General features: G+C 42.2%; 5 protein-coding genes and 1 long non-coding RNA gene across 16 annotated transcripts; 5 read left to right on the top strand and 1 right to left on the bottom strand.

The window, feature by feature from the left end:
* Window positions 1-14994: 14994 nt before the first annotated feature.
* Window positions 14995-32868, bottom strand: LOC115207585 (host cell factor 1). 11 transcript variants are annotated; one of them, XM_029774800.1, is made up of 28 exons: window positions 31878-32007; window positions 30836-30956; window positions 29485-29685; window positions 28697-28845; window positions 28399-28559; window positions 26171-26379; window positions 25980-26064; window positions 25742-25848; window positions 25345-25524; window positions 24978-25208; window positions 24565-24713; window positions 24284-24463; window positions 23940-24155; window positions 23435-23542; window positions 23112-23328; window positions 22895-23025; window positions 22059-22197; window positions 21709-21920; window positions 20637-21555; window positions 20395-20531; window positions 19897-20173; window positions 19306-19587; window positions 19094-19188; window positions 18847-18981; window positions 18118-18303; window positions 17667-17964; window positions 17452-17518; window positions 14995-17349 (listed from the first exon to the last, which is right to left on the bottom strand). In XM_029774800.1, the coding sequence occupies exons 3-28, from the start codon at window positions 29678-29680 to the stop codon at window positions 17310-17312; spliced, it is 5106 nt and encodes a 1701-aa protein (XP_029630660.1). In that variant the 5' UTR covers window positions 29681-29685; window positions 30836-30956; window positions 31878-32007; the 3' UTR covers window positions 14995-17309. The 11 variants fall into 11 exon arrangements, with proteins under 11 accessions (XP_029630660.1, XP_029630661.1, XP_029630659.1 ...); XM_029774801.1 differs by having other exon boundaries at window positions 30836-30953; XM_029774799.1 differs by lacking the exon at window positions 31878-32007 and adding an exon at window positions 30021-30132 and having other exon boundaries at window positions 30836-31859.
* On the top strand, window positions 30158-35689 carry LOC115207588 (uncharacterized). The gene is made up of 2 exons (XR_003881027.1): window positions 30158-30250; window positions 32004-35689. It is a non-coding gene; the product is annotated as an uncharacterized LOC115207588 (long non-coding RNA).
* Window positions 35690-65681: 29992 nt separating this feature from the next.
* On the top strand, window positions 65682-68667 carry opn1sw2 (opsin 1 (cone pigments), short-wave-sensitive 2). The gene is made up of 5 exons (XM_029774798.1): window positions 65682-66363; window positions 66662-66830; window positions 67026-67191; window positions 67678-67917; window positions 68067-68667. The coding sequence occupies exons 1-5, from the start codon at window positions 65973-65975 to the stop codon at window positions 68163-68165; spliced, it is 1065 nt and encodes a 354-aa protein (XP_029630658.1). The 5' UTR covers window positions 65682-65972; the 3' UTR covers window positions 68166-68667.
* Window positions 68668-88790: 20123 nt separating this feature from the next.
* On the top strand, window positions 88791-93505 carry LOC115207583 (red-sensitive opsin-2). The gene is made up of 6 exons (XM_029774797.1): window positions 88791-88977; window positions 90433-90729; window positions 90934-91102; window positions 91184-91349; window positions 91487-91726; window positions 92757-93505. The coding sequence occupies exons 1-6, from the start codon at window positions 88887-88889 to the stop codon at window positions 92853-92855; spliced, it is 1062 nt and encodes a 353-aa protein (XP_029630657.1). The 5' UTR covers window positions 88791-88886; the 3' UTR covers window positions 92856-93505.
* A 507-nt stretch (window positions 93506-94012) lies between these two features.
* Window positions 94013-96933, top strand: LOC115207582 (red-sensitive opsin). The gene is made up of 7 exons (XM_029774796.1): window positions 94013-94151; window positions 94268-94384; window positions 94688-94984; window positions 95159-95327; window positions 95417-95582; window positions 95709-95948; window positions 96171-96933. The coding sequence occupies exons 1-7, from the start codon at window positions 94028-94030 to the stop codon at window positions 96267-96269; spliced, it is 1212 nt and encodes a 403-aa protein (XP_029630656.1). The 5' UTR covers window positions 94013-94027; the 3' UTR covers window positions 96270-96933.
* Window positions 96934-120119: 23186 nt separating this feature from the next.
* On the top strand, window positions 120120-135868 carry LOC115207581 (G protein nucleolar 3 like). Its single transcript, XM_029774795.1, has 15 exons — window positions 120120-120236; window positions 120341-120381; window positions 121022-121126; window positions 121254-121370; window positions 121476-121559; window positions 121738-121873; window positions 121978-122081; window positions 122266-122410; window positions 126778-126865; window positions 126947-127124; window positions 127214-127356; window positions 127458-127594; window positions 127690-127856; window positions 135404-135578; window positions 135775-135868. The coding sequence occupies exons 1-15, from the start codon at window positions 120221-120223 to the stop codon at window positions 135840-135842; spliced, it is 1704 nt and encodes a 567-aa protein (XP_029630655.1). The 5' UTR covers window positions 120120-120220; the 3' UTR covers window positions 135843-135868.
* Window positions 135869-144179: the final 8311 nt, after the last annotated feature.

Raw genomic sequence — 144179 nt, 5'->3', positions numbered from 1 at the left:
TTTGCCTTTGTAGGGCAGTCTTGCGAAAGTCATATACAGTGCCTTCGGAAAGTATTCAGACCCCTTGACTTTTCCCACATTTTGTTAGGTTACAGCCTTATTCTAAAATGTATTAAATTGTCCCCCCATCAATCTACACACAATACCCTGGTAAAAAAACAAAGAAAAAATGTTTTTTAGAAATGTTTGCTAATTTATCAAATTAAATATAACATTAACATAAGTATTCAGACCCTTCACTCAGTACTTTGTTGAAGCACCTTTGGCAGCGATTACAGCATCAAGTTTTCTTGGGTTTGACGCTACAAGCTTGGAACACCTGTATTTGGGGAGTTTCTCCCATTAACCTCTGCAGATCCTCTCAAGCTCTGTCAGGTTGGATGGGGAGCGTCGCTGCACAGTTATTTTCAGGTCTCTCCAGCGATGTTAGATCGGGTTCAAGTCCGGGCTCTGGCTGGGTCACTCAAGGGCATTCAGAGACTTTTCCGAAGCCACTCCTGCGTTGTCTTGGCTGTGTGCTTAGGGTTATTGTCCTGTTAGAAGGTGAACCTTCGCCCCTGTCTGAGGTCCTGAGCACCTAGAGCAGGTTTTCATTAAGGATCTCTCTGTACTTTGCTCCGTTCATCTTTCCGTCAATCCTAGTCTCCCAGTCCCTGCCGCTGAAAAACATCCCCACAGCATGATGCTGCCACCACCATGCTTCACCGTAGGGATGGTACCAGGTTTCCTCCAGACGTGACGCTTGGCATTCAGGCCAAATAGTTCAATCTTGGTTTCATCAGAGCAAAGAATCTTGATTCTCATGGTATGAGAGCCTTTAGGTGCCTCCAAGCGGGCTGTCATGTGCTTTTTACTGAGGAGTGGCTTTTGTCTGGCCACTCTACCATAAAGGCCTGATTGTTGGAGTTCTGTAGAGATGGTTGTCCTTCTGGAAGGTTCTCCCATCTCCTCAGGGGAATTTTAGAGCTCTGTCAGAGTGGCCATTGGGTTCTTGGTCACCTGTCTGACCAAGGCCTTTCTGTCCCGATTGCTTAGTTTGGCCAGGCAGCCAGCTCTAAGAAGAGTCTTAGTGGTTCCAAACTTCTTCCATTTAATAATGATGGAGGCAACTGTGTTCTTGGGGACCTTCAATGCTGCAGACATTTTTTGGTACCCTTCCCCAGATCTGTGTCTCGACACAATCCTGTCTCGAAGCTCTACGGACAATTCCTTTGACCTCATGGCTTGTTTTTTTGTGTGGGACCTTAGGAAACAGGATGCACTTGACTTCCATTTTGAGTCTCATGGCAAAGGGTCTGAATAATTATGTAAATAAGGTATTTCTGTTTTTTATTTTTTATGAATGTGCAAAAAATTTTAAAAACCTGTTTCCGCTTTGTCATTGTGGGGTACTGTGTGTAGTTTGATGAGGAACATTTTTTATTTAATCCATTTTAGAATAAGGCTGTAACGTAGCAAAATGTAGAAAAGGGGAAGGGGTCTGAATACTTAACGAATACACTGTACACTTAGCATTACTTTCTTAGCTACGGTATACATATCTCCCTGGCATATTACATCATTTATACAGCAGCATACTATACATGTTTGGACTCATGTTGTTGTGCTGTGCTCACTTGAACAGGAAGGAGGAGCGGCTGTCCTTCTTGGGCAAATTTTGTCATCAAAGTCTGGCATTCTCTGGATTTATGGTGCTTTCAAGACAAATGGGAACCCTGGAAAAAAAACAGGTTTGAATCACCTTCAGGTCGGAGCTGTAGAAAGAGGCGCGAATTCCTAACTTGGAAATCCAAGTTGGATGACCGTTCAAAACATATTTTCCTAGTCAGAGCAAATTCTTTTCTGAGTTCCCAGTTGTCTTGAACTCACTGAAGTCTGAGATTTCCGAGTTCCGAGTTTCCAGTTGTTTTGAATGCGGCAGACATCTTGCTGAATTGACAGCATGGCCAATATTGAATATTTATCCCTTTAAGCATGGAAAAGAGAACCTTAAACCCAGACTTAGTCCACACATCCACTCCACTGAATAGCAGGCGGGTGATTGCTTTGCAATGCTTGCAGGTAGCCACTGATTCCTTGCAAACCCCTCATTTTTGAATTTGCGATTTCCATCTCGTTGTTAATGGTTATGTCCAATGGCCGATGATCACGATACGTTTTTATCTATAATTTCTCTTCATATGACAAGGATTGAAAAGAATTTGCCACTAGATTGTCGGCTTGATTCATGATGATGACTGCTAGCTTGCTAGCTAAGATTTTGAAAGTATGATCAAAATCAAATCAAATGTTATTGGTCACATACACATGGTTAGCAGATGTTAATGCGAGTGTAGCGAAATGCTTGTGCTTCTAGTTCCAACAGTGCAGTAATATCTAACAAATAATCTAACAATTCCCAACAACTACCTAACAAATACAAATCTAACAAGTAATCTAACAGTTCCCCCACAACTACCTAATACAAATCTAAAGGAGTGAATGAGAGTATGAACATATAAATATATGGATGAGTAATGGCCGAGCGGCATAGGCAAGATGCAGTAGATGGCATAAAATACAGTATATACATGTGATATGAGTAATGTAAGATATGTAAACATTATTACATTTACATTTTACATTTATGTCATTTAGCAGATGCTCTTATCCAGAGCGACTTACAAATTGCTGCATTCACCTTATGATATCCAGTGGAACAACCACTTTACAATAGTACATCTATATCTTTTTGGGGGGGGAGGGTAGGGGGGGGGGGGTTAGAAGGATTACTTTATCCTATCCCAGGTATTCCTTAAAGAGGTGGGGTTTCAGGTGTCTCCGGAAGGTGGTGATTGACTCCGCTGTCCTGGCATCATGAGGGAGCTTGTTCCACCATTGGGGTGCCAGAGCAGCGAACAGTTTGGACTGGGCTGAGCGGGAACTGTGCTTCCGCAGAGGTAGGGAGGCGAGCAGACCAGAGGTGGATGAATGCAGTGCCCTTCTTTGGGTGTAGGGACTGATCAGAGCCTGAAGGTACGGAGGTGCCGTTCCCCTCACAGCTCCGTAGGCAAGCACCATGGTCTTGTAGCAGATGCGAGCTTCAACTGGAAGCCAGTGGAGTGTGCTGAGGAGCGGGGTGATGTGAGAGAACTTGGGAAGGTTGAACACCAGATGGGCTGCGGCGTTCTGGATGAGTTGTAGGGGTTTAATGGCACAGGCAGGGAGCCCCGCCAACAGCGAGTTGCAGTAATCCAGACGGGAGATGACAAGTGCCTGGATTAGGACCTGCGCCGCTTCCTGTGTAAGGCAGGGTCGTACTCTGTGAATGTTGTAGAGCATGAACCTACAGGATCGGGTCACCGCCTTGATGTTAGCAGAGAACGACAGGGTGTTGTCCAGGGTCCCGCCAAGGCTCTTAGCACTCTGGGAGGAGGACACAATGGAGTTGTCAACCGTGATGGCGAGATCATGGAACGGGCAGTCCTTCCCCGGGAGGAAGAGCAGCTCCGTCTTGCCGAGGTTCAGCTTGAGGTCGTGACCCGTCAAGATTTATTAAAGTGGCATTATTTAAAGTGGCATTGTTCAAAGTGACTAGTGATCCATTTATTAAAGTGTCCAGTGATTGGGTCTCAATGTGGGCAGCAGCCTCTCTGAGTTAGTGATTGCTGTTTAGCAGTCTGATGGCCTTGAGATAGAAGCTGTTTCTCAATCTCTCGGTCCCAGCTTTGATGCACCTGTACTGACCTCGCCTTCTGGATGATAGCGGTGTGAACAGGCAGTGGCTCGGGTGGTTGTTGTCCTTGATGATCTTTTTGGCCTTCCTGTGACATTGGGTGCTGTAGGTGTCATGGAGGGCAGGTAGTTTGCCCCCGGTGATGTGTTGTGCAGACCGCACCACCCTCTGGAGAGCCTTGCGGTTGAGGGAGTTGCAGTTTCCGCAGTTGTGCATCTGTTAAAGTTTTGGGTGACAAGCCAAATTTCTTCAGCCTCCTGAGGATGAAGAGGCGCTGTTGCACCTTCTTCACCACACTGTCTGTGTGGGTGGACCATTTCAGTTTGTCTGTGATGTGTATGCCCAGGAACTTAAAACTTTCCACCTTCTCCACTGCTGACCATTCAATGTGGATAGGGGGGTGCTCCTCTGCTGTTTCCTGGAGTCCACGATCATCTTCTTTGTTTTGTTGACGGTGAGTGAGAGGTTGTTTTCCTGACACCACACTCCGAGTGCCCTCACCTCCTCCCTGTAGGTTGTCTCGTCGTTGTTGGTGATCAAGCCCACTACTGTTGTGTCGTCTGCAAACTTGATGACTGAGTTGGAGGCGTGCATGGCCATGCAGTCGTGGGTGAATAGGGAGTACAGGAGAGGGCTGAGCACACACCCTTGTGGGGCCCCATTGTTGAGGGTCAGTGAAGTGGAGATGTTGTTTCCTACATTCACCACCTGGAGGCGGCCCTTCAGGAAGTCCATGACCCAATTGTACAGGGAGGGGTTGAGACCCAGGGCCTCCAGCTTGATGATGAGCTTGGAGGGTACTATGGTGTTGAATGCTGAGCTGTAGTCAATGAACAGCATTCTTACATAGGTATTCTTTTTGTCCAGATGGGATAGGGCAGTGTGCAGTGCGATGGCGTCATCTGTGGACCTGTTGGGGTGGTATGCAAACTGAAGTGGGTCTAGGGTGGCCGGTAAGGTGGTGGTGATATGATCCTTTACTAGTCTCTCAAAGCACTTCATGATGACAGAAGTGAGTGCTACGGGGCAGTAGTCATTTAATTCAGTTATCTTTGCCTTCTTGGGTACATGAACAATGGTAGCCAGCCATCATGAAGCATATGGGGACAACAGACTGGGATAGGGAGCGATTAAATATGTCCATAAACACACCAACCAGCTGGTCTGCGCATGCTCTGAGGACGCGGCTAGGGATGCTGACTGGGCCAGCAGCTTTGCGAGGGTTAACATGTTTAAATATTTTACTCACATCAGCCACTGAGAAGGAGGAGGGGGGGGGCAGTCTTTGTTAGCGAGCCGCGACAGTGGCACTGTGCTATCCTCAAAGCAGGCAAAGAAGGTGTTATGTTTGTCTGGAAGTGTGTCGTCAGTATCCGTGACATGGCTGTTTTTGTTTTTGTAGTCAGTGATTTCCTGTAGACCCTGCCACATACGTCTCGAGTCTGAGCCGTTGAATTATGACTCCACCTTGTCCTGTACCGGCATTTCGCTTGTTTGATTGCCTTGCAGAGGGAATAACTACACTGTTTATATTCATCCATATCACCAGACCTCTTTCCATGGTTAACATGACATGACCAGTCCAATCAAAGCTACGGTAGATATAACGTGATTTGACGTCATTTTATCTGTGGCTAATGACCTTCAGCCTTCTTGGATGGGCACTTCTAATGTAACTCTATGGCAGCACCCAAGGGGCTAGAATTGTTTTTAGCTCTCCCTGTAGATTTTGTGGTGACATGATGTCCCCATGAGTGACAGAACACTGAGCCAATTACAGTGCAACTAGACAACATTACCAATCCCTACGCTCCGTATTTTCCGCTGGATGCCCCACCACCACAGAAAGCACGGAGCTAGGCTGAAACACCTGCATTTTGTAGCTGCCTTACTCAAAAAAGCAAAAAAGAGAACATATTTGTATGCAGCTTTATTAACAAATTATTTTATATATTGTTTGCAAGTTGATATGTGACACGTTGAAATGCCAAAATAACATGCAAAACAGGCACATACATATATATGTATATATATTCTACAGTGCCAGTAAAAAGTTTGGACACACCTACTCATTCAAGGATTTTTCTTTATTTTTAATATTTTCTACATTGTAAAATAATAGTGAAGACATCAAATGAAATAGCACATATGGAATCATTTAGTAACCAAAAAAGTGTTAAAAAAGTGCCTTGATGACACACGCTTGGCATTCTCTCAACCAGCTTCACCAGGTATTATTTTCCAACAGTCTTGAAGGAGTTCCCACATATGCTAAGCACTTGTTGGCTGCTTTTCCTTCACTCTGTGGTCCAACTCATCCCAAACCATCTCAATTGGGTTGAGGTCGGGTGATTGTGGAGGCCAGGTCATTTGATGCAGCACTCCATCACTCTCCCTCTTGGTCAAATAGCCCTTACACAGCCTAGAGGTGTATTGGGTCCTTGTCCTGTTGAAAAACAAATGATAGTCCCACCAAACGCAAACCAGATGGGATGGCATATCGCTGCAGATTTCTGTTGTAGCCCTGCTGGTTAAGTTTGCCTTGAATTGTTGTTGAGATGTGTCTGTTACTTGAACTCTGTGAAGCATTTATTTGGGCTGCAATTTCTGAGGCTGGTAACTCTAATGAACTTATCCTCTGTGGCAGAGGTAACTCTAGGTCTTCCATTCCTGTCACGGGCCTCATGAGAGCCAGTTTCATCATAGTGCTTAATGGTTTTTGCAACTGCACTTGAAGAAACTTCCAAAGTTCTAGAAATGTTCTGGATTGACTGACCTTCATGTCTTAAAGTAATGATGGACTGTTGTTTCTCTTTGCTTATTTGAGCTGTTCTTGCCATAATATGGACTTGGTCTTTTACCAAATAGGGCTATCTTCTGTATACCACCCCTACATTGTCAAAACACAACTGGCTCAAACGCATTAAGAAGGAAATCAATTCCACAAATTAACTTTTAACAAGGCACACCTGTTAATTGTAATGCATTCCAGGCGACTACCTCATGAAGCTGGTTAAGAGAAGGCCAAGAATGTGCAAAGCAGTCATCAAGGCAAAGGGTGGCTACTTTGAAGAATCTCAAATATATCTTGATTTGTTTAACACTTTTTTGGTTACTACATGATTACATATGTGCTATTTCATAGTTTTGATGTCTTCGCTATTATTCTACAATGCAGAAAATATTAAAAATAAAGAAAAACCCTTGAATGAGTAGGTGTGTCCAAACTTTTTACTGGTACTGGGTGTGTATATACAGTTAAAGTCAGACGTTTACATACACTCAATTAGTATTTGGTAGCATTGCCTTTAAGTTGTTTAACTTGTGTCAAACATTTCGGGTAGCCTTCCACAAGCTTCCCACAATAAGTTGGGCGAATTTTGGCCCATTCCTCCTGACAGAGATAGTGTAACTGAGTCAGGTTTGTAGGCCTCCTTGCTCGCACACACTTTTTCAGCTCTGCTCACAAATGTTCTATGGGATTGAGGTCAGGGCTTTGTGATGGCCACTCCAATACCTTGACTTTGTTGTCCTTAAGCCATTTTGCCACAACTTTGGAAGTATGCTTGGGTTTATTGTCCATTTGGAAGATCCATTTGCGACCAAGCTTTAACTTCCTGACTGGTGTCTTGAGATGTTGCTTCAATATATCCACATAATTTTTCTTCCTCATGATGCCATCTATTTTGTGAAGTGCACCAGTCCCTCCTGCAGCAAAACACCCCCACAACATGATGCTGCCTCCCCTGTGCTTCACGGTTGGGATGGTTTTCTTTGGCTTGCAAGCCTCCCCCTTTTTCCTCCAAACATAACGATGGTCATTATGGCCAAACAGTTCTATTTTTGCTTCATCAGACCAGAGGACATTTCTCCAAAATGTACAATCTTTGTCCCCATGTGCAGTTGCAAACCGTAGTCTGGCTTTTTTATGGCGGTTTTGGAGCAGTGGCTTCTTCCATGTTGAGTGGCCTTTCAGGTTATGTCGATATAGGACTCGTTTTACTGTGGATATAGATACTTTTGTACTTGTTTCCTCCAGCATCTTCACAAGGTACTTTGCTATTGTTCTGGGATTGATTTGCACTTTTCTTACCAAAGTACATTCATCTCTAGGAGATAGAATGTCTCTCCTTCCTGAGCGGTATGACGGCTGCGTGGTCCCATGGTGTTTATACTTGCGTACTATTGTTTGTACAGATGAATGTGGTACCTTCAGGCATTTGGAAATTACTCCCAAGGATGAACCAGACTTGTGGAGGTCTACAGTTTGTTTTCTGAGGTCTTGGCTGATTTCTTTTGATTTTCCCATGATGTCAAGCAAAAAGGCACTGAGTTTGAAAGTAGGCATTGAAATACATCCACAGGTACACCTCCAAATGACTCAAATGATGTCAATTAGCCTATCAGAAGCTTCTAAAGCCATGACATAATTTTCTGGAATTTTCCATGCTTTTTAAAGGCACAGTCAACTTAGTGTATGTACACTTCTGACCCAGTGGAATTGTGATACAATGAATTATAAGTGAAATAATCTGTCTGTAAACAACTGAATGCAAAATTACTTGTGTCATGCACAAAGTAGATATCTTAATCAACTTGCCAAAACTATAGTTTGTTAACAAGAAATTTGTGGAGTGGTTGAAAAACGAGTTTTCATGACCCCAACGTAGGTGTATGTGAACTTCCGACTTCAACTGTATATACACTACCATTCAAAAGTTTGGGGTCACTTAGAAATTGTCTTGTTTTTGAAAGAAAAAGCACATTTTTTGTCCATTAAAATAACATCAAATTGATCAGAAATACATTGTAGCCATTGTTAATGTCGTAAATGTCTATTGTAACTACGGTGTATGTATATATTATATACATATACAGTGGGGGAAAAAAGTATTTGATCCCCTGCTGATTTTGTATGTTTGCCCACTGACAAAGAAAGGATCAGTCTATAATTTTAATGGTAGGTTTATTTGAACAGTGAGAGACAGAATAACAACAAAAATATCCAGAAAAATGTCAGAAATGTTATAAATTGATTTGCAAATAATAAGTATTTGACCCCCTCTCAATCAGAAAGATTTCTGGCTCCCAGGTGTCTTTTATGCAGGTAACAAGCTGAGATTAGGAGTACACTCTTAAAGGGAGTGCTCCTAACCTTAGCTTGTTACCTGTAAAAAAGACACCTGTCCACAGAAGCAATCAATCAATCAGATTCCAAACTCTCCACCACGGCCAAGTCCAAAGAGCTCCCCAAGGATGTCAGGGACAAGATTGTAGACCTACACAAGGCTGGAATGGGCAACAAGACCATTGCCAAGCAGCTTGGTGAGAAGGTGACAACATTTGGTGCGATTATTCGCAAATGGAAGAAACACAAAAGAACTGTCAATCTCCCTCGTCCTGGGGCTCCATGCAAGATCTCACCTCGAGGAGTTGCAATGATCATGAGAATGGTGAGGAATCAGCCCAGAATAACACGGGAGGATCTTGTCAATGATCTCAAGGCAGCTGGGACCATAGTCACCAAGAAAACAATTGGTAACACACTACGCCGTGAAGGACTGAAATCCTGCAGCGCCCGCAAGGTCCCCCTGCCCAAGAATACATATACATGCCCGTCTGAAGTTTGCCAATGAACATCTGAATGACTCAGAGGACAACTGGTGAAAGTGTTGTGGTCAGATGAGACCAAAATGGAGCTCTTTGACATCAACTCAACTCGCCATGTTTGGAGGAGGAGGAATGCTGCCTATGACCCCAAGAACACCATCTCCACCGTCAAACATGGAGGTGGAAACATTATGCTTTGGGGGTGTTTTTCTGCTAAGGGGACAGGACAACTTCACCGCATCAAAGGGACGATGGACGGGGCCATGTACCGTCAAATCTTGGGTGAGAACCTCCTTCCCTCAGCCAGGGCATTGAAAATGGATCGTGGATGGGTATTCCAGCATGACAATGAACCAAAACACACGGCCAAGGCAACAAAGGAGTGGCTCAAGAAGAAGCACATTAAGGTCCTGGAGTGGCCTAGCCAGTCTCCAGACCTTAATCCCATAGAAAATCTGTGGAGGGAGCTGAAGGTTCGAGTTGCAAAACATCAGCCTCGAAACCTTAATGACTTGGAGAAGATCTGCAAAGAGGAGTGGGACAAAATCCCTCCTGAGATGTGTGCAAACCTGGTGGCCAACTACAAGAAACGTCTGACCTCTGTGATTGCCAACAAGGGTTTTGCCACCAAGTACTAAGTCATGTTTTGCAGAGGGGTCAAATACTTATTTCCCTCATTAAAATGCAAATCATTTTATAACATTTTTGACATGTGTTTTTCTGGATTTTTTGTTGTTGTTATTCTGTCTCTCACTGTTCAAATAAACCTACTATTAAAAATATAGAGTGATAATTTCTTTGTAAGTGGGCAAACGTACAAAATCAGCAGGGGATCAAATACTTTTTCCCCCCACTGTATATATATACTGCTCAAAAAAATAAAGGGAACACTTAAACAACACATCCTAGATCTGAATGAAATAAATAATCTTAATAAATACTTTTTTCTTTACATAATTGAATGTGCTGACAACAAAATCACACAAAAATAATCAATGGAAATCCAATTTATCAACCCATGGAGGTCTGGATTTGGAGTCACACTCAAAATTAAAGTGGAAAACCACACTACAGGCTGATCCAACTTTGATGTAATGTCCTTAAAACAAGTAAAAATGAGGCTCAGTAGTGTGTGTGGCCTCCACGTGCCTGTATGACCTCCCTACAATGCCTGGGCATGCTCCTGATGAGGTGGCGGATGGTCTCCTGAGGGATCTCCTCCCAGACCTGGACTAAAGCATCCGCCAACTCCTGGACAGTCTGTGGTGCAACGTGGCATTGGTGGATGGAGCGAGACATGATGTCCCAGATGTGCTCAATTGGATTCAGGTCTGGGGAACGGGCGGGCCAGTCCATAGCATCAATGCCTTCCTCTTGCAGGAACTGCTGACACACTCCAGCCACATGAGGTCTAGCATTGTCTTGCATTAGGAGGAACCCAGGGCCAACCGCACCAGCATATGGTCTCACAAGGGGTCTGAGGATCTCATCTCGGTACCTAATGGCAGTCAGGCTACCTCTGGCGAGCACATGGAGGGCTGTGCGGCCCCCCAAAGAAATGCCACCCCACACCATGACTGACCCACCGCCAAACCGGTCATGCTGGAGGATGTTGCAGGCAGCAGAACGTTCTCCACGGCGTCTCCAGAGTCTGTCACGTCTGTCACGTGTTCAGTGTGAACCTGCTTTCATCTGTGAAGAGCACAGGGCGCCAGTGGCAAATTTGCCAATCTTGGTGTTCTCTGGCAAATGCCAAACGTCCTGCACGGTGTTGGGCTGTAAGCACAACCCCCACCTGTGGATGTCGGGCCCTCATACCACCCACATGGAGTCTGTTTCTGACCGTTTGACACATGCACATTTGTGGCCTGCTGGAGGTCATTTTGCAGGGCTCTGGCAGTGCTTCTCCTGCTCCTCCTTGCACAAAGGCGGAGGTAGCGGTCCTGCTGCTGGGTTGTTGCCCTCCTACGGCCTCCTCCACGTCTCCTGATGTACTGGCCTGTCTCCTGGTAGCGCCTCCATGCTCTGGACACTACGCTGACAGACACAGCAAACCTTCTTGCCACAGCTCGCATTGATGTGCCATCCTGGATGAGCTGCACTACCTGAGCCACTTGTGTGGGTTGTAGACTCCGTCTCATGCTACCACTAGAGTGAAAGCACCGCCAGCATTCAAAGGTGACCAAAACATCAGCCAGGAAGCATAGGAACTGAGAAGTGGTCTGTGGTCCCCACCTGCAGAACCACTCCTTTATTGGGGGTGTCTTGCTAATTGCCACCTGTTGTCTATTCCATTTGCACAACAGCATGTGAAATGTATTGTCAATCAGTGTTGCTTCCTAAGTGGACAGTTTGATTTCACAGAAGTGTGATTGACTTGGAGTTACATTGTGTTGTTTAAGTGTTCCCTTTATTTTTTTGAGCAGTGTATATATATATATATATTTATATAAATTATATTACATATATATATATATATATACATATGTAATGTAATTTATAATTTAGCTAAAAAACTATATATATATATATATATAGTTTTTTATCTAAACAGGTGGGGCTCAAAACAGACCCAGAATGACTGCGTCTATTACATAATTAATGGGAGACAAGGTTGGTTGTGCTAACCTCAACAGGTGGCAGTTATGTCCTGGCACAATTTTTGTTTATCTGTTTCACACACATCCATGTGCATTCATGGGAAAAATATCTATTAGATCCTTACAACAGTAAGAGCCTTATGGATTTGACAAATTGCATTCATGTAGGCTAAGATTATCACCATCGCATCTAGGTGGCACACACTGCTAAAGCGGTTGACTCCAAATTGTATATATATACCTGTTCTGAAAGGCCCAGAGTCTGCAACACCACTAAGCAAGGGGCACCACCAAGTAAGCGACACCATGAACACCAAGGAGCTCTCCAAACAGGTCAAGGACAAAGTTGTGGAGAAGTACAGATCAGGGTTGGGTTCTTAAAAAAATATCTGAAACTTTGAACATCCAACGGAGCACCATTAAATAGATTATTAAAAAATGGAAAGAATATGGCACCACAACAAACATGCCAAGAGAGGGCTGCCCACCAAAATTCACGGACCAGGCAAGGAGGGCATTAATCAGAGAGGCAACAAAGAGACCAAAGATAACCCTGAAGGAGCTGCAAACCTCCACAGCAGGGATTGGAGTATCTGTCCATAGGACCACTTTAAGCCGTACACTCCACAGAGCTGGGCTATACGGAAGAGTGGCCAGGAAAAAAACATTGCTTAAAGAAAAAAATAAGCAAACACGTTTGGTGTTCGCCAACAGGCATGTGGGAGACTCTCCAAACATATGGAAGGAGATACTTTGGTCAGATGAGAATAAAATGTAGCTTTTTGGCCATCAAGGAAAATGCTATGTCTGGCGCAAACCCAACACCTCTCATCACCCCAAGAACACCATCCCATGGGGATATTTTTCATCGACAGGGACTGGGAAACTGGTCAGAATTGAAGGAATGATGGATGGCGCTAAATATAGGGAAATTCTTTTTGAGTCATCCAGAAATTTTTGAGTCATCCAGAAATTTGAGACTGGGACGGAGGTTCCTCTTCCAGCAGGACAATGACCCTAAGCATACTGCTAAAGCAACATTTGAGTGGTTTAAGGGGAAACATTTAAATGTCTTGGAATGGCCTAGTCAAAGCCCAGACTTCAATCCAATAGAGAATCTGTGGTTTGACTTAAAGATTGCTATTCACCAGCGGAACCCATCCAATTTGAAGGAACTGGAGCAGTTTTGCCGTGAAGAATGGGCAAGAATCCCAGTGGCTAGTTGTGCCAAGTTTATAGAGACATACCCCAAGAGACTTGCAGCTGTAATTGCTGCAAAAGGTGGCTCTACAAAGTATTGACTTTGGGGGGGGTGAATATTTATGCACGCTTAAGTTTTATGTTTTTTTTGTCTTATTACTTGTTTGTTTCACAATAAAACATACCTTGCATCTTCAAAGTGGTGGGCATGTTGTGTAATCTAAATGATACAAACCCCCCCAAAATCTATTTTAATTCCAGATTGTAAGGCAACAAAATAGGAAAAATGCCAAGGGGGTGTATATTTTCGCAAGAATATACTAATGACAGCCAAGTGTCTTCCTACATTAAGACAGTCGATTCGAGTCCTCTGGACTCGCGAGAAACTTATTTTAAAATAACTGCAATGGTTGCAACCAACCTGATTATAACGAGAGAGCAAACTACAATCCTACTGTACACTTTGTAATGCTCATCCTCCTCGAGTCAAATAACGTATACAAAGCAGATTATTATTAAAATGTTGTAATCCTACATTTAAATGTACACGTCCATTTCATATTGCCTATGCAATATGATTATTAGGCAGTAGCAGTGTGTTTTGTGCAAGTCTGACAAAAGAAAAAGCTCCATATTAAATTCATAATCTTAACTTTCAAACTGTTGGCATCCCTTTTCAACACAATAGATGTATATCTACATTTCCAAAGGGGGTGGGGTCATGTGAGATACGAACCCTTGTCACAATCTGCGACAATTACGCGGTCTAGGCACATTACACAGAAAACCTGCCTAAATGACTACCGCTCCGTAGCACTCACGTCGTTATCCATTATGTGCTTGAAAGGCTGGTCATGGCTCACATCAACACCATCATCCCAGAAACCCTAGACTCATTCCAATTTGCATACCGCCCCAACAGACAAATATGACGCAATCTCAATCGCGATCCATGCTGCCCTTTCCCAACTGGGAGAATGCTGTTCATTGACTAAGGCTCAGCGTTCAACACCATAGTGCCCACAAAGCTCATCTGTAAGCTAAGAACCCTGGGACTAAACACCACCCTCTGCAACTGGATACTCGACTTCCTGACGTCCCACCCCCAGGTGGTAAGGGTAGGCAACAACACATCTGCCACGCTGATCCCCAACACGGGGCCCCCTCAGGGGTGCATGCTTAGTCCCCTCCTGTACTCCCTGTTCACCCATGACTTGTGTGGCCAAGCAAGACTCCAACACCGTCATTAAGTTTGTTGACGACACAACAGTACTCCTGATCAATGACAACGATGAGACAGCATATAGGGTCACGTGGTCACGTGTAAATCGTCGATTTTAATTGGCTGATACACATTTTGTGCCGGATAACCTGTATAAATTGAAATAGTTGCTTAGGTTCACAAGTATGGATGGACCCATTGATACTGGGCGCGTTTGACTTTGCTGCCACTTTAAAGGCGAGGCAGACTAATCTACAAATCACCTTGCATCATAAATCAATATCATTGTAGAACAATTTACCCGTGATACATCACAGTTTCTCAAACAGGGCCATTGACTTTATAACTTAAACCTAACCTAGCATATGACCTGACCCATCACCTTATAATGGCCCACCTGTAGTGACATCCCCCCAAAACAATACAGCCTCCCATACATGTTCTGTCCCTAAAACTAAATAAAATAAAAACTAAACTGAAATATTTGTATACAACTCAAAACTAAATAAAACTAGCAAATCAAGTCAGAAAAATTACTGAAACTAAACTGAATTTCAAATTAATTTCAGGGAAAAAATGTAGAAATAAAAACGAATATTAAAACGCAAAACTATAATAACCTTGGTATCAAGGTATCCCACAATGACTGGAATGTTTAACAAGTTTATTTTGATAAAAGATACATTACTCCCTTCAGTACAAAAAACACACATTGGAAAATACAGGACAATTCCAGATAACCTGCAAACAGCCGGAAGAACCTCTCAACGTCAAGCGTCAGTGCTAAGACCAGCACCTGCCCCAGTGTGGGAGGAAAAGTCCAGAGAACTCAGCCCTGTTGATGACCGACCTAACAAGGGTGCAAAATTAGTGACTCTGTAAATGTACTTTGGAAGAAAAGGACACATTTGTATCCCACATAGAAAGGAACAAACATGTTTTTGTTTTTTTATCTTTGGTTGCATGCATGTCTAGTTTTGCTCAAAATCATGGATGTATATGAAATAGGGTTTTCATTATAGAAGTAAATCTGGAGACTTGAAACCAAGGTGCAAGTACTACAATCCTAAGAGAAGTAGCAAGTTCACCCATGGCTTCATTACCCAATCTGGCCATTTCCATTCTGAAAACTATCTTTATTTTACAAACTAATGAATAGTCATTATCACTCCAAGACTTCCCTCTCTATAAAAAAACTCCATGGGTTGATTGATCCTGAATACAAATATTTTGGTACTGGTAATGCACCTTGATGTGATTTTGAGCAAATCTGTTTAACAAAGCAAGTCATAGCAATTGATCAGGGAGACAGTATATATATATATATATATGTATATTACACACACACACACAATTGTTTTTTTATATAAATCATGACACAAAAGGCAAACGAAAGATGACCAACATGTAAAAACTTTTTGGTACAGGTAATTGTATAAAAGGCCAATATATTTTATTCTTGCTCTGGAATAATTAATTTACAAGTGAGTCCAAACTCTGGCTATTCATCTTCCTTCCCACCAAGACATCCCAATTAAAGACATACAGCTAAACTTCTCAGAAATAACTTGCACATGTCACTTCTGTAATTGGTAAAATACAGAGCCTAAAAAAATGTAATACATGTTTTATTTGGTGGTTTCACATACATCTTCCTCAACAGTATAATGAACAAAAGTCTCCAAATATATTCTTTCTTGGTCTAAAATAAAATGAGGGTACTCAAATTAATGACCGCAAAAGCAAAGCATATACAGATTACTGATTGGAAATGTGGTGTATTGGGGTGGGAAGGAAGAAATGTGGGACTGAAAAGATTTTTCTTCATTCAATTGTCCATGTTTGGCATACACACAGCGACACAAGCATTGGAAGATGTAGTAAACAAAATGTACTCCTCTCCACGGGGCTGTTTCAAATTCCCTTCAGTCCTATTACATTTGCGGTCCTAGTCAGCACAAATACAAAAGCCTTTATTTTTTCCATACACTCCAATAGATCAAGAACATACAACTGATCAAAACCAATATTTAAAAATATAGTGCCTACATCAGCACTGCCACCCCTCTTCCCACAAACACTTAAACTATGGGGATGAACAATTATAAACAAAAAAGAAAAGTAGTTGACGTTTTAAAAATGCATGGTGATAGACAGGGAAAAGCTTAAAAAATAGAAAAATAAACTACGCAAAGATCTGCATCATTGCTTGCAAATTTTTTGGGAAGATTTAGCAATTTTTGTTGTGTGTATGCTGCAAGTCTCAGTCGTAGTAAAGTCTCTGTTCCTCTACAATTTTCTTCCTTTGTCATCAAATCCTTTCTCCACTTCAGAGCCATCAGTCCTCATCTCAGGGCAAAAGGACAGTGATAAGATTACCAGGAGACTGGAGTCCAGTATGATGTTTGTATATATTGGTTTCTTAATTGAAGAACATTTCTGCTTGAGGGAAAACATTTCCCCTTTTGAGGACAAGTGCTTTGTTTTTCCGTTTTGATTGTTCCTCCCATCTAAACCAACACTGCCTCCTGTTCAGCACATGCTCAAACTGTACATCATCTCATGTAGTCTCTCTCTCTCTACATCCACCAAATATTCAAAAACAAAAGTAACATTAAGCTCAGGGCAGCTTACAGCTTGTGATGCTGTAAATGTTTCTCTACAACTACAGAAACTAGCCAAAAATATGTATAATAAAAGTAGCTAGGGGGAAAGCAAAGAAAAGAAACAAAAAAGACTTATGAAGTAAAAGCTATAATGTGCTTTTTTAATATGTGTTGCTCTAGAAAAACAAATAAGTCTTGCCTACAGAACTCTCTCCCTTGTTGATTTTCATCTAGGGTTTCTGCTGCCTTTTTGCTTATGTTGCTGGCTGGTTATGGGTCAACTCGCAGATGGGGTGAAGCCAGGATGAGGATGAAGTCTTCCTGGTCAAAAGGGGGGGGGGGTCATCTGGGCCATCTCACTGCTCCGTTCTTGCTTTCTTTTGACCAGCAGCCTTACTGCAGGGCAGACAAAGCAAAACATTTATTTTTAAGATAATTTGCCATTGTCGAGTGACCAGTGAGTGATGTAATGTAGGCTAGATGGAACCAGGTACTTACACATCAGGTGAGGACACTGCTGGTCTTTTTGGGGCAGGTTTTGTGGAGGCGCCATCTTTGCTGGACTCTGAAAAGGGGGGAGAAATCCATTCAAGAGAAACCGTACTTAAAAACACAACCCAATCAAGTACAACCATAATTATGATTGACAAGAAAGACGCTGCTCCATTTTGTTGAACAGCAGAATAAAAAATAAAAAAAATCAGCCTGCCCACCTTGCAGCCATCGGACTTGTGTGGCAGGGCCATAGCCCTTCTCGTTGCGCGCGGCAATGCGGAAGATGATGGCGGGCTTGGTGGTGTAGTCTATGTGGGCATTCGAGAGGCTGGTGGACTGCACCAGGCAGGAGGGGTTGGGCCCACAGTACACCCGCATGAAGGCCAGCTGGGCTGGGGTGGAGGTCTTGGGCTCAGCTGTCTGGGTGCTTTGGATGGCCAGGTACACAGAATACTCAATGATCTTCCCTGATGTCACCGAAGGAGGCTCCCAGGTGAGGTGGGCACCCTCCGGGCTCTGAGGGGGAAAAAGATGGAACTCTTGTTTTAATGCAAAACCAGCAAAAATACCATCAACATTCCATCATAACTAGAAAAACTTGACAACTTGTGATTTGTCAAGGGTGTTCTAATACAGTAATTGTTTCATGACTAGTTTGCATAGTTTTACCTTGCTGATTTTGATGGCACAAGGTGCTCCGGGGAAGCCTGGTAGACAGGTCTTGAAAGCAGAGATCTCTGAGAAGGAACCACGACCACAAGCATTGATGCCAGCGACACGGAACTTGTAAGCTGTGCCAGGCTGCAGCTCCATTTTCTTCATCTGGTTATAGTCTGGAATGGCGCCCGAGTCATCCTACAACACACACATCGTTGGTGCTGCACCAAACTCACTGATCTCTAAGCCATAAAGGCATGAATCCATCTTTAAAAAAAATATGTTGTGCCCCCTTTCTCATGATATGCAATCGCGATCTTGTCTCATCGCTGCAATTCCCCAACAGGCTAGGGAGAAGCGACGGTCGAGTCATGCTTTCTCCGAAACATGACCCGCCTAACCTGGCTTCTTAACAACCACCCATTTAACCCGGAAGCCAGCTGCACCAATGTGTCAGAGGAAACACTGTTCAACTGACGACCCGAGTCAGCCTGCAGGCGCCCAGCCCACCACAAGGAGTCACAAGAGCACGATGAACCAAGTAAAGCCCCCCTGGTCAAACCCTTCCCTAACCTGAACGACGCTGGACCAATTGTACATCGCCCTATGGGACTCCCGGTCACGGCCGGTTGTTACACAGCCTGGGATCAAACCAGTGTCTGTAGTGATGCCTCAGGTACTGCGATGCAGTGCCTTAGGCCGCTGTGACACTCGGGAGATGAATCCATCTTTGAGGCTTACCTCTACTTGAGAATCGTCCCCTGGGATGAAGAAGTGTGTGACCACCATGTTTGTCACCTTAACGATTCCAACATCGAACCACTGGTTCTCTTTTTTTACAAGTGTCTTGATAGGGGCTGGTTGAGGGTTTAGCTTCTGTATGACAGAGACAAAAAGGGAGTTAGAATATGCCATGCCATTCAACGTTCCTCTCAAATTCTGATCATCAAACTGGCAGGATAAAAACAGGTCCAATATTGGTACTCACCCCGCCCTCGATGCCATTGGTCACCTCTGCTAGAGAAGCTGCAGGTTGCAGGTTGGCTGGACTGGAAACAGCAAATGTGCTTGAGGGGGCCAGGGCTGCAGTCAATAGGACACAAGAGAGAGGTCAAGTTAAGACCTGGAAAAACACTAGCAGTAAGAAATAAATTTAAAAAAAAAAAATAAAAAATTATATATATATATAGAAAGACTTACTCTCCGTGGAGGTGCGCGGCAGCAGTGATGCCACAGCGCTGGAAACAGCTGCAGCCATCTCGTTGTGTCCATTGCTCTCAGAAGTGGGGTCATTCAGGCTGTCTGCAGGGGCCAGGCCCTCAGTGGGCAGGGCTTGGGCGTTTCCTTGCTGCTGGGCCTGAGCCAGGGCTTGAGCCTCCTGGAGCTGCTGCTGCTGCTGGACCAGGGCCGCCAGCTCTTGCTGGGTCAGAACAATGGGGATTGTGGTGGTCTGCTGTCCGTCCGAGCCAGAATCACCCTCGTCTATGCATGCAGAGAATGTACATTTTGATTGTGAGACTATGGCAGTTGGGGCAACAGGTAGCCCAGCGGTTTAAGACCATTGGGCCAGTAACCGAAAGGTTGCTGGTTTGAATCCCCGAGGTGACTAGGTGGAAAATCTGTCGATGTGCCGTTGAGCAAGGCACTAAACCCTAATTGCTTTGGTAAGTCGCTCTGGATAAGAGCGTCTGCTAAATTACCAAAATGTAAATGAGAAGCGGTTGTCTTCACACACGTAAAGTCTTGAAATTCATCTCTATAATTTACCAACAATCTGAGGGCCATACTTACTCATGGCGGCCTGCTGTGCTGCCTGGAGAACTGCCTGGATGGCCCGGGCCTGGGCCTCCTCAGTGGCTGCTGCCTGTGCTGCAGCCTGTGCTGCTGCCTCCGCTGCTACAGTCACAGCCAGCTCCTCTGCAGACAGACCAGTTCCTATCTGTCCCTCTGACATCAGCTCTGGGAGCAGCCCAGTCTCCATAGCGGTGTCTCCCCCTTCTGTGGCCGCATCAATCTGCATGGGCTCTTCTGTGGAAACTGCTGCACCCTCAGTGATCGATGAAATGGACTGGAGATACAAGGGTAGAAATTAGCAAGAGTGCAAATTCTTAAAATGGCCAAGATGACTGAATTGTCCATATAATGCATTTCTTTTTGGCATTAAATTACTGATAATTTGCCTAACCATGCCAGTGTGTGATTTAGAACTAAACCCTTAGCATGACAATTCTGAAATTGCTAGTGCATCAGTAGTCTAGACTGGCAAAGTATTGTTAGTGGTTCTTTTACAGGTACTGAGGGCCCTGGGGCTGGTGTGGACTGGGTCACAGTAGTGATAGCTCTGCTCTGGATGGTGGCTGGGGTTGTTCCTGATGCAGTAGTGGAGGGAGTCTCAGTACTGCTGGTGCCACCGTCTGCTCCATCTGCTGTAGGACACGCATTAACACAGTCCATGAAATAACCCTAAAACATGATCCTGTTTTTTAAAATAAAAACACTGAAAACAACAAGTATGTATTCTAGCGTTATACCTGTGGCAGTAGTTGCCGTGTTGGTGGTGCCAGTCTCGTGGGTTTCACAGGGGGGGTCTGAACACACCCCCTGCACCGTCACTGTTCCTGTCTGGTTCCCAGCCATGTTGGAACTGGCCTGGGATGGGGTGTTGGTGGTCCCCGTTTCGTGGGTCTCACAGGGTGGGTTTGAGCACACTTTCTGCACAGTGCTAGTCTGCCCGTTACCCATGCCGGACGAGGACTGAGTGGCAGTGTTGGTTGTGCCCGTTTCATGTGTCTCGCAGGGTGGGTTAGAGCAAACTATAAGGCCCACGGCTGGTGCTGGCTGCTTGGGACTCTGCACAGTGCCGGTCTGGGCTGAGCCCATGTCAGAGCGTGCTGTGGTGGGGGTGAAGGTGGTGCCGGTGCGCAGGTTCTCTGGTTCCTGGTTGCCTGTGGCGGTTCCGGGGTAAGCAGAGGTGATTGTCTGAGGGGTAGAGGAGTACAGAGATGGGGGGTGAGATGATGAGCTACTCTGGACAGTATCCATTTTGTTAGTTCCCATGATGGAGTGGGCGGTGGTCGAGGTGTTAGTGGTGCCCATCTCATGGGTCTCTGACGGAGGGCTTGTACACACCCTCATTGCCCCTCCCATGTTGGTGGAAGAGGTTGTTGCGGTGTTGGTGGTTCCAGTCTCGTGGGTCTCACAGGGAGGGTTGGAGCACACTGACATGTTAGCAGACGCAGTGGTGGCCGTGTTGGTGGTTCCTGTCTCGTGGGTCTCACAGGGTGGGTTGGAGCAGACCATGGTGACAGTACCAGTGGCATCCCCGGCCTCAGTGGAGGGCTGCTCAGAAGTGGGGGAGGCCAGGAAGGACACGGGCAGGTCCTGCACTGGCTGGGCTTCAACACCGCTGGGGGTGGTGATGAGAGTCACCTGGGTTGGCTGGTTCACCGACTGCAATGAGAGAATATCAGGTATTGACTGAGAAAACCCATTAAAAACGTGCTCCACATTGGGCAGCATGACATTTCATGTTCCAATTCTCAAAAACATAAATTGGAGCTACATCTACATTTCTGTATAAAGAATAGCCCCTAGCTGTCTTACCATGGTGGAGGTAGACAGGGTAGTGACTGTGGTCAGACTGGCCTGGGCCACTGACACAGTGATGGCAGTGGGGTTGATGACTTGGCTGGGCAGGGTGGCGATGGTGCCCAGGGTGGTGATGGGAGGTGCCAGAGAGGCATTGGCACTGGCTACACTGCCCCCTGCCAGGCTGGAGGAGACTGTGCCTGTGACTGTCCCCAGGGTGGCGACACCTTGGGGAACAGATAAATCACAAACTCAAAGGGCAGACAGCTGGAACTTGGCCTGAATTTATTTTACTGCATACTTATTAATTGAACAGACCACTTGCCATCTTCAATCAAGGAGTAATTATGAAATGTCATCCATACCAGTTGTTCCCTTGACGACCAGTGTAGTTACATTGGGCTTGACAGAAGTCATCGTAACCGGGGTGACGAGTCGGACTCCACCCATGGGTACAGTGCGCAGAATGGTGCCAGGTTGGCCTGGAGCACCCTTCAAAACCACCTTAAAACCACCAAGGGGGAGGTATAATTGAGACACTAGGGGGCACTATAAAAACTCCTCTACTGGGGCAAGACATTTGATAGAGCCAAATGTGTTAGTAGCACCAATCAGAGCAGATCCTAATATAGTCCCCAGAACTACTGAAGCATTTCAACTGCTTCAAAGGCCTTGCTGTACGAGATGTATCGTATGCGACTAAATATAAATGCCATGTGATATTTAAAATGGAAAGTGCACCAATGCAAAAACTGTCAAAGATCGGCTATGAAAGAGCCAACTGACACTCTTGTGTTACCGACTTGTTGCACCCTCGACAACTACTATGATTATTATTTGACCATGCTGGTCATTTATGAACATTTGAACATCTAGGCCATGTGCTGTTATAAACTCCACCCGGCACAGCCAGAAGAGGACTGGCCACCCCTCATAGCCTGGTTCCTCTCTAGGTTTCTTCCTAGGTTTTGGCCTTTCTAGGGAGGTTTTCCTAGCCACCGTGCTTCTACACTTGCATTGCTTGCTGTTTGGGGTTTTAGGCTGGGTTTCTATACAGCACTTTGAGATATCAGCTGATGTAAGAAGGGCAATATAAATACATTTGATTTGAAACATCTTCAACACCTAGAAATATTGTACAATTCATATAAATAATATGTATCTGCTACAAGAGGTTGTAAGGGTAACTTCTGTGAGGCACCTGTGTCAGCCCATGCTGGCCAGTTGCAGTGCCAAGCTTAGGCATGGTAGTGATGATTTTGCCTGGAGTGCCAGTGGTCATCATCTTGGTGGTGAGAATGGTATAGGGCATCTTCCCTGTGCTGCTGGTCACTGTTATCAAAACAAAAAATAATAATACCTGTCAGCATATGCTCCTGTTGTATTGTCCCTGAAACATGAAGCCATTGGGTTCTGACCTGTGGCTCCAGGTTGGTTCATAATAGCAGACATAGGGATGGTCTTGATGATGGTGGTGCCCTGTTTGGTTGTGGTGGGCGACATGCCGCTGATGTTCAGGATGGTGGGTTTGTTCCCTGTGCCCCCTGCCTGGGACGTGGTGATGATGGTGGTGGGCTTGCCGTCCGCTGAGGTCACCAGCTTCAGTATGGTGCCGGCAGGGAGAGAACCCTTAGTCTACGGGAGACAAAGTGGATTATGAATATGATCAACAGAAAGCCGGCTGAGCCTGTCCATGGAGTTTTAGTTATCTCCTTTTCCTGCACTCATGAAGATAGCTGACCTGTATGAGCTGTGATAGAGGGTTAGTGGAAGGCTGGCCTGTAACAGCTGATGTCTGCACTGGCTTGGTTTGTACCACAGATATCATCTTGCCAAGGCTGGACATCTGCTGACATAGGAGAGAGACTCAAGTTTATGAGTCACCAGAAAACATCACAGTATTTGGCGTCAGGAGATCAGTGTCTCATGTGAACAACAACTGTGAGTGTGGATAGCTACATTATTCCATGCCAACTGACCCTGACAGTTATGCAGATCTATGAACTCAAGTTGTTCCTTCTGAGTTTTCCACAGCCACATCTTCTATAATGGGTTCATGCCTAGGCCATATAAGAGTCATATGAACACAGGTGGGGGACCAAAACAATATATCAAAGTGTGCCAAACTATTTCTCAGTTCATGGTATGCATATAAAATCCTTAAGTGGGATTGTGTATAAGGACGATACATTTCTCACACAGCCTTCTCCCTGTACTCCCTTCCTGTTCCTGTCAAGTTCTCTCACCAGAGTGCCGCTGCCTCCCATAGTAAGGGGGCTCTTGACCAGGGTGATTGTCTTGGTGACTCCTCCCACCATGGTGGTAACCACCTGGTGTTGCTGGGCTACGGTGACCGTGCCTGACTTGTGCACAGTGATGATGGGTCGGTTGGGCGATGATACAGTTGCTGTGCCCACCTGAGCTGCAGCAGTCTTCAGCATGCGAGTGGCTGGGTTACTGACCTGGAAGCAGAAAATACAAAATGTTAAGTTGTCAATTCTAAATTGGGTCTTGAAAGAGACTGCCTGACAAACTCATACATTCTACCAGCGAGTTTCATTTTCACAGACCAATATTTTATGAGTCTTACCATGAGAGGAGATGACATTTTGACTGTGGTGGAGCCAGGGGAGACAGCCATGGTTTTGACAAGGGTGGCACCTGCTGGAATGTTGAGCACAGTGCCTGAAGAGGGCGGGATCTTTTGTGTGGCTGCTGCAGCTGCAGCCAAAGCTGCCATGCCACTCATCTGAGGGCTATTGCCGATTGGCTTAAAGGAAAACAAATAGTCTTGAGTGAGACAATACCCTCTTGGCATAACTCTTAACATTTTATCCTTGAATAACCAAACCAATTCACAACTGTAAATACCGTTCCATGGGCAGTCTGGGCAGGAACCATCATCCGAACCCCTGGAGGAAGTGATGTCACAGTGACAGGGGATTTCACAGCCTGGTTGGCTCGCACAGTGACAAGGGAGGTACCCATGCCAGACTGAGGGGCTGCAACCTTCAAGATGGCTGTCAAATTAACAGAATAAATGTTCAGTATAGAGCCCTCGAGGCCTTCTTTTTACATACCATTTTGGGCTACGATTACTGAAATACAATGGGCTGTAGAAGAGAACAATGCAAATTATTTGTGACAATAGTCCACAAATTGGTATGAACAACCTCCATAGAACAAGTAGGACATGCATGGTTTTAACTGGCCCGCGAGCTGTGGAGGCAGTCTGCGGGCTTCTGGGGATGTTGGGAAGGAAGCTTGGGGCACCATAGTGATACCTGTGTGTGGTAGGTTCTGAGCAGAGGGAGCAGCTGGGCTTTTGGGCAAGTTCCCTGGTAGAGAAGAGGTGGCGGTAAGGGCCGGGGAGGTGGCAGCAGCGGCAGCTGGGATGTCGTACTTCTGCAGCTGCAGCAGGTAGGTGTCTGCGGTGGACACAGCGCCCCAGCTCACCTCCAGGGAGTTGGTGTTGGCACGGACAAGCTGCACTCTCGAGGGAGCGTGTGGCCTCTCTGTAACCAAATGACAAAATGGTCACATTTCTTATAAGCAATCAACAGAAGCAGAGTAAGCATTACCAACAGCACAGTTGAGCAAATAATGGGGTTTGCTTTATCAGAGTAAATTAGCAAAATAAAGGTGACTCGCCTGTCTCAAGGTACCAGAGGTCTTTACAGCAGACTTGGTTGTTCCATGCTTTACGGTAACCATCACGGCCACTCCAGACATACAACCTAGAGTTGATGGACACAGAACAATGTCCTGCCCGGGCCCTTGGGATATTGTCCTCCAAGGTATCCATCAACACTGATTCCCAGGCCATGGAGTCTGGGGTAAAAAGAATCATGAGGGTTCAATCTTATTTTCTGACAGTAATATAATTTGACCGTGACACTGCCATTTATCAATGGAAAGGGAGATACCTAGAAATGTCACAGTGAATGGTTTCACTCAGAATGAGGTCAGTTCATAATGCACAAATCTCAATAAACATTAGGTTAAATGCAAGTACTAGCACCAATAACTGAAAATGGGGAAGACAAACCGAGATTTAGGCAGGCCAGAGTGTTTGTGCACTTCCATTCCTTCTCATGTGTTGCCACCTTCACGTCATCCATAACCAGGGGAACCCATCCCCCAAAAACAAACATCCTACAATGAGAGGCAGACAAAGAAATCAGAAGCAAGCTGTCACAAAATAGGTTACTGCTGAGAGAGATTTAACCGATTGTTATCCCAGACACTGAATTGATCATTTCAACAGGTATTCAGGGAGATCTCACTTGTTTGTGATGGTGATGGCAGAGTGGAGACTCCTGGGCAGAGGTGCTGTGCCATTCACCGATGGCTTAGTCCAGGTCAGGGTGTCTGCAGACAGAGCAAAATCATTTAGAAAATACATTGTCTCTTATTCTAATGAATCAGTCAAGTCAAAGGGTTCACTGTTAATAATACTGTTAACTCAGGAGCCTACCAATGTCAAGAGTCCATAGATCTCCCAGACGACAGCCACTCATCCCTCCATAGATGATCAGGTGAGATTTCTTGCTCTCCTTTTCTGTGTACACTACAGCAGTGTGGCTCTCGCGAGGAGGTGGCAAAACGCCATAAGTAATTGGTATATCCCAGCCTACAACGCTGGAGCCAGCACGAAGCTCCAGGGTGTACAGATCATTCAGGTATCTAGTGATGAGAGATTTCAGTCAGAATGTCTTTCCAACTGCTAACTACCAGTGCTTGACTTGGACTGAAATACACTACAGGTCAAAAGTAATAGAACACCTACTCATTCAAGGGTTATTCTTTATTTTTACTATTTTCTACATTGTACACATCAAAACTATGAAATAACACATGGAATCATGTAATAACCAAAAAGGGTTAAACAAATCAAAATATATTTTATATTTGAGATTCTTCAAATAGCCACCCTTTGCCTTGACAGCTTTGCACAAGCTTGGCATTCTCTCAACCAGCTTCATGAGGTAGTCACCTGGAATGCATTACAATTAACAGGTGTGCCTTCTTAAAAGTGAATTTGTGGAATGTCTTTCCTCCTTAATGCGTTTGAGCCAGTTGTGTTGTGACAAGGTAGGGGGGTATACAGAAGAAAGCCCTATTTGGTAAAAGACCAAGTCCATTTTATGGCAAGAACTGCTCAAATAAGTAAAGAGAAATGAGAGTTCATCATTAATTAAAGACATGAAGGTCAGTCAATCAGGAAAATGTCAAGAACTTTTAAAGTTTCTTCAAGTGCAGTCGCAAAAACCATCAAACGCTATGATGAAACTGGCTCTCACGAGGACCACCACAGGAATGGAAGACCCAGAGTTACCTCTGCTGCAGAGGATAAGTTCAATAGAGTTACCAGCCTCAGAAATTGCAGCCCAAATAAATGCTTCAGAGTTCAAGTAACAGACGCATCTCAACATCAACTGTTCAGAGGAGACTGTGTGAGTCAGGCCTTCATGGTCAAATTGCTGCAAAGAAACCACTACTAATGGACACCAACAAGAAGATACTTGCTTGGGCCAAGAAAGACAAGCAATGGACATAAGACCGGTGGAAATGTGTCCTTTGGCCTGGGTCCAAATTTGAGATTGTTGGTTCCAAGTGCCATGTCTTTGTTAGATGTGGTGTGGGTGAATGGATGATCTCCGCATGTGTAATTCCCACCGTAAAGCATGGAGGTGGTGGTGTTATGGTGTAGGAGTGCTTGCTGGTGACACTGTGATTTATTTAGAATTCAAGGTACACTTAACCAGCATGTCTACCACAGCATTCTGCAGCGATACGTCATCCCATCTGGTTTGGGCTTAGTGGGACAATCTTTTTTTCCCCTACATGACAATGACCCAACACACCTCCAGGCTGTGTAAGGGCTATTTGACCAAGGAGAGTGATGGAGTGCTGCATCAGGTGACCTGGCCGCCACAATCCCCCGACGTCAACCAAATTGAGATGGTTTGGGATGAGTCGGACCGCAGAGTGAAGGAAAAGCAGCCAACGAGTACTCAGAATATGTGGGAACTCCTTCAAGACTGTTGGGAAAGCATTCCAGGTGAAGCTGGTTGAGAGAATGCCAAGAGTGTGCAAAGCTTCCATCAAAGCAAAAGATGGCTATTTGAAGAAACTCAAATATATTTTGATTTGTTGAACAATTTTTTGGTTACTACATGATTCCATACGTGTAATTTCATAGTTTTGATATCTTCACTATTATTCTACAATGTAGAAAAGTAAAATTAAAGAAAAACCCTTGAATGAGTAGGCTTTCTAAAACATTTGACTGGTAGTGTAGGTGCCGGTGCTCATTTTGGGTGCTGGTAATGTTTATATTTAGGTGCGGGAGCTCCACAATAGTTTAGAGATAATATTCTCTAAGACGAACAGGCGCTCAAGCAGTATAATATTTGAGGAGCCGGTACTCAGCTCCAGTGAGCTCCTGCCCAAGTCAAGCAGTGCTTACTACAAACCATTCCACAGCATTTACATTTTAGTAATTTAGCAGTCTCTCTAATCATGTGTGGCTTACAGGAGCAATTGGGGTTAAGTGCCTTGCTCAAGTGCACAGCGGCAAATATTTAGCTTAGTCGGTTCAGGGATTCAAACCTTTTAACCGCTAGGCTACCTGCCACCCCATCAGTTTTTCCTGTTACTCCACTGGTCACATTTCACATCTCCTTCTTACGGCAACTGTACCTAGGGATGTTGTTTTTGGGGTCCTCGCTGTCATTAGCCAGCCCTCCAAACAGGAAGCACTTGTTGCCCACCAGAGAGAAACTGTGGCCAAGTCGAGCACAGGGAGGTGGGCCATTTTTGGGAGACTTCGCTTTTAACTTTTTCCATTCCCATCTGCTGGCCTGAACAAGAAAAAATGCAATGCTGTAATCCAGTAAACATAATAATCTATTCATAAATACTTAAAGACAGACATTTTAGCTCTGGTTTTATTGCTACCAATGTTTAGAGCAAGAGTGTGCTGTAAGCATTCTATTACCTGTAGCTCATAGAGATCGTTGCTGTATTTTCCATATTCCACCATTCCACCAAACACCAGAAGCCGGGTGCCATCACAAACAAAACCGTATGCAGCACATCCAGGGGGAATATCACCACGAACCGCAGGGATAAACCATTGGTTTGTTGCTAGATTAAATAAGTAGAGGTTAGTATGTGTGTGACAGTGTTGGGTGGTCAAGTGCTAGGTTGGCCTATGATGTAAGGTGTGAAGCGAACGCTCTTTGAGTAAATATTTACTTGAGCATGATCCAAGCATCTCTGACAAATGCAGCCTGCATCTTCAGGCCAGGTCTGTCACCTGAGAAGTGCATGTTGTATATTCTATACATTGTACTTATATCTGAAATAACCCAAAGATGAAAAACAACAACTGAAATGTCAATTGTAATATAATTTCTCTCATAAAAACTAAACATAGACAATAAGAAGAATGTATAGCTGTCCATGTTGACTACATGAGTCACACTATCATAAAACATTGGAATTGCTGCAATCCACTGTCTTTCTTGTGAACAAAATGTTCAAATAGTCCTAACCAACTTTCCTACTCAGGAAAATATCAGTAGTCATGTGAACAGAAATTGCGTGCATCCATTACAACATGCACATGTGATACAGCATAATTTAGTGTTCAAAACAGTACTCCGGTCGTCCATTTTATTTTAGCGCGCCATTTTTATTTGTGCGCTTTCAGTTCTGTACCACAAGACGGCGACAGTTTCTCAGGTAATATGTCAGTCTACATTTCCCGCGAAATTACCTTACCTGTGTTGTAGACATGCAATTCATCCACAATTCCTTCATTTCCTCCTCCAAAAACCACCATCAATTCCTTTATAGCAACGGCTCTGTGACCATGTCTTGGTCGAGGCACAGGCCCAGACCATCCTAGAACCCGCTTCCATCGTGGCTGCAGAGTTGAGCCAGTGGTCCCAGACACCATTGAACCAGGAAATGTCATGTCCTCTTCAGATGAAAAAAAAGAATACAGCTAAAAGAGCATTCCAGAACAATATTGACAAGTTCTGATCAGGTCTATTGTTGATACTTGCGAAGTGAAGCCAAAACACATTTTGCAAAGTGAAGACTGCACGTGCAATCAATTGCTGGGACCAAAACCGATGCATTTGAAAAATAATATTGTAATTGTAAACTCCAGGGAAGCAGCCATTTTACTCACGCTTCACAAAATGGGAAAAGCCGGCTATTATTACCACAATACACCAAATATTAACTAAAGATAATTATAAATATGTATTCGACACCACAACTCAACGTATAACAAAGGTGTATTGTACTACCTTCTAAATGTCATGTTTTTTGCCGTAGCATTTTGCAGTTAAAACTGAAGTAATCAGAGTGCCACTCCATGGGAGCCGCCATCTTGTAACAACCAAACAAACCTCCGCCAGTCTGAAAAATGGCGGAAGAGAATACAAACGAAAAAGACAAATAATACCGGTGTTAGATTAAACCTTAATTTAGCTACTGCTTCATCAAGAACGTACACCAGCCAGCTACAGTCATATTGGTAAATATGTGGATGAAGTGTACCACAATTAAATACTCGTAAAGCATTTGTAATTAGACCCCTGTTTACTGTGGATTGCTATTTTCATGCTTCTCTGGGAGTAGCCATATTGTCACACATTCATTCAATCTGTCGCCGCTTCTGCTTCACATTAACATTATATACACCTTTAAATTGGAATCGAATACAAGTCAGATGCACACCATCACTTGAAATGTGGAATTTTCGCAACACGTCAATTACAAAAGCGCGCGTCCCCTATAGAGTAATGGCTAACTAGCTAGGTTAACGTAGCCAGCTGGCTAACAATGTTAGCTTGCGAGGAAACGGTACTAGTACAGCGTCATGCACCGATTACATGCAATTCAGTTAGATAAATATACATGTATTATATAGCCAGCGTAATGCAATTCAACATATCTTATTCAAATAAGCCGAATTGTATTCAATATCATAGTGTTATTTATCATGCCGTGTCTGAAATCGGCCTATATTTAAGCTCCCTCAAGAAAAATGGCCGAGCAGTCTGCCACAACAAAACCCCTATAGTCACAAAACCTGACGTCCATAATACGAATTACTTACTTCGTTCAATGCACTATTTCCAATTAGATGATTTGAGGGTCTACTCTTGAATCACTAGTCCAAGTTCATTCGATTTGTGATTAAGTATTCCCTCTCATGCCTGCCTGGAAGCTGCCATCTTCTTGACAACCAAAAGGGGAGGAAAATACAGCGATTTGGCGTCACCCAAAACAAACATGGCGACTGGTATAGAACCAGTACCAATTAATGCATATTAGAGTAAACTAACCGTGCATTTTCAATTCAAAACAACCTACACCATTTCGTTTGAGATATTTGAAATGGGCATTTGCATTTAGACATTTTCTTTAGCTCGTTGGAAGTTATCATACTTGCACAGACTACATTGTCCCTTACTAAAGATGGCGACCTACACAACAAACTCATTGCAGATTTCTATCAGTTTAGTACACGATTAAAGAAATATAAGATATGTGCTATTGGTGTTCCCTAAATTACGTATAACAAAACACAAAATCAACTGTGCATTATGCAATTTTCATTTTTGGGGAATATACAGTCCTTTTCAACAACCCAGTGGATGCTAATTGCCACGTACCCCCACCCCTTTTCAATAAGTGACAAAGCCATGGCGCATTTCCAGGCAGGTTTTACCCAAAGCAGACCACTGGCACTTTTCAGCGTTCATATACATAGGCTAAAACAGTGGCTAACTAATACCCGCCTCACAATGCAACTTCTTTGATTATGCTCTTCACTGTCTCACTAAGGAAGGCTCCAAAACGGCAGCTTGAGCACACACTTCCTACCGAGCTCTGCATACCAACTTTTGAAAGATAGTGAAAAGTGTATTATTTTGAACTACCAAATTAATACTTCGTTTTCTAAAAACACTAGGTTATTGATGATTTAATATTAGATTTTCCCAAATTTAACAGAGTGCTGACAGAAAGAGCGATCTTTTGGCTTCCTCCTCAGCTAGCAATGCTCAGGCATCATCCAATGTTGTTACACAGGAGGCAAATGCTTTGATTGACAACTGCCACAACTATACTGGCCTGACTGACTCTATGACACTTACCGTGTCAGACGAGGCTTTTCCTTCTTTGTCTATAATCCCAAGCAAACCTCCAGCTTCCAAGAAAGGCATGTTTGAACTGGGCCCAAATGCCGCTGCCAATAATGATGTTATTGCTACTCTTTCCAGGCTCATCACTGCAAGGTCCGATGCCATAGAGAAAATGCTCGGCGACAACGTAACGAAAATCGAAAACTTAACAAAAACTGTTGACTTTGCATGCATGGAAATCAAGGATGTTAAGAAGAAGGTCGCCCACATTGAAAAGCGTGTTGAAAAGGAGGAGGGAAAGATGGTCTTGTGTTCGAAGAATCACGGAACTCGAAAGCTACTCCAGACGGTGGAATCTGAGACTGTATGGAGATCCCAAGGCAGATGGGGAGAACGTGCGGCAAGAGACCATCAAATTATGCCTGAGGAGAAGGCTAAGCTAACAGATGTTGTCGACACTGTACATCGCCTCGGCACGAGAAGGCAGGGTGACTCCAAGTTTTATTCTCCAGTTCACATCACGGTTCTACAGGGATGCCACTTGGAAAGCAGCCAAGAAATCTACCTTCCTACGCGACAACAACCTGCGGTTTGCTGAAGACCTCTCGAAAGCAGACGGAGAAAGGAGAGAGAAACTGTGGCCAGCTGTGAGAAAAGAGGGGAAAACGGCTTACTTAATAGGAGGGCGCGCTTTCATCAACGGATCTGAAATCAACCTTCCTCCTTGAGGACAGTCATAGACTGTGCCTGGTGGTCAACATAGGCTACCTAGATAGCTACCTCTGATGTGAGCAGATCCCACTCCCGGCTCTAAGGTGATTTAACCTTCGTTCTAACTGCACAGGACTACTGGAGTAATGGATATTTACTATTTTATTTGTTCTCTCACTTCTGATATTTTTACCTGCAGTATAGGCAGTGAGCAAGCTCTTTGTTTCTTGTTCTGGGAGTTATCTTTGTTATGCTAAACTATTCTCTCAATAATTTATATCTATCTATATGGTGTGCAACACTGGTTTATTTTTATTCTTACTCGATTTGCGATTGTTGTTTAGCTCGTAATACTTTATGTTCTATATTCCACTTTGTCTTTGTATATAGTTTCACTCAATGCTTTTTTCAAGAGTCTCATTCAGTAGCTACCGACGTCAACTTCTGGAGATCTGGGGAAATGATGTATGGCTCTCTCATGGTTCTGAACACTGCTGCAGTTATCACTCTAAAGAATCATTTCAATGGAAGTATTTTGCACTCCGACTGTGACCCTTTTGGTCACATACTTTTTCTTGTTATCAACTGTAACAACATCATTATTATTATTACTAACATTTATGGGTACAATTCCAAACTTGAAAATGATCAGTTACTTGAATCTCTGGAAAACCGTATTCTCCATTGGCTAACCAAGTTCCCTAATGCTTTACTTATAGTTGGTGGGGATTTTGATATTTCTCAGAATAATTTAATTGATAGATGGCCTCCGGGACAGTCCACTTCTATGAATACAAGTTTGAGGCAGTTTATGGAAAGGTTTGGTATTATAGATATTTGGAGAGTAAATTTTCCTAATGACAAGTCTTTCACTTGGAGTAATAAGGCACGCTCCAGACAATCATGCATATATTTTTGGCTGGTGTCTAAATGTTTTTATAAACAGGGTATTTCTGTTAACATCCTGGCCACTCCCCTTACTGATCATACAGCTATTTATATTGACATTAAACTTTTTATCTCTGATAATGGCCTTGGCAGAGCATCCTACTGGAAGCTTAATAGCTCAATATTAAAAGATGAGCTGGTCAAGATGGAGATAAACAATTTGGAACAAAGCTATAAATGACAATTCATACAGTAATAACTGGGAGCTTTTTAAATATGAGGTTGGAAAATATTTAACAAAATATGGGAATGTTCTTGCCAAGACGAGGAGAGCTGATAAGAAAGTGTAATTACAAAGATCACCTCTCTTGTTCAAAAGCCTGTTGAAAGTCTCTCAGAGGAGGACAAATCTGTTCTGTTTGAGCTACAACTTGGATGATATCTATAAACTGAAAGCAGAGGGAGCCTTTGTCAGATCTAGGAAGAAGTGGCTAGAGGAGGGTGAACAAAATTCATCTTATTTTTTCAGGTTAGAAAAATACATCTCCAAAAATAATACAATTCAACAATGAAATACTAGTGGTCTCATCACATATGATTCCAACTTAATCTCTAACTTTAGTTGCAACTTCTACAGGAATTTATATAGTTCTAAGTATTGTGAAGTTTCCTCAACTTTTTTCTTTGACTCTCTGGGGGATGTGAAAACAATTGGGGAGGCTGAGAGGGAACAGTGCGATGACCCTATTATAGTTGAAGAGAGAATTTATTATATTGAACACCTGAAAAATAATACGTCTCCCAGGACTGATGGTGTATCTACTGAGTTTTACAAAACTTTTTGTCAACAGTTAGCCCCATTTCTGTTGGTGGTCTTTTCTGAAAGCATTGCAAATAATGCTCTCCCTCCCAATTTGACTCAAGGTCTGATTACATTAATACCTAAGCCCAAGAAAGACTTGCTTCTCCTCGATAATTGGCATCCAAATCTCTCTGCTCAATAACGACTTCAAAATATTAGCCTCTATATTTGCAAAAAGAATAAAGGCAGTATTGGACTCAATTATAGAAGAAACCCAATCTGGCTTCTTGAGGAATATACATATAATCTAATAATATCCGACTAATGTTATTGACTATTCTGATCTAATCTTCGAAGATAGTTTTATTGTCTTTTTAGATTTTTATAAAGCCTTCGATACAGTGGAACATGAGAAATTTGTTTTTGGGGAATTATTTTGTAGTACTATTAAAACTCTTTATATGAATGGGATCAGTTCCATTAAATTAAAGCATGGCACTTCTCCTAGATTTGATTTGAAAAGAGGAATTAGGCAAGGTTGCCCAATTTTGCCTTACCTCTTTCTGCTTGCAACCCAGCTTCTTACAAGTTCTGTTAAATCCAGCGATATAAATGGATCTCTATTGCTGACAGAGAGATTCTCATAAATCAGCTTGCCGATAACACCACTCTCTTTTTGAAAGATGCTGACCAAATTCCTAGAGCAGTCGATGTGATACATATTTTTGCCAAAACATCTGGTCTTTGCCTAAACCTTAATAAGTGTGAATTGTTTGCTGTTAAAGACTGTGTGATACCCTCTATATGCAATATTCCAGTCAAGGAAAAAGTAACATACCTTGGGATTACCGTATCGAAGGATCTACAGGAAAGATGCTCATAAAATGTCATACTTATTATTGAAAAAAAAACAAAAAGAAGTTGAACCATTGGTTGCAGAGGGATTTATCCTTGAAAGGTTGAGTATTTCTTTCTAAAGCAGAAGGTATCTCCAGACTTACTTAAGCAGCCCAGTCCCTATCTTGACAACAAAATAGGTAAAGCGGTTGACCAGATGCTTTTCAACTTCATCTGGAAAAATCGTACACATTATATTAGGAAATCTGTTGTTATGAACACATGAATATGGTGGTCTCAAATGTTTAGATTTTCCTACTTTGAATAATACTTTTAAGATAAATTGGGTTAAACATTTCTGAAAGAATCCAACTTCAATTTGGAATTTCATCCCTCATTAAATCTTCTCCCGTTTTGGTGGCTTCAATTTTATGTTACTTTGTAACTATAACGTTGAAAGGATTCCTACAAAATTATCTGCTTTTCATAGACAAGTATTCATAGCGTGGTTGTTAATATATAAACATAATTTTTCCCCGCATAAGTATTTCATTTGGAACAATAAAGATATTTTGTATAGAAACAAGTCTATTTTTTAAGAACTGGTTCAATAATCATACCCTGTTGATTAGTCAACTTTTTAATGCAGAAGGATTGTTACTCAATTATGGGGAATTTTTATCCCGTTACAATATTCCTGTTCCACCTAGAGAGTTCGCCATAGTCTTTCATGCTATTCCATCTGGAACTCTCATGTTGTTTGGAGGTAAACTCAGCAAAAAAAGAAATGTCCTCTCACTGTCAACTGCGTTTATTTTCAGCAAACTTAACATGTGTAAATATTTGTATGAACAAGTTCCACAGACATGTGACTAACAGAAATGGAATAATGTGTCCCTGAACAAAGGGGGGGGTCAAAATCAAAAGTAGCAGTCAGTATCTGGTGTGGCCACCAGCTGCATTAAGTACTGCAGTGCATCTCCTCCTCATGGGCTGTACCAGATTTGCCAGTTCTTGCTGTGAGATGTTACTTCACTCTTCCACCAAGGCACCTGCAAGTGGCCGGACATTTCTGGGCCTAGCCCCCCCGATCCAACAGGTCCCAGACGTGCTTAATGAGATTGAGATCCGGGTTCTTCGCTGGCCATGGCAGAACACTGACATTCCTATCTTGCAGGAAATCACGCACAGAACGAGCAGTATGGCTGATGGCACTGTCATGCTGGAGGGTCATGTCAGGATGAGCCTGCAGGAAGGGTACCACATGAGGGAGGAGGATGTCTTCCCTGTAACGCACAGCGTTGAGATTGCCTGCAATGACGACAAGCTCAGTCCGATGATGCTGTGACACACCGCCCCAGACCATGACAGACCCTCCACCTCCAAATCGATCCCGCTCCAGAGTACAGGCATCGATGTAACGCTCATTCCTTCGACGATAAACGCAAATCCGACCATCACCCCTGGTGAGACAAAACCACGACTCGTCAGTGAAGAGCACTTTTTGCCAGTCCTGTCTGGTCCAGCGACGGTGGGTTTGTGCCAATAGGCGGCATTGTTTCCGGTGATGTCTGGTGAGAACCTACCTTACAACAGGCCTACAAGCCCTCAGTCCAGCCTCTCCCAGCCCATTGCGGACAGTCTGAGCACTGATGGAGGGATTGTGAAATCCTTGTGTAACTCGGGCAGTTGTTGTTGCCATCCTATACCTGTCCCGCAGGTGTGATGTTCTGATGTACCGATTCTGTGCAGGTATTGCCACTGCGAGGACGATCAGCTGTCCGTCCTGTCTCCCTGTTGCGCTGTCCCAGCCGTCTCACAGTACGGACATTGCAATTTATTGCCCTGGCCACATCTGCAGTCCTCCTGCCTCCTTGCAGCATGCCTAAGGCACATTCACGCAGATGAGCAGGGACCCTGGGCATCTTTCCTTTTGTATCTTTAAATCAAATCAAAATGTATTTGTCACGTGCGCCGAATACAACAGGTGTAGACTTTACAGTGAAATGCTTACTTACAGGCTCTAACCAATAGTGCAAAAAAGGTGTTAAGGTGAACAATAGGTAAGTAAAGAAATAAAACAACAGTAAAAAGACAGGCTATATACAGTAGCGAGGCTATAAAAGTAGCGAGGCTACATACAGATACTGGTTAGTCAGGCTGATTGAGGTAGTATGTACATGTAGATATGGTTACGGTTAGTGTTCTAAGCTTTCATAACTGTGACCTTAATTGCCTTCCGTCTGTTTTTAATTATTATTTGTATTTATTTCACCTTTATTTAACCAGGTAGGCCATTTGAGAACAAGTTCTCATTTTCAACTGCGACCTGGCCAAGATAAAGCAAAGCAGTGCAACATGGGATAAACAAAAGTACAGGCAATAACACAATAGAAAAATCTATATACAGTGTGTGCAAATGGAGTAAGGAGGTAAGGAAATAAATAGGCCATAGTAGTGAAGTAATTACAATTTAGCAAATTAACACTTTAGTAGTGAAGTAATTACAATTTAGCAAATTAACACTTTACTGATAGATGTGCAGCTGATGATGTGCAAGTAGAAATACTGGTGTGCAAAAGAGCAAAAAAAAGTAAATAAAAACAATATGGGGATGAGGTAGGTTGTTGGATGGGCTATTTACAGATGGGCTGCAGCGATCGGTAAACTGCTCAGATAGCTGATGATTAAAGTAAGTGAGAAAGAAAAATAAGTCTCCAACTTCACAGATTTTTGCAATTCGTTCCAGTCATTGCCAGCAGAGAACTGGAAGGAAAGGCGGCCAAAGAGGTGTTGGCTTTGGGGATGACCAGTGAGATATACCTGCTGGAGAGCGTGCTACGGGACGGTGTTACTATGGTGACCAGTGACCTGAGATAAGGCGGAGCTATACCTAGAAAATACTTATAGATGACCTGGAGCCAGTGGGTTTGGCAAAGAATATGAAGTGAGGGCCAGCCGGCGAGAGCATACAGGTCGCAGTGGTGGGTGGTATATGGGGCTTTGGTGACAAAACGGATGGCACTGTGATAGACTGCATCCAGTTTGCTGAGTAGAGTGTTGGAGGCTATTTTGCAAATGACATCGCCGAAGTCGAGGATCGGTTGGATAGCCAGTTTTACGAGGGTATGTTTGGCAGCGTGAGTGAAGGAGGCTTTGTTGCGATATTGGAAGCCGATTCTAGATTACATTTTGGATTGGAGATGTTTAATGTGAGTCTGGAAGGAGAGTTTACAGTCTTGCCAGACACCTAGGTATTTGTAGTTGTCCACATATTCTAAGTCAGAACCGTCCTGAGTAGTGATGCTAGTCGGGCAGGCGGGTGTGGGCAGCGACCGGTTGAAGAGCATGCATTTAGTTTTACTAGCATTTAAGAGCAGTTGGAGGCCACAGAAGGAGTGTTGTATGGCATTGAAGCTCGTTTGGAGGTTTGTTAACACAGTGTCCAAAGAAGGGACAGATGTATACAGAATGGGGTCATCTGCGTAGAGGTGGATCAAGGAATCACCCGCAGCAAGAGCGACATCGTTGATATATACAGAGAAATGAGTCGACCCGAGAATTGAACCCTGTGGTACCCCGATAGAGACTGCCAGAGGTCCGGACAACAGGCCCTCCGATTTGACACACTGAACTCTATCAGAGAATTAGTTGGTGAACCAGACGAGGCAGTCATTTGAGAAACCAAGGCTGTTGAGTCTGTCGATAAGAATACAGTAATTGACAGAGTTGAAAGCCTTGGCCAGGTCGATGAAGACGGCTGCACAGTACTGTCTTTTATCGATGGCGGTTATGATATTGTTTAGAACCTTGAGTGTGGCTGAGGTGCACCCATGACCAGTTCGGAAACCGGATTGCACAGCGGAGAAGGTACGGTGGGATTCGAAATGGTCAGTGATCTGTTTGTTAACTTGGCTTTTGAAGACTTTAGAAAGGCAGGGCAGGATGGATATAGGTCTGTAACAGTTTGGGTCTAGAGTGTCACCCCCTTTGAAGAGGGGGATGACCGCGGCAGCTTTCCAATATTTAGGAATCTCGGACGATACGAAAGAGAAGTTGAACATACTGGTAATAGGAGTTGCAACAATGCCGGCAGATAATTTTAGAAGGAGAGGGTCCAGATTGTCTAGGCCAGCTGATTTGTACGGGTCCAGGTTTTGCAGCTCTTTCAGAACATCAGCTATCTAGATTTGGGTGAAGGAGAAGCTGGGGAGGCTTGGGCAAGTCGCTGCTGGGGGTGCGAAGCTGTTGGCCGGGGTTGGGGTTGCCAGGAGGAAAGCATGGCCAGCCATAGAGTAATGCTTATTGAAATTCTAAATTATTGTGGATTTATCGGTGGTGACAGTGTTTCCTAGCCTCAGTGCAGTGGGCAGCTGGCAGGAGGTGCTCTCATTCTCCATCCCAAAGCTTTTTGGAGTTAGAGCTACAGGATGCAAATTTCTGTTTGACAAAGCTAGCCTTTGCTTTCCTAACTGACTGTGTGTATTGGTTCCTGACTTCACTGAAAAGTTGCATATCACGGGGACTATTCGGTGCTAGTGCAGTTCTCCACAGGATGTTTTTGTGCTGGTCGAGGGCAGTCAGGTCTGGAGTGAACCAAGGGCTATATCTGTTCTTAGTTCTACATTTTTTGAAAGGGGCATGCCTATTTTAGATGGCGAGGAAAGCACTTTTAAAGAACAACCAGGCATCCTCTACTGACGGGATGAGGTCAATATCCTTCCAGGATACCAGGGCCAGGTCAATTAGAAAGGCCTGCTCGCAGAAGTGTTTTAGTGAGCGTTTGACAGTGATGAGGGGTGGTCGTTTGACCGCGGACCCATAACGGATGCAGGCAATGATGCAGTGATCACTGAGATCCTGATTGAAAACAGCAGAGGTGTATTTTGGAGGGAAAGTTCGTCAGGGTAATATCTATGAGGGTGCCCGTGTTTACGGATTTAGGGTTGTACCTGGTGGGTTCCTTGATAATTTGTGTGAGATTGAGGGCATCTAGTTTAGATTGTAGGATGGCTGGGGTTTTAAGCATATCTCAGTTTAGGTCACCTAACAGAACGAACTCTGAAGATAGATGGGGGACAATCAATTTTCATATGGTGTCCAGGGCACGACTGGGAGCTGAGGGGGGTCTATAACAGGAGGCAACCATGAGACTTATTTCTGGAAAGATGAATTTTTTTAATTAGAAGCTTGAACTGTTTGGGCATAGACCTGGAAAGTATGACAGAACTTTGCAGGCTATCTCTGCAGTAGATTGCAACTCCTCCCCCTTCGGCAGTTCTATCTTGACGGTAAGCTGTTAGTGTCTTAACGACCGTTCCACAGGTGCATGTTCATTAATTGTTTATGGTTCATTGAACAAGCATGGGAAACAGTGTTTAAACCCTTTACAATGAAGATCTGTGCAGTTATTTGGATTTTTTCGAATTATCTTTGAAAGACAGGGTCCTGAAAAAGATATGTTTCTTTTTTTGCTGAGTTTATAACCAGACCTTACCTTCTTGACCTACCCTCGCTTAATCCATAGGAAAAATGTGTTTCTCCTTGCTCCCTAAGAACAACAGATCTATACGTGCTTTATTTCAAAGGGATATTGTATCCATTCCTTATGTCACAACTTACTGGAACACATTTGTCAATAAAATTCTGGTTATTGCAACACATACCTGCTTGTTAACACGGTCAAAGAGGTCTCTTTCAGAATGATCCATAAGTGTTACCCTGTGAATAATTACCTGAAGAAACTCCAAAAGACATTAACTGTACTTTTTGTGTTGAGCATCCAGAAACAGTTTTGCATTTATTTTGGCATTATCTACATGTAAACAAATTATGGAAAGATATTCAGAGTTTTATAATTGTTAATATTCTTGATGACTTTTGTTTTTTATGGGAGAATGTGATGCTTGATTTCCTTAACCATAATAAGGATGAAGAAAAACAATTTTACCTCAAATCTAATTGTGCTAATGGCAAAATTTCATATTCATAAATGTAAATTCACTAATAAAAAAACACTCTTCCATGTTTTCTATAAGGAATTTGAGCAGTACATTAAGATCATTCTACATTCTTCTAATAAGAAAGCAGTTTAAACCATCAATATGTGTGTTTCTTTTAAGGTCTTTGTATACTGGTTTTTCTGCAATATATATATTTTTTAAATAAAACCTGTTTAGCTAAAAATATATACATTTATTGAGCCTGTTTTGCATGTTATTTTGGCATTAATATGTGTCACCTATCAGTTTGCAAACAATGTAAAAAATAAAGAAAAATAATTCAGTTCATAAAGCTGCATACAAACATGGTCTCTTTTTTGCTTTCTTAAGGCAGCTCCAAAATGCAGGTGTTTCAGCCTAGCTCAGGGCTTTCTATGGTGGTTGGGCAGCCAGCGGAAAATACAGAGCGTAGGGGTTGGTAATGTTCTCTAGTTGCGCCGTGATTGGCTCAGTGTTCTGTCACTCATGGGGACACTACGTTACATCAAAATCTACAGGGAGAACTTGAAAATTCAAGCCCCTTGGGTTCTTAAGTGCCAATCCATTAAGGCTCAAGGTCATTGGCCACAGATAAAAGGATGTCAAATCACGTTATATCTACCGTAGCTTTGATTGGACTGATCATGTCAACATCAAACTTTCTAAATCTTAACAAGCAAGCAGTTATCATCATGAATCAAGTCAACAATCTACTGGAAAATCCTTTTCGATCCTTCTCATATGTAGAGAAATTATAGATAAAACGTATCGGTGCTAATCGGCCATTGGACATAAACATTACACAGCAAGTTGGAAATCGCAATTTCAACAATGAGTGGTTTGGAAGGAATCAGTGGCTTACTGCAAGAGTTGCAAAGCAATCACTAGCCTGCTATTCAGTGGAGAGGGTGTGCGGTCAGACTTCAGTGAGTTTAAGACAACTGGGAATGAGCTCCGACTGGGAAAACACATTTTGAATGGTCATCCAACTCGGAATTCCAAGTCGGGAACTTGGCCTCTTTCTAGAGCTCTGACCTGAAGATCACTGACATCATGATTTGACCTTGTTTTTTCCAGAGTTCCCAGTTGTCTTGAAAGCACCATCAATCCAGAGAATGCCACACTTTGATGTCAAAGTTTGATGAGTCCAATAATGTCTTATATGCTGCTGCATAAATTATGTAATATGCTTGGGAGATATGTATACTGTAGCTAAGAAAGTAATACTAAGTGTATGTTGTGTAGTAAGCTGTTAGTAGCTCATGTTCCACCCTAATCATTTGGTCCCTTTCCCCCTCATAACTTAGCTTACTGTTCTGACTTGGTGGTGCACATGTAGCCTATACCCTGTTATAGAAAAATGTCATCATTGTCTGCTTATATGCCCTCTTTATTTATCCTATGGTTCTGACTTGGTGTATAGGGAGACGCACTGGAGGCCGGGTGCGTGGAGCAGGCGCAGGGCGTACCAGGCTGGAGAGACGCACTGGAGACCGGGTGCGCGGAGCTGGCACAGGATATACTGGGCCGTGGAGGCGCACTGGAGGTCTGGAGCGTAGGGCTGGCACAACCCGTCCTGGCTGGATGCTCACTTTAGCCCGGCAAGTGCGGGGCGCTGGCACAGGACGCACTGGGCTGTGAAGGCTCCCTGGCGACACAGTGCGTAGAGCTGGCGCAGGATATCCTGGACCGAGGAGGCGTACTGGAGACCAGGAGCGCTGAGCCGGCACAACCCGTCCTGGCTGAATGCTCTCTTTAGCCCGGCAAATGTGGGGAGCCGGCAACAAGCGCACCGGGCTATGAATGCGCACTGGAGATACGGTGCGCATCACCGCATAACACGGTGCCTGACTGGTCACACGCTCCCCACAGTAAGCGCGGCGAGTTGGCTCAGGTCTAAACCCTGACTCCGCCAATCTCCCCGTGTGCCCCCCCCCCCCCAATTTTTGGGGGGAGCTGCCTCTCGGGCTTCCGTCGTTGCCATGCTAATTCCTCGTATCGTCGCCGTTCCTCTCTTGCTGCCTCTAATTCCTCCCTTGGACGGCGATACTCCCCAATCTGCGTCCAGGGCCCTTTGCCGTCCAGGATCTCCTCCCATGTCCACTTCTCCTGGCCACGCTGCTTGGTCCGTTATTGGTGGGAGGTTCTGTAACGCTCGTCGCAAGAAGGAGAAGTGGACCAAGGCGCAGCGAGGTAAGTGTTCACGATACTTTATTTCAAGAAGCACTCCAAACAAGAATAACCAAAAGCAACAAATCAAAAGCGAACAGTTCTGTCAGGCACAGACACTAAACAGAAAATAACCTCCCACAAACACAGGTGGAAAACAGGCTGCCTAAGTATGATTCCCAATCAGAGACAACGATAGACAGCTGACTCTGATTGGGAACCACACTCAGCCCACAAACAAAGAAACAGAAAACATAGACTTTCCCACCCGAGTCACACCCTGACCTAACCAAACATAGAAAATACTAAGGATCTCTACGGTCAGGGCGTGACATACATGGTAAAGTCACCACTGTTACAGTATAAGATAAGGGTGTATACTCCAGCGCAGGTATTCCCAAACTGGGTTATGGATGCGCAATGCTGTCGGGGGTACCCCAAATAAAATAAATATATATTTTTTTTAAATCACATTTTCAAACAGTCCATTTATATTTTCCAGTGGTGAGTTTTTTTTTCCTCGCCTGAGTAGCCTCGTTTCACTGCCAAAAATAAAATTATACCATCTAGTGTTCAGCGAAATTATCAAGGCACAAGGTGAGACCCAGATTCAGACACAGGAGGCAGATGGTAGGAGTCTTACAATGTTTATTAATCCAAAAGGAGTAGGCAAGAGAATGGTTGTGGACAGGCAAAAGGTCAAAACCAGATCAGAGTCCAGGAGGTACAGAGAGGCAGACAGGCTCGTGGTCAAGGCAGGCAGAATGGTCAGGCAGGCTGGTACAGATTCCAGAAACAGGCAAGGGTCAAAACTGAGAGGACTAGAAAAAAGAGAATAGCAAAAAGCAGGAGAACGGGAAAAATGCTGGGTGACTTGGAACATACAAGACGAACTGGCACAGAGAGACAGGAAACACTGGGATAAATACACTGGGGAAAACAAGCGACACCTGGAGGGAGTGGAGATAATAACGAGGACAGGTGAAACTGATCAGGGTGTGACAGAAATAACAACACAATGTCAAATACAGGTAGCCTAGTCAAATAATTAACATCCAATCACATTAACTGTTACTCTCTCGCGGGAATTCCACTAACGGTCAGTATGCAGCCAAATGTAGCTGCTGCTCATGTTGGTATCTGTACTGATGGTGCAAAAGCCATAACAGGGAGACATGGTGGAGTGGTAACGTGTGTGCAAGCAGTTGCTCCCGACACCACTTGGGGACACTGCAGCATCCACCGAGAGGCTCCTTGCTGCCAATGGAATGCCTGACAGCTTGAAATACGTTTTGGACACTACAGTGAAAATGGTTAACTTTGTTAAAGCAAGGCCCCTGAACTTGCGTGTATTTTCTGCACTATGCAATGACATGGGCAGCAACCATGTAACACTTTTACAACATACAGAAGTGCGCTGGTTATCAAGGGGCAAAGTATTGACATGTTTTTTTAAATTGAGAGACGAGTTTAAAGTTTTCTTTACTGACCATAATTTTCACTTGTCTGACCGCTTGCATGATGATGAGTTTCTCACACGACTGGCCTATCTGGGTGATGTTTTTTCTCGCCTGAATGATCTGAATCTAGGATTACAGGGACTCTCCGCAACTATATTCAATGCGGGACAAAATTGAGGCTATAATTAAGAAGTTGGAGCTCTTCTCTGTCTGCATTAACGGACGACACACAGGTCTTTTCCAAGCTTTCGGACAATGTCAAATGTGATATAGCGAAGCACCTGAATGAGTTGGTTGCGCAATTACGCATTTACTTTCCCGAAACGGATGACACAAACAACTGGATTCGTTATCCCTTTCATGCCCTGCCTCCAGTCTACTCACCGGAATCAGAACAAGAGAGCCTCATCGAAATTGCAACAAGCGGTTCTGTGAAAATGGAATTTAATCAGAAGCCACTGCCAAATGTCTGGATTGGGCTGCGCTCAGAGTATCCTGCCTTGGCAAATCACGCTGTTAAGATACTGATGCCCTTTGCAACCACGTACCTATGTGAGAGTGGATTCTCGGCCCTCACTAACATGAAAACTAAATGCAGACACAGACTGAGTGTGGAAAATAATTTAAGACTGAGACTGTCACGCCTGCTCCCTCTCTCCCTCCCTGGTGTGCAAAGCCGCCAGGCTCCCGAGCATTACGCACTCCTACCACCATGATTACGCACACCTGCCTTCCCTCGTCACACGCATCAGCGAATTATTGGACTCACCTGGACTCAATCACCTGTTTATTACCTCCTATATTTGTCAGTTCTCCAGCTCTGTTCCCCACTGCTGCATTGATTGTCGTTTGTCATTGTGTACCCGTGTGCTGACGCTGTTCCTGGCTTGTTCTTTGTCTGTCCCTCATTAAATGTTCTACTCCCCGTACCTGCTTCTCGACTCTAGCGTCGGTCCTTACAGAGACTCTCTCCAATACAACCCAACATTGCAGAGTTATGTGCATCCTTTCAATCACACCCTTCTCATTAATCTGTGGTGAGTTATTCACCATTTTCGATGAACAAATAAGGTTTTATGTGTAAGATTGTTAAATAAAGAGCAAAATTATTGATTATTATTATTTGTGCCATGGTCCTATAAGAGCTCTTTGTCACTTTCTACGAGCCAGGTTGTGACAAAAACTCACCTTCATTCTTATGTTTAATAAATGTATCGTATAATGTGTGTGTGTGGCAGGCTTACAATGATGGAAAAAACAACATTTGAGAGTACGCTGACCCTGGTGCTAGAGGGGTACGCAGCAGGAGGTTGAACGTTTGAAGGGGTACGGGACTTTAAAAAGTTTGTGAAACACTGCTCTAGCGTAACACTGGTGTTACAGTCGCTCACCCGACCTACACACATGTGTTTTGGCGCATTTTTCAATGCATTGCACACTAAAAAAGGTAAATAGCCTACCAGTACACAGTATGCCATACGGAGACTCACTTTATTCAAGTAACACAAGGGGAAAAACAGGGATAGGCTGTGTAGGCTATGCATGCACTACCTCTCGTAAACCCTATGCAGCATTCTGCCTTCTCCCCAGTGGTTAGTTTTGTCCTAGTTTGATTAATCAGGCTGTAATACACAATACTTGGTATATAGGGTGAATTCAGAAAAAGTGCGATATCATATAAACTAGGACAGCTTAGTCCTGATGTATTTACTTCTTGGTCAGACAAGTGAAAATCAAAACCATTGTTACTAAGCCCTTGCAGAGAAACCACATGATAAAAATCACATCACTTCTTTGGTGTAAAATCAAACAGGAAGCTCACCCCGCGAAGAACACTGTAAAGCAGTGACATAGTTTTTTTCAGCTTTGATGTTAAAGAGCCACTGTGTGAGCGTGTGTGTTTTTGGTTGCTCATTAGAAAAAGGGGATTTCAGTGTTTCGATTCCGCATTTTTTAATGAAGTTTGTCCCCCATGAGACACTGTACACAGGGGAAGCCTATTTCACTTCCTCAAAATCCCCAGAATGAATCTAAGATAACTCAAGAAATCTGTAATTAATTTAGACGTTTTTGCGGAAGATGTTTTAGTTGCACAATTTGACATCTAACTAAGGTGTTTGGTGCAGTATTTCTCAAGTAAAAGAATGTGCATAAACAAAGTTGGGCTGCTGGGCAGGTGTGTCTCACCATCTATCAATGCTGTTGGATAGAGAGCAATCACCCCAGCTGTTCACCACATGTTATTGGGTAAATGTACATCATCAAATCAAACTCAGTTTATCCTATTTACACTTTATAGTCAATTTTGACACTAGAATAACTGTTTCTGACTCATATTGATGCCACATAGGCAATTTTCAAAAGGATTTGTTGCTTTTTTAAGGCGGTCATGCTTTAATTATAAAACTGTCACAAATAATGCACTGTGCCAAATTGTGATATAAATGTGCATATTATATACTGGTCAAAAAAACAAGTTGGCAATATTATGTTAACATTTTGTAATTCTGTCATTTTGACAGAAAAAGTGGGACACTTTTTGCATTTCCATCTTCTGTAACCTCAATATCTATCCAACATATTTCCCAACACATGATACATTTCTGAAATCCTCAATATGATAATATAACAACAACGTGTTATATAGAGGAAGGCCCAAAAATTGTCAATGACTCCAGTCACCCAAGTCATAGTCTGTTCTTTCTGCTACCGCACGGCAAGCGGTACCGGACCGCCAAGTCTAGGTCCAAAAGGCTCCTTAACAGCTTCTAACCCCAAGCTATAAGACTGCTGAACAATTGATCAAATGGCCACCCGGACTATTTACATTGACCCCCCCCCATGGTGCTAGAAATCAGGTGTCCGGTGAGAGCGAGGCAGGGTGAGGTTGCCAGGATCAGAGTAAGGTGTAATATTCTGAGGCAGTAAAGAGAGTAGTAGAGGAAGATGGGTCCAGGGTGAGGGATCTTAAGAGGATCCCTGTGAGTAGGCCGAGGCCAATAGAGAGTGATAGAAATAGCTTGTGTTTTTTTGGCATTCATGGCCTTGAATGTCAATTGTACCACAGGAATTGAAGTAAATCACAGAGGATAGATGTTGTGGTGGCAACTGCAGAGACTTTGTTTATTTAACTAGGCAAGTCAGTTAACAAATTCTTATTTACAATAACAGCCTACCAGGGAACATTTTTTACATTTTTACATTTTAGTCATTTAGCAGACGCTCTTATCCAGAGCGACTTACAGTAGTGAATATCATACATTTCATACTTTTCTTTTTTTCTTTTTTTTTTCTCCGGAAAAAGTTCTCCGGAACAGTGGGTTAACTGCCTTGTTCAGGGAAAGAATGACAGATTTTTACCTTGTCTGCTCAGGGATTCAACCAGCAACTTTTTGGTTACTGGCCCAATGCTCTAACCACTAGGCAACCTGCCACCCTGAAAGTACTTGGCTGTATGAGATTTTACTGCAGAAGTTCCCATCCTCCCAGTGTCCCATCCTCCCAAGCTGCTGGCCTGGAGTATAATCAGACAGGGACAAAGTAGTGGAATAATGCTGAGGTTTTAACAGGTGCATTGTTATTTGGTAGGGAAGTTTTTCTGATACACAACCAATACAGTAGGAGGCGGCATGCACCTATTACATTTGTTTGCGGACCGCCATAATATCAAAGAAGAAGAAGATCTCTGGATGGATACACTTTTACGCCTGCTATGCTTAGACTGCTACTGACTGCTACTGCCTGAGCAGAGATGAGATGATGACTTTAAGCAATGAAAAAGTATCAAATAAAACTAAGTAATATACACAACTGAAATATTTTATTATTTCATTGTAATTTCAAATTTTTCTATTAATGTCTACCCAATGTGGACCTGACAGAGACAGTAAAATATTTTTAAGTTTTTGGAAATTGAATGTTCATTATTTTGGGCTTTGGAATTTCCATTAAACAGTTCTAAAATCATTGCAATGTCATTATTTCATAATTCATTAACAATTATCAAACCGAAATCCAAAACCGTGATTGTTTTTTCATAATTCAACTGAAACCGAACCGACCTCAAAAAGCACTAATCGCTCAGCACTAGCCGCCATACAATTAGGACTGTCATAATGGTGTCCCAGTTTAAATAACCATGCTGTCCCAAAATATGGTTTGGGCTCAGTGTACACAAATGGGTGTCCTGGGAATATGATATCCACGTGTCCTTTTTGTGTGATTAGGAAACATCAAGATTTCAGAAATGTGTCATGTGTTGGGCTAATATGTTGGATATATGTCATGTGTTGGGTTAATATGTTGGATATATGTCATGTGTTGGGTTAATATGTTGGATATATGTCTTGTGTTGGGTTAATATGTTGGATATAGGTCATGTGTTGGGTTAATATGTTGGATATATGTCTTGTGTTGGGTTAATATGTTGGATATATGTCATGTGTTGGGTTAATATGTTGGATATATGTCATGTGTTGGGTTAATATGTTGGATATATGTCATGTGTTGGGCTAATATGTTGGATATATGTCATGTGTTGGGTTAATATGTTGGATATATGTCATGTGTTGGGTTAATATGTTGAATAGATGTCGAAAGAGGCTACAGCAGATGGAAATTCAAAGTGTCCCACCTTTTTCTGAATTCGCCCTACAGCCTGAAACTAATGCCTGCAAAAATGTTAAATGTTCCTTACAAGCCAGAATGTTTCATAAAATTACATTTCTACCAGTTAGACAAAATAACCAGAGGAAAGGATTGTTTACCTAACTTTTTAGAGAGCCGGTAGGTATATGGTTTGGTGGTAAAATGTGTTTTATATTTGATATTCAGTTTTGTCTTCTCAATAGCTATTGAACCAAGCATGCAATGACAATGAAAATTGTATATTCTGAATCAGGTATGATGGAGAACAATCAACACCTTTTTTTGTGTGAATTTGTTTATTTTGTTAATTTTTTTGTTCAGATTTTAATCTGCAAAAAAAATTTAAAATATTAAAAGTGTGGATTGTTCCCCCTGCCTACCTCTTGCTCTTGGTCTTTAGTGGGCCATAGGCTTACATTCTTACCATCTGCCTAATGGGGGCGCTTTCCTCCGTGGAACAGAACTGCATTTTCTGTTGTGTTTGCAAAAGGTTGGCAGGGGGCAGTGTAATCAAAATGTCTCTGGTAAGAAAGCCTACTGAGAGTGCTTTCTTTCCTCGTCTCTGTTCCTTCATCCACATTTATGAAATGTGAAATCAAATCCCTGTTAGGCATCCAGCATGATTTACATAAATCATGTTTGCTTTCCACTCAATTGCAATTTGAGGCCAGTGCAAATGAGCCTACCTTTTCACATTGCCTGTGCAGTCCTTTATGGGAAATGTATAGAACAGGGATTTGTTTTCTCCTGTTAAGTTTATTCACATAATGTAGATGAAGGAACGGAGAGCATTATGGAGCAACATTTCTGCCAGCTAACCCACTTGCACTCTTCCTTTTTATAGTAAGCAGATGCTCCTCCTCTCTCTACGGCTAGCTTCAATTCCTCTGTTTTCACCTCAGTGTTTAAAATCCTTCCCTGACCTGGTCCTCTTTGTCTCAGGATTTCTGGTTACACTGTTTTCTTATTTGACATTGACATGTGCATATCAATTTTTAAGAATGCATATTATGGTATGAGTAATGGAAAAGGTAGCAGGGCAATTCCACAATAACATAATTATGCTGAGACTGATTTTTCACTTTAAAATGTCAAAGTTTAACAAAACATACAACTCTACGCACAAGGACTACTTTGAAAAATCTATACAGAAATGATTACAAAAACACATTTACTTGAAGAACTGTGGAGATGCAAAGTTTGGTGATAAAATTATGGTAAAATCTCCCTCAGTTATTTATGCAACCACATTAAATAACTGCTCCGAATTAAGATTCAAAGAGGTCTGCAGAAAGAATGGGTGCCATCTATGACATGATACCTTGAGTTTGAAAAATCTATTTTGGTTACTGAACTACAGTAAGTGAAGTGGATTTACACCCTGTAACAGAATTACGGTAATGTAATTACATCAATGGTCCCTGTACTACAAAGAAATGCATGATTATGGATATGAATGTCATTCTCTTCACAGTGATGTATCCTGAATAGGTACACAAAGGTAGAAATATGCAACATCATCCTTTGTATACAGTGCATTTGGAATGTATTCAGACCCCTTGACTTTTTCCACATTTTGTTATGTTACAGCCTTATTCTAAAATTGATTAAAATCCTTTTTCCCTCATCAATCTACACACAATACCCCATAATGACAAAGTGAAAACAGGTTTTTAGAAATGTTTGCAAATATATTACAAATTAAAATCAAAAATACCTTATTTACATAAGTATTCAGACCCTTTGCTATGAGCCTCGAAATTGAGCTCAGGTGCATCCTGTTTCTATTGATCATCCTTGAAATGTTTCTACAACTTGATTGGAGTCCACCTGCTGTAAATTCAATTGATTGGACATGATTTGGAAAGGCACACACCTGTCTATATAAGGTCCCACAGTTGACAGTGCATGTCAGAGCAAAAACCAAGCTATGAGGTCGAAGGAATTGTCCGTAGAGCTCTGAGACAGGATTGTGTTGAGGCATAGATCTGGGGAAGGGTACCAAAAAAAGTCTGCGGCATTGAAGGTCCACAAGAACACATTGAAGGCATTGAAGGTCCAGTTAAGAACAAATTCTTATTCTACAATGACGGCCTTCCCCGGCCAAAACCACCCCTAACGACACTGGGCCAATTGTGCGCCGCCCTATGGGACTCGCGATCACTGCCGGTTGTGATACAGCCCGGGATCGCATTGGGGTCTGTAGTGACTCCTCTGGCACTGAGATGCAGTGCCTTAGACCGCTGCGCCACTCGGGAGCCCTAATGTACTCTACTGCTTCATTGTATTGTACTGTGCTGTCCAAACTTGTGTAACATAGACGTCTATGATTGGTTCAGATTTGGTCCGGTTACCTATCATGGAAGTCTATATTAGTGCCAAATTAAGGCCGGTCTGGACTGACCCAAAAATCAACGTCTATAGACGTTGAAATCAAGGCCCGTCCAGACCGGCCTAAAAAACCAAGTCTGTGGATGTTGAAATCAAGGCCAGGGCAGACTGACCAAATTTGAACTACTTTTGAACGTCCATGGACATCTGGTGTCAGTCGGTGCTCAGTGGGTGTGGATGCTGGTTACAGTAAATGGAAAGACAGGTAGCTCATGGGTAGGTGTCAGTAAGAGCAGGGGGAGGTAACATTAACTGGAAATACATAGAGGGAGGGATGGATTGTCCAGACTGTTTTCACACTCTCAATTTGACCACCAGACGACAGAAAGAGAAGGAAAACAGTTATGAACTGAACCTAACAGTATGCAAGTGGAAGAGAGGACAGTAGGAGGTGACCCAACTGTGGTTTGTGACTACTATGATTTCCCATTGTTGCCATTTCAATTGCAGTAATTCCGTTACTGATTTTTAGGTAATTCTGTAACTGATTTGCTAACAGAACTTTGTAATTCATAAACCAAAATTGATATCAGAAAAAAATTATAATTGTCAGGTCTACCTTTACTTGTTACTTCTGTGAACTTTCATTATCCTCCCTCATGGGGGAGAGAAATTCAAAAATATCTTTAAGATATGTGTTTTTGGTAACAGAATTACAAGGCACAAGGCAATGTTTCTTAAACTTATAGAAGTCAAATCATTTCTCCAAAACTAAGTGTTGATATTAGTTGGCAGGGGTCTTTACTTCAGTATTATTGTGTTTTGGTGTATTTCTAATACCTTTTAAGACTTTTTCTGTTAGGTTTTTCTAAGACCCATTTTCCATCTGTTTGACCAGATGCTTAATTTTATACATGGAAAATTGTTTAATTTTTTTCCCCAAAACATATCAACTCTTAGCTTTCATTTGACACCCAATTGGATATGCTCCTTTGAACATCACATGTTGGTGCTCATGAATCCTTTTACATGGAAATTACCAGCATTACTTTGCATTATAAAATTATTTGTAAAACATGACTTCCAATCTCAGTAAAAAGAGAAGTCAACCTGTCTGATACCAGTCATTTGATTTAGTTTTAATATGTCAAACATATCATGATGACAGAACATTATGTGACATCCAGATGATCAGGCATCTGACTTGGAACATGCATCAAGCATGTTTTACAGTAATGGAGGGTAGTCTTAGCTGGAGAATAGATGTTTTAATTGGATGACTTGTGTTATGCACAGACAGGTTGTGGATCGCAATGGCTTTAGTGACGGAAGAAGATCAGTTGGACTGGATAAGCTTAGCAGTGATAGCTGATAGTTTGTCGGGAACAGCGAGTAAAGATTGTAGGTTTACTTCTCATCATATGTACATATTTTCTTCATAATATATTTGATAAGGTTTCCAACATTGTAGACCTACCTGAACCCTATAGCACACAGACAGCTCCTATGTGTGATGTATGAACCACCCAGCACTTTCACCTGTATTTTCGAATACGACATGCATGTAACCCTTCTAACCTTTACCATCTTCACATCATGTTGTTACTATTGATTATTTTAAGCTATTTGTCAAACAAATGAACATTAAAATATGTCTGTGTGCCTCCTTCCGAATGGGAATGCAGCACAGACAGGACTGTTACACAAGGTGAGGCATCCTCACCCTAGGTATCCCACTTAGCAGCTTCCCACTATCCCTGTTAAGAGCCTTAGGCATGTTTCTGGAAAGAGCTGAGCAGCTAAAGCGATTACTACAGGTCACACAAGTCGAAAGCCCCAAGGATTAAGACAAAGAAGGCAGGAGGGGGAATGAGGTGAATGGGGCGGTAGGGAGGGAATGGCTAATTATATTGACCTACCAAAGAACTAAGCGGTTACACACAAATATTCAAGTACATTACTTCCACAATATGCCATTTGGAATTTATAATGCAGCAAACCTTTATTATTTAGGTCTATTAGATGTAGACACACAAGCAAAAACACAAGCAAAACCCCAAAAAAGTTAGGTGTTAAACTAAATTCCTCTGTCAGGCTACTCAATATTGGCCAAATAGATATGCACGTGCAACTAACATTTTTAAAAGACGTTAATAGGATATTTGCACAACAAATGTCAGTTATATGTGCAGATCTGATATTATAACATTTATGAGGTCATGGTTGTTCCAGAACTACAGGTAAAGAAAGCTAGTGTGTCTGAGCATGTGTAGGCTACGTGTGAGAGAGGGGCTGTGTGATGTGCTAGGGAGGAGAGTAATTAACCAATTAACTACTTAGCCAATTAACAAATTAAGATAACAGCACGATACGCTAATAGACTTCAAAAGGACACAGTCTTATTAATTGATTTATTTGCTCAAATAGAAAGACAGTTTGTCCGCAGTGTGGACAATTTAAATTAGACGCAAAAGAGGTCAAAGAAAAGAACATCTAAGCAGAAAGTCAAGCTACTGGGGGTGTAGAGCCTGAATAAACATGTTAACCATATGACTTCCTGAGTTTCAGTGTACAAAACAGATATATTTAGTTATTATAATTAGAAAAGTGAAATGCATCTCATGTTAATTGTTAATATTTTCCACAGATGAAGCTTTTTTGAGTTCACTACATATACAATTGTAGCATTTTTCTGAGATTATATTTTTTCTGAGATGCGATTTATTTTTGGGTTATGTTTTTTTAAGATTTCATATATATTCTGTAAAAAATTACTCAATAACATTTTTATATCCTGTTATTCAGTTTTTGCCCTTGTTCTTTGAAGGATAAATGTACCTTCTCAAGAGGTCAGTAAACCTTCTCAAGGCAAGTGCTAAACAATCAAGCCTTGATACCTTAATCAAATCAATGTATCATGTAATTAGCACAAATTAAGCCTTTACAACGTAAGTTCCAAGAATTCTGGCATGCCAGAATTAGACCTTTAATTATGGTGACGCACCTGTTAATTAGCTAATGTGTTAATTAATGAGATTGTGGGAGTGCCTGTTGAAGCACCTTCAGTAAAAGGAGAAAATAAAGGCTCAAGGTTGAGTAAGCAACCTTGTTCTGAGTGAGAGGCAACACCTAGGTAGCAAGAAAGGAGGTGAGATGAACCCAACTCTCTCCTCCCTCCCTCTAAAGATTGCATTCAGCTGATGAAAAATGTTTTGAGAAAGTTTGCTGGAGGAGCGAAGCTATGAGGCGGGTTATATTTTAATAAAGGATAAAGTATTGTCCTGTAGTTGTTTATGGGCGAGGGACCCCTCGGCGGAAATGGAGTCCCAAGAGAAAGCAAGAACAAGATGGTTGTCAGGAGTAGTGCAGTATTATCATAAGGAGATGTGTACTTGGAAAATGGAGAAGGAATGAAGGGAAAAAGAGAGGGAGAGGAGGTCTAAAAATGGTGGAAAAGGGGAGATGGTTTGTTAAAGAAGAATGGTAGAAAGTGTAAGCTGAAGACAGGAGGAGAAATAGAAGTGAATGATGGTGAAGTATCGGAGGTGGTAGGTGTGGTGAAATTATCAGAGACAGAGGTATGCACCGAGGATCAGGAAAAAGCTGAATCACAGTAGGAGTGAAGTTTATGGACTCTTGACTTTTGGCTGATCCATTTGTGGTTTCACGGTGGGTGAAAAAAGAGTTGAGTCATGTGGAATCGGTGAGGGTAACCAGAAGTGGTCTAGTGATAATTGTTTGTGTTTCTGTTGGTCACAGGGAGAATACGCTCAGAGTAAAACGAATGCTGGCAAGAAAAGTTAATTGTTTCATTCTCAAGAAAAGGGCACCAATGAAAGGAGTAATAACTGGGGTAGCAGTAAATATAAAAGTTGACCAGCTGAGGGGAAAGATTCCCGGTGTATGTGATGCTCTTCATTTGATGCGACGCAGACAGGGTGGCGAGAGTGAGGAAACAGAAGAGTCATTGCTCTTTTGAGTTTTGAAGTTGAGCCTTTGCCCGACAAAGTGAAGTTAGGATATACAGTTAAGGTCAGAGGTTTACATACACCATAGCCAAATACATTTAAACTCAGTTTTTCACAATTCCTGACAATTAATCCCAGTAAATATTCCCTGTCTTAGGTCAGTTAGGATCACCAGTTTATTTTATGAATGTGAAATGTCAGAATAATAGTAGAGAGAATGATTTATTTCAGCTTTTATTTCTTTCATCACATTCCCAGTGGGTCAGAAGTTTACATATACTCAGTTAGTATTTAGTAGCATTTCCGTTAAATTGTTTAACTTGGGTCAAACGTTTCAAGTAGCCTTCCACAAGCTTCCCACAATAAGTTGGGTGAATTTTGGCCCATTCCTCCTGACAGAGCTGGTGTAACTGAGTCAGGTGTGTAGGCCTCCTTGCTCGCACACGCATTTTCAGTTCTGCCCACAAATTGTCTATGGGATTGAGGTCAGGGCTTTGTGATGGCCATTCCAATACCTTGACTTTGTTGTCCTTAGGCCATTTTGATATAAATTTGGAAGTATGCTTGGGGTCATTGTCCATTTGGAAGACCCATTTTTGACCAAGCTTTAACTTCCTGACTGATGTCTTGAGATGTTTATTTATTTCACCTTTATTTAACCAGGTAGGCCAGTTGAGAACAAGTTCTCATTTACAACTGCGACCTGGCCAAGATAAAGCAAAGCAGTGCAACAAAAAACAACACAGAGTTACACATGGAATAAACAAACATACAGTCAATAACACAATAGAAAAATCTATATACAGTGTGTGCAAATGGAGTAAGGAGGTAAGGCAATAAATAGGCCATAGTAGCAAAGTAATTACAATTTTGCAAATTAACACTGGAGTGATAGATGTGCAGATGATGATGTGCAAGTAGAAATACTGGTGTACAAAAGAGCAAAAAAAGTAAATAAAAACAATATGGGGATGAGGTAGGTAGTTCGATGGGCTATTTACAGATGGGCTGTGTACAGCTGTAGCGATCGGTAAGTTGTTCAGATAGCTGATGGTTAAAGTTGAGGGAGATATAAGTCTCCAACTTCAGCGATTTTTGCAATTCGTTCTAGTCATTGGCAGCAGAGAACTGGAAGGAAAAGCGGCCAAAGAGGTGCTGGCTTTGGGGATGACCAGTGAGATATACCTGCTGGAGAGCGTGCTACGTGTGGGTGTTGCTATGGTGACCAGTGAGCTGAGATAAGGTCAGAGCTTTACATAGCAAATACTTATATATGACCTGGAGCCAGTGGGTCTGGCGACGAATATGTAGCGAGGGCCAGCCGACGAGAGCATACAGGTCGCAGTGGTGGGTGGTATATGGGGCTTTGGTGACAAAACGGATGGCACTGTGATAGACTGCATCCAGTTTGCTGAGTAGAGTGTTGGAGGCTATTTTGTAAATGACATCGCCGAAGTCGAGGATCAGTTGGATAGTCAGTTTTACAAGGGTATGTTTGGCAGCGTGAGTGAAGGAGGCTTTGTTGTGAAATATGAATTCGATTCTAGATTTAATTTTGGATTGGAGATGCTTAATATGAGTCTGGAAGGAGAGTTTACAGTCTTGCCAGACACCTAGGTATTTGTAGTTGTGCACATATTCTAAGTCAGAACCGTCCAGAGTAGTGATGCTAGTTGGGCAGGCGGGTGCAGGCAGCAATCGGTTAAAGAGCATGCATTTCGTTTTACTAGTGTTTAAGAGCAGTTGGAGGCCACGGAAGGAGAGATGGCATTGAAGACCGTTTGGAGGTTTGTTAACACAGTGTCCAAAGAGGGGCCAGATGTATACAGAATAGTGTCATCTGCGTAGAGGTGGAACAAGGAATCACCAGCAGTGAGAGCGTCTTCATTGATATATTCAGAGAAATGAGTCGGCCCGAGAATTGAACCCTGTGGTACGCCCATAGACACTGCCATAGGTCCGGACAACAGGCCCTCCGATTTGACACACTGAACTCTATCTGCGAAGTAGTTGGTGAACCAGGCGAGGCAGTCAATTGAGAAACCAAGGCTGTTGAGTCTGCCGATAAGAATACGGTGATTGACAGAGTCGAAAGCCTTGGCCAGGTCGATGAAGACGGCTGCACGGTACTGTCTTTTATCGATGGCGTTTATGATATTGTTTAGTACCTTGAGTGTGGCTGAGGTGCACCCGTAACCAGCTCGGAAACCGGATTGCACAGCGGAGAAGGTACGGTGGGATTCGAAATGGTCAGTGATCTGTTTGTTAACTTGGCTTTCGAAGACTTTAGAAAGGCAGGGCAGGATGGATATAGGTCTGTAACAGTTTGGGTCTAGAGTGTCACCCCATTTGAAGAGGGGGTGACCACGGCAGCTTTCCAATCTTTAGGAATCTCGGATGATATGAAAGAGAGGTTGAACAGACTGGTAATAGGGGTTGCAACAATGGCAGCGGATAATTATAGAAAGAGAGGGTCCAGGTTGTCTAGTCCAGCTGATTTGTACAGGTCCAGATTTTGCAGCTCTTTCAGAACATCTGCTATCTGGATTTGGGTGAAGGAGAAGCTGGGGAGGCTTGAGCAAGTAGCTGCTGGGGGTTCAGAGCTGTTGGCCGGGTTGGGGTAGCAAGGAGGAAAGCATGGCCAGCCGTAGAGAAATGCTTATTGAAATTCTCTATTATCGTGGATTTATCGGTGGTGACAGTGTTTCCTAGCTTCAGTGCAGAGGGCATCTGGGAGGGGTTGCTCTTATTCTCCATGGACTTTACAGTGTCCCAAACATTTTAGAGTTAGTGCTACAGGATGCAAATTTCTGTTTGAAAAAGCTAGCCTTTGCTCTCCTAACTGACTGTGTGTATTGGTTCCTGACTTCACTGAAAAGTTGCATATCGCGGGGACTATTCGATGCAAGTGCAGTCTGCCACAGGATGTTTTTGTGCTGGTCGAGGGCAGTCAGGACTGGAGTGAACCAAGGGCTATATCTGTTCTTAGTTCTACATTTTTTGAATGGGGCATGCTTATTTAAGATGGTGAAGAAATTACTTTTAAAGAACATCCAGGCATCCTCTACTGACGGGATGAGGTCAATATCCTTCCAGGATACCCGGGCCAGGTCGATTAGAAAGGCCTGTTCACTGAAGTGTTTTAGTGAGAGTTTGACAGGGATGAGGGGTGGTCATTTGACCGCGGACCCATAACGGATGCATGTAATGAGGCAGTGATCGCTGAGGTCCTGGTTGAAGACAGCAGAGGTATATTTAGAGGATTTAGGGTTGTACCTGGTTAATTTGTTAATTTGTTAATTTGTTTGAGATTGAGGGCATCTAGCTTAGATAGTAGGACGGCCGGGGTGTTAAGCATATCCCAGTTTAGGTCACCTAGCAGTACAAACTCTGACGATAGATGGGGGGGCAATCAATTCACATATGGTGTCCAGGGCACAGCTGGGAGCTGAGGGGGGTCTATAACTGGCAGAAACCGCGAGAGACTTATTTTTGGAGAGATTCATTTTTTAAATTAGAAGCTTGAACTGTTTGGGCATAGACCTGGAAAGTATGACAGAACTTTGCAGGCTACCTTCTCCCCCTTTGGCAGTTCTATCTTGATGTAAAATGTTGTAGTTGGGGATGGAAATTTCAGGACTTTTGGTGGCCTTCCTAAGCCAGGATTCAGACACGGCAAGGACATCAGGGTTGGCGGAGTGTACTAAAGCAGTGAGTAAAACACATTTAGGGAGGAATCTTCTAATGTTAACATGCATGAAACCAAGGCTTTTACAGTTACAGAAGTCAACAAGTGAGAGCGCCTGGGGACACACAGGGCCTGGTTTAACCTCTACATCACCCGAGGAACAGAGGAGGAGTAGGAGGAGGGTACGGCTAAAGGCTAACAATACTGGTCGTCTAGTGCATTGTGGACAGAGAATAAAAGGAGCAGATTTCTGGGCGTGGTAGGATAGTTTCGTGGCATAACGTACAGACAGGGGGTATGGTAGGGTGCGGGTACAGTGGAGGTAAACCTAGGCATTGAATGACGATAAGAGATGTTGCATCTTTGGACGTACTAGTTATGCTGGGTGAGGTCACCGCATGTGTGGGAGGTGGGACAAAGGAGGTATCTGAGGCATGTTGAGTGGGACTAGGGGCTCCGCAGTAAAAAAACAATGATAACTACCCTAAACAACAGTATACAAGGCATATTGACATTAGAGAGAGACATAAAGTGAGACATAAAGCAATCACAGGTGTTGATTGGGAGAGCTAGCTAAGACAACAATGGGTAAGACAACAACAGCTAATCAGCTAAGTCAACAACAACAGGTAAAATGGCAATGAATGGGCAGAGAGGATCAGTTAACTACACACAGGGCCTGAGTTTGAGGCTGGGACCAACAGATAAACAAAATAAACAAAATGGAGTACCGGGATTAATGAACAGTCCAGCAGGCATCAGGTATGTAGCAGAAGCGTCTTCACCGGCGTCCGGTAAAGGCCAATTGAGGGCACATTGGACAGAATTACGTCAGCAGACCAGTCGTGATGGATCGGCGGAGCTCCGTGTCAACAAAGGGTCCAGGCTAATTGGCAAAAGAGGTATTCTATCTGCAGTAATTTTGTTTGCTAAACGGGAGATGCGCCTGGCTCGAGGCTAACCGGTGCTAGCTTCAGGACAAGGGCGTTAGCCACTATAACCACTCGGTAGCAACTAGCTAGCTGTGATGATCCGATGCAAAGGTCCAGAGCCTACAGCAGGAATCCGGTGATGTAGTGTATTCTAGTTGTGTTAGTGAAGAGTCCGGGAGGCATCAGCTGTGTAGCCGAGTGATCATGGGGTCCACTGAGCAGGCCGGGAGATGGGCCTGGCTCAAGGCTAGCTTTGGGGCTGTGCCACTCGGCACAGCCCCAAAGCTGAGACGTGCTGCGATGATCAGGAGTAATGGTCCAGGGCTTATGGCAGGAATCCCTTGTTGTAGTGGAGAAAAGCAGTCCGGTATGCTCAGGGTTGATATCGCGCTGTGCAGACTGGCAAGTATTATTCAGGCTAAAAGCGGCTGGTGTCTGAGCTAAAGGTAAAGGCCACTAGCAGTGGCTAACAATGACTAAATAGATAGTAGCTAATCAGCTGGTTAGCTGCTGATGGCTAGCCTCTGATGGAGGTTCTAGCTATAAGGTCTAAAAATGTTGTTGCTACAATATATCCACATAATTTTCCTTCCTCATGATGCCATCTATTTTGTGAAGTGCACCAGTCCATCCTGCAGGAAAGCACCCCCACAACATGATGCTGCCATCCCCATGCTTCACGGTTGGGATGGTGTTCTTCGGCTTGCAAGCCTCCCCCTTTTCCCTCCAAACATAACGATGGTCATTATGGCCAAACAGTTCTATTTTTGTTTCATCAGACCAGAGGACATTTCTCCAAAAAGTACGATCTTTGTCGCCATGTGCAGTTGCAAACCGTAGTTTGCAACTACGTAGCAAGCCTTCCCTGTGGCTCAGTTGGTAGAGCATGGTGTTTGCAATGCCAGCATGGTGTGTGCAACGCCAGGGTTGTGGGTTCGATTCCCACGGGGGGCCAGTACATTCACTACTGTAAGTTGCTCTGGATAAGAGTGTCTGCTAAGTGACAAAAATGTAGTCTGGCTTTTTTATGGCGGTTTTTGGAGCAGTGGCTTCTTCCTTGCTGAGCGGCCTTTCAGGTTATGTCGATATAGGACTCGTTTTACTGTGGATATAGATACTTTTGTACCTATTTCCTCCAGCATCTTCACAAGGTCCTTTGCTGTTGTTCTGGGATTGATTTGCACTTTTCGCACCAAAGTACGTTCATCTCTAGGAGACAGAATGCGTCTCCTTCCTGAGCGGTATGACGGCTCCGTGGTCCCATGGTGTTTATACTTGCGTACTATTGTTTGGTAGGCCTTGAAATACATCCACAGGTACACCTCCAATTGACTGAAATTATGTCAATTAGCCTATCAGAAGCTTCTAAAGCCATGACATAATTTTCTGGAATTTTCCAAGCTGTTTAAAGGCACAGTCAACTTAGCGTATGTAAACTTCTGACCCACTGAAATTGTGATATTGTGAATTGTGATACAGTGAATAAGTGAAATAATCTGCAAACAATTGTTGGAAAAATGACTTGCGTCATGCACAAAGTAGATCCTCTAACTGACTTGCCAAAACTATAGTTTGTTAACCAGAAATTTGTGGAGTGGTTGAAAAACGAGTTTTAATGACTCCAATCTAAGTGTATGTAAACTTCGACTTCAACTGTATAAGTTATCCTGTACGATCGATCGTATGTGCCGAATACATTACGATGTTACAGGTGTCAAGCTTATGGGCATGTGGCAGCAGTGTGTAGGATGTAGGGTCCAAGGTGTTATAAATGTGCAGAAGGGCATGAGATAAAGGAATGTGTAGTATTGGGGAAAGTAGTGGAATGTGTTAATTACAGGGGTGCCCATGGAGCGTACAAGAGAGGCAGGTTGTGGTTTCCAGGGTTAGAGTAGTGCAGAAGTTGTCTTTTGCTGCGGCAGTGAAGAAAGTAGAGGAAGATGGGTTAAGGGGGAGGAGTGGTGAGAGTAGTTGAGATATACCAGTACGAGGAATAGGAAAAAATGTGCTATAAATTTCAGTAAGATTGGATTTTTAGCATTTATAGCAATGGTTATCAACTGTACTGCAGGGATGGAATGGAAGTCACAGAAAATTGAGGTTGTGGTGGCAGCTGCAGAGAGGTATTTGGGTGTGCAAGACTTGACATCAGAAGAGTTACAGGGTGTGTTAAGTGGTGATGTCCCATCCTTTCAGGATGATGGCATGAGGTAGCAATGAATAAATGTATTTAGTGGAGTAGGGTGGTGTTAATATAATTGTATATAATGTTGAAATTAGTGAGTGTAGTGTTAAATGGTAGGGTATTTATTTAGTGCATTTTTATTTTCAAGCAAAGTACAAGGGAGTTGTACTCCAGTCTAGTAGGTGGTGGTAATGCATCAAATTGGATGCCAATCGCCGTTAAACCTCATAGAAGAAGAAGAAGAAGTAAAGGTTGAGTAAGTTGTTTTTGAACATTGCAGGATGCATTATTTACCAACAACTGCTGTAAATCTACCAAAAACGACATCACATTTTGAAGTTTACTTTCCTTGCTTTGTCTATTTAAAGAATCTCGAATCTAGCAAATAGGTTTTCTGGTTTGGAGTAGTGATGTGCAGTTCGTGAATGATTCATTCTTTTTGAATGACTCTTTTTACAGACTTGATAGTCACAATGAGTTTTTCAGGGTGACTCATTGATTTTAGGGGTTCGATGTGCTGGCTGCAATGAATCCTACAGAAGGATTAACATGCGCTCCTCATGCTCATCGTCTCCGGAGACATGCTCTGACTACTGTCTATCATACACTACATGACCAAAGGTATGTGGACACCTGCTCGTCAAACATCTCATTCCAAAATCATGGGCCTTAATATGGAGTTGGTCCCCCCTTTGCTGCTATAACAGCCTCCACTCTTCTGGGAAGTCTTTCCATTAGATGTTGGAACATTGCTGCAGGGACTTGCTTCCATTCAGCCACAAGAGCATTAGTGAGGTCGGGCACTGCTGTTGGGCTATTATGCTTGGCTCGCAGTCGGTGTTCCAATTCATCCCAAAGCGGTTCAATGTGGTTGAGGTCAGGACTCTGTGCAGGCCAGTCAATTTCTTCCACGTCGATCTCAACAAATCATTTCTGTATGGACCTCGCTTTGTGCATAGGGGCATTGTCATGCTGAAACAGGAAAGGGCCTTCCCCAAACTGTTGCCACAAAGTTGGAAGCACAGAATCATCTAGAATGTAATTGTATGCTGTAGCGTTAAGATTTCTCTTCACTGGAACTAAGGGGCCTAGCCCAAACCATGAAAAACAGCCCCAGACCATTAGTCCCATGTGGCTCAGTTGGTAGAGCATGGTGTTTGCAACGCCAGGGTTGTGGGTTTGATTCCCACGGGGGACCAGTACGGAGAAAATAATGTATGAAATGTATGCATTCACTACTGTAAGTCGCTCTGGATAAGAGGGTCTGCTAAATGACTAAAATGTAAAAAAAATTGTCCTCCACCAAACTTTACAGTTGGCACATTCGGGCAGGTAGTATTGTCCTGGCATCCACCGAACCCAGATTTTTTAGTCGGACTGCCAGATGGTGAAGCGTAATTCATCTCCCTCACGGCAGTCAATTAATTGCATTCCGCCAAGAGTGTTCACAATCTAGTCCGGTTGCAGCCGCAGCTAGACCTCATTTCAAAGGTATCAATAAATTATGTTATTTGTATGCCTAGCAATCACAAATGTACATTGTTTGAAGCATACTTTTATAAGTCTCAGTCAAAAATGACAGCTCGATGGCGAACGAGAGGCTTGTAGAATCAAGATTCTTTTAAGTTTTTAGTTTATCCTTCGCCAGTATGGGGTCCTGCATGCTCTGGGCATACTGAATCAAATGAACGAAATTAGTCGAAAGATTCGTTTTTTTGACTGAACGAATTGAAACGATCTGAGTCAGTAAAATTGCCAAATTTCCCATCACTAGTTTAGAGTGAAGTATTTATTTAGCTTAGTTTGCTAGCAAGTTTCTCACACTGGCTTCAGCCACGGCCCAAGGGGGGAGCAGGCCTGCCAGGGCAAGTCTAGGGGGACTGCCTAGGAACACGTGCCTTGGCACGGAGGCAACTTCAGTATATAGTGCAACAAATTCCCATGATTCTACGCTAAATTCAGCTAAAATGGCCTTGAAAAAAACAAGATATCCGCTAACTGGGTGAAGTATCTAAAAGCATAACTACATTATGGTATTCGCTTATAAACTATTTACATTTAATAAAAATGCAGGTTCATTTGTGGATGAAAGTCCTACTTCTCCTTTAAGGTCGGTTTTAAAACAGAACGCATTAAATGCAAAGTGCCATTATGAGTTGGTTTACAGATCTGCTGCTGTGTCAACGGTTGAAACCTCCCTAAGTGGCAGCGCAGCATAACCATAGCTCCTCCCCCAATGCATTGCTCTCATTTAAAACAATTGATTTGGCTTCATAATTATATTGTTACAATTTAGATTTTTTTTTATGTATGTGGCTGGGTCATAGGTAAGGGCATGTATTTCTCAAACTTGTTATCGATGAGAATTACTCCTAAGCAGCAAGATTTTGACATTACTCAGAATCATGAAATTTCATTTCAACCTGTATTCATAATGGAATAATGCCTGAGTGTAAGAAGAGTTATATACAGTATACAGTATATGCCTGTTTTTTGAGTGCTCCAACATCTGTCCTTTTCCTGGTCATTTTGTTAAGTAGCCCTCCTACTTCTTTTGTTTGCTCAAGCGTGAAGGCCTATACCTGAATTCTGTACAGAATATTTGCCTCTTGAGCCAAAAAGATCCCCTAAATGGACAAAAACATTGTCAAATAATTACATATGTACATAAGCAGAAGGTTATATTGCAAATGTTTTGTAGCATTAAACTAAGGATTAATCATGCAGTCAAGCCAACACTCAAGTCAACATTTGAGGTAAACATTAGCAACAAAATTTCCATTTGTAGGAATTTGTCAAAGTAATTCACAAATGTTTAAAGGTTACAAACAGTCAGGACAGCTGTTGTAAGCTTATTAGATAAACACCAAAGACCTCTGTGTGAACATTTTTTTTCATGTTACCCTATTTCAATTGTTTGTGCGATTCAGTCCTCTGTTTCTGAAGAAAGTGTTGATGGCACTGCAGGATAACTCCGTCAAAAGCATTTATGGATAAGTCCCTAAAGACCAAGACATCCAGCACAAAGCCAGAGTTTAACCAGCAGAGCCCAGATTACAAAAGGCTGAAATGCGTACCATTAGCCGGCTTAACAGTATTGGAAAGAAGATTAGCTGGCTGCAGTAACACTGAACTGCTATCTATGTAAATGGGATCATCCTTATCATCCAGGTTTTTCTGCACGGAAAGAAGATTACGTTCAGGGACTGTGTCTTATATACATGTGCAGGTGTGTGTGGTTGTATGAGAGGACTTGTGTGTTGAGGAAATTACTTGACATCTTTCATTTGAGGGTGGGGCACTGTGATATCACTCTTAAGGCCTTATAAAAGTCCACTTAGTTCCCCAACAGGACATGCGATCAACCTTCGAGCTCCTGAGGTAGACACCAGGCAATTAACGCATTTTGAATTACTTTTTCTCCTTTTAATGGAATAGATCTTTGTAGTTATAAGACATTGGTAGTGGGGAAACAAATTATACTAAAACAAATTGGTTATCAAATAAAATGAACACAATGAGGTCGAATGCTCGCCCCGTGGAGCTCCAGGAGGGATTCTACATCCCTATCGCGCTGGATACCAACAACATCACTTCACTCAGCCCCTTCCTGGTTCCTCAGGACCACCTGGCGGGCAGTGCTATCTTCTATGGCATGTCATTTTTCATGTTCTTCCTATTTGTTGCCGGCACTGCTATCAACGTCCTTACCATCGTGTGTACTATCCAGTTCAAGAAGCTGCGATCCCATCTCAACTACATTCTGGTGAACTTGGCAATAGCTAACCTGATGGTGTCCATGTTTGGATCCTCCACCGCCTGCTTGTCCTTTGGCAACAGATACTTTATCATGGGATCGGTTGCATGCCAGATTGAGGGATTTGCAGCTACTCTTGGCGGTAAGGAAAATATATAGACTACAAATACTACAACTATGAGCACAATTGCATCTGAACATCTTTTTTATTGTCTATTAATAGACAAGCTTAAGATGTACAATTTGAAATGAATGTATTGGTGTCACACATTTCTTTTCATTTAGTCATTTCACATCTATTGTGACAGTTTGTATGCTTCAATCCTTTGGTAAATTGATAATCTGTAGCAGTGCTTTAGCAATTCCTTAGAGTAAAAAGGATATTCACATCACCCTATAAACCATTCATGTATGTGCTTTTATTTTCTGTGTCATTGCAGGTATGGTGAGCTTATGGTCTCTCTCAGTAGTGGCGTTTGAAAGATGGTTGGTTATTTGTAAGCCAGTCGGTAACTTTCAATTCAAGAGCACACATGCAATACTTGGCTGTGCAATCACTTGGGTGTTTGGGTTGGCTGCCAGTCTTCCCCCTCTGTTTGGCTGGAGTAGGTCAGTGTCAATTTTACTCCGATCTCTGTCTCTTTCTCTCTCTGCGTGTACAAGCACCTCACATACGCAAGTTTGCACACACACACACACACACACACACACACAAATAATTTTTGTTTGTACATGTGATACAACACTTGTGCAACACTGTTCCTGAATTTGAAGGTGAGGACTGTGATCCGTTCTCTTCCCCAGATACATTCCAGAAGGTCTCCAGTGCTCCTGTGGACCAGACTGGTACACCACAAACAACAAATACAACAATGAGTCCTATGTCATGTTCCTCTTCTTCTTCTGCTTCGGCGTCCCATTCAGTGTCATTGTTTTCTGCTATGCCCAGCTGCTCTTCATGATGAAGGCGGTATGTGCAAGTTACACAGAGGAAGAGATCCTTTGAATTAGTTGCTACGTGATAATATGGGCATTGTTAATCAGTGGGAAACAATACATAGAAAACAATGTAGTCACAGAAGTTTTTTTGGGCAAGTTTATTGTCATATAGCAGAACATATTTAGTTACAATACATGGATTAACATAAAATATAATATGGTAATCTAAGTAATGACGAGTGGAATTAGCAAAATGTATATGAAAAAGCCTACATGAAAAAGGGTAAATTGTTCAAAGGAAAGGTAGGAAAAGAAACATTTCAAAACTCTAATCACCATCTTAATGAATTACAATCAACCTAGCGACATTCTAGATTGAGAACATGCTTTCTTATGCTTATTTTGGAATCTATCCATGTCATAGTGATTATTAGTGGAAGCCTTTGGGATGAGATACAGACATCAGTAGGCTGTTACTACAGCACTGGAATCATGCCCTCTTTATATCCCCGCACAGGCTGCCGCGGCACAGGCAGACTCTGCCTCCACCCAGAAGGCAGAGAAGGAGGTCACCAAGATGGTGGTGGTGATGGTGGTGGGCTTCCTAGTGTGCTGGATGCCCTACGCCTCCTTTGCTGTCTGGGTTGTACAAAACCGCGGTGCACCCTTTGATCTCCGATTGGCCTCCATACCTTCCTGCTTCTCCAAGGCCTCCACAGTCTACAACCCTCTCATCTATGTCTTCATGAATAAGCTGGTATGTTTATAGTTTTTAAGTGTCTTGTGGAAGAGTATTCGCTGGAACAATTAACAGGTTGACTGGTTACCTTAATACCGTAAATCATTTTTCCTTATTTAGTCACATGATCGTTTTCATATGATAATTGTCTTCCTCCTCACTTTCAGTTCCGCTCATGCATGATGAATTTGCTGGGATTGAAGTCCGGGGATGATGAGGAAGCATCATCAACATCCTCAGTCACTCAAGTGTCTTCTGCTGGTTAAAGAGGGCATCTCTATTTTTATTTTACTTGCTAAACTGTTGCTACTGTATGATCATTTGTATATTGTAAATAATATTGAATGTGCACTAAACAGGACGTTTTGTCCTTGAAGGTGTTGTCAAAAATATGTGGTATGATAATCTTATAAGAGTAGCTATAACAATTTAAATGCATTAAAGAGAGATGAGAATAAATGCACACACAAAAAAAAATGTTTTAGCTCATTTATTGGTTTGGGTGTTTGTGTCGCTATACTCACTTTACATAGAGAGCATTATGATGCATTGCTTCAACGTGGTACAAAACAAGACAATAAAACACAAAAGGTACATTTTCAATGTTTAAGTGGGCAAATACACTTTACATAGGTCTATAAGTTGGTAGCCAGAAAATTAGTATTACAATTTGGACTTCAGTAGCAGCACAGCAGTTCTAAATAGTTGCCAACAATCTTGAATTCATATATCATCATATACATCATATCATACAGTAAATAAAGCCTATTTCACTCTAAAAAAAAAGGTGGTATCTAGAACCTTAAATGGATCTCCAGCTCTCCCCTAGGATAACCCTTTGAAGAACCCTTTTTGGTTCCAGGTTGAACCTTTTTGGGTTCCATGTAGAACCCTTTCGACAGAGGGCTCTACATGGAACCCTAAAGGTGGAACCAAAAAGGGTTTTCCTATAGGGATAGCCAAAGAGACATTTTGGAACTGTTTTTTTCTACGAATGTACTAAATAATGCATAGTGTAATGTGACTATATTTATACACATTATATGTTCCACAATCCTACAATGTCACATTTTTTCAGGGAGCATGTTTTACAATGCTGCACTAAGACTAAGACACAAGTGCTGAAAAAATAAAAGGGTATCGATAGCAATTGTAATTTCCTGAAGCCTATTATTTACAATCATATGGCTTAGACTACTAAGGCTACTTCTGAGAAAGTGCTGAGAACTTAATGCTACATAGAACATGGAGATGAACAGGATTTATGGTGAGAAAACTGGGGAAGCCCATCGAACATATGTTGACATCTCAACATAAATGTATTGGATTCTAATGATCTGTTTCACCAAAGTCTACAATCTCATTGGATTACATAAGTCCATGTTTGTGAACATTAGAAAAAGTTTAAGTTTAAACTTTTTTTTCGTCTCAAAATGTGCATCAGCCAATTAAAATCGTTGACGTACAGTAGATGCACGTGATCAAACGTTACACGTTAGCTGTTCCCATTAGATAACCTGACACATTTAGACCTATGCTAACCTGCACACCTGGCCATGATTATATCCCCGTGACAAATTCCATATGAGAAAATTATATTTGTTGATGTAGTTGGACGTGATCAAAGAGATAGAGGACCCTAGTGCCCAAAAACCTGTTTTAGCATGGGTGGCGCCATTGAGGACTTTCACCATGTTTTAAGTTGTCAACTGGGTGGAACTTCCAATAGGTTAAGGAAGGATAACATAATTCCATCCAGGTCACAAGGAGGGATCAGCCAATTGATTATATTCGTGAGGAAACATTCCATAATTGCAAGTGGCAGCAAATCGCCAACCTTGGCTTTATACCTATTCAAACAACACACTCTAGGTGGCAGTGTGAACCCTTTCAGTTTGTTTGCCAACTCATAGAAGAAGTAAAAGAAGAAAACAGACAACTTCAAAATGGGGATGCTTCAGTGGCGCTGCCCATGCTCTCACAGAAGCCATAATGGGACAGATACAAAGATGCAGTGTCGATCCAAGTCTGTAGATGAAATCCAACACTTGTTCATGAAAGCATCCTTAACAGAAGTCCAATGGCACGTTCTGAAAATCAAAGCAACTAGATCACGTGTGTTTGACTGACTGTTCAAATTACAGGAGGCTGCTGAGGGGAGGAAGGCTCATAATAATATTTTGATACCATTCCACTGATTCCACTCCAGCCATTACCACTAGCCCGTCATCTCCAATTATAGTACCACCAACCTCATATGGTACCCCCTCGTTATTGCCACAGATTGTTCAAATCCCACCAAAATCTTGAAAATGTAGATTAAAAATACATTTAATAAGGAGCTGCATTTTGCATTATTTTCCATAGAACGCATAGACCCTCGTTGATTATTGCTTACATTTATTACGTAGACGTGTAGGCCGACACGTACATTTACAACATTTTGTATGCATTATTATAATCATTCACTTGGTCACAAATGCGTTATTTGAATCGAGCATCGAGGACCAGCAGTGAACAGTGTTTTCCTCAACAAAATACTTGGCGCGGTTAAAGTGCACTGTTGTTTTGGAGTCAACCGCTCTAGACCTCGTTAATCTCTTTTCCATAAAAGCACATGGATGTGTGTGTGAAATGGATGAGCAAAAACATGGGATTTTGTCAGATATGTGAAAACGGGCATTTTTTAAATTTTGTCTAACGTTAGTAGCTAGTAGCCTAGTCAAGGATGCATCATTCAATTATTTGCACTCTACACTTGAGACAGACCAAGTGGAACAAAAGTAAACGTTGAATTTGGAGGTTCAAAATATCTCTCTGATGGCCAAGTTGCCCTATTTCCAGAAATACCATTGGTTGGTGGACATAAAGTCTAAGATCTTTCATAGGCTGATGCAGAATTTGTTACAGGAATTATTCACTGCCACCTACTCAGATTAGCATAGGGCTAAATGTGCCAGGTTATGTAATGGGAACAGCTAACATGTAGCGTTTTATCACATGCAAATACATCAACAATTTTAATTGGCTGATGAGCATTTTGAGATGGAAAAAAAGTTTTAATGTTCGCAAGTATGGACCCAACATGTTAAGGATTTAGTCTGTTGGTGAGATATAACTGACACCATCCATGGTAGAAGCGCACTGTTCACAAACTGGTTGAATCAACGTTGTTTTGTCAACGTATTGTGACGTGGAATCTACATGGCAAATACATTAGATTCGAAAAAGTAAACTGTTGTTTTGAGGGTAAAATGTAAACCATAGGATTATGTCATCATGATAACCAAATTTAAATATAGACAAACCTTGTATTAAATATGTTGAATTTGTTCCTTTTAAACAGTCACATCTTCAATGTTTTATCCACTATCAGAAGAAAAAAAAAAAAAACAATAAGCAGGGCACCACCTACTACTGGAGATGCTACAGCTATTACCAATGTGCTATTGTGAGAAGGATTTTTGAGCGACCTCCACTTAAAAACGAATTAGAATTACTGTAGCTATCGAAGTCATTCCAAAGGGTAGGTTTAGCAGAGCAAATGAAATGTGACCATACTCTATCATTCATGTATTATCAATTCTGATATTTAGGACTATATAGCATTTGCAAAGTCATCAACAGCTATTGTTTCAATTCAACCTCGGATTCAACTAAAATAGACAATACATAGGCCCAGGGTTTCAAGGACTGGTTGATTTCAAGTGTAATGATATTTAGAGATATTGAATTGTGTTTGGTTGTCGACACAACCAAATATTAACATTTGAAGCAGATGTATCTTCTGCTTGGATAGTTCCATCTGTGCCACTCACTTAGTCTGACTTTAATTCCAGTTTGATATGTTGGATTCACATGTCCATCTCAACCAAAAATCAAGGTTAAAGAATAGGACTAAATCAAATCAAACTTTATTTAAAGTGCATTTAAAGTTTGATTTAATTTGATTTAGTTGTTTTTTGGTTGAGATGGAGACGTGAAGCGAACATATCAATGATTAATTTGTGGACAAACTGGAATTAAAGCCACACGGTGACACAAATGGAACTATCCAAGCAGAAGAAAAATGTCCTTCAAGTGTTGATATTTGGATGTAATGACAACCAAACAAAATTCTGTATCACTTTTAAAATACAATAAAATGCCTATTAACTTGTCAACAAGTTAACAGGGGTATGCGCAATGCTGTCGGGGCTACGCCAAATATATATATATTTTTAAATAAATTACTAAACATAAAATAAAAACTAAAAAACATTTGTAAAAAAAAAAAATACATTCCCATTTTCAAACAGTCCGTTTATATTTTCCAACAGGGCTATACATTTGGGTGAGTTTTTTTTCTTGCCTGAGTAGCCTCGTTTCACTGCCAAAAATGAAATTAAACCATCTGGTGTTCAGCGAAATAACAACACAATGTCAAATACAGGTAGCCTAGTCAAATAATTAATATCTAATCACATTATCCATTACTCTCTCGCGGGAATTCCACTAACGGTCCGTATGTAGCGAAACAAAGCTGCTGCTCATTCTGTTTGCTCGAAAATTGATAAATGGTTAAAAAAAGTAAGGGCTGCGTCCGTAGAGACACATACCAGCTCTACCAGCAGTACTACACTTGCACCTGTCAACAACACAAGTTGTTCTGCTTCCACGAGCACATCCAATGCTGGCATCAGTAATTCTATATTTGTTCTTAACCCAGCTAGCATGTACACTGACAGTTGTGAATCTGATGCAGCCGAAGAGCTACTGCCCCCTTACCCGGGAAAGCACCAAACAACAGATAGGGACGTTGGACCATCGAAGAGGCGCAAATATGATAAGAACTACATTGATTTGGGATTCACTTATATTGGGAGTAGTGTCTTTCCTCAGCCACAGTGTGTTATATGTGCAAAAGTGCTATCTCACTCTTGTGCAGACATTTAGAAACAAAACACGGCAATTTGAAAAATAATCCACAGGAGTTTTTTGAGCGAGAATTAAGATGACTTTCGAGTAGTAAGACATGTATAAAAGCAACAGATACCATTAATTAATAAGTCGGGGTTAGAAGCGTCTTATATGGTGATCTACCGAGGGGCTAGGTCAGGCAAGCCCCATACTATTGTGGAGGACTTAATTCTTCCTGCTGCCGCGGATATGGCTGGGACAATGCTGGGGGAAAATGTCAAAGAAACTATACAGACAATGCCTTCATCAAACAATACTGTTTCACGACGCATCAGTGATATGGCAGGAGATGTTTTGAAACATTTACTGCTTCACATACAAGCCAGTGAATTCTACGCGTTACAGCTGGATGAGTCAACAGACGTGGCGGGCCTGGCACAGCTCCTGGTATATGTCCGTTACGTTTATGGGGGGTCAATTAAGGAAGACATCAGTTTCTGCAAACCACTGGAAACAAGGACAACAGGAGAGGATATTTTTAAAGTACTGGACAGCTTTGTGACATCAAATGGACGTTGGTGGTCAAGATGTGTTGGTATCTGTACTGATGGTGCAAAAGCCATGACAGGGAGACATGGTGGAGTGGAAACGCGCGTGCAAGCAGTTGCTCTCAACGCCACTTGGGTACACTGCAGCATCCACGAGAGGCTCTTGCTGCCAATGGAATGCCTGACAGCTTCAAAGACATTTTGGACATTACAGAGAAAATGGTTAACTTTGTTAAAGCAAGGCCCCTGAACTCTTGTGTATTTTCTGCAATATGCAATGATATGGGCATTGGCCATGTAACGCTTTTACAACATACAGAAGTGCGCTGGTTATCAACCGTAAAAGTAAAAAGCCTTAGTTTCATGCATGTAACCGTAAAAGCCTTGGTTTCATGCATGTAAACATTAGAAGCCTCCTCCCTAAGTTTGTTTTATTCACTGCTTTAGCACACTGCCAACCCGGATGTCCTAGCCGTGTCTGAATCCTGGCTCAGGAAGGTCACCAAAAATCCTGAAATTTCCATCCCTAACTATAACATTTTCCGACAAGATAGAACTGCCAAAGGGGGCGGAGTTGCAATCTACTGCAGAGATAGCCTGCAGAGTTCTGTCATACTATCCAGGTCTGTGCCCAAACAAATTGAGCTTCTACTTTTAAAAATCCACCTTTCCAGAAACAAGTCTCTCACCGTTGCCGCTTGCTATAGACCAACTTCTGCCCCCAGCTGTGCCCTGGACACCATATGTGAACTGATTGACCCCCATCTATCGTCAGAGCTCATACTGTTAGGTGACCTATACTGGGACATGCTTAACACCCCGGCCGTCCTACAATCTAAGCTAGATGCCCTCAATCTCACACAATTTATCAATGAACCTACCATGTACAACCCTAAATCCGTAAACACGGGCACCCTCATAGACATCATCCTAACCAACCTGCCCTCCAAATACACTTCTGCTGTCTTTAACCAGGAACTCAGTGATCACTGCCTCATTGCCTGCGTCCGTAATGGGTCTGCGGTCAAACGACCACCCCTCATCACTGTCAGACGCACCCTAAAACACTTCACCGAGCAGGCCTTTCTAATCGACCTGCCACGGGTATCCTGGAAGGATATTGACCTCATTCCGTCAGTAGAGGATGCCTGGTTATTCTTTAAAAGTGCTTTCCTCACCATCTTAAATAAGCATGCCCCATTCAAACAATGTAGAACCAGGAACAGATATAGCCCTTGGTTCACTCCAGACCTGACTGCCCTTGACCAGCATGAAAACATCCTGCGGCGTACTGCATTAGCATCGAATAGCCCCTGCATATGCAATTATTCAGGGAAGTTAGGAACCAATATATACACAGTCAGTTAGGAAAGCAAAGGATAGCTTTTTCAAGCAGAAATTTGCATCCTGTAGCACAAACTCAAAAAAGTTCTGGGACACTGTAAAGTCCATGGAGAACAAGAGCACCCCCTCCCAGATGCCCACTGCTCAGAGGCGAGGAAACACTGTCAACAGCCCTGAACCCCCCACAGCAACTTGCCAAAGCCTCCCCATTTCTCCTTCGCCCAAATCCAGATAGCCGATGTTCTGAAGGAGCTGCAAAATCTGGACCCCTACAAATCAGCCGGGATAGATAATCTGGACCCTCTCTTTCTAAAATTATCCGCTGCAATAATTTCGCCCTTGCTGCTGGTGATTCTCTGATCCACCTCTACACCAACGACACCATTCTGTATACTTCTGGCCCTTCTTTGGACACTGTGTTAACTAACCTCCAGTCGAGCTTCAATGCCATACAACTCTCCTTCCGTGGCCTCCAACTGCTCTTAAATGCAAGTAAAACTAAATGCATGCTTTTCAACCGATTGCTGCCCACACCTGCCCACCCATCCAGCACCACTACTCTGGACGGTTCTGACTTAGAATATGTGGACAACTACAAATACCTAGGTGTCTGGTTAGATTGTAACCTCTCCTTCCAGACTCACATTAAGCATCTCCAATCCAAAATTAAATCTAGAATTGGCTTCCTATTTCGCAACAAAGCATCCTTCACTCATGCTGCCAAACATACCCTCGTAAAACTGACTATCCTACCGATCCTCGACTTCGGCGATGTCATTTACAAAATAACCTCCAACACTCTACTCAGCAAATTGGATGCAGTCTATCACAGTGCCATCCATTTTGTCACCAATATACTACAGCCCAATATACTACCCACCACTGCGACCTGTACGCTCTCATTGGCTGGCCCTCGCTACATATTCGTTGCCAGACCCACTGGCTCCAGGTCATCTACAAGTCTTTGCTAGGTAAAGCCCCGCCTTATCTCAGCTCACTGGTCACCATAGCAGCACCCACCCGTAGCACACGCTCCAGCAGGTATATTTCACTGGTCACCCCCAAAGCCAATTCCTCCTTTGGCCACCTTTCCTTCCAGTTCTATGCTGCCAATGACTGGTACGAATTGCAAAAATCACTGAAGACTTGTATCTCCCTCTCTCACTTTAAGCACCAGCTTTCAGAGCAGCTCACAGATAACTGCACCTGTACATAGCCCATCTGTAAATAGCCTGTCAAACTGCCTCATCCCCATACTGTTTTTTTTTCTCCTTTGCACCCCAGTATCTCTACTTGCACATTCATCTTCTGCACATCTATCACTCCAGTGTTAAATTGCTAAACTGTAATTATTTCACCACTATGGCCTATTTTTGCCTTACCCCCCTTACCCCCCTTATTCACAATCTTACCTCATTTGCGAACACTGTATATAGACTTTTCTATTGTGTTATTGACTGTTTGTTTGTTTATTCCATGTGTAACTCTGTGTTGTTGTTTGTGTCGCACTGCTTTGCTTTTTCTTGGCCAGGTTGCAGTTGTAAATGAGAACTTGTTCTCAACTGGCCTACTTGGTTAAATAAAGGTGAAATAAAAAAATTAAATAAAAAAATCAAGGTGCAAAGTATTGACACATTTGTTTTAATTGAGAGACGAATTTAAAGTTTTCTCTACGGACCATCATTTTCACTTGTCTGACCGCTTGCATGATGACGAGTTTCTCACACTGGCCTATCTGGGTGATGTTTTTTCTCGCCTGAATGATCTTAATCTAGGATTTCAGGGACTCTCCGCAACTATATTCAATGTGCGGGACAAAATTGAAGCTGTGGTTAAGCAGTTAGAGCTCTTCTCTGTCTGTATTAACAAGGACAAAACACAGGTCTTTCCATCATTGTATGATTTTTTGTGTGCAAATGAACTCAAGCTTACGGACAATGTCAGATGTGATATAGCGAAGCACCTAAGTGAGTTGGGTGAGCAATTACACAATTACTTTCCCGAAATGGATGACACAAACAACTGGATTCATTATCCCTTTCATGCCCTGCCTCCAGTCCACTTACCGATATCTAAACAAGAGAGCCTCATCAAAATTGCAACAAGCGGTTCTGTTAAAATTTAATTTAATCAGAAACCACTGACAGATTTCTGGATTGGGCTGCGCTCGGAGTATCCTGCCTTGGAAAATTGCTCTGTTAAAACACTGATGCCCTTTGCAACCACGTACCTATCTGAGAGTTGATTCTCGGCACTCACTAGCATGAAAACTAAATACAGGCACAGACTGAGTGTGGAAAATTATTTAAGACTGAGACTCTCTCCAATACAACACAACATTGCAGCGTTATGTGCATCCTTTCAAGCACACCCTTCTCATTAACCTGTGGTGAGCTTTTCATAATTTTCGATGAACAAATAAAGTTTTATAAGTAAGATGGCTAATGGAAGAGCAAAATGATTGATTATTATTTGTGCCCTGGTCCTATAAGAGCTCTTGGTCACTTCCCACGAGTCGGGTTGTGACAAAAACTCACACTCTCTCTTATGTTTAGTAAATGTATCGTATAGTGTGTGTGTGGCAGGCTTACAATGATGGCAAAAAAATACATTTGAGAGTGCGCTGACCCTGGTGCTAGAGGAGGTATGCAGCTGGAGGTTAAATGTTTGAAAGGGGTACAGTACTATAAAACGTTTGGAAACCACTGCTCTACAGGATCGGTGGGTCCCCCACGGGACAGTTGACCTAACGTAGGCTAATGTAATTAACATGAGGTTGTAAGTAACAAGAACATTTCTTACCGCACTGTCCAATTTACAGTAGCTATTACAGTGAAAGAATACCATACTGTTGTTTGAGGAGAGTGCACAGTTAAGAACTTGAAAATGTATTAATAAACCAATTAGGCACATTTTGGCAGTCTTTATACAAAATGTTGAACGGAAATGCAATGGTTCATTGGATCAGTCTAACACTTTGCACATACACTGCTGCCATCTAGTGGCCAAAATCTACATTGTGCCTGAGCTGGAATAATAAACTCAGCAAAAAAATAAACGTTCCTTTTTCAGGACCCTGTCTTTCAAAGATAATTTGTAAAAATCAAAATAACTTCACAGATCTTCATTGTAAAGGGTTTATAAACGGTTTCCCATGCTTGTTCAATGAACCATAAACAATTAATGAATATGCACCTGTGGAACGGTTGTTAAGACACTAACAGCTTACAGACGGTAGGAAATTAAGGTCACAGTTATGAAAACTTAGGAAACTAAAGAGAACTTTCTACTGACTCTGAAAAACACCAAAAGAAAGATGCCCAGAGTCCCTGCTCATCTGCGTGAACGTGCCTTAGGCATGCTGCAAGGAGGCATGAGGACTGCAGATGTAGCCAGGGCAATAAATTGCAATGTCCGTAATGTGAGACGCCTAAGACAGCGCTACAGGAAGACAGGACGGACAGCTGATCGTCCTCGCAGTGGCAGACCACGTGTAACAACACCTGCACAGGATCGGTGCATCCAAATATCACACCAGTGGGACAGGTACAGAATGGCAACAGCAACTGCCCGAGTTACACCAGTGCTCAGACTGTCCGCAATAGGCTGAGAGAGGCTGGACTGAGGGCTTGTAGGCCTGTTGTAAGGGAGGTCCTCACCAGACATCACCGGCAACAACGTCGCCTATGGGCACAAACCCATCGTCGCTGTACCAGACAGGACTGGCAAAAAGTGCTCTTCACTGACGAGTTGTGGTTTTGTCTCACCAGGGGTGATGGTCGGATTCACATTTGGAGGTGGAGGGTCCGTCATGATTTGGGGCGGTGTGTCACAGCATCATCGGACTGAGCTTGTTGTCATTGCAGGCAATCTCAATGCTGTGCGTTACAGGGAAGACATCCTCCTCCCTCATGTGGTACCCTTCCTGCAGGCTCACCCTGACATGACCCTCCAGCATGACAATTCCACCAGCCATACTGCTCGTTCTGTGCATGATTTCCTACCAGACAGGAATGTCAGTGTTCTGCCATGGCCAGTGAAGAGCCCGGATCTCAATCCCATTGAGCACGTCTGGGACCAAATGACGACATTTAAAAAAGTTCCAGAGTCGCAAGAATAGGTGCATTGAAACTGCCTCGGGCCATAGAGACAGACCCCAAAGTTTCTGTCCGATAGCTCATTCAAGGACCCCGTAGCAACGCCCGGAATATGTGGATTTTCAGCACCAATTAAGGTCGCTGCTCGGGCACCGAATGACCTATCGAGCCAAAACTCGGGATTCGGGGTCGCCTCAGCTAGGCCTACACATAATGTCAGAACTGGATCCGCAGCTAGAACGTAACTACATGTTTTATGTTTTTATTATGGTTTAAACAGAAGGTGCTGTGAATTTTGGGGCTGCTCTGAAATTTGTGATAGTTGGCTTCTAAACAAGTTGGAAAAGTGGGTGTGGTGTCAGTTTGTATCAGTTTGGCGTCAGAATGATATCTAATTGACTGATGTACGGTGACTTGCTGACTGACTTGCTGGCTGACTTCCATTTGCAATATGTTTAAACAGTTAGACCATCACCAAATTGACATTCTGAAATCAACACCAACGAGCGATGGAGAGGAACCAGAATCCCTGCCCGGCCATCCTGATTTCATCGGGCCAGTCAATTTCGCATTCCTGCAGTATTTTCGAGCATGTCAAATTCGTGATGGTAAATGCCCATTGAAACATGTTGCAAATGGACAGCTGTGTACCTGGTGATTGGAATGGGTTACCAGGAGCACATTTTAAAAATGTTTTTTAATGCCTTTAGGGGGAGCAAGGGGTCTACGGTTGGGTAGGGAGCACCCCTCCCACCCGTGCCCATCCAATAGGGGGCGTCCCTGGTCATTTTGGACATTTTTCAAAAAATCGTTAAAAACGACATAGTCCCACTTCTCTCATGTCACCATGGAGCGATGGAGAGGAACCACTATCACTACCCGGCCATCCCGAGTTCATTGGGCCAGTCAATTTTGTATTTCTGCAGTATTTTTAGCATGTAAAATTCGTTATGGTAAATGCCCATTGAAACATATTGCAAATGGACAGCCGTGCACCTGGTGATTGGAATGGGTTACCAGGAGCACATTTTTAAAATGGTTTTTAATGCCTTTGGGGTGAGCAAGGGGTCTACGGTTGGGTAGGGAGCACCACCCACCCGTACCCATCCAATAGGTGGCGCCCCTGGTCATTTTGGACGTTTTTAAAAAATCATTAAAAAACAAAAGTCCCACTTCTCCATCATCATACATGACAAATAGACCATCTAGGTTGGCTTAGCATAGTGCTATATATCATTTGGGCAGTATAAATGCCATTTGGACATGGTTCACTGACTTTTGACTTCGACTTTTTACTTCCTATGATATCATATTGCAAATGGACAAAACATCCTGATTTGGCACTTTCAATACTTTCATATTGCATTTGGACATTTCTTATGGCATTTGTCAATGGTTCACTGACTTTTGACTTCGACTTTTGACTTCCTATGAAATCATATTGCAAATGGACAAAACATATGCCTTATGGACAAGTAAAAAAAAAGACAATTAAATATGACAAAGGTATGTTCATACAGTTGTTATACATGTATAATTGACAAAATAATTGAAAGAATTTCAAAAAACGGTCCAGAAAGCACTTTTTTACAGAATGAGCAGCAGCTACGTTTGGCTACATTAGCGGAATTCCCGCGAGAGAGTAAAGGTTAATGTGATAGGATGTTAATTATTTGACATTGTGTTGTTATTTTGCTGAACACTAGATGGTTTAATTTTATTTTTGGCAGTGAAACGAGGCTACTCAGTGGGGGAAAAAAACTCACCTAAATGTATTGCATTTTTACATTTTTGTCATTTTAGCAGACGCTCTTATCCAGAGCAACTTACAGTAGTGAATGCATACATCGTACTGGCCCCCCGTGGGAATCGAACCCACAACCCTGGCGTTGCAAACACCATTGCAAACACCATGCTCTACCAACTGAGCCACAGGGAGGCCAGTTGGAAAATATAAATGGACTGTTTGAAAATGTGAAGATTTTTTTTTTTACTAAAAAAATATAATAATATATATATATATACAGTTGAAGTCGGAAGTTTACATACACCTTAGCCAAATACATTTAAACTCAGTTTTTCACAATTCCTGACATTTAATCCCAGTAAAAATTCCCTGTTTTAGGTCAGTTAGAATCACCACTTTATTTTAAGAATGTGAAATGTCAGAATAATAGTAGAGAGAATGATTTATTTCAGCTTTTATTTCTTTCATTACATTCCCAGTGGGTCAGAAGTTTACATACACTCAATTAGTATTTGGTAGCATTGCTTTAAATTGTTTAACTTGGGTCAAATGTTTCAGGTAGCCAACCACAAGCTTCCCACAATAAGTTGGGTGAATTTTGGCCCATTCCTCCTGACAGAGCTGGTGTAACTGAGTCAGGTGTGTAGGCCTCCTTGCTCGCACACACTTTTCAATTCTGCCCACAAATTTTCTATGGGATTGAGGTCAGGGCTTTGTGATGGCCACTCCAATGCCTTAACTTTGTTGTCCTTAAGCCCTTTTGCCACAACTTTGGAAGTACGCTTGGGGTCATTGTCCATTTGGAAGACCCATTTGCGACCAAGTTTAAACTTTCTGACTGATGTCTTGAGATGTTGCTTCAATATATCCACATCATTTTTCTTCCTCATGATGCCATCTACTTTGTGAAGTGCACCAGTCCCTCCTGCAGCAAATTCACCCCCACAACATGATGCTGCCACCCCCGTGCTTCACGGTTGGGATGATGTTCTTCGGCTTGCAAGCTTCCCCCTTTTTCCTCCAAACATAACGATGGTCATTATGGCCAAACAGTCCTATTTTTGTTTCATCAGACCAGAGTACATTTCTCCAAAAAGTACGATCTTTGTTGCCATGTGCAGTTGCAAACCATAGTCTGGCTTTCTTATGGCGGTTTTTGAGTAGTGGCTTCTTCCTTGCTGAACGGCCTTTCAAATCAAATCAAATCAAATGTATTTATATAGCCCTTCGTATATCAGCTGAAATCTCAAAGTGCTGTACAGAAACCCAGCCTAAAACCCCAAACAGCAAGCAATGCATGTGAAAGAAACATGGTGGCTAGGAAAAACTCCCTAGGAAAAACTCCCTAGAAAGGCCAAAAACCTAGAAAGAAACCTAGAGAGGAACCAGGCTATGAGGGGTGGCCAGTCCTCTTCTGGCTGTGCCGGGTGGATATTATAACAGAACATGGTCAAGATGTTAAAATGTTCATAAATGACCAGCATGGTCAAATAATAATAATCATAGTAGTTGTCGAGGGTGCAACAAGCACGTCCGGTGAACAGGTCAGGGTTCCGTAGCCGCAGGCAGAACAGTGGGAACTGGAGCAGCAGCATGGCCAGGTGGACTGGGGACAGCAAGGAGTCATCATGCCAGGTAGTCCCGAGGCATGGTCCTAGGGCTCAGGTCCTCCGAGAGAAAGAAAGAAAGAGAGAAAGAGAGAATTAGAGAGAGCATATTTAAATTCACACAGGACACCGGATAAGACAAGAGAATACTCCAGATGTAACAGACTGACCCTAGCCCCCCGACACATAAACTACTGCAGCATAAATACTGGAGGCTGAGACAGGAGGGATCAGAAGACACTGTGGCCCCATCCGATGATACCCCCGGACAGGGCCAAACAGGCAGGATATAACCCCACCCACTTTGCCAAAGCACAGCCCCCACACCACTAGAGGGATGTCTACAACCACCAACTTACCGTCCGAAGACAAGGCCGAGTATAGCCCACAAAGATCTCCGCCATGGCACAACCCAAGGGGGGGCGCCAACCCAGACAGGAAGACCACGTCAGTGACCCAACCCACTCAAGTGACGCACCCCTCCCATGGATGGCATGGAAGAACACCAGTAAGTCAGTGACTCAGCCCTGTAATAGGGTTAGAGGCAGAGAATCCCAGTGGAAAGAGGGGAACCGGCAAGGCAGAGACAGCAAGGGCGGTTCGTTGCTCCAGCCTTTCCGTTCACCTTCACACTCCTGGGCCAGACTATACTTAATCATAGGACCTACTGAAGAGATAAGTCTTCAGTAAAGACTTAAAGGTTGAGACTGAGTCTGCGTCTCTCACATGGGTAGGCAGACCATTCCATAAAAATGGAGCTCTATAGGAGAATTCCCTACCTCCAGCCGTTTGCTTAGAAATTCTAGGGACAATTAGGAGGCCTGCGTCTTGTGACCGTAGCGTACGTGTAGGTATGTACGGCAGGACCAAATCGGAAAGATAGGTAGGAGCAAGCCCATGTAATGCTTTGTAGGTTAGCAGTAAAACCTTGAAATCAGCCCTTGCCTTAACAGGAAGCCAGTGTAGGGAGGCTAGCACTGGAGTAATATGATCACATTTTTTGGTTCTAGTCAGGATTCTAGCAGCCGTATTTAGCACTAACTGAAGTTTGTTTAGTGCTTTATCCGGGTAGCCGGAAAGTAGAGCATTGCAGTAGTCCAGCCTAGAAGTAACAAAAGCATGGATTAATTTTTCTGCGTCATTTTTGGACAGAAAGTTTCTGATTTTTGCAATGTTACGTAGATGGAAAAAAGCTGTCCTTGAAACAGTCTTGATATGTTCTTCAAAAGAAAGATCAGGGTCCAGAGTAACACCGAGGTCCTTCACAGTTTTATTTGAGACGACTGTACAACCATCCAGATTAATTGTCAGATTCAACAGAAGATCTCTTTGTTTCTTGGGACCTAGAACAAGCATCTCTGTTTTGTCCGAGTTTAAAAGTAGAAAGTTTGCAGCCATCCACTTCCTTATGTCTGAAACAAAGGCTTCTAGCGAGGGCAATTTTGGGGCTTCACCATGTTTCATTGAAATGTACAGCTGTGTGTCGTCCGCATAGCAGTGAAATTTAACATTATGTTTTCGAATGACATCCTCAAGAGGTAAAATATATAGTGAAAACAATAGTGGTCCTAAAACGGAACCTTGAGGAACACCGAAATTTACAATTGATTTGTCAGAGGACAAACCATTCACAGAGACAAACTGATATCTTTCCGACAGATAAGATCTAAACCAGGCCAGAACTTGTCCATGTAGACCAATTTGGGTTTCCAATCTCTCCAAAAGAATGTGGTGATCAATGGTATCAAAAGCAGCACTAAGATCTATGAGCACGAGGACAGATGCAGAGCCTCGGTCTGACGTCATTAAAAGGTAATTTACCACCTTCACAAGTGCAGTCTCAGTGCTATGATGGGGTCTAAAACCAGACTGAAGCGTTTCGTATACATTGTTTGTCTTCAGGAAGGCAGTGAGTTGCTGTGCAACAGCTTTTTAATTTTTTTTTGAGAGGAATGGAAGATTCGATATAGGCCGATAGTTTTTATAATTTCTGGGTCAAGATTCGGCTTTTTCAAGAGAGGCTTTATTACTGCCACTTTTAGTGAGCTTGGTACACATCCTGTGGATAGAGAGCCGTTTATTATGTTCAACATAGGAGGGCCAAGCACAGGAAGCAGCTCTTTCAGTAGTTTAGTTGGAATAGGGTCCAGTATGCAGCTTGAGGGTTTGGAGGCCATGATTATTTTCGTCATTGTGTCAAGAGATATAGTACTAAAACAATTTAGTGTCTCCCTTGATCCTAGGTCCTGGCAGAGTTGTGCAGACTCAGGACAATGGAGCTTTGGAGGAATACCCAGATTTAAAGAGGAGTCCGTAATTTGCTTTCTAATGATCATGATCTTTTCCTCAAAGAAGTTCATAAATGTATTACTGCTGAAGTGAAAGCCATCCTCCATTTGCGAATGCTGCTTTTTAGTTAGCTTTGCGACAGTATCAAAAATAAATTTCGGATTGTTCTTATTTTCCTCAATTAAGTTGGAAAAATAGGATGATCGAGCAGCAGTGAGGGCTCTTCGATACTGCATGGTACTGTCTTTCCAAGCTAGTCGGAAGACTTCCAGTTTGGTGTGGCGCCATTTCCGTTCCAATTTTCTGGAAGCTTGCTTCAGAGCTCGTGTATTTTCTGTATACCAGGGAGCTAGTTTCTTATGACAGATGTTTTTAATTTTTAGGGGTGCAACTGCATCTAGGGTATTAAGTTCCTCGGTTAGGTGGTTAACTGATTTTTGTCCTCTGACGTCCTTGGGTAGGCAGAGGGAGTCTGGAAGGGCATCAAGGAATCTTTGGGTTGTCTGAGAATTTATAGCACGACTTTTAATGCTCCTTGGTTGGGGTCTGAGCAGATTATTTGTTGCAATTGTAAACGCAATAAAATGGTTATGTCGATATAGGACTTGTTTTACTGTGGATATAGATATTTTTGTACCTGTTTCCTCCAGCATCTTCACAAGGGCCTTTGCAGTTGTTCTGGGATTGATTTGCACTTTTCACACCAAAGTACGTTCATTTCTAGGAGACAGAACGCGTCTCCTTCCTGAGCGGTAAGACGGCTGCGTGGTCCCATGGTATTTATACTTGCATACTATCTTTTGTACAGATGAACGTGGTACCTTCAGGCATTTGGAAATTGCTCCCAAGGATGAATCAGACTTGTGGAGGTCTACAATTTTTTTTCTGAGGTCTTGGCTGATTTCTTTTGATTTTCCCATGATGTCAAGCAAAAAGGCACTGAGTTTGAAGGTAGACCTTGGAATACATCAATAGGTACACCTCCAATTGACTCAAATGATGTCAATTAGCCTATCAGAAGCTTCTAATGCCATGACATAATTTTCCAAGCTGTTTAAAGGCACAGTCAACTTAGTGTATGTAAACTTCTGACCCACTGGAATTGTGAAACAGTGAATTACAAGTGAAATAATCTGTCTGTAAACAAATGTTGGAAAAATTACTTGTGTCATGCACAAAGTAGATGTCCTAACCGACTTGCCAATGCTATAGCTTGTTAACAAGACTTGAACTGTATATATATATATATATATTTAATATACTGTATATATATATATATATATATATTAAATGTGAATCACATTTTATTTGGTGTAACAGTGTAGGTTCCGTCCCTCTCTTCGCCCCAACCCGGGCTCGAACCAGGGACCCTTGCACACATCAACAACTGACACCCCACGAAGCATCGTTACCCATCGCGCCACAAAAGCCACGGCCCTTGCAACGCAAGGAGAAACCCTACTTCAAGTCTCAGAGCGAGTGACGTCACCGATTGAAACGCTATTAGCGCGCACCACCGCTAACTAACTAGCCATTTCACATCAGTTACACTCACCCCCCCTTTGACCTCCTCCTTTTCCGCAGCAACCAATGATCCGGGTCACGGCACCAATGTAACAGTGTAGGTTCCGTCCCTCTCTTCGCCCCAGCCCGGGCTCGAACCAGGGACCCTTGCACACATCAACAACTGACACCCCACGAAGCATCGTTACCCATCGCGCCACAAAAGCCGCGGCCCTTGTAACGCAAGGGGAAACCCTACTTCAAGTCTCAGAGCGAGTGACGTCACCGATTGAAACGCTATTAGCGCGCACCACCGCTAACTAACTAGCCATTTCACATCGGTTACACTGGCATACCCCCGACTGCATTGCGCGTACCCCAGTTTGGGAATTCCTGCTGTAGAGGTTAACCGCTAGGCTGTCTGCCACCCTAAGCAGACAGCATTACCTGTTAAACCATTATCTTCATGCTTCCTTTACAGTAAAAAAATCTTGGTGTGGTCTGCACTTTAATTACTCTTAGTCCTTAATTACTTAATTAGTCCTTATCAGCTCTCAGTCCTTAAATAAAGATTTGCATGCAGCCACAGGTGTGTAGACTACAGTATAGATTTCAAGAGGCAAGAAGATAGGATCATACATCCCTCATTAGGTATATATTGTTAAGGGATAAAATAGTCTATGTTTAGCCTAATAAATGAGGCTATTTAAATTCTATTATGATGAAAGAAAAAGAAAAATACACTTTTTTTTATTATGTAAGCTACTGCAGAATCTGTATTTTTTTGAAATTACAAATAATATATATAGATATATACCTTGATATAGATGGTTATGGAGGATATTCCTTCCTTCCAGGACAACAACAACAACAGTGAAACAACAACAACACAATGATTCTAAATAATTATAGTTATTCATAAATGAATATACTAAATAAAACAATAACAACAAATTAGGCTATGACAGCAATAGTAATACCAGTAATAACACCAAAAGTAGGCTAAGTTATTATTATTAAAATAACAAAGTGACATGAAGGAAATTAAATCATGAAATAGTGTAAAATGTATTTTTTTATTTTACCTTTATTTAACTAGGCAAGTCAGTTAAGAACATGTTCTTATTTTCAATGACGGCCTAGGAACAGTGGATTAACTGCCTTGTTCAGGGGCAGAACGACAGATTTTTACCTTGTCTGTTCGGGGATTCAATCTTCTAACCTTTCGGTCACTAGTCCAACGCTCTATCCACTAGGCTACCTGCCACCCCAAATGAATTCAAGGCCACACAAATACAATTTGCAACTCTTGTATATATCACACAACTAACATGATTAAAAGTCAATTCATTCACAGTATATTCCTGTACATTAGTCATTCAATACCAAAATCCCAATTTACACAAGAGCATTATTTTCTTGAAGAAAATCCGAGTTCTGCTATTAGTGAACTTTTACCAATCATGAATAGTTCAAAACTAGCGGAATTCTAGACTTACCCTCGAAGCAATGCAGCATTTTACAGAGGAGCACGATTAGGAGATTGCAGGTAGGCTTTATAAGAATGGGACTAGGCTACGATCAAAGCCAAGTTCCTTCAATTGAATGGTTCAGTTGTGCTATAGCCTAAAACATTTTGCGCATAAAAGGAGGATCATCTGTCAACCATCAAACAGTCAAACAGTTAAGAATAGTGAAAATAGAACCAAAAGACAGCACATAAAACAAAACACTGAGAGAGAGGTAACACGTCAACAGACTGTTCTCGCACATCAACATGTTTGCTGGCTCCATCCTCCACTATTCTTGGAGATCTTCTCAAGGCTGTTAGTTAAACGTCACATTCAACAGCTGTAGGAAATGGAAAAAGATACCAGGAGTTAAATAAAACCCTTAATTTAACCTTCAGGTTTACTACTGTCAGGGATTAAACTTGACTCCCTTCAGGTTTTTGGATAAACCCTGCTTCCCCAAAATGAACCATCAATCAGGAGAGATTAGGGCGTTTCTGACTGCACTCCTGTCAATACTAATTAGACTTTCATAGGTTAAGTCCTGCAGAACCCCACTTGTCCGAATAAGCTGCTTTAGTCAGAAGACAAATCCGTCTAACCCAGATATCAGATAACTGGCCCACTTGGCATGTTACATATAATAGGCCTAATAATGTTTAGGGTGGCATTCTTTATCACTATACTGTACATCCAACAGTTTAACTACAAAAATGTACTTCTAAAGAGATATTGATTTTAATAAAGTCAGTGTTTCCGATGCATTTCAGATGCACTTTTGTCATCAGTCATCATTCATTGAAATATGATGGATATGAGGTATTGTCAATCTGTAGAGTGATAGAGTGATGGGGCTCTCCCCCCCAATGTGGAAAATAGCAGATGAAATGAAATAAAGCATCTGGGACAGCCAAAAAGGCTTTTCTTTTTTTACTTATCAACCATTCCAGCTTCAATAGGGCCTTGTGGGCCTTCATGGCCTGTTGGCACCTGGATTTCTCTCGACACTATTTTTCCTGTTGAAGTGTAGTCAGTCATCATACATATTTCTCTTAGACAACTTTTAATTTTTATAAGTTACACATTTTAAACCTCTTACCCTAATGCCATTCAACTGACCAATCTGGGCCTCAGTTACAGCAGCATGGCATTTAAATTACTTTTAACCTTCTCTGCCACCAAAGCCCTCTCAGACAAGATTATGGGCCTCTGAAATCCACCCTACTTAGTTGTTGGTGGTAATTAACAGTTAAGAAAAGACAGTCCAGCCCATGCCATGGTACAAATTATACCATGGCCCCAGTGCCAACCATGCCCTAATTCCTCCAAGGCCATAATCCTTTCAAAAGACCCAAAGGATGGTATATAAAGCCTAGGATAGTTGAGAAGCATGGCTTGGACTTCAGCAGTCAACTTCAGAAACTCCTGTTAAGCAGTCCAGGATGGCAGAGCTAGGAGTGTTTGCTGCCAGGCGGCACGACGATACAACGAGAGAATCAGGTTTCGCCTACACCAACAGCAATAACACCAAAGGTACAGTACATCTTGTTCAGTGTAGCGCCTCAGGGTGACATCATTTGGTAGAACTATTGAAAGAGCCTAATTCTGTGTATTCCCCCAAAAGATTGGAGTTATTATAAATTTACAGAGAGTAATGGTGTCCTTTTTAAATTAAATTGATGTTACTGAAGGTCTTTTGTTGCAGTGTAGTTCTCTCATACGTTATTTCACAAACAGCAGACATACCATTTGTAACTGGCATTAGCAGTATGCACAATGATACAACCAATACATTGAATAATTTGTGTCAGGACAGTGTTTTTCTTGGTCATAACTTTTGATGCACACATTCTGTTCAAAATGTTTGTTTACTGTCCACATATGACCAGTGGTGGAAAAAGTACCCAATTGTCATACTTGAGTAAAAGTAAAGATACCTTAAGAGAAAATGATTCAAGTAAAAGTGAAAGTCACCCAGTAAAAATCTACTTGAGTAAAAGTCTAAAAGTATTTGGTTTTAAATCTACTTAAGTATCAAAAGTAAATGTAATTGGTAAAATATACTTAAGTCTAAAAAGTAAAAGTATGGATCATTTCAAATTTCTTATATTAAAACAAAACAGACGGCATGATTTTCTTGTTTTTAACATAGTCAGGGGCACACTCCAACACTCACCTATAATTTACAAACTAAGCGTTTGTGTTTAGTGAGTCCGCCAGATCAGAGGCAGTGTCACGTCCTGGCCAGTATAAGGTTAATTGTTTTGTAGTTTGGTCAGGACGTGGCAGAGGGTATTTGTTTTATGTGGTTCAGGGTGGTGTGTTTTGTTAAAAGGGTGTTTGATTTAGTAATTCCGGGTTTTGGTTTATGTTTAGGTATTTCTATGTGGAGTCTAGTGAGTGTATGTCTATGTTTGGCCTTTGATTGAGAGTCCCATATAGTAGGGTGTGTTTGTGTTTGGCATTTGTGGGTGATTGTTCTGTGTTTAGCGTAAGTAAGCCTAACAGGACTGTCAGTTTATCGTTCGGTTTCTTGTTTGTTGTTTTGTATTCTTGTTGATTTAATTAAATGTTCAAAATGAACAACTGCACACCTGCTGCGTATTGGTCTACCTTTTCCGATGACGATTTCGCATTATCGTCAGAAGACGAAGATATTTGTGACAGGCAGTAGGGATGACCAGGCATGTTCTCTTGATAAGCGTGTGAATATGACAATTTTTCTGTCCTGTTAAGCATTCAAAATGTAACGAGTACTTTTGGGTGTCAGGGAAAATGTATGGAGTAAAAAGTATATTATTTGCTTTAGGAACGTAGTGGAGTAAAAGTTGAAACAAATATAAATAGTAAAGTAAAGTACAGATACCCCAAAAAACAACTTAAGTAGTACTTTAAAGTATTTTTACTTAAGTACATTACACCACTGCATATGACTATATCAATAAGTCAGGAATTTATATAACATTTTTATCTCTTCTTCTTTTGCAGATCCTTTTGAGGGCCCCAACTACCACATTGCTCCAAGATGGGTGTACAATCTCTCAACACTTTGGATGATCTTTGTGGTCATCGCCTCAGTCTTCACCAATGGCCTGGTACTGGTGGCCACTGCAAAATTCAAGAAGCTCCAACACCCTCTCAACTGGATCTTGGTCAACCTTGCTATTGCTGACATTGGAGAAACACTTTTGGCAAGCACCATCAGCGTTTGCAACCAGATTTTTGGCTACTTCATTCTGGGACATCCAATGTGTGTCTTTGAGGGATACACTGTTTCTGTGTGTGGTAAGAGGCTCCTCAGTTTTACAAATATTTGAATTGTATTTATTGTACCAGTAATATGTGGAAATTGTAAATTAATGTACAGAGAAATTGATCGACACAAAATGCTCCCTATAGTCATTTCCTTGGTGCATGTTATTACGGTGCTGTGTTTTCACATAGAATTAGAGTGTCTCTAACTTTCAGTACAACTATTCCCCTGCACAGGTATTGCTGCTCTGTGGTCCCTGGCTGTCATCTCCTGGGAGAGATGGGTGGTGGTGTGCAAGCCCTTTGGAAATGTCAAGTTTGATGGCAAATGGGCCATGGGAGGCATTATCTTCTCCTGGGTCTGGGCTGCTTTCTGGTGTGCCCCCCCCATCTTTGGCTGGAGCAGGTGGGATTTTTCTCTTTTTATTTCACTGATTTGTGAAAAACTCAATTGTTCAAAATCTCACTATCTCTCTCCCTCCACCAGGTACTGGCCTCATGGCCTGAAGACTTCCTGCGGACCTGACGTGTTCGGAGGCAATGAGGATCCTGGAGTCAAGTCCTACATGATTACTCTCATGATTACATGCTGTTTCTTCCCCCTGTTCGTGATCATCTCCTGCTACATTTTCGTGTGGCTAGCCATTCGTGCTGTAAGTGATATTTTAAATATACTATACTGTAGCAAGCAACTATGTTGTTAAATACAGCAATGGCCAAGCGTACCTTTTGAAAAGGCATATTAAAAGGTTAAATCTAACCATTTGATATTCCTTCTGAATGACCACAGGTTGCTGCGCAGCAGAAAGACTCTGAGTCAACACAGAAGGCCGAGAAGGAAGTGTCCAGGATGGTTGTTGTCATGATTATAGCTTTCTGTGTATGCTGGGGACCTTATACCTGCTTTGCCTGCTTTGCTGCGGCTAACCCTGGGTATGCTTTCCACCCTCTGGCTGCTGCACTGCCTGCCTACTTTGCCAAAAGCGCCACCATCTACAATCCAGTTATCTATGTCTTCATGAACAGACAGGTAAGTGTGTTAGTCTGATAGCTACATGAACACTGAACAAAAATGGACCCTAATATCTTGATTTCACACGACTAACCCTAACCCTGTTGGACACAGATACCTTAAAAGAAATGCAGGAGCGTGGATCAGAAAACCAGTCAGTATCTGGTGTTCACCATTTGCGTCATGCAGCGCAACATATCTGCTTCGCATAGAGTTGATCGGGTTGTTGATTGTGGAATGTTGTACCACTCCTCTTCAATGGCTTTGTGAAGTTACTGGATATTGTACATGTCGACAGGCATGCAGATAAACTTCCTTGAGGTTTCTGACAGTTTGTGCAGAAATTCTTTGGTTGTGCAAACCCACAGTTTCATCAGCTGTCTAGGTGGCTGTTCTCAGATGATCCTGCAGGTGAAGAAGCTGGATGTGGAGGTCCTGGGCTGGCGTGGTTACATGAGGTTCGTGGTTGTGAGGCCAGTTGGACATACTGCCAAATTCTCTAAAAGGAGGTTGGAGGTGTCTTATGGTAGAGAAATGAACATTACATTCTCTAGCAACAGCTCTGGTGGACATTCCTGCAGTCAGAATGACAATTGCATGCTCCTTCAAAACTTGAGATATCTGTGGCATTGTGTTGTGTGAAAAAACTGCACATTTTAGTGGCCTTTTATTGTCCCCAGCACAAGGTGCACCTGTGTAATCACAATGCTGTTTAATCAGCTTCCAGATATGCCATACCTGTCAGGTGGATGGATAATCTTAACAAAGGGTGAAATGCTCACTAACAGATGTAAACACATTTCTGCACAAAATGTAACAGAAATAAGCTTTTGTGGATATGGACAACATTTCTGGGATTTTTATTTCAGAAACATGGGAAACATGGGACCAACAGTTTACATGTTACTTTTATATTTTGGTTAAGTATATTTTGACCCATTAATAATAAAGTGTTAACAAAGGAATTACAGTATGTCTACCTAAATGTAGACGTACTGTATATTTTGAAGCTCTTTCCTCATGTTCCATTCTTATTCTCTCTCCCCAGTTCCGTTCTTGCATCATGCAGCTCTTTGGCAAGGCGGAAGATGATGGCTCTGAAGTGTCTACATCAAAAACAGAGGTTTCCTCTGTGGCACCTGCTTAACCCCAGACAATGGCGTACCTCTTGGAAACAAATCGTTCTATGGAGATTTTCAGAATGGGACTTTTCAAATGTACAGTACATCCTCTTGTGTTTCTTAAAGAAATAATTTCCCACAACTTTTCAGGAGATTATTAAGCTTTACCTCATACAGGTGCAATGTTTGTAAAATCATTACCCACAAAAACTAAATTGCTATGAACCACCCCTTGGAGCTTTTCCAATCCATGGTCTTCAATTAAACAAGCTGAGAGTTGTGTGGCAATTGATATGCATACTATAGTTATTTGGTACATTATGGGAATATGTGTATATACTACTACTATCAATGTCTGTCCAAGTGGCAATAATATGTTGGCGTATTGGAAGGCATTCCCTTCACTCTGCAGTTGCTAAACTAGACAGCATCACAGCTAAGGAAAACTGAAATGAACTGCCAATGGAAATCTGATAACTCAAAATGATGTGAACAATGTATGGTTTGAAAACCCCTTACTTTTAAAGTAATTTATGAGCTAAACATGTTCTAATCTTCTTGCAAATTAAAATTTTTTTTTTAAAAAAATATAGTATAAGAGAATTGTGTATACAATGTATTTAACAATGTTTTTTTTCTGATTGAAATAAATGTCATGCATGCAGCAAAATGAAAATACCCTCTGGACTCACTTTCAATTTTTATTCACTGCTCCATGTTATCAATGATTGTTTAAAGACCAAACTCACATGACACACCCAATATAAACTGTCTGGTAAAGCGGATAGGATAGAGATTATCTCCCCAATCTGGCTAAAGGCCGAAGTGATCCACTTTCCTCATGATTGTTTTGTATTTACATGAGGAAAAGCTAGAACATAGAATTAAATCAATGTCTGATTATCCCCTCAAATAATACTTCCCTGTTTACTTTGTTATAGTAAAAACATTCATATTGTCAAAATGCGTTTTCTTTATTTACAAGTAATAAGAACAATTGAAGTCAACTATTTTCTCTTTTAAACATGAAGAGGATAAGGAATTTCACCTGAATGCTGAATTACGTGACAACAAAAGCACTTCTTATCCAAGAAGGATTAACCTTAAATTCAAACCTTGGCTTCAGTTCGACTTGCTGGCATAACTGAAGTTCTTTTTGGTGTGTGTGTGTGTGTTAGTTCTTAATCTCGATGACAACATGGCTGGTATAAAACCCCACAGATTGGGGTACACCATCTTGTGGGTTGCTAACACCACAACAGGTGATCAGCAAGACAAGATAACAGAAGCCAACCACAAGACAGAGAAAAAGCGACCAACAGGTAAAGGCAAAAAACATAACTATGGCAACAAACAACTGGCAAGGCAAATATTTTACAACAATTCGATGACTGAAATGGAAATGATATGTTGTCTTCTTTGTTTGTATATTCTTCAGATACTTTCTCAGAAATGGCAGAAAGGTGGGGAAGTGCTGCTTATGCAGCCAGGCGACAAAACCAAGATACAACGAGAGAATCTTCCTTCACCTTCACCAACAGCAATAACACCAAAGGTGAGAGAGCAACTACATCTTCCTTGATTGAAACTTCCAATTCATATATTTTCTTTTCTTTAAATCATGAGGTTATGTTAACTGTATTTAGTAATATTTTTCTGGAAGTTATATACAACATAGACGGTATAAGTAAAATTGCACTTTATACGTATAATTTGAATGAATTAATATAATTTATGTAATTTGCATAATTTTTGCATTTTAATTGATAATCTAAAAAGCATGTAGATCATTTAACCAGGCACTTGAACCTGTCATTTTCTCCTTCTTAGAAAAATAATTTTGTCTGTTTTATCTCAGATCCTTTTGAGGGCCCCAACTACCACATTGCTCCAAGATGGGTGTACAATCTCTCAACACTTTGGATGATCATAGTGGTCATCCTCTCAGTCTTCACTAATGGCCTGGTACTGGTGGCCACTGCAAAATTCAAGAAGCTCCAACACCCTCTCAACTGGATCTTGGTCAACCTTGCTATTGCTGACATTGGAGAAACACTTTTGGCAAGCACCATCAGCGTTTGCAACCAGTTTTTTGGCTACTTCATTCTGGGACATCCAATGTGTGTCTTTGAGGGATACACTGTTTCTGTGTGTGGTAAGATGCAGTTTTACATGGACTATAATATTATCTAATATTTAACAAGAAAATTATAAATTGCTACACGGTGCTGAGAAAGAGTAATTGTCAGATGCTAGAACACCGTAGCATAGTGACAGTAATCAGAATTTCTCTTTTGTCTAATTTACAGTATATGTATATATTATGCAGGTATTGCTGCTCTGTGGTCCCTGGCTGTCATCTCTTGGGAGAGATGGGTGGTGGTGTGCAAACCTTTTGGAAGTGTCAAGTTTGATGCCAAATGGGCCATGGGAGGCATTATCTTCTCCTGGGTCTGGGCTGCTTTCTGGTGTGCCCCCCCCATCTTTGGCTGGAGCAGGTGTGAATTTCTCTTCTTATTTCACTGAGGATTCAAGTTCAAAAGATTAAATTATTTAAAACATTTCTTTATCTCTCTCCCTCCACCAGGTACTGGCCTCATGGCCTGAAGACTTCCTGCGGACCTGATGTGTTCGGAGGCAATGAGGATCCTGGAGTCAAGTCCTACATGATTACTCTCATGATTACATGCTGCTTCTTCCCCCTGTTCGTGATCATCTTCTGCTACATTTTCGTGTGGCTAGCCATTCGTGCTGTAAGTGATATTTTAAATAAGCAAGCAACTATGTTGTTAAATACAGTAATGGTCAAGCGTACCTTTTGAAAAGGCATATTAAAAGGTTAAATCTAACCATTTCATATTCCTTCTGAATGACCACAGGTTGCTGCGCAGCAGAAAGACTCTGAGTCAACACAGAAGGCCGAGAAGGAAGTGTCCAGGATGGTTGTTGTCATGATTATAGCTTACTGTGTATGCTGGGGACCTTATACCTGCTTTGCCTGCTTTGCTGCGGCTAACCCTGGGTATGCTTTCCACCCTCTGGCTGCTGCAATTCCTGCCTACTTTGCGAAGAGCGCCACCATCTACAATCCAGTTATATATGTCTTCATGAACAGACAGGTAAGTCTTAACAGGATTCTCAGACACTGTTTTTTTATCTTACGGATTTTATGTACCAAAGCTCTAACAATACAAATATTTCTAAATGTTTCACAATTGCCTTTCTTGTGAAGTACATTTTTTTTATTTTAAAAAACATCAGCTGACAATGTGTTCGCTCAATTTCGAGATAGACATATAATTTGAAAGTCTTCTTATGTTTAATTATTCCTTTCTCTCCAGTTCCGTACTTGCATCATGCAGCTCTTTGGAAAGGCAGAAGATGATGGCACTGAAGTGTCTACATCAAAAACAGAGGTTTCCTCTGTGGCACCTGCATAAGCCCAAGACAACGTTGTACCTCTTGGAAACAAATCGTGAACGTTCTGAGGAGATTTTCCAAATGGGACTTTTCAAATGTACAGTACATCCTCTTGTTTTCCTTAAACAAATATTCTCCCACAACTTTTCAGGAGATTATTAAGCTTTACCTCATACAGGTGCAATTTGTGTAAAAACATTACCCACAAAACTAAAGTGCTATGAACCACCCCTTGGAGCTTTTTTAATCCACGGTCTTTGATTAAACAAGCAGAGAGTTGTGTGGTAATTGATATGCATATTATTGCTATTTGAGTGGTACATTATGGGAATATGTATATACTACTACTACTATCAATGTCTGTCCAAGTGGCAAGAAAAAGTTTGCTTCTTGTAAGGCATTCTCTTCACTCTGCAGTGGCTAAACTAGACAGCATCACAGCTAAGGAAAACTGAAATTAACTGCCAATGGAAATCTAATCATCTCAAAATGATGTGAACAATGTATGGTTTGAAAACCCCTTACTTTTAAAGTAACTTATGAGGTAAACATTTTGTATCCCTCTTGCAAATAAAAAAAACAAAAAAATAATAAAACTAGTAAATAGATACTTGTGTATACAATGTATTTAACAATGTTTTTTCTGATTAAAATACATTTCATGCATGCAGCAAAATGAAAATACCCTCTGGTCTCACTTTCTATGTTTATACACTATTCATTCAATTTTTATTCACTGCTCCCTGTTATCAATGATTGTTTAAAGACCAAACTCACATGACACACCCAATATAAACTGTCTGGTAAAGCGGATAGGATAGAGATTATCTCCCCAATCAGGCTAAAGGCCGAAGTGATCCACTTTCCTCATGATTGTTTTGTATTTACATGAGGAAAAGCTAGAACATAGAATTAAGTAAATTAAATCAATGTCTGATTATCCCCCTCAAAGAATACTTCCCTGTTTACTTTTTTATAGTAAAATAATTGTAATTGTCAAAATGCGTTTTCTTTATGTACAAGTAATTAGAATCATTTTTAAATCAACTATTTACTTTTTTAAGCATGAAGAGGATAAGCAATTTCACCTGAATGCTGAGTAACATGACCCCAAAAGCACTTCTTATCCAAGAAGGATTAACCTTAAATTCAAACATTGGATTCAGTTCTTCCGGGTCAGCATAACTTAAGTTTGTGTGTGTGTGTGTGTGTGTGTGTGTGTGTGTGTGTGTGTGTGTGTGTGTGTATGTGTGTGTGTGTGTGTGTGTGTGTGTGTGTCTGACCATTTCTGATTTAGATTCATCTTGATGACAACATGGCTGGTATAAAACCCCACAGATTGGGGTACACCATCTTGTTGGTTGCTTGTTGGTTGCTAACAGAGCAAGAAAAGACAAGAGAAGCCAAACTGCAAGATAGAGAAAAAGCGACCAACAGGTAAAGGCAAAAAACAAAACTGTGGTAACAAACAACTGGCAAGGCAAATATTTTAGAAGAATTCAATGACTGAAATGTAAATAATTTTGTTGTCATCTTGATTTGCATATTCTGCAGAGGATTGGAGAAGTGCTGCTTTTGCAGCCAGGCAACATAACCAAGAGACAATTAAATAATCTTCCTTCACCTACAACAACAGCAATAAAACCAAAGGTGGGAGAGGACGAGAAACTACAGTAATGGCCAAGTTAACCTTTTGAAAAGGCATATTACAGGGTAAAATCGAACCCTTTAAAATTCCTTCCGAATGACCATACTGTAGGTTGCCATGCAGCAGAAAGACTGAGTCAACACAGAAGGCTCAGGAGGAAGTGTCCAGGATGGTTGTTGCCATGATTATAGCTTACTGTGTATGCTAGGGACCTTATACCTGCTGCCTGCAACCTGGACTCAGGGTATACGTAACATTTTAAATGAAAATTCGTGACACTCAAATGAGTATGATATGTTACATTTGGTATGGTATGTATTAATTTGTGGATGTCCAGCATCCATTTCATATGATATGTTACGAATTACAATTCGTATGATATGTTACGAATTACAATTTGTTCAAAATGTTAACAATTTGCGATACCAATGATATTAAGTTACAAATTCCAATGTTAGCTAGGTGGCTAGGTGGCTAACGTTAGCTGGCCTAGGGATTAGGGGTTAAAGGGAAATTTCACCCTGGCTCTGCCACAGCATATAGTCATTACTATATTAACAACATTACGTTTTGTCCTAAACATCAAAATGATCCAAACCACAAGCTAGAATTTGCGCATTTTCATTTCACTGTTAGAATTGGGAAGTTTTGACTTCTTGTGTTTTCGTCTGCTCATAGTGAACAACAAATTCCGGCATTCATAATGAATACAGCTACCGCCGGTAGGTAGATGGGGCGTGTCCACAAACGTGAGTGACGGTGTTGTTTACTTTGAAATGAACAACACAGTAATCTCAGAACTTCTCCAGGCACATTTTTTGGGGAACATTTGTTTTTCACTAACGTTTGTCATCATGTCCATGTGGTGTTCTGTGCCTGGCTGTGTAAATTACAAACATGCACGAAAACAGGTTATCTTTCACCCTTCTGCCTACCAGAGATCTACCCCGTTGCCGCCAGTGGATTGCGGCTATCAAGAATGATGCTTATGATGACCAAAGACTATCAGAGGGATTTTCAGGGTGAACTGATGGGTAATCCATTTCGACGACAGCTGAGAAGTGATGCGATACCATAGATTTTTTCCTTCACAACAAAACAGAAGATTTTTGATTAGAGGTAATCTAACGTTAGCTAGCTTGCTAGCCTAGCTGGACTAGGTAAATTAGCTAGCTAATGTTTCAGTCCAGTAATGAACTCTGAAAGCATTCAGCTAAATCATATAGCTAGCTATCATTTGGATACACACTGTCAATCCATTTCGCCTATGCCATGGTAGTCACTGCTAGACTGGTAGCTATATTTGCACAGTAAATATGTTTGTTTATTCATTCTATGTTTTACTAACGGTAGCTAACGTACGCTAGCAAATAAGAGTAGCTCAGTCTGGTAGCCATCTATTCCACTTTTGTCTGGAAAACATTCATCATTGCTACCAACTCTAAAAATAGAAATGTTGATATAGCTAACTCACTCTCTGTTTGTGTGTTGGTAGCAATGATGACTGTGTATAAATTGTCTATGAATGATAAGTTGGTTCTAAGCTGACTAGCAATCTTGCTGCCAATGTAGTGACGCTAGCTAGCTAACAGCAAGCTGACAATATTGAAACGTCCATGTTAGGTGTGCTAAGGAAGCCAGTCTAATAGAGATAAATATAATAGTGTGGTGTTTGAATTGTGTATTGTTGTGTATTTTGTTGTAGGGGGTACAGAATATGATTCCACCAGCATGTGCTTCCAACCCTTAGCTATGCACAAAGTACGTTGGCAAAACACAATACAAGCTGACAGCTAAGATAGCTCAATTTACATTAAGCATGGCATGAACATGAATTGTTGCTAATGTTTGTATGGGTTTGTGTTATTGGGATAGAGTTAGCCTGAGGACCACAGAGTACGTTCCAGACCATGTTTTTATTTTTTGAATGTAATTTATTATTTCACCTTTATTTAACCAGGTAGGCAAGTTGAGAACAAGTTCTCATTTGCAACTGCGACCTGGCCAAGATAAAGCAAAGCAGTTCGACACATATAACAACACAGAGTTACACATGGAATAAACAAACATACAATCAATAATACAGTAGAAAACTCTATATACAGCATGTGCAAATGAGGTAGGATAAGAGAGGTAAGGCAATAAATAGGCCATGGTGGCGAAGTAATTACAATATAGCAATTAAACACTGAAATGGTAGAATGTGCAGAAGATGAATGTGCAAGTAGAGATACTGGGGTGCAAAGGAGCAAGATAAATAAATAAATACAGTATGGGGATGAGGTAGATTGGATGGGCTATTTACAGATGAGCTATGTACAGGTGCAGTGATTTGTGAGCTGCTCTGACAGCTGGTGCTTAAAGCTAGTGAGAGAGGTAAGAGTCTCCAGCTTTATTGATTTTTGAAGTTTGTTCCAGTCATTGGCAGCAGAGAACTGGAAGGAGAGGCGGCCAAAGGAATAATTGGCTTTGGGGGTGACCAGTGAGATAAACCTGCTGGAGCGCGTGCTACGGTGACCAGTGAGCTGAGATAAGGCGGGGCTTTACCTAGCAGAGACTTGTAGATGACCTGGAGCCAGTGGGTTTGGCGACTAGTATGAAGCGAGGGCCAGCCAACAAGAGCGTACAGGTCGCAGTGGTGGATAGTATATGGGGCTTTGGTGACAAAACAGATGGCACTGTGATAGACTGCATCCAATTTGTTGAGTAGAGTGTTGGAGGCTATTTTGTAAATGACATCGCCGAAGTCGAGGATTGGTAGGATGGTCAGTTTTACGAGGGTATGTTTGGCAGCATGAGTGAAGGATGCTTTGTTGCGAAATAGGAAGCCGATTCTAGATTTAATTTTGGATGTAATGTGTAATCCATTTAGTCTACCCCTTTTCTCTTTTTACATTTTCTCTTTGTAAAACTGAGGTTATCTGGAGTTCTTCCACAGTGCCCTGCTAAAAAATACCACAAAGCGCTACACAAGCATGAGGGAGCAGACACACCTTGCGGTTATGGAGCACACCAAGATTGTGGAACAGAAACACCAGAAACGGAAAGGTATAAAATCAAGACTACAGTAATGACACAACCACCTCACTCTTCTCTCTGCAGATTCTCAAAACACAACACAAAGACATGTCTACAAGAAGGTGCAGACCTTACAGTGAAATGCTTACTTGCAAGCCATTAAGACCATCAGAATTCAGACAACCCCATCTCTTCAACCAATTTCTGCCCGCACCCGCCCGCCCGACTAGCATCACTACTCTGGACGGTTCTGACTTTGAATATGTGAACAACTGGTTAGACTGTAAACTCTCCTTCCAGACTCCCAGTAAGCATCTCCAATCCCAAATTAAATCTAGAATCGGCTTCCTATTTCACAACAAAGCCTCCTTCACTCACGCCGCCAAACATACCCTCGTAAAACTGACTATCCTACCGATCCTTGACTTCGACGATGTCATTTACAATATAGCCTCCAACACTCTACTCAGCAAACTGGATGTAGTCTATCACAGTGCCATCCGTTTTATCACTAAAGCCCCATATACTACCCACCATTGCGACCTCTATACTCTCGTTGGCTGGCCCTCACTACATATCCGTTGCCAAACCCACTGGCTCCAGGTCATCTATAAGTCTTTGCTAGGTAAAGACACGCCTTATCTCAGCTCACTGGTCACCATAGTGTCGTGTCTTTGGCTATGCCGGATTAAGTGATATGACATGCTAACTTATAAAAGGATTTCTCTGTAATTAATATTACCTGATTAAGCTAATCATGTAAATGTAATTAACTAGAAAGTCGGGGCACCACGGAAGAACGTTTATAGAGCTGTTATCTTCCGAATAAACTCTTAAAATACTTAGTAATATTTTACATCGATAGCAGTCAATATTAACCCTTAACTTATTTTCAGTCTCATAATGAAAGTTGTAAATTCTTGGTTATCTTCACGAACCGTGGCTAACAAGTTGAATCAGCAATACAAAATTGGGTTTAATTATTTATTTACTAAATACCTAACTAATCACACAGAATTACAAATACACAGAATACAATGATGTCATACAGAATTCACCCCTGGTGGACGGAACCTGGTTACACAAAGGAAAGGGGGTTGGGCTTGAATGAAAGAGCGGGAAGATTTAGGAACACAGAAACAGCAGCTATGCTATCGTAAATACATTATCTTATGCATTCTAAATTACCGCCCATTTGGAAAAGGAAAATGCAATAAATATTTACTCAGAGCTGCGCTTCGGTAGATTGGTCGTAGATGCTGGCCGGGTTGGCCAACAGATCTTCCTGTAGTGGAAGAATGTCAATGGTGGTAAATTGGATACGTGGTGGTATCTTCGTCTGGTTGTTAGACTGGATCCGTCGTCCGTCCTTTCCTAGCCCACGTTAGCAGCGGCTAACTCAACGGCTAGGAAGTATCACTTCTGTAGTGAATAAGCCCAAAGTTCATACCAGTTCATACCATAGCTCACGCCGAGGTTGGCTTAGTTGTCATGTGTCCTTCTAACGTAGAGGCTGCAGACCTCCCGTACTGGAACTGGTGAATGTCTTTTCGTCAAAGGCTTATATAGTGGAGAGGGGGGAAGGAGGTGTTTCATTGTTTATAACCCCTGTCTCTTCACAGGGTTGGCCACTGATCGAGCAGGGCACTTTCCTTATGAAAACCCAATTCTCTCATTTGGAAGCTAAAATTACATTTAATCTCCTAACAAACAATTTCAATATCAAACATTTCAATTGCATAACAATTCCATGTGACTCTGATAACTAGAGGGTGTATACTTTCTCAGGTACAGTTTATGTCATCCTGTCATCAATCATAATGTCTCAGATAACAATGAACTGACATACATACTCATTACGTTATCAAGCATATTTCCAACTGGTTGTATTATGTAAATATGGTTCCTTTCCCCATTTGTTTGATGTTCCCAGACTCTCTATATTTAACAGGACAGGAGTCCTTCAGTAGGGTCAGTAAGAGAGGGGAAGGGAGAAAGGTATTTATGGGGGGGGGGTCATAAACCTTACCCACAGGCCAACGTCATGACAGTCCCCCCATGTTGGGTTCAATCTTGCGATTAAACTGCATGTTATAAACCAACATAAAAATGAACGTGGGTTGTCCTGGTTGTGGATCATCGTTGTGGTCCCCATCTGGCGGTCGACCCGGGTAGGGTGTCTGCAAATGAAGAAGTCCGCTCCAAGGCTGGGCAGCAGATGTCCAGTTGGTGGTTGCTATTGCAGTCCCCCCTCTGGTGGTCGACCCGGGTAGGGTCTCTGCAAATGAAGATGTCCGTTCCATGACTCGGCAGCGGATGTCCGGATTGGGATCGCCGTTCCGGACCCGTCGTCTGGTCGTCCAGACTGGAATATCTGTAACTTATGCAGAGGTTAACAATGCACACACACTCATGAAATATATCATTACATTTCCTCCCAAATGAGCGGCGTTGTGGCACTAACTGATGGTTGTATGGGGGAGTTGTTTATGGCTCTATCACTTTCTATGTGCCAAAGAAAATGAAACAAAATTAATGAAAGCATAAACAAAACAAAATAGTTATGCCACCTTAATCATCTAATTGGACTGTATTCTATCTATGTCCATGGTCTTGGCAAAATGACCCTATCATGGCATTGTCTAATGTCATATCTAGGGCTTTCCTAATTTGCGGGGTGGCGCTTAGGGTACTATCCTAAGTTGACAACTATATGATAAGTCTACAGCTGTAAGGCACTAGTTTTGGGCAGTCTACAGGATGACCTATGGACTTCTGGTTAGAAAACTGGGGAGTGCTGTAGAGTCAAAGGCCTAGAAGTAAATGTTCAACTTTACTAAGGCTGGTATTTTGCTTGGACCCTTAAGTGATCCTAGCATAAATCCTAATTGGATGTTCCGTTGTGCATGTGCGTTTATGCTTACACAATCGCGCATGTCAAGGGAAGAAAACCAAGTATCCTGGCAGATTACAACTTGTTCAGAATGAGTCTGACGTAGTCAGGTAATTTTCAGGTCAATGCCTGGAGGTCAGTCAGAATTGGTGTCAAGGGAGTCTGTAGTAGTTTTCTACAAGTCACGGTGTCTTCCACTATTGTAGTGGCGTTAGGTATGAAGTCTATTTCATAGCTATGTTATCCACGGAGGAGCTAACCTCACGACGGAAGTACTCTAAGTATTAGACCAGTCGTACGTGGTGTGATCATGGTTCATGACTTCTAATAACTTTTCTCCTGAACGGAGGGTTCTATTTATTAGTGGCATGTGTTAACCATTGGAAGAGTGCACTGGAGATTCCCTTCCCCGTGTTGCACTCTGATTGACTCCTATGTCGCTATTATCAATAGCAATTTAACTTGTGAGGTTACTAATCCTCTTACTGAGTGTTGCTGGACTGACTGTGGTATTGGTACTGGTATTCAAGGGGTCCAGTTGTCCTACCGATTTATTCTGAAATATCTACCGGAACACATGATTGGAGCATATTACTAGTTGTATTGTAGTTGAACCTACACATGGCAAGGAATGATTATTGTTGCCATTTGTTTTGGAGGTGGACAAGTCCATTGGACTTCCTTTACGACCAGTGTGGTACACCTCAGTACTATCTTAGATGTGTTCTAAGATAATCCCCGTCTAGGGGTCTGTCTGCTCCTCACTGTTCTCATAGGGGAGTTTACAACTAGATTTGATTTATGCTCTGGCGGCCTCGTACGGTGTTGTCCGTAGTCTCGACCCCCCCACCGGCCTCGATGAGGCTCATCATGGGTCTGGGCTACTATTCCCCCCCTTTGTGTCTCGGGACCCCCCCACCAGCGGGTGGTGTTGGTGTCCGAGGCGCAAACGAAAAGGTCGGACCCTATGTACGAGTTGTCAGTGGCCGCGTTATTATGAGAATGGCTGTAACCTTTCAACCAAATCTCCTGGTGTTTGTGCTTCAACACCCTCAGTGGCTGTCGAGGTCTGTCAGTCACCACCGCGTCCGCGTGTGGCAACCTCTTCAGTACCTGCAAACTGAGACGAGGATATCGGTCTGTGATATCGCAAAGTGTTTCACCAGTGGGAGTCATCGGGTCAGTTGCTGGACTGACGCCATTAGTGTCATTGTAAGGGGTGACAGTCCCCAACAAAGCAGAAGGTGTATCATCGGAAGCAGAGTGTACTCTGCACATCAATGTTTTTCTTGCTGAGACGGCCGCAGTGCTTGCGGAAGTGTCCGAAGGGCCAGAGAAGTTCATCTCAACTACCGTATTGCACGACTGCAAGAAGGAGGGAAGTTGCTCATTCACAGAGACAGCTGGCTCGAAATCATGAAAAGAATGGTCAATCAGATTGGCTGATGGAATGTGTCGAGATATCGTAATATCTCCTTGGATCGGCTTCTGCACCAAGAGGTTTCTAAACGTCTTTTTCCCAAGGGGTGCTTTTGACAGATACCCCTCGTGAATGACTGCATTGCAGCTAGCGTTAGGGGAAGACAGTGTGGTCAGTGGAGAAGGCACTGTGGCCTGTGACCATACCTGGTTGGTTTTCCAATCCATCAATGGGAGTAACCGATCCATCAAGTCTGCTCCAAGTAGCAGGGTTACAGTTTCGAGGCTGGTAACATACACAGGGTGAACGAGCGATACGTCCTGGAAGTGTAGTTTCAGCATGACTCTCAATGTGAGAGGCGAGGTAGTCTGAGTGACCCCTCGAAGTTTAGTGTCGCATCGTTCCACTTTTAACCAACGTTTAGTTGGCTTCAAAGCCCTTTTGAGATCATCAAACAATGTTTGAGAGATGAGTGATATTGTCGCACCCGAATCAATTAGCGCATGACAAGTTAAGCAGTCCTCCAGGACTGTTTCCAGGTATGGCCGTTTAGATTCGTGGTTAGTGGACATATTCCCCACAAAGTGGAGTGGTCGTTCGCAACGACGTGATATGCCATTTCTGTTCAAGGTGGAAGCAGATTGACTTTTCCGATTTTGAGTGGGCTTGGCTTTAACGAAGCGTTTGACCTTTATCTTCGCAACTTTTGTATCAGAGTCTACAGACAAAGCCCGGGGGCTTGTTTCTTCATCAAGCGGGCCCTGGATAGGGTCTTGAATGAGAGCGGGAGAAATTTGAACTTTAACGTCCATGCTATGGGTGTTAATTCCTGCGGACTTGGTGTCCGGTAATTCCCCGTCTAGTCCTTGTGACTTATCTTTTACCCTTTTCTCAAATTGTTCTAGCTTTAGTTCTTCACGTAATGGAACTTCTGGAGAACATTGGTCTACGTTTTGATCGTCCTTCAACCCTTTGTTACCCTTGTGTTCTGACACTTTGTGTGGGTTGGGTGCAGGAACGTAGCGAACGGGTCGATTGTAGCGGTAGTCGTTTTGAAGGCGACGTACTTTACAGTTATTTCGACCGCGGCGGTTATTGGAATCATGGTTTCGTGGTAGAAACTGTTGTTGTGCGTCAGCTCTCGACGCTCCAATACCTGATAATGCACCCTCTAACTGGAGTGAGTGCTCCTGGTCAAACTTCAAAACCGAGTGGTCAGGGCTCTTAGCGTTACGAGCTTTTGATGCCTCAAAAGCTGTGCTTGCAAGCTCTCTGAGTTGTAAGATAGGCAAGCCAACGTGGGCTGCAGGGCCCAAGTAGGTAATGAAGGTGGGATACATGTTCGACAGAAACATTTGTTTGAATGGTAACAGCTCTTCCATTCCTGTTTCCGTGAGTAGGCCAAAGTAAGCTGAACGAAGCCTATGATAGAAAGCTTGTGGGTGTTCGTTCCGAGCTTGTTTGACCGTGTTAGCCAGTGAGCTATCGTGTTTGCGAGTCGCAGAACCACTGAATTCTAATTTCAAAGCTGTGGCAAGTTTAGCGTAGTCATTTAGCACGTGTTGCTGTTGTAGGCGAATGAACCTCGTCACGTGTCTATTCGACGTTCGCTTCAACAGGTAAACCCTGTCAGAACCCGTAGCGTTCGGGTAGCCACCCAACGCGTCCTCTATGTCAGCTAGGAACGTCTCAGTATCGTTTGGCTGACCTGGAACGGGGTCAAAGGTGGGGAAATTCTTGACGAGTTTGTCAAGGTATTCCGCGCCAAGCGGGCGGAGAGGATTGGCTTCATCCTGTGGAGAAATTGGGGCCGAAAGGCCAAGAGGAGAAGCCAAGCTTTGGCTTTGTTGGCCAAGAGGCTCCATATTACTCAGTGCCGAATGGCCAAGAGGAGAAGACTGAGGGACACATGATGGATGCAATGTCTGAAACCTATCGTCTTCACTCCTTTGAGTACCGGACTCCGGTTGCTTGGATGGGTAGTCATGCTGTAGAGCGTGACCATTCTGGATTTCCTCCAGATGCTACCTAAGGGTGGTCTTCTGCTGCATTGCAGAGTCCACTTGAGCGCTTAGAGTACCAATTTTGGACACGTGAGTGTCACACCTGCTCCTTTCGGTCTCAAACTTATCTGTCATGGTTTGCAGATAGAGGTCTCGAGTACGGAGCGAGAGATTCAGTGATGAGATTACCTTTGCTTGCTTAGAAATCAATATTTCCATCCTCATCACCTGAGTTCTCTCATCATTCAATTGGTCAGCGACTTCAATAAGTTCTGCTGATTTATCATCCAACTTTGTCACTGTGTTCATTAACTGATCGTCTTTGGTCTGCAGCGCTTTGAGGAGCACCGTGTTATTTTGAGTAACATTCAACAAAACAGCATGCATGTTGTCAAGTTGAGCGCTCCTGTTTGTAGATAACTCTTCAGATTTATCTAGTTTGGCGTGGACATCATCGTATTTAGTTTTGGTTAAATCGAGTTGTTCCTGTAGCATATGATTTTGTTGAAGAGCTTGTGCTCGTTCATCGTCATAAGTATTTGCAATTACATTTAATTGTTTCCGATTTCAAACGCAGTTCCTCGACTAGCAGAATGTTTTCATTTCCTGCTTTTGTCAATAGTTGCTCAGTTCTCTCCACCTGTGCCCTCATGTTAGCCATGTCTTGCACGTGCTTCAGCTGTGCACTGTGGTATTGGATCGATGCCAACCTTTGATGGCGATACATAAGTGCTAAAGTGGAGAGAACCGTCACAAAGCCTGTGTTTGATGGTTGATTTTGGACAGCGTTCGCAATTTCGGCTGATTTTTCACTAATAGCATAATTAGGGTTGGTATCGCTGCTGAGGTCAGAGATCAATCCTTTTATGGGTGGAGGTTCCCTAATTAGCGGAGGAGTGGTGACCACCTCCTTTGGTAGCTTGCACATTATTAGAAAAATTTAGAGGAAAAATGTTCCTATTTTATTCAATGTTTGGGTTGGAATTCATTGGAAGCTGCAAAGACAAGTTTCATCTATTTATAGATGTTGACAAACCATCAGTACTGTACCAGTAATGTGGAAGTTGGGTGTGAATGAATTTGCAAAAGCAAATTGAATTAATTAATCAATGCCAATGATTAATCCTACCTGGGTATTAAACTTGAATTAACCTGAGGTTGCTTCATCCAGGTTAATATGGGAAGTTTAAAAGTGTCTCATTTGATTGCAAGAACATTAAGGTTTGTTCAACAATTTAACTTATTAAATTGAATGAGATGATAATCCATACAATCTCCATTGATTGGATATCATAAGTGTAAACAGTAGATTAAATGTTGGGAACACTTCCCACTATGGTACACTTCTTCCTTGGGCCGAAGCCACATGGGATTCCCGCTGGGGCGGGACTTCTGTCAGTACTGGATTACTGAATGGGTTTTGCAAAAACCAAATTTTACTGATTGATCAATTTTAATGATAAATCAAACCTGTATAGGCTATTTGGGATTTAAACTTTAATTAACCTGAGAGGTTTATTCATCTAGGTTAATGTGGAAAAAAAGATTACAATGTCTCATTTAGAAAACTCATCAATTTGGATATTTTTTTTTTAAAAGATCCACTTGAGAATGTAAATCTGGCAATTTCACTTATTAGTTCAATTGAATAAGACATCGATATCCGTCTGGATATCATGAGTAACGACTTGAGTGTCACCTGACTAATTATTTGAAGGAAAGTACTGGTGACTCTCATAGGGGAGTCTGCTGGCACACGTTGAAATCAACGGAAGTACCCAGGGCAGGACTTTCGTTCCGCAAGTCGGATGAATTACAATGTGGCACAAACAAAATGGCTGTTTTCCCTTTTGTTAGCTTAGCATCTCGAGCAAGCTAATGCTACTTGATGCCTGAAAAATGCTCACATAGGATTCCCTTGGCAAGGGAGAGGTTTTACTTATAACGTATTATGTTCAAACCCTTTTCGGCGATATTTGACGATGTTTTAACCGGAACTCGCGGTAAACAACAAAATCCACCGTGGTCTACTCGCATCGAAACGCGAGAGACAGACAGATACGCTGGTCAAGCTAATCTCTCCTAAATTTCAATCGGCTAGGCTCTTTGTCCTCGCTCGAGAAATTAATAATGACCTAGCCAACACGCGTCTGAAACGCGCGAGGCAGAAATAGCCCAGCGTTTGGCCAAAGGCGCTATTTCTCAGATAGCTTTATCAGTCCTCCTACAGAACTGTATAGCTTATGCTACCCACTGACTACCTCAGAGCACAACACGGAGGCGATTCTCCAGAGCACACACGCACCAATAATTCCGATCTACACTTCCCATAATGTATATAATAAACTTGGTATATTATGTAATCTGCTTTTCAATTTTATATAGGCTGAATCAAAATGAAAGCTTCATCCTATTTTAGATTCCTCGCACGGGGGCTCCATTATGTAATGTCTTTGGCTATGCCGGATTAAGTGATATGACATGCTAACTTATAAAATGATTTCTCTGTAATTAATATTACCTGATTAAGCTAATCATGTAAATGTAATTAACTAGAAAGTCGGGGCACCACGGAAGAACGTTTATAGAGCTGTTATCTTCCGAATAAACTCTTAAAATACTTAGTAATATTTTACATCGATAGCAGTCAATATTAACCCTTAACTTATTTTCAGTCTCATAATGAAAGTTGTAAATTCTTGGTTATCTTCACGAACCGTGGCTAACAAGTTGAATCAGCAATACAAAATTGGGTTTAATTATTTATTTACTAAATACCTAACTAATCACACAGAATTACAAATACACAGAATACAATGATGTCATACAGAATTCACCCCTGGTGGACGGAACCTGGTTACACAAAGGAAAGGGGGTTGGGCTTGAATGAAAGAGCGGGAAGATTTAGGAACACAGAAACAGCAGCTATGCTATCGTAAATACATTATCTTATGCATTCTAAATTACCGCCCATTTGGAAAAGGAAAATGCAATAAATATTTACTCAGAGCTGCGCTTCGGTAGATTGGTCGTAGATGCTGGCCGGGTTGGCCAACAGATCTTCCTGTAGTGGAAGAATGTCAATGGTGGTAAATTGGATACGTGGTGGTATCTTCGTCTGGTTGTTAGACTGGATCCGTCGTCCGTCCTTTCCTAGCCCACGTTAGCAGCGGCTAACTCAACGGCTAGGAAGTATCACTTCTGTAGTGAATAAGCCCAAAGTTCATACCAGTTCATACCATAGCTCACGCCGAGGTTGGCTTAGTTGTCATGTGTCCTTCTAACGTAGAGGCTGCAGACCTCCCGTACTGGAACTGGTGAATGTCTTTTCGTCAAAGGCTTATATAGTGGAGAGGGGGGAAGGAGGTGTTTCATTGTTTATAACCCCTGTCTCTTCACAGGGTTGGCCACTGATCGAGCAGGGCACTTTCCTTATGAAAACCCAATTCTCTCATTTGGAAGCTAAAATTACATTTAATCTCCTAACAAACAATTTCAATATCAAACATTTCAATTGCATAACAATTCCATGTGACTCTGATAACTAGAGGGTGTATACTTTCTCAGGTACAGTTTATGTCATCCTGTCATCAATCATAATGTCTCAGATAACAATGAACTGACATACATACTCATTACGTTATCTAGCATATTTCCAACTGGTTTTATTATGTAAATATGGTTCCTTTCCCCATTTGTTTGATGTTCCCAGACTCTCTATATTTAACAGGACAGGAGTCCTTCAGTAGGGTCAGTAAGAGAGGGGAAGGGAGAAAGGTATTTATGGGGGGGGGGGGTCATAAACCTTACCCACAGGCCAACGTCATGACAATAGCAACACCCACCCATAGCACGCGCTCCAGCAGGTATATTTCAAAGTCTCCAAATCTCCAAAGCCAACACTTCCTTTGGCCGCCTTTCATTCCAGTTCTCGGATGCCAATGACTGGAACGGATTGCAAAAATCACTGAAGCTGGAGACTTATATCTCCCTCTCTAACTTTAAGCATCAGGTGTCAGAGCAGCTTACCAATCACTGTACCTGTACACAGTCAATCTGTAAATAGCACACCCAACTACCTCATCCCCATATTGTTATTTAAGTTGTTAATGAAGATAAGCCTCGGGCTTTTAATGGCTTGTTCCTTGTTGGAGAGCAATTCATGAGTAAGGATGTTTTTTGGGAGACCCATTTGCTGTCACGGAGATGGTGAGGAATGCATTGGGAAAGGTGGAGGCAGTCAGAGTGGCCAGGACTGGTATTATGTTAATTTTATGTGTGTCAGAAGAGCAAAAGGAGTGTGCATTGTGCCTCTCAAAAATATTGACATATGAAAGTGGTTTGCTATGATTTTCTGAATAGCGCACCGACAAAAGTTGTTATCTCTAGCATCTCCTTAGATATTGTGGTTTCGGGTTTAGCCAGGACATATTTGATGTTTAGCCAGTAGTTGATGCACATAGCTTGAACCACATGGTAGATGGAAAGAAGAAGGATAGCCTATTGGTTATACTGTCGTTTGATGAAGAGTTTCTCCAGACACATGTGCCTTCAGAAAGTATTCATACCCCTTGACTTAATCCACATTTTGTTGTTTTACAGACTGGATTCAAAATGGATTCAATATTTATTTTTTCTCACCCATCTACACACAATACTCCATAATGACAAAGTGAAAAATGTTTTTAGAAATACAGAAATATCTAATTTACATAACTATTCACATCCCTGAGTTAGAATCACCTTTGGCAGTGATTACAGCTGTGAGTCTTTCTGTGTATGTCTCTAAGAGCTTTGCACACCTGGATTGTACAATATTTGCACATTATTCTTAAAAAAAATATTCAAGCTCTGTCAAGTTGGTTGTTGATCATTGCTAGACAACCATTTTCAGCCCGGTGGGTGAATGGAGAAAAATAAGAAAGTCTGTCGGTGTTGTTGTTTTTTGATGAAGAGCAAATACCTACGCATGTGAAGCTTGGTTATATAAGATACGTGGTAAGAGCTTTCATACCCAAACCACTGCAGTGTAAGAATTGTAAAGGATTAGGCCATGTTTCAAGTGTGTGCAGATGGACAGAGTATACTGATGTATGGTGTGTAGAAGAACGACGATGTTGCAAAAGTGGTGTGGATCATGATCCCGAATTCCTGGAGTGCCCTGTAAGGGTGAAGGAGATTGAGGTGGCAAAAATTAGAGCGGTAAATCGAATCTCCTATGCAGAGGTGATTTAAAATAATTGAGAAAACAAGTGATGCTAGTGAAGATATGGTAGTGGATGCACCACAGCTTGTAGTAAATGTTTCCTGCCTGTCAAAAGATACCCTGTGCGGCCTCTTGAGTGGCGCAGTGGTCTAAGGCACTGCATCACAGTGCTAGCTGTGCCACTAGAGATCCTGGTTTGAGTCCAGGCTCTGTCATAGCTGGCTGCAACTGGGAGACCCATGGGGCGGCGCACAATTGGCCCAGCACTGTCCGGGTTAGTGAGGGTTTGGCTGGCAAGGATGTTCTTGTCGCATTGTGCTCTAGCGACTCCTGTGGTAGCCCCGGACGCAATGCACGCTGACACGGTTGCCAGGTGTACGGTGTTTCCTCTGACACATTGGTGTGGTTGGCTTCCGGGTTAAGTGGGCGTTGTGTCAAGAAGCTGTACGGCTGGGTTGTGTTTCGGAGGATGCACAGCTCTCAACCTTCGCCTCTGCCGAGTCCATATGGGAGTTGCAGTGATTGGACATGACTGTAACAACCAATTGGTTACCATGAAAAAGGGCTAAAAAAAATATTTAAAAAGGTGAATTGTGTGGCATTCAAAGAAGTCAAAGAAACTGGACATTATTGTGGCTGCGGCAAAAACGTTTTTGCGACTTAAGAATTTTACGTCTGAAGACTTGCAAGGCGCCGAAAGACCTGTCTTCCCAGGTTCCCCTTGAGCCATTGTAGGGATCAGATCAAGGGAATGGCTCAAGGGAATGGCGTCCCTTGAGAGAAAGAGATGTATGTTAGGGGAAGTACAATATTATCATAAGGAGACATATTATTGGAATACAGCGGAGGAATGGAGGGAAAAGGAGAGGCAGAAAAGGTTGAAGAGAGAGAGGGAGGAAGTGGGTGATCTTGAATCTGTTAACCTCTATGGGACCGGCGGGACGAATTCGTCCCACCTACGTAACAGCCAGTTGAATCCAGTGGCGCGATTTTTAAAACGTTTGAAATACTATTACTTCAATTTCTCAAACATATGACTATTTTACAGCTATTTAAAGACAAGACTCTCGTTAATCTAACCACACTGTCCGATTTCAAAAAGGCTTTACAACGAAAGCAAAACATTAGATTATGTCAGGAGAGTGCCCAGCCAGAAATAATCAGACACCCATTTTTCAAGCTAGCATATAATGTCACAAAAACCCAAACCACAGCTAAATGCAGCACTAACCTTTTATGATCTTCATCAGATGACACACCTAGGACATTATGTTATACAATACATGCATGTCTGTTCAATCAAGTTCATATTTATATCAAAAACCAGCTTTTTACATTAGCATGTGACGTTCAGAAAAAGCATACCCCCCGCAAACTTCCGGGGAATTTACTAACAATTTGCTAAATTACTCACGATAAACGTTCACAAAAAGCATAACAATTATTTTAAGAATTATAGATACATTACTCCTCTATGCACTCGATATGTCCGATTGTCCTCTGATGCGACACTTGGAAAAGGGGATTCTGTGTTTCAGCCTGAGGCTGCCTCGTCATCGTTCAGGTTTTTCCCGGGTTCTGAGAGCCTATTGGAGCCCTAGGAATTGTCACGTTACAGCTAAGATCCTGACTCTTCAATAAACAGAAGCAAGAACAACAACACCTTGTCAGACAGGGTACTTCCTGCATGAAACCTTCTCAGGTTTTTGCCTGCCATAGGAGTTCTGTTATACTCACAGACACCATTCAAACAGTTTTAGAAACTTTAGGGTGTTTTCTATCCAAACCTGAACAATAATATGCATATTCTAGCTTCTGAGTTGGTGTAGGAGGCAGTTAAAAATGGGCACATATTTTTTCCAAAATTCTCAATGCTGCCACCTAGCCCGTAGAGGCTAAAAATTGGTAAAGATGAGTCCATCAAACAAATGGGGACAAGAGATGTGAATTGTTTTGCTCTCAAGAAAATTGTGCCATTGAAAGGAGTGATGACTGGGGTAGTGGTAAAAGTGAAAGTTTACCAACTGAAGGGGAAGATTCCTGGTGTTTGTGATGCTCGTCGTTGCGTGCGACGCAGACAGGGTGGCGCGAGTGTTGAAACACAAGAGTCGTTGTCTGTTCTTTTGTGTTTTGATGTTGAATCTTTGCCTGACAAAATGATGTTAGGATATATAAGCCATCTCGTACAAGCTTTTGTGCCGAACACATTATGTTGTTGCAGGTGTCAAGCTTATGGGCATGTGGCAGCAGTGTGAGGTAGGACTAGATATATTTAAATAGTGGAGTAGGGTGGTGGGTTTTTAATGAGTGTAGGGTTAGATAGAGTATTTGTTGATGTATTTCCTTTAAAAAAAATGTTTAAGCAAAATAAACGGGAGTTATACTCCAGTCTAGTAGGTGGCAGTAATGCAACTTTTATTAGACCTAGCAAGATGGCACCGACAGAGATGGTCGCCTCGCTTCAGGTCCTTAGGAATCTATGCAGTAATGAGTTTTTTTCTGAATTATTTCTGACATTGTTAGCCCAGAAAATCTCAAGTGTTATTACATACAGCCGGGAAGAACTATTGGATATAAAAGCGACGTCAACTTACCAACATTACGACCAGGAATACGACATTCCCGAAGCTGATCCTTTGTTTGGAACTCCACCCTGGACATGGGATCTAATCCCAGAGGCCGACCCAAAACAATGCGGTCACCGCAAGAGAGGCAAACAGAACGGCCTACTGGTTAGACTTAGAAGGTGAGCACACCATCCACCGCTTCCGAGCATATTACTCGCCAATGTCCAATCTCTAGACAACAAGGTGGACGAAATTAGGGCACGAGTTGCCTTCCAGAGAGACATCAGAGATTGTAACATTCTCTGTTTCACGGAAACCTGGCTCACTTGGGATATGTTGTCAGAGTCGGTACAGCTACCTGGTTTCTTCATGCATCGCGCCAACAGAAACAAACATCTTTCTGGTAAGAAGAAGGGCGGGGGTGTATGCCTTATGATTAACGACGCATGGTGTAATGACAACAACATACAGGAACTCAAGTCCTTTTGTTCACCTGACCTAGAATTCCTTACAATCAAATGCCGACCGCATTATCTCACAAGAGAATTCTCTTCGATTATTGTCACAGCCGTGTATATCCCCCCAAGCAGATACTTTGACGGCACTGAAAGAACTTCACTGGACTCTATGTAAACTGGAAACCATATATCCTGAGGCTGCATTTATTGTGGCTAGGGATTTTAAAAAAGCTAATCTGAGACCAAGGCTTCCTAAATTCTATCAGCATATCGAATGCGTGACACGAGCTGGTAGCATTCTGGACCATTGCTACTTTAACTTCCGTGATGCATACAAAGCCCTCCCTCGCCCTCCCTTCGGCAAATCTGACCATGACTCCATTTTGTTGCTCCCATCCTATATGCAGAAACTAAAACAGGAAACGCCCGTGCTCAGGTTTATACAATGCTGGTCTGACCAATCAGATTCCAAGCTTCAAGATTGCTTCGATCACTTGGACTGGGATATGTTCCAGGTAGCCTCAGACAACAACATTGACATATACGCTGACATGGTGAGCGAGTTAATTAGCAAGTGCATCAGAGATGTTGTACCCACTGTGACTATTAAAACCTTCCCAAACCAGAAACCGTGGATTGATGGCAGCAGTTGTGCAAAACTGAAAGTGCGAACCACTGCTTTTAACCATGGCAAGGTGACTGGAAATATGACCGAATACAAACAGTGTAGTTATTCCCTCTACAAGGCAATCAAACAAGCAAAGCGTCAGTATAGAGACAAAGTAGAGTCACAAACATGAGACGTATGCGGCAGGGTCTACAGTCACGGATTACAAAAAGAAATCCAGCCCTTCGCGGACATCGACGTCTTGCTCCCAGACAAATGAAACTTCTTTGCTCGCTTTGAGGACAATACAGTGCCACTGACACAGCCCGCTACCAAAGCCTATGGGCTCACCTTCACCATGGCCAACATGAGTAAAACATTTAAACACTTCTATGGGCTAGGTGGGACGTGACCATCCCACACTATTCAACAGCCAGTGAAATATCAGGGCGGAAAATTGAAAAACAACAAAATGTCATAATTCAACTTTCTCAAACATACAACTATTTTACACATTTTAAAGATAAACTTCTCGTTAATCTAACCACATTGTTCGATTTCAAAAAGGCTTTATAGTGAAAACAAAACATTAGATTATGTTAGGAGAGTACATAGACAAAAATAATCACACAGCCATTTTCCAAGCAAGGATATGTGTCAATAAAACCCAAAACACAGCTAAATTATGCGCTAACCTTTGACGATCTTCATCAGATGACACTCCTAGGACATTATGTTACACAATACATGTATGCTTTGTTCGATAAAGTTCATATTTATATCCAAAAACAGAATTTTACATTGGCGCGTGATGTTCAGAAAATGTATTCCCACCAAAACGTCCGGTGAATGTGCACATCAATTTACAAAGATACTCATCATAAACGTTGACAAAATATATAACAATTATTTTAAGAATTATAGATAGACTACCCATGGATGCAACCGCTGTGTCAAATTTTAAAATAGCTTTACGGAGAAAGCACATTTTTCAATATTCTGAGTACATAGCTCAGCCATCACGGTGAGCTATTCAGACACCCACCAAGTTCGGGGCAACCTAAACTCATAATTAGTATTATAAATGTGCTCTTACCTTTGCTGATCTTTGTCAGAATGCACTCCCAGGACTGCTACTTCCACAAGAAATGTTGTTTTTGTTCGAAATAATCCATGTTTATGTACAAATACCATTTTGTTCGTGCGTACAGATCACTTATCCAAAGGCATAATGCGCGAGTGTGGAACGAGAGACGAAAAGTCTAAATGCTCCATTACCGTACTTAGAAGCATGTCAAACGCTGTCTAAAATCAATCTTTATGGTATTTTTAACGTAAAATTGCGATATTATTCCAACCAGACAATAGCATATTCATTCAAGAAGAAAAAGAAGGGGCGGGACCGAGCATATCCTATCCCTTTGTTGCCAGGCAGACCACTCAGTAACTGAGCTCCTATTATCTGCCCAGTGACAGGAAAATGCTCAAACCACTTTCTGAAGGCTTTAGACAGCCAATGGAAGCCTTAGGAAGTGCAATGTCACCCCACAGACACTGGAGCTTCGATAGAGAATCAAAAGAAGAACTACAATTCTCAGACTTTTCACTTCCTGCTTGGATTTTTCTCAGGTTTTTACCTGCCATATGAGTTCTGTTATACTCACAGACACCATTCAAACAGTTTTAGAAACTTCAGAGTGTTTTCTATCCACATCTACTAATAATATGCATATTCTAGTTTCTGGGCCAGAGTAGTTACCTGTTTAAATTGGGTACGTTTTTCATCCGGTCGTGAAAATACTGCCCCCTAGCCCAGACAGGTTAACCCTCGCAAGACTGCCGGCCCAGACGGCATCCCTAGCCGCGTCCTCAGAGCATGCGCAGACCAGCTGGCTGGTGTGTTTACGAACATATTCAATCAATCCCTATCCCAGACTGCTGTCCCCACATGCTTCAAGATGGCAACCATTGTTCCTGTTCCCAAGAAAGCTAAGGTAACTGAACTAAATGACTATCGCCCCATAGCACTCACTTCTGTCATCATAAAGCGCTTTGAGTGACTAGTCAAGGATCAGATCACCTCCACCCTACCTGATACCCTAGACCCAGTCCAATTTATTTACCGCCCCAATAGGTCCACAGACGATGCAATCGCTGTCACACTGCACACTGCCCTATCCCATCTGGACAAGAGGAATACCTTTGTAAGAATGCTGTTCATTGACTACAGCTCAAAATTTAACACCATAGTACCCTCCAAACTCGTCATTAAGCTCAAGACCCTGGGTCTCGACCCCGCCCTGTGCAACTGGGGCCTGGACTTTCTGACGGGCCACCCCCAGGTGGTGAAGGTAGGAAACAATATCTCCACCCCGCTGATCCTCAACACTGGGGCCCCACAAGGGTGCATTCTCAGCCCTCTCCTGTACTCCCTATTCACCCATGACTGCGTGGCCATGCACGCCTCCAACTCAATCATCAAGTTTGCAGACGACACTACAGTGGTAGGCTTGATTACCAACAACGACGAGATGGTCTACAGGGAGGAGTTGAGGGCTCTCGGAGTGTGGTGTCAGAAAAATAACCTCTCACTCAACATCAACAAAACAAAGGGGATGATCGTGGACTTCAGGAAACAGCAGAGGGAGCACCCCCCCTTCCACATTGACGGGACAGTAGTGGAGAAGGTGGAAAGTTTTAAGTTCCTCGGCGTACACATCACAGACAAACTGAAACAGTGCCTCTTCAACCTCAGGAGGCTGAATAAATTTGGCTTGTCACATAAAACACTCCCAAACTTTTACAGATGCACAATCGAGAGCATCCTGCCGGGCTGTATCACCACCTGGTACGGCAACTGCACCGCCCTCAACCGCAAAGCTCTCCAGAGGGTAGTGCGGTCTGCACAATGCATAACCCGGGAGCAAACTGCCTGCCCTCCAGGACACCTAAAGCACCCGATGTCACAGCAAGGCCAAAAAGATCATCAAGGACAACAACCACCCGAGCCACTGCCTGTTCACCCTGCTATCATCCAGAAGGCGTGGTCAGTACAGGTGCATCAAAGCGGGGACCGAGAGACTGAAAAACAGATTCTATCTCAAGGCCATCAGACTGTTAAACAGCCTTCGCTAACATAGAGGTTGCTGCCAACATACAGACTCAAATCTCTGGCTAATTTAATAAATGGATTTAATAAAGGCATCACTAGTCACTTTAAATAACGGCACTTTAATAATGTTTACATATCCTACATTACTCATCTCATATGTATATACTGCATTCTATACCATCTACTGCATCTTGCCTATGCCGCACATCCATCGCTCATCCATATCTACATATTCATCCCTTTACATTTGTGTGTGTAAGGTAGTCGTTGTGAATTTGTTAGATTATTTGTTAGATATAATCGGAACTAGAAGCATAAACATTTCGCTACACTCGCATTAACTGCTAACCATGTGTATGTGACCAATAAAATGTAATTTGATTTGGATGCCAACTGCCGTTAAACTTCATCAAGAAGTAGAACAACATGGTGCTGCAATTGTGGTGGGATTCAGAGCTTCTGAGTAGTAGCAAGGATCAAGGTCTGTCACGCATGTCTCCTTTGCAGAGGCAGTGCAAATAGCTGAAGCAGTGGATGCCCTGCAGCCTGAGAATGAAGGTGTTAAAGAAGGTTCATTTTGTTGTTTGTATTGCCCAAGGGATAGATTGTACTGGCCAAACGAATAATAATAATTAAAAAAAAAAACATTACAGGGAATACTGACTAACTATGTTCCCCCCTCACAAGGCCCCAGAGCCTGTGTAGGGATCTGAGTACATTTTTGAGTAAGGCTATGCATTTTTGTTGACGTTTTTTTAACATGAGTATGTTTTTCCCCGTTTTCACCCCACTCAGCAGGTGGCGGCAATACACCTCATAGGATGTAGTCTGCCATAAACCCCCACAGAAGAAGATGCAGAAGAAATTTAAAAACAAGTTCGCATCGCAGACATGCGGTTTCAGGGCATATAATCTGCAGTTGCATGCGCTTCTTGTCTTTTGGGTTTGCTGAGCTTTTATTTTGAAGAGCGTTAACCTGATGTAGTGATTTGACGTCAGATCCGCGCAATCCATCACCAACCACTCCACATGTGGAATCATGTCGAAGGCCAGAAGTGCGTAAATACATAAATGTTATTTGACTTTGATAGTTTAAAATTTTTATCAACATTGTAGCTTGGATAATGTGTAACTTATTTTGTTGTTCTGGGTTTTGCAGAACAAAAGCGAGCGAAAATACTTTTCCAAGGAAAACAAAAGGTATGTTTAGCTAGCCTGCTTGCTACTCAGAACGTTAGCCAGATTGTAAAGTTAAAACTTAACAATATGTTATTCACAGTCGAACAATTTGTAATAGATTATATTTTAGAACAGCGCGCTGCAAGCCATAATGTTGAATACAATATAATATAATTTGCATTTCACTTGCGTCGCTGGTGAGTATAGTAGTAATACACAAGAGATGCTAATTGCGGCGACTAGCTAAGTTAGCCTGTTGTAACCACATTGGACACAACAGCCAGGCAGCTGACCCCATTTTGGAGTATACTGTACAACATAGATTGCTACAACTTCAGAGAACCTCAGTTTTTGACAAAAACATAGCAAATGACCTGAGAAATGTCTCTGCAGCCCAATATAATACCTTTGTCCGACTTAGATCGTTGGACTAGTAACTGAAAAGGTTACAGGAACTGTTCCTAGGCCGTCATTGAAAATAAGAATTTGTTCTTAACTGACTTACCTAGTTAAATAAAGGTAAAATAAATAAAAATGACGCACTGTACACATTTTGTATACTGTAACCAACTAGTTATAGCTTAACTAACTATAGTTTAACTACTTATGTTATGTTAACGTCGGTGGCCATATCTCATTGGCGTTTTAATTTCAATTGGAGGGCAAAGATGGACAACAGACTCAAGGAGGGAAAATGCATTCAGAGCTGTCCATTGCACGTCATTCCAAAGAGTATGGAAAACCAGAAGAAGTCCGGAAGAAAAGGGTGAACCATGATATACATTTATTTTTATTACAACTGTTATTTTATGTCATGACAATAGCACAATTCTTCTGGTTTGGCAAATGATTTATAGGTATTTAAAATATGTTGCTCTCTTTGCCATGGTCAGCTTCAGGAGCTCCAAGAAAAGCAGAGGTTGTCAAGAGAACGGGAGCAGATGAAGAGGAGAAGTCTGGACAGTTTTCAGAGAGATATTCTAGAGCGACAAAGAGAGTTTGAGCAGAGGGTAATTTAACTCGTGTAGGTTATAGAAAGAGCAGCTCTCCCAATGCTGTTTTTTACATTAAATGAGAAAGCTTGTCATGAGTGTTTTTGTGTTCTCTGATTGCAGGAAACTGAGATGCAGAGTTTAGAGAAGCATGTCAATTTCGAAAATGAGAATTCAAGAAAGGCGTACTACAGGGAATTCAAAAAGGTAACTTTTCATAATTCGAGTCCAATTGTCTGTGAGTGTGCACAGTAGCACGTGTGTAACAACTTGCAGTATTGCACTTGAGTGATACCCATTTATTTACATTACATTTCTCTACCTGTGTGTAGTGCTTACAAGTTATAGTATAACAATGTGTTGTATTCCTTGTTCTGTATAAAAGGTGGTTGAGGCCTCTGATGTGATTCTGGAGGTTCTGGATGCCCGTGACCCTCTTGGCTGCCGTTGTCCTCAGGTGGAGCAGGCTGTCATTCAGAGCGGCACTGACAAGAAAATAGTCCTTGTGCTTAACAAGATTGGTGAGTGTGTGAGCGATTCATTAATATGCATAGTTTTATACATTAGAAAGCATGGTGCCATATTATCTTTAACTGACAAACATGTCTTTCCACTGTACTCTTAGACCTGGTGTCCAAGGAGATTGTGGAGAAATGGATCAAGTACCTTCGCAATGAATTTCCCACTGTGGCTTTCAAAGCCTCAACGCAACAACAGAACAAGAATTTGGTGAGTCAGACTATTCAGAACGGCATATGTAGAACATGGACAGGATAGTTTACCGAAATCAATTTAAGTTCAATAAAATATTGGTTTTTTTACTGTTAAGCAATAAGGACCTATGTACTAGATAAACTGAATTAACTTTTTTCAGTTAGGATCTAGTAACTATACTTATGTTTTCTATTTGCAGAAGCGAAGCAATGTACCTGTTACCCAGGCCACCGCTGAGCTCCTAGGTAGCAGTGCCTGTGTGGGTGCGGAATGCCTGATGAAACTTTTGGGGAACTACTGCCGCAACCTGGACATTAAGACAGCCATCACTGTTGGTGTGGTTGGTGGGTACATTTTAAATGTACATTTTAGTCATTTAACAGACGCTGTTATCCAGAGCTTCTTCAAATCAAAATGTATTTGTCACATGCGCCGAATACAACCGGTGTAGACCTTACAGTGAAATGCTTACTTAAACCAACAATGCAGTTTTAAGAAAATAACTGCCAAAAAGTAAGAGAATTATAACAAATCCTTAAAGAGCAGCAGTAAATAACAATAGCGGGGCTATATACATGGGGTACCAGTACAGAGTCAATGTGCGGAGGCACCGGTATTGAGGTAATATGTACATGTAGGTAGAGTTATTAAAGTGACTATGCATAGATAATATACAGAGTAGCAGCAGTGTAGAAGGGTGGGGGGTCAATGCAAATAGTCTGGGTAGCCATTTGATTAGCTTATGGCTTAGAGGTAGAAGCTGTTTAGAAGCCTCTTGGACCTAGACTTGGCACTCGGGTACCACTTGCCGTGCGTTAGCGGAGAGAACAGTCTTTGACTAGGCTGGCTGGAGTCTTTGACAAAATATTTAAGGCCTTCTTCTGACACTGCCTGGTATAGAGGTCCTGGATGGCAGGAATCTTGGCCCCGGTGATGTACTGGGCCATACACACTACCCTGTGTAGTAGAGGTTGACCGATTAATTAGGGCCGATTTTCAAGTTTTACCGACCATTTTGAATTCCACCGCACCTTCTCCGCTATGCAATCTGGTTTCAGAGCTAGTCATGGGTGCACCTCAGCCACACTCAAGGTCCTAAACGATATCGTAACCGCCATCGATAAGAAACAATACTGTGCTGCTGTATTCATTGATCTGGCCAAGGCTTTCGACTCTGTCAATCACCACATCCTCATCGGCAGACTCAATAGCCTTGGTTTCTCAAATGATTGCCTCGCCTGGTTCACCAACTACTTCTCTGATAGAGTTCAGTGTGTCAAATCGGATGGCCTGTTGTCCGGGCCTCTGGTAGTCTCTATGGGGGTGCCACAGGGTTCAATTCTTGGGCCAACTCTTTTCTCTGTATACATCACTGATATCGCTCTTGCTGCTTGTGAGTCTCTGATCCACCTCTACACAGATGACACCATTCTGTATACTTCTGGCCCTTCTTTGGACACTGTTAACCTCCCACCTACTCAACAGCCAGTGGAATCCCGTGGCGCGTTATTCAAATACCTTAGAAATGCTATTACTTCAATTTCTCAAACATATGACTATTTTACACCATTTTAAAGACAAGACTCTCGTTAATCTAACCACACTGTCCGATTTCAAAAAGGCTTTACAACGAAAGCAAAACATTAGATTATGTCAGCAGAGTACCCAGCCAGAAATAATCAGACACCCATTTTTCAAGCTAGCATATAATGTCACATAAACCACAGCTAAATGCAGCACTAACCTTTGATCTTCATCAGATGACAATCTTAGGACATTATGTTATACAATGCATGCATGTTTTGTTCAATCAAGTTCATATTTATATCAAAAACCAGCTTTTTACATTAGCATGTGACTAGCATTCCCACCGAACACTTCCGGTGAATTTACTAAATTACTCACGATAAACGTTCACAAAAAAACATAAATATTTTAAGAATTATAGATACAGAACTCCTATATGCACTCGCTATGTCCGATTTTAAAATAGCTTTTCGGTGAAAGCACATTTTGCAATATTCTGAGTAGATAGCCCAGCCATCACGGGCTAGCTATTTAGACACCCAGCAAGTTTAGCACTCACCAAAGTCAGATTTACTGTAAGAAAAATGTTATTACCTTTGCTGTTCTTCGTCAGAATGCACTCCCAGGACTTCTACTTCAATAACAAATGTTGGTTTGGTCCCAAATAATCCATAGTTATATCCAAATAGCGGCGTTTTGTTCGTGCGTTCAAGACACTATCCTAAAGGGTAAATAAGGGTTATGCGCCCGATGCGTTTCGTGACAAAACATTTCTAAATATTCCATTACCGTACTTCGAAGCATGTCAACCGCTGTTTAAAATAAATTTTTATGCCATTTTTCTCGTAAAAAAGCGATAATATTCCGACCGGGAAAGCATGTTTACGTTCAAAGAGAGAGAAAGTAAAAGCATGGGATCCCCTCGTGCACGAGCCTCAGTCTGATGGCCCTCTGATCGACCACCATCCAAACGCGCTAAAGTTTTTCAGCCAGCGGCTGGAATTACATCATTCAGCTTTTTCCCGGGTTCTGAGAGCCTATGGGAGCCGTAGGAAGTGTCACGTTATAGCAAAGATCCTAAATGTTCAATAAACAGAGCCAAGAAGCCCAAGGAATGGTCAGAGGGTACTTCCTGTTTGGAATCTTCTCAGGTTTTTTCCTGCCATATGAGTTCTGTTATACTCAGACACCATTCAAACAGTTTTAGAAACTTTAGGGTGTTTTCTATCCAAAGCCAATAATTATATGCATATTCTAGTTTCTGGGCAGTAGTAATAACCAGATTAAATCGGGTACGTTTTTTATCCGGCCGTGTAAATACTGCCCCTTAGCCCTAACAGGTTAACAGCCCTCCAGACGAGCTTCAATGCCATACAACTCTACTTCCGTGGCCTCCAACTGCTCTTAAATACAAGTAAAACGAAATGCATGCTCTTCAACCGATCGCTGCCCGCACCTGCCTGCCCGTCCAGCATCACTACTCTGGACGGTTCTTACTTAGAATATGTGGACAACTACAAATACCTAGGTGTCTGGTTAGACTGTAAGCTCTCCTTCCAGACTCACATCAAACATCTCCAATCCAAAGTTAAATCTAGAATTGGCTTCCTATTTCGCAACAAAGAATCCTTCACTCATGCTGCCAAACATACCCTTGTAAAGCTGACCATCCTACCGATCCTCAACTTCGGGGATGTCATTTACAAAATAGCCTCTAATACCCTACTCAATAAACTGGATGCAGTCTATCACAGTGCCATCCGTTTTGTCACCAAAGCCCCATATACTACCCACCACTGCGACCTGTACGCTCTCGTTGGCTGGCCCTCGCTTCATTTTCGTCGCCAAACCCACTGGCTCCAGGTCATCTACAAGACCCTGCTAGGTAAAGTCCCCCCTTATCTCAGCTCACTGGTCACCGTAGCAGCACCCACCTGTAGCACACGCTCCAGCAGGTATATCTCACTGGTCACCCCCAAAGCCAATTCCTCCTTTGGCCGTCTCTCCTTCCAGTTCTCTGCTGCCAATGACTGGAACGAACTACAAAAATCTCTGAAACTGGAAACACTTATCTCCCTCACTAGCTTTAAGCACCAACTGTCAGAGCATCTCACAGATCACTGCACCTGTACATAGCCCATCTATAATTTAGCCCAAACAACTACCGCTTCCCCTACTGTATTTATTTTGCTCCTTTGCACCCCATTATTTCTATTTTGCACTTTCTTCCACTACAAATCTACCATTCCAGTGTTTTACTTGCTATATTGTATTTACTTTGTCACCATGGCCTTTTTTGCCTTTACCTCCCTTATCTCACCTCATTTGCTCACATTGTATATAGACTTATTTTTCTACTGTATTATTGACTGTATGTTTGTTTTACTCCATGTGTAGCTCTGTTGTATGTGTCGAACTGCTTTGCTTTATCTTGGCCAGGTCGCAATTGTAAATGAGAACTTGTTCTCAACTTGCCTACCTGGTTAAATAAAGGTGAAATAAAATAAAGTCATGAGTGAACAGCAAGTACAGGAGGGGACTTAGCATGCACCCCTGAGGGGCCCACGTGTTGAGGATCAGCGTGACAGATGTGTTGATATCTACCCTTACCACCTGGGGCCTGCCCATCAGGAAGTCCAGGATCCAGTTGTAGAGGGAGGTGTTTCGTCCCAGGGTCTTTAGGTTAGTGATGAACTTTGAGGGCACTATGGTGTTGATTGCTGAGCTGTAGTATATGAACAGCATTCTTACATAGTTGTTCCTTTTGTCCAGTTGTGAAAGGGCATTGTGGAGTGCAATATAGATTGCATCATCTGTGGATCTGTTGGTGCAGTATGCAAATTGGAGTGGGTCTAGGGTTTTTGGGATAATGGTGTTTATGTGAGCCATGACCAGCCTTTTAAGCATTTCATGGCTACAGACGTGAGTGCTATGGGTCGGTAGTCATTTAGGCAGGCTAACTTCATGTTCTTGGGCACAGGGACTATGGTGGTCTGCTAGAAAAATGCAGGTATTACAGACTCAGACAGGGAGAGGTTGAAAATGTCAGTGAAGACACTTGCCAGTTGGTCTGCGCATGCTCGGCGTACAATTTCGAAGGATCATTGCCACGTCATTCCAGACTTTTCAAGCTGGGCAAAGGTTTGAAGTTATGCAATATTTTGGATGGTTTTCTTTTTTGCAGGCTTTCCCAATGTTGGAAAGAGTAGTCTGATAAACAGTTTGAAGCGGGCACGTGCATGCAATGTTGGAGCCACACCTGGTGTAACCAAGTAAGTATAAAACTTTTGGCTTTATTTATGGCTAGGCCTACATGTTCTTCCCTTGCTTGACTAACCTGTGATGGCTTTTAGGTGCCTTCAGGAAATACACTTGGACAAGCACATCAAGCTTTTAGATTGTCCTGGCATTGTAATGGCAACCTCGACGACTGACGCGGCCATGATCCTTCGGAATTGTGTAAAGATTGAGCAGCTTGTAGACCCTCTACCTCCAGTCGAAGCCATCTTAAGACGCTGCAATAAGACACAGGTATCCAAAGATTATTTTAAAGGCACATTCACTGCAATGATGTGACAAATTTCGTCCATGTCATATTATTTCATTTAATTTTTCAATAGATCATGGAACACTATGGTGTTCCAGACTTCCACACAGCTCTCGAGTTCCTGGCTTTGTTGGCGCACCGACAGGGCAAGTTGAGGAAGGGAGGAGTGCCTGATAATGACAAGGCGGCAAAGAGTGTCCTAATGGACTGGACAGGGTGGGTGCAAACTGCAAAAACATTTATTACATCTGAGGTTTTCAAAGCAACACCGTCCCTACCTAATAATGTCCCATTCTGTTTAATTTACGGTCATGTAGGGGTAGGATCAGCTACTTTACACACCCTCCGGAGACGCACACTCTTCCCACTCATATCAGTGCTGAGATTGTGGCAGAGATGGGCAAAGCTTTCGACTGGGAGGAACTAGAGAAGGGAAACCAGGAAGTGCTAGCTGGTAGGATACACACACACATTTGACAGTTACCTAGTAATTGAAAAGTATGTTTGGATAAAAAGAGTGTTTGTGCTAAATGTTTGTTTTTCTTGTAGTGTCGTCTTGCACTGATGTCCAAATGGGTTTCTGCATGGCAACTGCTGGGATGACTCAGGGTGGTCAAGAAGAACCACCTTGTGACCTGGAAATGGAAGGTGGAGCTTTGGATGAGGTTGAGTCCAAGGATGAAACTGAATCCATGGATGATGATCAGGACCCTGAGGTATTGCAGTGCTTTTACTTGACAAGTTAAACGGATTCTGTGGTACTTTTTAGACATTTTTAACTCTTGTGTGGTGATCATGTTTTTGTTATTCACCTAATGTTCGTGGGTCTGGTGGACCCACTACATTAATGGGTTTTTAAAACAGTGCTGTTATCATTTATGTAAAAATACTTTAAAAAATACTGTTGACTTATCGATTACAAGCAATATAGACAGCATACATGGTTAATATTTACCTCTGCTAGATCACATTTATCACTAAAAGCGCAATTAATTTTTTTATTGATCAAATGTTATTTTTGTAAACAAATCAATTATAATCCAGACATGGGTAGAAAAATCATGTTTATCTTGAACAATTATAAATCAAACAAGGTTTTCATCACTTGATGTTTATTGGTTTGAACTGAACAGTTTGGAAGGACAAATTTTACATACTGTATTTTATGGAAATGATAAATGAGCCCAATTGAACACACATTAAGGTTGGTCTACACACCACATGAGGGACAGAGTTCTACTGTGTGTGTGTGTGTTGCAAATGTATTTCTTGCACTTGATGCATGTGTACTTTGTCTTCCTGTCCTTCTTGGGTTCACACACATCACAGTGCTTCTTCTTGTTACTACCAGCTGCAACCTAGAATGATGAAAACACTTAGTTCAGGAATTTTACTAACGTCTCACACACTCACTCACATATATAGTTACAGCAGGCCAAGGTAGGAGAGTCAGACACACACATTCAACAACCTCACTCACACTTACTTCCGGTATTGGCTTTGTTGGTTCTGTGAGACGGACTGATGGGTGACAAGCATCCTCCTCCTGAATCCCCCTCACGATGGCTGCATAAGCTAGGGTCCTTGATCTGCTGCCGCCTCTGGATTTGAGGTCTTGCCAATGCCTTGCCCAGCTCCTCTAGAAAGAGCCGTCTCCTCTGGAGCTTCCCTCTGTTCCAATCTGGGTTCAACGCCATCCAGATGACAAACGTGTTCTACGCCAAGATGTTGAAGAATATCACAGCTGTAGCCAGTCACCATCTTGTCTAAATTGTCCTCCCCTCCTTTTGTGGCATTGTAATCCATTATGATTTGTGGTTTTTGATGTTCCTGGCCACAGATTCTCCCATCCCTATGCAGCGTACTCATGAGTACCACCTTTTTGCCTGCCTTTGGCACGTAGGAGACTAGGGACGTGTCGGCCGTGAACACCAACTTAGAGGAATTGATAGGCCTGTTCTGTGTATTCAACAGCTGAGGTGGAAGCTTTGGCTTGTTTTTTTTCATACTGTTCCTACCATCGTCAGGTGCTCCAGTCCCAGCTTGTGCGAAGTAAAAAAATAAAAATAAAAAGTTTGCGAATGTGATGTTGTGACCACGGAGTCGCTGTGTCAGTTTCAGGACAACCTGCATCCCCTGATTCTTCTCAGGGGCTCCTCTGTCTGGCTTCCTTGTTTACACTTGCATGTTCCACGCATATGATGAAGCAGCATCATTGGCAGCCCGGATCTTGATTCCATATTTTGTGGGTTTATACAGTATGTACTGCCTGAAGGGGCAGCGGCCCCTAAATGGCATAAGCTGCTCATCAACAGTAACGTTGGGCTCAGGGTTGTAAAACAAGGGAAGGCGGTCCACTCACTTGTCCCACACTAACCTGATTGCAGCTAGCTTGTCTCTCTGCCGCGAGTTGGTCTGGTGTCTCGGATAATAAGCGGATAATCCTGGAAATAATGTGGACGTTTTCCAGAGACATCGTTGCACTGAAAAGTTCTCTGCCAGTTTCTGCATCACACAGGGATTCTCCATTGTATCTGAAAACACCAGCAAGGATATGAACCCCAAAGTATGGATGTAAATGAGTTGGGTCCATCTCCTTTCGTCTCTCTCCAAAAACACGCCTTCTCTCCAAATTAGTGCAGTCCAGAATGGTTTTCTGGATGGTGTCTGGGATGACCAGTTCAAAATACTTTATATCCTGCACATAAGTAACCGCCATCTGCGTCGGCCCTGGTTGCATCCTTATCACATTGGCAGCCATGCGGGGTGTCTCATTACTTGGGTAAGAAGACCATTCAGTTTCAAATTTTTTTTGACAACCATATTTCTCCTACTGGGTCAATCTCAACCTCTTCTTTCAAATCACTGTCAGACTCTGAATTGACAGAGACATGATCCTCAAATTCTGAAAATTCTTTGTTTTCCAACGTGTCTTCTCTCTGCAAAAAAATATTTCTAATGCTCTCTGAGCAGAGATTATTTTTGCCATACTGATTGATTGTGGTAAGGAGCCACACATGCAAAGCTATTTGTTGTGTCCCTCCCCTAATGTATACCTGGCTGGGTTAGGGTGTGGGAAAATACAGCTTTTTTACAATGTGTTGTAATAACATTTTGCAGGTTTCCGCAAGACATGAGTTTCACACACTACAAAGGGTAAAGAGTGTGAGAAAAGCGGGAGACAGACAGGTTATTGGTGCTATGTTGAAACAGCAGGCCCAGGGAGGAGGAAGGCAAACCATTTTGAATAAGTTTTACTTGTTTTCACCAACACACACTTTTTATTAACCTCTGGTCCAGTGGACTCTTAACACCACATACAGTACCAGTCAAAAGTTTGGACACGCCTACTCATTCAAGGGTTTTTCTTTATTTTTACTATTTTCTACATTGTAGAATAATAGTGAAGACATCAAAACTATGAAATAACACATGGAATCATGTAGTAACCAAAAAAGTGTTAAACAAATCAAAATATATTTTATGGTCATCAAAGTAGCCACCCTTTACCTTGATGACAGCTTTGCACACTCTTGGCATTCTCTCAACCAGCTTCACCTGGAATGCTTTTTCAACAGTCTTGAAGGAGTTCCCACATATGCTGAGCACTTGTTGGCTGCTTTTCCTTCACTCTGCGGTCCAACTCATCCCAAACCATCTCAATTGGGTTGAGGTCGGGTGACTGTGGAGGCCAGGTCATCTGATGCAGCACTCCATCACTCTCCTTCTTGGTCAAATAGCCCTTACACAGCCTGGAGATGTGTTTGGTCATTATCCTGTTGAAAAATAAATGATAGTCCCACTAAGCGCAAACCAGATGAGATGGTGAATTGCTGGAGAATGCTGGGGTAGCCATGCTGGCTAAGTGTGCCTTGAATTCTAAATAAATCAGTGTCACCAGCAAAGCACCATCACACCACCACCACCATGCTTCACGGTGGGAACAACACATGCGGAGATCATCCGTTCACCGACTCAGCGTCTCAAAGACAGTGGTTGGAACCAAAATCTAATTTTGACAGATTTCCACCGGTCTAATGTCCATTGCTCGTGTTTCTTAGCCCAAGCACGTCTCTTCTTCTTTTAAGTGGCCTTTAGTAGTGGTTTCTTTGCAGCAGTTTGACCATGAAGGCCTGACTCTCACAGTCTCCTCTGAACAGTTGATGTTGAGATGTCTGTTACTTTACTCTGAAGCATTTATTTGGGCTGCAATTTCTGAGGCTGGTAACTAATGAACTGCAGCAGAGAACTCTGGTCTGCCTTTCATGTGGCGATCCTCATGAGAGCCAGTTTCATCATAGCACTTGATGGTTTTTGCGACTGCACTTGAATAAACTTGAAGTTTTCTGTTTTGACTGAACTTCATGTCTTAAAGTAATGATGGACTGTTGTTTCTCTTTGCTTATTTGAGCTGTTTTTAATATGGATTTGGTATTTTACCAAATAGGGTTATCTTCTGTATACCACCCCTACCTTGTCACAACTGATTGGCTCAAATGCATGCAGAAGGAAAGAAATTCCACAAATGTCTTTTTAACAAGGAACACCTGTTAACCTCTCATTTTTCAAGCTAGCATATAATGTCACATAAATCCAAACCACAGCTAAATGCAGCACTAACCTTTTGATCTTCATCAGATGACAATCCTAGGACATTGTTATACAATACATGCATGTTTTGTTCAATCAAGTTCATATTTGTATCAAAACCAGCTTTTTACATTAGCATGTGACGTTCAGAACTAGCATACCCACCGCAAACTTCCGGTGAATTTACTAAATTACTCACGATAAACGTTCACAAAAAACATAACAATTATTTTAAGAATTATAGATACAGAACTCCTTTATGCACTCGCTGTCTGATTTTAAAATAGCTTTTTGGTGAAAGCACATTTTGCAATATTCTGAGTAGATAGCCCAGCCATCACGGGCTAGCTATTTAGACACCCACCAAGTTTAGCCCTCACCAAAGTCAGATTTACTATAAGAAAAATGTTATTACCTTTGCTGTTCTTCGTCAGAATGCACTCCCAGGACTTCTACTTCAATAACAAATGTTGGTTTGGTTCAAAATAATCCATAGTTATGTTCAAATATCCTCTGTTTTATTCGTGCGTTCAAGACACTATCCGAAGGGTAAATAAGGGTGACGCGCCCGACGCGTTTCGTGACAAAGAAATTCTAAATATTCCATTACCGTACTTCGAAGCATGTCAACCGCTGTTTAAAATCAATTTTTATGCGATTTTTCTCGTGAAAAAGCGATAATATTCCGACCGGGAGTCGTTGTTTTAGTTCAAAGACAGAGAAAATAAAAACATGGGGTCGCCTCGTGCACGCGCCTCAGTCTCATTGTCCTCTGATAGACCACTTACCAAAGGCGCTAATGTTTTTCAGCCAGGGGCTGCAAAGACATCATTCAGCTTTTTCCCGGGTTCTGAGAGCCTATGGGAGCCGTAGGAAGTGTCACGTTACAGCAAAGATCCTCAGTTTTCAATAAAGAGAGTCAAGAAGCCCAAGAAATTGTCAGACAGGCCACTTCCTGTAAGGAATCTTCTCAGGTTTTTGCCTGCCATATGAGTTCTGTTATACTCACAGACACCATTCAAACAGTTTTAGAAACTTTAGGGTGTTTTCTATCCAAAGCCAATAATTATATGCATATTCTAGTTTCTGGGCAGTAGTAATAACCAGATTAAATTGGGTACGTTTTTTATCCGGCCGTGCAAATACTGCCCCCTACCCCCAACATGTTAATTGAAATGCATTCCAGGTGACTACCTCATGAAGCTGGTTGAGAGAATGCCAAGAGTGTGCAAAGCTGTCATCAAGGCAATGGGTGGTAACTTTGAAGAATCTAAAATATGTTTTCATTTTCGTTACTACATGATACCCAATGTGCTATTTCATAGTTTTTAATCTCTTGACTATTATTCTGCAATGTAGAAAATAGTAAAAATAAAGAACCCCTGGAATGAGTAGGTGCAACTTTTGACTGGTACTGTATGTAATATGCACTCAATCAATTTATTTCACATGTTCTTCACAGCAAATGAGCCAAGGCCAATGTGTCTCGGGTTGAAAAATAATTAATTGTATCATTTTTCTTTTAGTAAACATTGAAAATGGGTCCCACAGACCCGAACACCAGGCAAGGGTTAAAGTAGCATTTGAGCCGAAAGTCATATGCCGATATGTGCACCACATCATTGCTCTCTCTCGCTCTGCTGTGGGTGCATCATGTGCATCTTGCTTGCTGTCACTCATATGGCGAGGGGCTGAAACTCATTGGCTAATTGAACAATTGAGGGAAAATGTATGGCCCATCACAGCTTCCAGAAAATCACTAGCTTTCAAATGAGGGATTTCGTGGCCAATTGAGGTAAAACAGTAATTCTGCTCATAGATTATGCATGTATGAAGTTGAGAATGACACAAATATTAATTTCCACAGTCTTTAGATATTTTTGTCAGATGTTACTATGGAATACTGAAGTATAATTAAAATCATTTCATAAGTGTCAGGCTTTTATTGACAATTACATGAAGTTGACGCAAAGAGTCAATATTTGCAGTGCTGACCCTTCTTTTTCAAGACCTCTGCAATCCGCCCTGGCATGCTGTCAATTCACTTCTGGGTCACATCCTGACTGATGGCAGCCCATTCTTGCATAATCAATGCTTGGAGTTTGTCAGAATTTGTGGGTTTTTGTTTGTCCGCCTGCCTCTTGAGGATTGACCACAAGTTCTCAATGGGATTAAGGTCTGGGGAGTTTCCTGGCCATGGACCCAAAATATCGATGTTTTGTTCCCCGAGCCACTTAGTTATCACTTTTGCCTTATGGCAAGGTGCTCCATCATGCTGGAAAAGGCATTGTTCGTCACCAAACTGTTCCTGGATTGTTGGGAGAAGTTGCTCTCGACGGATGTGTTGGTACCACTCTTTATTCATGACTGTGATCTTAGGCAGAATTGTGAGTGAGCCCAATCCCTTAGCTGAGAAGCAACCCCACACATGAATGGTCTCAGGATGCTTTACTGTTGGCATGACACAGGACTGATGGTAGCGCTCACCTTGTCTTCTCCGGACAAGCTTTTTTTCCGGATGCCCCAAACAATCTAAAAAGGGGATTCGGAGAAAATGACTACCACAGTTCTCAGTAGTCCAATCCCTGTACCTTTTGCAGAATATCAGTCTGTCCCTGATGTTTTTCCTGGAGAGAAGTGGCTTCTTTGCTGCCCGTCTTTACACCAGGCCATCCTCCAAAAGTCTTCGCCTCACTGTGCGTGCAGATGCACTCACACCTGCCTGCTGCCATTCCTGAGCAAGCTCTGTACTGGTGGTGCCCCGATCCCGCAGCTGAATCAAGTTTAGGAGACGGTCCTGGCGCTTGCTGGACTTTTTTGGGCGCCCTGAAGCCTTCACAACAATTGAACCGTTCTCCTTGAATTTCTTGATGATCCAATAATTGCTTTATTTAGGTGCAATCTTACTGGCATCAATATCCTTTCCTGTGAGGCCCTTTTTTGTGCAAAGCAATGACGACGGCATGTGTTTCCTTGCAGGTAACCATGATTGACAGAAGAACAATGATTCCAAGTACCACCCTCCTTTTGAAGCTTCCAGTCTGTTATTCAAACTCAATCAGCATGACAGAGTGATCTTCAGCCTTGTCCTCATCGACACTCACACCTGTGTTAACGAGAGAATTACTGACATGATGTCAGCTGGTCCTTTTGTGGCAGGGCTGAAATGCAGTGGGAAATGTTTTTTTGCGGGGGATTCAGTTCATTTGCATGGCAAAGAGGGACTTTGCAATTCATCTGATCACTCTTCCTAACATTCTGGAGTATATGCATATTGCCATCATACAAACTGAGGCAGCAGACTTTGAAAATTAATATTTGTGTAATTGTCAACTTTTTGCCACGACTGAACACATTGACACATCCATCCCAAAGCTGGGGGGGGGGGGGTGTATATATATATTTTTTCAACTTAGTAGTTGCCAAAGTCCCTGAGGCAACTCCCCATTTTCATGCCTACTGAACACAACCCAGATGATACCACTTTTACAGTGGTATTATGACTTGTGCTGGGTTCCACTTAAATGCAATTCATCAAAGGACTTTCATCTTAAAACGTGTACAAAACATTTGAGAACACCTGCTCTTTCCATGACATACTGACCAGGTGAATCCAATATTAGGATCGTGGTGTCAGTGTTTTGTAAATGTTGTCTATTTTATTTAACACTAGTTTGGACCTATGACTGTGGAGATAAAAGCACCAAGGGCAAAGACTGGTGGTTCAGTTGATGCTGCTGCCCCCAGGACCCTCGATTTAAAGGATATCTGGAATGTAGACCCTCTTCAGCAGGGCCAAGCACTCGTGGCTGCTGGGAAGAAGAGGAAGAAGCAACAGAAAAGATCTGGTATGTCTTATGTTTTAACATGAAAAATTTGTTGTATAAATCCTTGGTTTGTAGATAACTTGACAACTATATTTTGTTACATTGAGGTTTTTAACTTGGATATGGTTTAGGTGTTTTTGGTCTACCATTACTTCTGTAATTGATAGGTTGATCTGTGAGTTTATACAATTTCTCCATTCTCGCTATTTTCTTTCAGACAAAATTGCTACCAAACTCTCAGACAGCCTGACGACGGCGATGAACTTTGCATTTTCAGATATATGAAAAATAAAAGGTAATTTAAGACAGGGTGTTTTGTTTTTTATTTAGTTCTGTTCAGTCAATATCATCAACCTTATTCACAACATCCCCTAGTGGTAGGCATTATGTGCAATAAAGTATATCAGCATTTACATGTCAAGACTGAGGGTGTGTTGTACCAACATGGATTAACTCTTAAACTGGGTTTAATTAAGGTTTATTTATTAATCTTGTTGCACCAAACTTGAATCCTATTTTTAAATGAATCCCACTTAAACTTATTTAAGAAGGATTAGATTACATTTTGACTTTAAACCAGGATAAAATGTAATATTGTTGCTCCATTGTTTTAAAAACAATTTTACTAATGTTAAATTAGTAAAATCTGAACTACCATTGGAGGTTTAAATTCAGCAAATATTAGTGTATGTGCTTTATTTTTGGTGTGATTAACAATTGTATCTCTTGTGGTTTATGTTTGTTAAGTTAGCTGGCTAGTTGAGTTTATTTGACAAAAAAGTGCAATTAATTTCATCCTTAGCCTGAAGTGAAAACTCACTTTCCTAACAAGCAATGACCAGTGCTGGTTTCTTTCCATAGAATTATAACATATTGCTATGGTGAATCCATTATGACACGTGTCACTAATCATAGTTTAGAGATTTAGCCTTAGATTAACAAATCTAGTTTTTACAATTAAGCAGTTCAATTAGAAACCTAGATTTAGAAAGTCTAGATTAGGTCAAATCTAATATTTATTTAAATTACATATTTGTAGCCATGTGAACTGGAACCTCAGTGGCAAATCTAAAGTTGGTCTCTAAGGTCATGCATTTGGTCGTAATATTTCGACACACCTTTACTTGGCAATACTTTCTTCATTCTCGATTTGGAAGGAACCGGTGTCTTAACTCCGTTTTGTAGTTGCAGGTTGGATTCCGATAACGAAGGAATACTCAGAATCATATTAAATCCACTTTTTGCACCGATTGAGAAATTGTTGTTTGGGTCACTGTGACGCGCTGTCTTCCTCCTTCTAAACTCAGCAAAAAAAGAAATGTCCTCTTACTGTCAACTGCGTCTATTTTCGGCAAACTTAACGTGTAAATATTTGTATGAGCATAACAAGATTCAACAACAAACATAAACTGAAGAAATTCCACAGACGTGACTAACAGAAATGGAATAATGTGTCCCTGAACAAAGGGGGGGATCAAAATCAAAAATAACAGTCAGTATCTGGTGTGGCCACCAGCTGCATTAAGTACTGCAGTGCATATCCTCATGGACTGCACCAGATTTGCCAGTTCCTGCTGTGAGATGTTACCCCATTCTTCTACCAAGGCACCTGCAAGTTCCCGGACATTTCTGGGGGGAATGGCCTTAGCCCACACACACTGATCAAACAGGTCCCAGACGTACTCAATGGAATTGAGATCCGGGCTCTTTGCTGGCCATGGCAGAACACTGACATTCCTGTCTTGCAGGAAATCACACACAGAACGAGCAGTATGGCTGGTGGAATTGTCATGCTGGAGGGTCATGTTTCATGAGGGAGGAGGATGTCTTCCCTGTAACGCACAGCATTGAGATTGCCTGCAATGATAACAAGCTTAGTCCGATGAAGCTGTGACACACCGTCCCAGACCATGACGGACCCTCCGCCTCCAAATCAGTCCCGCTCCAGAGTACAGGCCTCGGTGTAACGCTCATTCCTTCGACGATAAACGCGAATCAGACCATCACCCCTGGTGAGACAAAACCGCGACTCGTCAGTGAAGAGCACTTTTTGCCAGTCCTGTCTGGTCCAGTTACTTGGGTTTGTGCCCATAGGCGACGTTGTTGCCGGTGATGTCTGGTGAGGACCTCCCTTACAACAGGCCTAGAAGCCCTGTCCAGCCTCTCTCAGCCTATTGCGGACAGTCTGAGCACTGATGGAGGGATTGTGCGTTCCTGGTGTAACTCAGGCAGTTGCTGTTGCCATCCTGCACCTGTCCCGCTGGTGTGATGTTCGGCTGTATCGATCCTGTGCAGGTGTTACACGTGGTCTGCCACTGCGAGGACGTTCAGCTGTCCGTCCTGTCTCCCTGTAGCACTGTCTTAGGCGTCTCACAGTACGGACATTGCAGTTTATTGCCCTGGCCACATCTGCAGTCCTCATGCCTCATTGCAGCATGCTTAAGGCACGTTCAAGCAGATGAGCAGGGACTCTTGGCATCTTTCTTTTGGTGTTTTTCATAGTCAGTAGAAAGGCCTCTTTAGTGTCCTAAGTTTTCAGAACTGTGACCTTTATTGCCTACCGTCTAGTGTTTAAACCCTTTACAATGAAGATCTGTGAAGTTATTTGGATTTTTACCTATTGTCTTTGAAAGACAGGGTCCTGGAAAAGGGACATTTCTTTTTTTGCTGAGTTTAGTTATTGTAGATGTATAGAGGGAAATTGTGCTTTTTAAACTAAATATGTTGCGAAAGGTATTTTGTTGAAAGTGGTCTAAAAGTTGTCACTTTCATCATGATTTTCAAATGGTTTGTGTAAGAATTTAACAAGCATATGAAACATCCTTCCTCCCAATAAAATTCCTATGTGAGAATTGAGAGGTACCAAAAATATTTCTTTGCTATGCTGGCATGGAATTGCCCAAATGTACGATATGCTCTGGCTTTTGTATGCCCTGATTGTATACCTCAACCTAAGATAAAAAGCACTGCAATTTAGAATAATGAACAAAATTATATTTCCAACACCTCGATGAACCAGCAGAGTAAGTTGAAATGGGATTTTGTTCAACATTCTGACTTGCTGGGCTCCTTATTGTAGACGCAAGATAGGTAGCAGCTGTCTGTCTGAGGAGAATCGGACTACACTGCATGCACAATTGTTAGGCAAATTGTATTCCTCAGGATTAATTTTATTGTTGAACACAATGCTCTGTCAATCCAAAATGTTATTGAACCTCAAACCTGAATGTTTTACAAAGGAAAAGTGAGTTTTGTCTTTCTCAGGGAAATGTGTGCACAATTATTAGGCAACTATTAGTGTGCAGAATTATTAGGCAACTAAATTACAAAAATAATTTCTCTCAACTCACTTGTTTATTCTCAATTTTTAGAGTAAGTGTAACAGATAAGTAACACAAAATGACAATTATATAATATTTTTGCCCTTTCAAAAATATTCAGTGACCAATATAGCCACCCTTATTTTCAATAACTGCCATGAGCCTTCCATCCATGGAGTCTGTCATTTTCTTGATCTGTTCGCGATCAATTTTCGCTGAAGCAGCAACCACAGCCTCCCAAATGCTGTTCAAAAAGGTGTATTGTCTTCCATCACTGTAAATCTCACATTTTAGAAGGGCCCACACGTTCTCAATAGGATTTAAGTTGGGTGAGGAAGGGGGCCAGGTCATTATTCAGGCATCTTTGAGGCCCTTGCTGGCTAGCCAAGCAGTGGAGTACTTGGATGCATGTGATGGAGCATTGTCCTGCATAAAGATCATGGCCTTCTAGAATGCTGAGGACTTCTTCCTGTACCACTGTTTGATGAAAGAATATTCCAGAAACTGGCAGTAGGTTTGGGAGTTGAGTTTCAGTCCATCTTCAACCCGAAAAGGTCCAACTACCTCATCCTCAACGATAGCAGCCCATACCAGTACCCCTCCTTCACCTTGCTGGCACCTGACTCAAAGTGGTGCCCTGTGTCCATTACTGATCCAGCCACGGGCCCATCCATTTGGTCCATCAAGAGTCACTTTCATTTCATCTGTCCATAAAACCTTTGAAAAATCTGTCTTCAGGTATTTCTTTGCCCAATCTTGATGCTTCAACTTGTGAATCTTATTCAGTGGTGGTCTTGTTTCAGTCTTCTTGACCTTGGCCATGTCTCTGAGCACTTAACACCTTGTACTTTTTAAAACTCCAGGTAGGTTGCAGTTCTTGAATACGGTGGCACTGGAAGATAATGGGTTCCTGGTAGTTTGACGTTTAATTCTTCTCAAGTCTTTTGCAGTTAATTTGCGCCTTTTCTTCCCCATGCGTTTTTTGAGCCCCAGTTGACTATTCGCACCAAAACGTTTGATTGTCCGGTGGTGACGCCTCAATAGTTTAGCTATTTAAAGAGTGTCGCATCCGTCTGAAAGGCATTTTACATTTTTGGCTTTTCAGTGTCAGTTAAAAAAAAAAAAAATGTGGGTCCATTTTTACCTGAGGTAATGAGGCTGCCTAATAATTATGCACACCTTGGTATAAGGTGTTATTCACTTTCGCCACATCCTCCCTTATTACACAAATACATATCACCTGAAAATGATTAAATCCAATAAGCATTCAACTTTATATGGTTTGGAGTTAGAAAATGTGAATAGAAATAATATCAGAATACTCACTTGCCTAATAATTGTGCACGCAGTGTATATATGGCCATAATCTCATCGCAGTAAGAAGTCAACATTTTCACCTCCAGCTAATGCTGATGGGTATTCTACAAAGCTGATTCAATGAGTTAGCCAGCCAACGTCCACATTTTATTAAATATTTGTGTGTGTGCTAAAGTTTGAAATGGGCATGGCCTAACTGATTCAACAATCCAAAACACAAAATGTATAATCATATAATCAATAGTTATTTCTGGTTGTTTATTAAAGTTAGCTGGCTAACTCATTGATCCTACTTTGTAGTATACCCCTCTGTAAGGTTTCATATGGTTAGTTATCTAAATCTCTTTCTGTCCAATGAGGTAACTTTTTGGCTCCAGATACTTGCCCGCAGAGGCAAAAGCTCAGAACTGGCCATGCCAATAACTATTAGAATTAGGAGTTCACTGTGGAGTGATGTGTATTCTGGTGTTTTTGGAGACCTCTTTTGGCCTTGAATGCTTTTTTTGTTGCACGATTTACCAGAAACCCCAGCTCTCATTGGTAGTCAACGCTGGGATGACATAGCATCAACATCTGCTCTGGCTGTGGGAGATTTGAGACAGATCTTTACTCAATTGGATTTGCTCCTCTGAATCCTCTCTCTTCCTTCCTCTCTGGCCTCAAAGGTAATTGAGGAGAGGCGAGAAGGAAAGTTGATACAAAATGCGTCATCGGACAAATTTCGTTAACAGGGTGGAATACTAACGAATTGACACTCCTCGACCACATCAGTTTCCGGGTCACGGCGGAGCGAGGCAATGGAGCGGGCGGACAACGGACTTTTTCCCAAATGAGAATAGGCAAGAAAAAGTGGATGTGATTGAAAAGGAGATGAATCAATTCCATTTACAATGTCTTCAGAACAGGTGAAATGTAATTATGGGTATAGTTATGATTGTTGTTATTTTAATGTTAGGTACATCCGGAGCCATATGGGCCAACTTTTAGAATTTTGATATTGTTCTAATTCTAGAAATTCAGTTAAAGCATTGTTTAAATATTCTCAATGTAATGTTAACATGGCTGCCATAGAATGTTGTAGTGTCATGTAAATGCATTATAATGCTCATTTTAAACATTGTTTTATAGTATGTTTTAAAAATATTCTCCATGTAATCTATGGCGGCGGTTTGTATGGAGTTCTCCTGTACCGTCCAGTAATGGACACCAAGAATCTATGCTTATTTCACATTATCTGGTGTATTGTCTGTAGCTACTTGTATAAAGCTATCCCAGGAACTCCAGCCATCCCAGATTGAGGACATCTCCCAAGTGCAATTGCCTGGAGATGGCCAGTGACCTTGACAGGTAGTGCTGCAGTCAGGGACTGTACAGATGACTGAGCAGGATGGAAGGAGACACTGTCACAAAGCCTATAACATGGACAACTGTTCTACTATTTATAGTCCAGCAGACAGTTCTAAATTCAGACTGCGAAATACTTTAATGCAGACTCCTGCACCTTAAAACACAAGTGCTGCCATTTCACCTCTGCACTATTACATTAATTCTTTAACATGTACAGTACCATTCAAAAGTTGACACACCTACTCATTCAAGGGTTTTTCTTAATTTTTTACTTTTTTCTACATTGTAGAATAATAGTGAAGACATAACATGGAATCATGCAGTAACCATAAAAGTGTTAAACAAATCAATATATTTTATATTTGAGATTCTTCAAAGTAGCCACCCTTTGCCTTGACAGCTTTGTGCTCTTGGCATTCTCTCAACTAGATTCATGAGGTAGTCAACCGGAATACAAGCGTCCCACCTACTCAACAGCCAGTGTAATCCCGTGGCGCGATATTCAAATACCTTAGAAATGCTATTACTTCAATTTCTCAAACATATTACTATTGTACACCATTTTAAAGGCAAGACTCTCATTAATCTAACCACACTGTCCGATTTCAAAAAGGCTTTACAACGAAAGCAAAACATTAGATTATGTCAGCAGAGTACCCAGCCAGAAATAATCAGACACCCATTTTTCAAGCTAGCATATAATGTCACAAAAACCAAAACCACAGCTATATGCAGCACTAACCTTTGATGATCTTCATCAGATGACACTCATAGGACATTGTTATACAATACATGCATGTTTTGTTCAATCAAGTTCATATTTATATCAAAAACCAGCTTTTTACATTAGCATGTGACGTTCAGAACTAGCATATCCCCCGCAAACTTCCGGTGAATTTACTAAATTACTCACGATAAACGTTCACAAAAAACATAATTATTTTAAGAATTATAGATACAGAACTCCTTTATGCACTCGCTATGTCCGATTTTAAAATAGCTTTTCGGTGAAAGCACATTTTGCAATATTCTGAGAGTTAGCCCGGCCATCACAGGCTAGCTATTTTGACACCCACCAAGTGTGGTACTCACCAAACTCAGAATTACTATTAGAAAAATTGGATTACCTTTTGCTGTTCTTCGTCAGAATGCACTCCCAGGACTTCTACTTCAATAACAAATGTTGGTTTGGTTCCAAATAATCCATAGTTATATCCAAATAGCGGCGTTTTGTTCATGCGTTCAAGACACTATCCGAAGGGTGACGCGCCCGACTCTTTTCGTGACAAAAAATTTCAAAATATTCCATTACCGTACTTCGAAGCATGTCAAACGCTGTTTAAAATCAATTTTTATGCTATTTTTCTCGTAACAAAGCGATAATATTCCGACCGGGAATCGTTGTTTTCGTTCAAAGAGAGAGAAAGTAAACATGGTGTCGGCTCGTGCACGCGCCTCCAGTCTCATTGTCCTCAGATCGACCACTATCCAAATGCGCTACTGTTTTTCAGCCATGGCCTGCAAAGTCACCATTCATCGTTCTGGCGCCTTCTGAGAGCCTATGGGAGCGTTAGAAAATGTCACGTTATGCCAGAGATCCCCTGTTTTGGTTAGAGATGATCAAGAAGGCCAAGAAATAGTCAGAGAGAGCGCTTCCTGTTTGGAATTTTCTCAGGTTTTGGCCTGCCAAATGAGTTCTGTTATACTCACAGACATAATTATATGCATATTCTAGTTACTGGGCAGGAGTAGTAACTAGATTAAATCAGGTACGTTTTTTATCCGGCCGTGCAAATACTGCCCCCTATCCCCAACAGGTTAACAGGAGTCCCTGTTAATTGTATTTCTTTCTTTCCTTAACTTCTCTAGGGTGGGGGCAGTATTTTGACGTCCGGATGAAAGGCCTGCCCAAATTAAACTGCCTGCTACTCAGGCTCAGAAGGTAGGATATGCATATTATTAGTAGATTTGGATAGAAAACACTCTGAAGTTTCTAAAACTGTTTGAATGATGTCTGTAAGTATAACAGAACTCATATGGCAGGCAAAAACCTGAGAAAAATCCAACCAGGAAGTGTGGAAATCTGAGGTTTGTCATTTTTCAAGTGATTGCCTATACAGTATACAATGACCTACGGCTTCCACTAGTTGTCAACAGTCTTTAGAACGTTGTTTCATGCTTCTACTGTGAATATGAATAGAATAAGAGCTCCTGGAAGTAGATGAGTGAGAAAATGACATGAGTTCAGAGACGCGTGCTCACGTGAGAGTTAGCTGTGTTCCGTTTCTTTTCTGAAGACATTGGAATTGTCCGGTTGGAATATTACTGAAGATTTATGTTAAAAACGTCCTAAAGATTGATGCTATATATCGTTTGACATATTTCTACGAACGTAAATATAACTTTTTTTGACTTTTCGTCGTGACATTTTACTCGCGCTTCCTGCATTTGGAGTAGTGGACTGAACGCGTGAACAAAAAGGAGGTATTTGGACATAAATGATGGACTTTATTGAACAAAACAAACATTTATTGTGGACCTGGGATTCCTGAGAGTGCATTCTGATGAAGATCATCAAAGGTAAGTGAATATTTATATTATTTCTGAGTTTTGTTGACTCCACAAAATGGCGGGTTTG

The sequence above is a fragment of the Salmo trutta genome, chromosome 14, assembly GCF_901001165.1.
Source record: "Salmo trutta chromosome 14, fSalTru1.1, whole genome shotgun sequence".
Taxonomy (NCBI): Eukaryota; Metazoa; Chordata; class Actinopteri; order Salmoniformes; family Salmonidae; genus Salmo; species Salmo trutta.
The sequence above is the reverse complement of the archived record's forward strand: the minus strand, read 5'-3'. Positions and strand labels throughout refer to the sequence as shown.

What these genes read in the sequence shown, in the direction of transcription:
- LOC115207583 (XM_029774797.1), top strand. Translation starts at nt 88,887, where the DNA reads ATGGCAGAGCTAGGAGTGTTTGCTGCCAGGCGGCACGACGATACAACG. An exon ending in TGTGGCTAGCCATTCGTGCT is followed by an intron (nt 91,350 to 91,486) that starts GTAAGTGATATT and finishes GAATGACCACAG; the next exon opens with GTTGCTGCGCAGCAGAAAGA. An exon ending in ATGTCTTCATGAACAGACAG is followed by an intron (nt 91,727 to 92,756) that starts GTAAGTGTGTTA and finishes CTCTCTCCCCAG; the next exon opens with TTCCGTTCTTGCATCATGCA.
- LOC115207582 (XM_029774796.1), top strand. Translation starts at nt 94,028, where the DNA reads ATGGCTGGTATAAAACCCCACAGATTGGGGTACACCATCTTGTGGGTT. An exon ending in ATACACTGTTTCTGTGTGTG is followed by an intron (nt 94,985 to 95,158) that starts GTAAGATGCAGT and finishes TATATTATGCAG; the next exon opens with GTATTGCTGCTCTGTGGTCC. An exon ending in TGTGGCTAGCCATTCGTGCT is followed by an intron (nt 95,583 to 95,708) that starts GTAAGTGATATT and finishes GAATGACCACAG; the next exon opens with GTTGCTGCGCAGCAGAAAGA.
- opn1sw2 (XM_029774798.1), top strand. Translation starts at nt 65,973, where the DNA reads ATGAACACAATGAGGTCGAATGCTCGCCCCGTGGAGCTCCAGGAGGGA. An exon ending in CCTCTGTTTGGCTGGAGTAG is followed by an intron (nt 66,831 to 67,025) that starts GTCAGTGTCAAT and finishes TCTCTTCCCCAG; the next exon opens with ATACATTCCAGAAGGTCTCC. An exon ending in TGCTCTTCATGATGAAGGCG is followed by an intron (nt 67,192 to 67,677) that starts GTATGTGCAAGT and finishes ATCCCCGCACAG; the next exon opens with GCTGCCGCGGCACAGGCAGA.
- LOC115207585 (XM_029774800.1), bottom strand. Translation starts at nt 29,680, where the DNA reads ATGACATTTCCTGGTTCAATGGTGTCTGGGACCACTGGCTCAACTCTG. An exon ending in CCCAAAAACAACATCCCTAG is followed by an intron (nt 26,380 to 28,398) that starts GTACAGTTGCCG and finishes TCTCATCACTAG; the next exon opens with ATACCTGAATGATCTGTACA. An exon ending in CCTCTGGTACCTTGAGACAG is followed by an intron (nt 25,209 to 25,344) that starts GCGAGTCACCTT and finishes ATTTGGTTACAG; the next exon opens with AGAGGCCACACGCTCCCTCG.
- LOC115207581 (XM_029774795.1), top strand. An exon ending in GCCACACCTGGTGTAACCAA is followed by an intron (nt 126,866 to 126,946) that starts GTAAGTATAAAA and finishes GATGGCTTTTAG; the next exon opens with GTGCCTTCAGGAAATACACT. An exon ending in AAACCAGGAAGTGCTAGCTG is followed by an intron (nt 127,595 to 127,689) that starts GTAGGATACACA and finishes TTTTTCTTGTAG; the next exon opens with TGTCGTCTTGCACTGATGTC.